This window comes from Ascidiella aspersa, chromosome 6 (assembly GCF_963924565.1).
Source record: "Ascidiella aspersa chromosome 6, kaAscAspe10.2, whole genome shotgun sequence".
Classification (NCBI taxonomy): domain Eukaryota; kingdom Metazoa; phylum Chordata; class Ascidiacea; order Phlebobranchia; family Ascidiidae; genus Ascidiella; species Ascidiella aspersa.
The window spans coordinates 4478922-4598296 of NC_139452.1; the positions used below are offsets into that span (position 1 = coordinate 4478922).

The 119375-nt window shown below is 35.0% G+C and overlaps 12 protein-coding genes and 1 long non-coding RNA gene across 13 annotated transcripts; 6 read left to right on the forward strand and 7 right to left on the reverse strand.

The window, feature by feature from the left end:
* Positions 1-1918: 1918 nt before the first annotated feature.
* On the reverse strand, positions 1919-5050 carry LOC146139266 (uncharacterized). Its single transcript, XR_014501348.1, has 3 exons — positions 4854-5050; positions 3117-3735; positions 1919-2099 (listed from the first exon to the last, which is right to left on the reverse strand). It is a non-coding gene; the product is annotated as an uncharacterized LOC146139266 (long non-coding RNA).
* Positions 5051-6143: 1093 nt separating this feature from the next.
* On the reverse strand, positions 6144-17219 carry LOC146139267 (NACHT, LRR and PYD domains-containing protein 3-like). The gene is made up of 9 exons (XM_083391779.1): positions 16739-17219; positions 16382-16451; positions 12591-14374; positions 12298-12459; positions 10474-10635; positions 9422-9583; positions 8557-8718; positions 7717-7875; positions 6144-6284 (listed from the first exon to the last, which is right to left on the reverse strand). Exons 1-9 carry the CDS (start codon positions 16976-16978, stop codon positions 6144-6146), a joined length of 3042 nt encoding a protein of 1013 aa, XP_083247905.1. The 5' UTR covers positions 16979-17219.
* Positions 17220-28583: 11364 nt separating this feature from the next.
* On the forward strand, positions 28584-30953 carry LOC146139268 (uncharacterized). Its single transcript, XM_083391781.1, has 4 exons — positions 28584-28741; positions 29309-29439; positions 29818-29860; positions 30817-30953. Exons 1-4 carry the CDS (start codon positions 28618-28620, stop codon positions 30951-30953), a joined length of 435 nt encoding a protein of 144 aa, XP_083247907.1. The 5' UTR covers positions 28584-28617.
* A 3123-nt stretch (positions 30954-34076) lies between these two features.
* Positions 34077-39820, reverse strand: LOC146139269 (U3 small nucleolar RNA-associated protein 6 homolog). The gene is made up of 7 exons (XM_083391510.1): positions 39667-39820; positions 38677-38870; positions 37850-37973; positions 37036-37262; positions 36405-36646; positions 35040-35671; positions 34077-34435 (listed from the first exon to the last, which is right to left on the reverse strand). Exons 1-7 carry the CDS (start codon positions 39751-39753, stop codon positions 34139-34141), a joined length of 1803 nt encoding a protein of 600 aa, XP_083247636.1. The 5' UTR covers positions 39754-39820; the 3' UTR covers positions 34077-34138.
* A 6-nt stretch (positions 39821-39826) lies between these two features.
* On the reverse strand, positions 39827-41342 carry LOC146139270 (DNA replication complex GINS protein PSF3-like). The gene has a single exon (XM_083391511.1). The coding sequence runs from the start codon at positions 41200-41202 to the stop codon at positions 40582-40584; it is 621 nt and encodes a 206-aa protein (XP_083247637.1). The 5' UTR covers positions 41203-41342; the 3' UTR covers positions 39827-40581.
* A 1682-nt stretch (positions 41343-43024) lies between these two features.
* Positions 43025-48542, forward strand: LOC146139271 (protein YIPF3-like). The gene is made up of 8 exons (XM_083391623.1): positions 43025-43166; positions 44085-44273; positions 45221-45373; positions 45663-45755; positions 46171-46302; positions 46634-46750; positions 47154-47277; positions 48020-48542. Exons 1-8 carry the CDS (start codon positions 43101-43103, stop codon positions 48157-48159), a joined length of 1014 nt encoding a protein of 337 aa, XP_083247749.1. The 5' UTR covers positions 43025-43100; the 3' UTR covers positions 48160-48542.
* Positions 48543-51497: 2955 nt separating this feature from the next.
* Positions 51498-57156, forward strand: LOC146139272 (uncharacterized). The gene is made up of 10 exons (XM_083392078.1): positions 51498-51619; positions 52123-52209; positions 52621-52700; positions 53023-53166; positions 53708-53889; positions 54469-54634; positions 55350-55404; positions 55632-55695; positions 56225-56339; positions 56960-57156. Exons 1-10 carry the CDS (start codon positions 51520-51522, stop codon positions 57089-57091), a joined length of 1125 nt encoding a protein of 374 aa, XP_083248204.1. The 5' UTR covers positions 51498-51519; the 3' UTR covers positions 57092-57156.
* A 783-nt stretch (positions 57157-57939) lies between these two features.
* LOC146139273 (BRISC and BRCA1-A complex member 1-like) lies at positions 57940-61530 on the reverse strand. Its single transcript, XM_083392132.1, has 5 exons — positions 61205-61530; positions 60058-60243; positions 59077-59331; positions 58763-58849; positions 57940-58216 (listed from the first exon to the last, which is right to left on the reverse strand). Exons 1-5 carry the CDS (start codon positions 61508-61510, stop codon positions 58037-58039), a joined length of 1014 nt encoding a protein of 337 aa, XP_083248258.1. The 5' UTR covers positions 61511-61530; the 3' UTR covers positions 57940-58036.
* An 843-nt stretch (positions 61531-62373) lies between these two features.
* Positions 62374-79977, forward strand: LOC146139274 (uncharacterized). The gene is given in 18 exon segments (XM_083391782.1): positions 62374-62827; positions 62950-63186; positions 63391-63471; positions 63783-63868; positions 66486-66600; positions 67953-68076; positions 68403-69070; positions 69406-69493; positions 70021-70101; positions 70600-70774; positions 72525-72673; positions 74758-74882; positions 75475-75646; positions 76502-76630; positions 77253-77398; positions 77882-78079; positions 79435-79654; positions 79829-79977. Coding segments are annotated over 16 exon segments (2658 nt in total). The 5' UTR covers positions 62374-62827; positions 62950-63186; positions 63391-63438.
* Positions 79978-87549: 7572 nt separating this feature from the next.
* On the forward strand, positions 87550-94899 carry LOC146139275 (hexokinase-4-like). Its single transcript, XM_083391892.1, has 11 exons — positions 87550-87870; positions 88032-88194; positions 88487-88635; positions 88996-89115; positions 89508-89618; positions 89814-89916; positions 90712-90910; positions 91505-91660; positions 92858-92942; positions 93952-94091; positions 94517-94899. Exons 1-11 carry the CDS (start codon positions 87859-87861, stop codon positions 94668-94670), a joined length of 1392 nt encoding a protein of 463 aa, XP_083248018.1. The 5' UTR covers positions 87550-87858; the 3' UTR covers positions 94671-94899.
* Positions 94900-96585: 1686 nt separating this feature from the next.
* On the reverse strand, positions 96586-101952 carry LOC146139276 (uncharacterized protein C20orf96-like). The gene is made up of 9 exons (XM_083392226.1): positions 101773-101952; positions 101268-101391; positions 100038-100194; positions 99314-99531; positions 98875-98936; positions 98535-98630; positions 98164-98355; positions 97423-97544; positions 96586-96789 (listed from the first exon to the last, which is right to left on the reverse strand). The coding sequence occupies exons 1-9, from the start codon at positions 101893-101895 to the stop codon at positions 96729-96731; spliced, it is 1155 nt and encodes a 384-aa protein (XP_083248352.1). The 5' UTR covers positions 101896-101952; the 3' UTR covers positions 96586-96728.
* A 2138-nt stretch (positions 101953-104090) lies between these two features.
* Positions 104091-109280, forward strand: LOC146139277 (uncharacterized). The gene is made up of 6 exons (XM_083391944.1): positions 104091-104558; positions 105137-105249; positions 105558-105652; positions 105998-106070; positions 107148-107306; positions 109056-109280. Exons 1-6 carry the CDS (start codon positions 104150-104152, stop codon positions 109278-109280), a joined length of 1074 nt encoding a protein of 357 aa, XP_083248070.1. The 5' UTR covers positions 104091-104149.
* A 757-nt stretch (positions 109281-110037) lies between these two features.
* Positions 110038-116147, reverse strand: LOC146139278 (mitochondrial basic amino acids transporter-like). Its single transcript, XM_083391444.1, has 8 exons — positions 116015-116147; positions 115273-115316; positions 115026-115100; positions 113468-113704; positions 112890-113048; positions 111504-111721; positions 110850-110967; positions 110038-110345 (listed from the first exon to the last, which is right to left on the reverse strand). The coding sequence occupies exons 1-8, from the start codon at positions 116058-116060 to the stop codon at positions 110334-110336; spliced, it is 909 nt and encodes a 302-aa protein (XP_083247570.1). The 5' UTR covers positions 116061-116147; the 3' UTR covers positions 110038-110333.
* Between the last annotated feature and the right edge of the window lie 3228 nt (positions 116148-119375).

Below are 119375 nucleotides of genomic sequence, written 5' to 3' on the forward strand. Positions count from 1 at the left end.
AATAATACTTGACCAACCCGAGCCCAAACGCTAACCAGCACATTAACTCAAATGTGTTTGGTTGATTTAATAATTACATAAACGCTTTAGGTCCCAATACACCAATTCGTGACGTAACAACTATATATACCCTGGTTGAGAAATTATCTTATGCCCAACCGAGCTTTTTCCTCAGGGTATAATTATTAAATTAACGCACATTATTTGGGTTTGGGTGGGTCAAGTATTATTTAATTCAGTCTCACATTTTTTGGTATCTTTGGTGAATTTTTAGCAAACATTTTCAATTTATCTATGCCGGGAGGTTACCTAAAATTCCCATTAGTGCATTGCCACTAATTTCTAATGGACCGGGTTACTTGCTAAAAATATAATTTTCAAGACAGTCAACGTTTTGGTATGCTTTTGACATTTTGCGCGGCACATAATCACACTTTTTTAAACCTCCAGTTTCCAGTTGAACATATGCAAATAAAAAACTTTAATCGAGCTTAAATGTAATAAAAGTGAAAGAAAGGCGTTTTTTTATAATTATTCTCTTTCCGAAAAACAAATCATTCCATTTTTAATTACACACCAAGGTTTTAATGCGGCCTTCATGGACCACAAAACCAAGTCATAGGTTTTATTAAGCGCAATTATAAATGTAAAGATTTTTTTGTTTTTTGGTTTGTCATTAACTCAAATTATTTCTTCTGTGTTTTTCAACCATTTAAGCATCTGGTATTCCGCGAAATTCGTTCATAAACACAAAAATAAGTTTTTAACAAGTCATCTGAATTATGTCTACAAAATTGACTGTAAATTGCTAAATAGGACAACATTTCATATTTTGCCTAAAAATTCTGACCCTTTAATTTACAAAACTGAATTGTGATTTTAAAATGTATTGTTGCAAAAATAAATGTCATCAACTTTGATCTACAATGTTGACAGACTCGTGGTTGTTCTCGGATTGAGTGTCAATTAAGTTAGATTTGTCTTCTTCGCTTCTCAACCTGTAATTCGCCATCTTATCATCAATTACTTCCAGCAATTGCGAAATATCTGCTTTCTGTTCATCAGAAAGATCTAAAAAAGAAAACTACAACCCTGTATATTCTGATGCAATTACATTATTATTAATCTTCTGGCAGGGATGACCAACTAGTCAGAGACCAAGAGCCTCATTTTTTACATTTTTTGGTTGACAAAAATGTAAAAATCATTTTTAATGCCATTAAAGTTCTTTTCAAGGAAAATAATTTTAGTATTTGTCATATAATGATTAAACTAACCTTCATTGAAAATGGTGGTTTGTGCAGAAACTAACAGGTACTGATTAACATGCAGAATGGGAGTATACGCCAATAAATGTAATAAGTTAATTGATGAACGTAGGTCAAGCAGAACCCCTCTCTTTTCATTTTCCTTTACAATTTGGGCACAGCCATCCATCAACTTCCAAATTAGTTCCTTTGATGCTAAAAACAAATGTGAGTTTATTAAAAGTAGTAGCAATTGCAAAATTGTTCGTTGATGTACAGACGTTTCAATAACCTTTATCTGATAAAATAATGTTTGCCTGAAGAACAATTTTACAATTGACGCAATGCCTGGCAGCAAAAGTAATGTTGAGGTTATTGATTTTACAATTTTCTGTGAGCAATGTGAAATATGTTGAGATTTTCCCTTGAAAATTAGTAAAAGGCAAAAACTATTCAGTATTACCTTTGTCCTTTATAGAACGAAAGTATTGCCTTGTTGTAACAGAATAAACAACTATTTAAAAAAATATAAATTACTTTCTTTGAACAAATATTTGTGCTCTATTTATAAAGAAAATTCGCAACCTAAAAACAAAAAAAAATATTTTTTAATAATTATAATTTATTGTAACAAATAGCAGTATTTTTGCTCAACAAAAGTTTACCTCTTTTTTTATAGTATGTTATAAACTTCAACACATGATCAAGTCTGGCCTCTTTTAATCCTGTGCTAAAAAATTTTGGTTCCAACATTAAATTCTCTGCATGTAATACCAACGCCTTTTCTATAGCAAGCATATTTTCAGTTTCAACTTTATATCTTTGAATTCCAAGATGACACAAGATTGCATCCTGTAAATAAATAGAATAACGTAAATTAGGACATCATAAACTTGGTAATTTATTTTGATATTGATACCCGAAATTTTTGAAAATAAAATACTGGAACCCTATGTCAGTGTTTCTTAATCAGGTGAATGGTTCACCCAAAGGTGAATAAAATTTTTGCAGGGGTGAATAAGGGTGAAACGTCAGAAGTGGATGATAGCTTGCGAGCAGGGCGGATGTTTTTTGTGATGTTATAATATAGACAAGATAGTTTTATCATATCATGAGACAAGGGTGAATGAAATCTGGAGATAGATGCTAGGGATGAACAAAACTAAAAAAGTTTAAGAAGTACTGCCCTATGTGATACTAAATGATGTCATTTCTATGGTCAAATAATATAAATTGATACGTGCAAACAGTAATTTCTTTAAAGTATTATAACAAACTTTGCATTTGCACCAGAAAGCCTATTAAAGAATTTCAGTGTAAAGTTCTTAAAAAATCAACTTTTAACATAGAAAACTAATCAAATTACAATATCAGACGGCTGTAACAGTAATAGATAAGTTAATGTCTACTTACATTAAACTGCATGCAAAAAAAATAATGATTTAAAAAACATATATACCGGTAATTAAATTGAAGAAAATACCTAGGTAAATTTTAATTTTGTTAAAAAATACTACTTCTCACACACTTAAAAAAGTTTTTCTAATATGTTTACTTATGGATTTTTGCATGCGAAATTGGGCTCTTTAATTTCAATAATTTGATATTGTTTAGAAGCAAAATACTTCACTTCTTTGGAAAATGAGTTGAGCAGTTTGTCAATTGACTAGATGTATTTAAATTGTTTACATCATACATACATATTCAGCTATACTGCTTGACTTTAATATAAACGGAATCAGCATAAAAGTATCACTCAGCACTTGTAGATGCCTTAAAGTGGTTCATCATACACCAGAGACAAATACTCTTAACAACTAAAGTTTGAAGGTTTTAAAAAGGGTATGTAAATCAACAATATTTTCAAACCTTGGGAAAAAAGTCATTGATCCTTTTCATGATAGTTGACGTAACAAAATTAACGGTATTCGTTGAAGCTGGAATTCCGAGTGTGGCCAAAATATTAAAGAAAATGACCAAATCGGTAGAGGGCATGTACGGTGACATGAGTAATAGTTTTTTCAGTAGGTTGTGAAACATCGGATCATTAATTGCAGCGGAGTAAAGTAAAGTCACGTCTTCCGTTTGATTCACAGTTTTAGACTCTAAATGGAGCAATCTAAATACTTTGTTCAAGTAATATATGGCATCCGAGTCTGCCAGCTGACCGATGTCATTCTGTCTTTGAAACAAAAGCAACACGTCACTTGCATTTGTGCATTGGTTTAGCATCTTACGGGTTGTTAACTCTGGTACGCTTTCCTTCTTTTCCATGTACAGCATTGTTTTGTTAATGTACTCTTTTATTTGTCCCACTTGCATTGTGCCAGGCGTGCCATAAGGTCGGCACACAATTAGAAGTCTGTTGTGGGCCAGGATGTTTGGGGAAAAAGTGGGAAATGCTGTCAACCCTGCACTGGAAATGACCCGCTTTGCCACAGTTCTCCCAAGATGCAATTTTGACAGGGAGACTTGAGACATCTTAGTCCTAAAACACACAAAAAAACGTTTATTTAAAGTAATACACAGTTTTGTATTTACAAACAGGATGCATCAGGAAATGGTGTTATGGTTGTTTCTCGATGTAGCTCAGTTGATAGATGACAGTCATCATTTTCAAGCAAGACATTTGAATTATCAAGAATTTCTTTAATAAAAATTTGCATTTTTTAAGGCTTTAAAAATACTAAACTTATTTTTGTTTAGTTTTTTGAGCTAAACTAGTGAATCTTAAACTGTGTGCCACAACACACTAACGGAGTGGTTCTCAAACTTTTTTTAAAAAATTCTGCAACGGTCCCCTTGCTTATGGTCCCCTTAAAAATATACACAGTATGACGTCACAATGCACAATTCAACTAGCATGCAAGCACAGGAATGAACTAGTCACAGCTTATGATAACGAGCTCAAACACGTTGGAATTCTGTTGCTAACATAATGTCACTTTGCGCGTATAGGTCGAGCCTTTGGCTTTCTTTATTTTGTCCCACAAATAGGCCTATGTACGGCATAGTTATTATTATTGTGTTTGTTAAGCTTTGTTTGGAAAACTAAGTTGACTGAAAATTTTATTGCGCAAAAAATGTCCTTCTTCAAGAGCGCTGTGATGATTTTTTGTTAGGTGCTTCACGGTCCAAGAAAATTGTCTTGCGGACCCTAGTTTGAGAACCACTGCACTAGTGTGTCTTGGATTGTCAAGTTTAGCAAAGTGAAAAAACATTTTTTAATTTTTTATATATAAAAAGTGTGCCACAAGTCAGGTCTGCATTCTGTGACAAGTGCACATTTAAGATTTTTTTAAAGCATTCTGTGTGCACACATGAATTAAATTTCAGAAAATTGTACAGTCGCGCTGGATTTATGAACTTCAGGTGTGCAAAAAACCTGCACACCTCAAAACTTGGCACTGCACACCAGAGATCTTGGCGTGAAGTTGAGGAAATACAGACTGGTTTCAAGCTAAAATAGTTTGACTACCACTAATTTAAAGTCAGTCACGGCCAGTCTTAAAAGACAAACATTTTAGTCAAAGGTTTTAAAGAAAAAAATTGGATTTTAAATGTGAAAGATTGATAGTAATTTATATTAATATTAACAAGGTATACCTTTGTAGCTTATGCCGTATCAAGGCGTTTCTTGGTCTCGTTAAATTTTCTTTTGAAAAAGTTCTTTTTGGTGAGAAGCCACTTTCTGCGCAGGTTTGCAAACTGATAGCCGGCGAAAAATCCGATCACAAAACAAGTAACAGAAACAGTGATCAGCTTAATTTCCCTGGTTTGGCCCATTACTGTAAAAGCTATAACACATTAGTCTGCATGATAAAATTGTATACCAGAATTGATAAGGTTATTTGTGATCTGAAAAGTTACATTTTGGGGGGCTTATCTATAGAATTCTACCGCATTTTCGTCGGGCGTTTATATTGCTAACATTATTTGGGTTAGGGTACAAGTTAGTGTTAAAGTTGCAATTTCCATTTTGACAACTCGTTACGGTGCTGTAACAAAAGTGGTAGGATTCTAGACCAGCGCCGAACTTTTTAATGAGCAATATTATTTATCGGGCCATAATTTTAATCACGTAATTTTTCAACAAATTACAAAAACAAACGCGGAAAGTTTTTTTTTAGATCACAAAATGTAAAGAACTTGTTATGGTTTGGAAAACGTGAGTCCCTCACCGTGACGACATCCTTGCTTTAGTTACGTAAATCGGAGCACTGTCAAGAAAAAACTAGTCAACAGAAAACACTAAAATACCTACCCAAATAGATCGAAACCGTTCAAATCAACTTGAAGGAATGATGCTTTATTGGTTTTATTTCGCTTGAAAAAAGTCATGGTTTCGGTGAAATTACACGGTCGTTTTAGTAATTGGGATATTTAACAGCAGAGAGACAATCATAAATGCAAGCGTCATTGCACAGAACCCCACAAGCAGACCAATCCGACCCTACGACAACACCATTTTACGCAACTAACCAACGTTAAGTAGTTTTAACCAGGGTTTAAAATAAAAACTAGCCTGCGGCGAGGTTCGAACTTATAACCTCCGGTCCAACCCGGACCATCAGTGTACCTACTAATTGAGCTATACAAAAGCTCAGAGGGGAGCAAATTAGAAAAAAAACACCTACCATAGCACCGTTGCCTGCTGCATACTGCTGCACACATAATAAAGTAGTCTACACATGATGCTTCTAAAAAAGCCTACAACTTGTGGCATGACGCTTGTGCATTGTTTCATTAAAATGTCTATTCTATAAAATTCTCGCAAATACACGTTTGCATAAAAATACGAACACGGAAGCTACAACCATAACACAACGAAGCTGCAATCAGTAAATGCCTACATTTCTAAGAGCTCTGGGCAACAAAAACAATTTAAAACAAGTTTTATTGTTTAGCATTGGTCGGTGCATTACTTATACTGTCGCTAGTTTTAAAAATGTCCTTGGCAGATTTTCGGTTTTCTTCGGTCGGTAGGTGGCGCAAGGTGGGGTCATTTTGATCATCCAATCCTTCAACCAGGCAGCACTAAACACAAATAAATGCTGTACTAAGGCCCGCATCATGCCTTTAAGCACTTAAGACTTTGGTTCTCTATGATATTGTTTTAAGCCAAATTTATTTAACAGGGTCACTTGTTACTTTGACTTGGAAATGCTGGTATTTTAAAAAGAGATTAACTTGATTAATGAGAAGAAAAAGAAGCAGAAGTATTTCATGATTGAGTTTTCGCGCGTTATTTATAAAGACCTGGAATATATAACATCCTGTACTTCGAGAAGAACGGAGATACACCGGTCGAGGTGGGTTTGGAACAGAGCGTTAGGCTAATTGGTTAAGTACAGCTGACATAGCGGGTAAACGCAGTAGTAAGGCCCGGATCACGCCTTTCTATCGTGCTTTGTAAGCACGTGAGACTTGGAGCCCTATTTTAGGTTTAGAAATAGTTCTCAAACTTACAAACATTTAGAGAGAGTTAAGCAGGGCTGCGGAGTCGCACTCGGGACTCGGCACTCTAGAAGTCGTTTGTTTTTGCTGGAGTCGGAATCGGGACTCGAGTAAGACCTTGTAAAAGTACCCGATCCCGAGTCCGACATGCGCATGCGCAGTACCGAATTTTAAAACTGATATGGCGGCCAATTGGAAATTGTAAAGGTGGAATATTATATGGCGGAATATTTTCCAACCATGTATTGTGAGTGAATGAATTATATGACACCCCTAAGTGGATTGCTGAATAGCCACGTTATTTTAGTTACGTAAACTGGTGAAATGCAGGCTGTAGGCTAGAGTCTGGGCCGGACTCGGGACTCGACAAAATCGCACATTTGACCGGAGTCGGACTCGGGACTCGGGAGACGGACTCGGGTTTATTTTTTGGGCCGGAGTCGGACTCGGGTTATTTTTTGGGCCGGAGTCGGACTCGGGTTATTTTTAACCGACTTCGCAGCCCTGGGGTTAAGACCGGAGAAAAAAAGCAAAATTTGTTTTAACCGGGCCACTATTGAAATCTGAGTCGTCTGGACAAACTGGAATTATTTACAATTTGTTCTTTAGTATATGTGCTGGACAGGAATGACCGAAGTACGAACTTAGCTCAGGTTATTTTTTTCTTGTCTGGAGCCCCGGTTAAGTTGTGCAAGTCGCATTTTAGTGAATCATTATTTAGATGTTGGTGAGTGATTATTATCACTTTAATAACCCAACTCCAGCGACGCATTATATTTAAATAAACTTTTTGTTTTAATTTAAAGGTGAAACCTTAAAAATTGAAGCAAAGCATCTTGAACGTTTAGAGTAGGCCTATTTTTTTATTCATACGTTAAAATATTTTTTTTATTTCAACGTTAAAAATGTTAACTACTTATATATTATTGGCTTTGATATTTCTACTCTTTCGTTATTGGGTTAGGCGATTTTCGTGTAAAACGTTTTCTAGTAGTTTAGTTTTATAGCTTACGTTGATGTGTAACTCTAGCGACGAGAGTATTGACTGTCGACCGGCCTCGCTGAAATTGCATCCATAAACCAGCAAGCGTGTGATGTTCGGCAGACATAACGCAAGGTTTAGTGCAGTTTCGTCTCCAATAGGGTTGTTTGAAAGCTCTAATAAAGCCATCTGCGAAAACAAGAAACATAACCAACTTTTTAATACTACGAGTTCCTAATTCGAGAATGTACGACACATTGAATAACATTATGATGGAAAACAGTGTTTTCTCTAATTTAGCTTCATACTATAGGCAAACCATTGCTGCATGGAGCATAAATATTTTGTTATGAGTTAACAGAGTCCTGAATAAACTACAAACATGGCTGATTAACAAAACTATCACAACTTGGGTTGTCCGATACTTAAACATCTTATTTCGATAGCCAAAAATATGGAGAAAAAGTTTTGCGATTCAAATGTCGTCCCGAATCTGTGTAGGCCTATTATGTTACTGAAGTGTGTTTTGGCCTAATTTGTAACATGGTATATTCCAAAGGGTGTTTCTCGCGCACATTTAAAAACGGCTGTTTTGGCAAATTAAACGATATAAAGGTGTTTTGCGTGAATCAATAACGTCTTTGTTATATAGCTTAGGTATAAAAGTTAGTTACTTTATTACGTCAAGTTAAGATGTAGCGCTGTGACGTCACGTTATGACGCAACTTTGTGGTGTTGTGTCTGAAAAAAATCATACACATAAAAAATCCTGTATTAGTGCTCGTTTAATACGTTATGCAAAAGTACAATTCTACATGAACTGGTTGTACGACCAAATGATGTCAGACATTTTGGGTTACATCAACTTACAGGCACTCTTCGTTGAAAAACAGCCTGACACAGAAGCTTCAGAGAACTGTCGGACAAGTTGCAAGACCTCATTGAAAGTGACTTGATGTTCGAAATACAGTTGGACAGCAACCTGGCACCGCTATCGTGAAGGTCGTTTTCGCTTACCACAAGCCAAACCATCTGGAAAGTTAAACAGAACCTCTTTTATAAAGTAAAGATTGCACTAATACAATCAAAAATATAATTAAACATATATAGTTTAAAAAAAAGAGTAACTGCATCAATTTGACATGAGTGAAGAGTACCGGTAATAACATGTTTTAACTTTTTTGTTTACAAATGACTTATACGTTATATAATAAAAAGGTGTTCTGTAAAGTGTAAAGTACATCATCCAGCGGATTCTAGCCTTTATTCGCTTAAGGCTTACTTTAGCGGTTCATCGTTCGTTTACTTCATCGTTCGTTTACTGCTTTAAGCTTTACTTAAAGCACTAATACAGTTTTTCGTATTAAATAGATTTTCTGCAAGCAATGCCAGACTAGAATACACTAGTCTGCGTTGAGGCTAGACCTCGCTTTACCGACCGAGCTACGCAGGCTTAGTGGAAGCTGGTACAGAGTTCAACATAGACATGTCCTTGTCTGCTGCATCCTGCAAGTCGCACTGACCAACGATAATGGCACATGTTACTAGTAATAGAATAACAGGTGCCTTCAGTATGGTTTATCATAATCAATCGGCCTAATTAGAATCACTATACAAGCTAGGCGAGGTTAAAATTAGCGTGTGGTGAGGTTCGAACTCAAGACCTCGGCAATACCGGGACGGTCTTTATGCGGATACAGGCTTGATGGATTTATTTATCATGTCAAACACCTACCGGATTTTGCATTGTTGCAATGTTCCGTGTAAATTTCACGAGATCACTTCCAACAAATTTGCAGTCCGTAACGATTAGAACTTCCACATTCGCAACGCTGTCCGCGATGTAGTCCAAACCTTCTTTTCCCAAGTTATTTCCCGCTATGTTCAACCACTTAAGCTGCATATACACATTTTTATAATCACATAACTTTGTATAGGTATTTTTAAAAGCAACGATCGGCAGGTAAATTTAAATTCATTTAAACGACTTAAATAAATGTTTTAGAAAACATGATAATTTACATTTGATTGAACCAGTTCAGGTAAAAAATGTAAACGACTGGAATGGTTTCACACTATTTTTTAGAATGAAAGGGTCATTTTAAGTTTTGCAAAAAACACATTTCTTATTGTACGTTACATTATTTCTATGTGAAGTAAGTTTATGTGTGCCCTTACCTGGGTCATAATGACTTAAGTTAATGGATTTTGGCTTAAGTGCACTAAAGTCACTGTTTTTAAATGACTTGACTAGACTTAAATCTGTTTGACAAGTGACTTGACTTGGACTTCGTCATTGTGTCAAATTACTTGGGTTTAAGTTAAAAGTGTTGTCGTCAAATATTTTTTTATACATTTATTTTTTTTTTTTATTGATTTATTTATATCATTTTTGCATGTCAAACCGTTTACTTGCCAACTGTTAAGGCTGGTTCACACTAGACGCGTCTAGCGTTAACGTAAGACGTTTTAAAAAAACGCTTTCTGTTGCGGGAAAGTTGAAATATTTCAACTTTGACGCTTTCGGTTAGAAGCGAGGAAACTTGCCGTTAACGCTGGCGACGCTTTATGTGTGAACTGGGCGACGTTAGCCATTAGACGCCAGACGCTAACGCTAGACGTCAACGCGTCTAGTGTGAACCAGCCTTTACGATTTTGTTAAGTTTTGTAGAGGTAAAGCTCTGTTTTAGACGAGGTTACCAATTTTAAAAGTTAAATGTTATATTTTTATGTATAAATAACTTGACTGAGATTCAAGTCATATAAGCCCCTAGAATCTCGTGTTACCTTTTTGTTTGATAACTGGATCGCATCAGTTAGTGGTTTAATGTCGCGACCGTTGATTTGACAGAAGTCGGTCGATATGATTTCTATGTGATGGATACAACTCGCCAAGTATCGAATCTCGTTTGGTCCAAAGTGGTCTTCTCCCATACCAAGCCACTTGAGCTGAAATAGATTTGTTTGATTCATCGTAAATATTAGGTCTGAGTCGTTTGACCAACTGGAAATATTTTGGTAAACACTCAGGCACCAAAAAAAATACTCGGCTCTGAAAATTTATTTAACCAAGATAAAAATCAAACCAGCATAATAATTTATTGAATGCGTTCGGTAATTTAATGATTTTCATCCGGTGAGTAGAATAATTCTATCATCCGGTGAGTAGGATAACTAGTAAAAATTATATAAATTTGTAGTTACTGGCTCTCGACGGGCAGAAATGCTGTTTGTCAAATATCGAAGTCCTTCAGTTGATATCTGCATATTCCGAACCGTCAGTCTTGTAATCTTTTTTAGACATTTGGTAAAATATAGCAAGCCATCGTTTATTTGGTTTCCACTAATATCAAGAAGACTGATCTAAAGAGTATAGAAAAAAAGTGTTTACTTCTCTGTTTCCGCACGAAAAAAATGTATGAACTAGACCTGTTCTTTTTTTATAAAATGCATTTTCAGATAACACACTGTAAAACCACTTCAAGTGGTTTAAAATCATAAATAGCAGCCAGCGCTGCGGAGTCGGAGTCGGACTCGGGACTCGGAACTCGAGGAGTCGGTTCGTTTTGCTGGAGTCGGACTCGGGACTCGGGACTCGGGACTCGAGTATAACCACGTAAAACTACCCGAGTCCCGAGTCCGACATCGCATGCGCAGTCCGAAATTTTAAAACTGATTTGACGGCCAACTGGAAATTGTTAAAATGGAATAGCATATGGTGAAATATTTCCAAACCATATATCGTGAGTGAATGAATTATACGACACCCCTGTACGTAGATTGCTGAATATCCACGTTATTTTAGTTACGTTAATTGGTGAAATACAGGCTGTAGAGTCAGGGCCGGTTAGGGACTCGACGAAATCGCACTTTTGCCCGGAGTCGGACTCGGGTTTATTTTAAACCGACTCCACAGCCCTGATAGCAGCTTCAATAATAATTTTTAAACGGTCATAGCAGTATCCAACCCATTTGAGGTAAATTAAAATGCTGTTAAATAATCCATTCAGGTCAAACATTAAGGTGGTAATCTTCAGTGTAACTTGGATAACCATTTACTAAAACCTAAATGATAAACTACTGTATTTATATCAATCTCTTTGAATTGTATGTTTACCTTAATAAAACATTATTTTCTTAAAAATCGCGGCGAACCGTTTAAAAAAGGAATATTATGTAGCTCTAAATATGACCAATATAAATTAGAACCAGATAAATTAAACCACCATTCGATACCGTGTGGTAGTATAGATACTTCCAATACCAGGGCGGGAGCAATGACGAACTGATACCAAATTAATATAAGAAGTTTAGCCATGGTTTGCGATTCCTGACTTCAAAGGTTAATTTATTAATGGAGGTTAACTTAAATTCCTAAAGCTAAAGCAAGTTTTTGTCAATTAACCGGGAAAAATTCCCTCTGAAAGTTTAAATTTTATCAATTTTGCTTGTTTGAGTGTAGCAATGGTGTAATTCAGTATCGGATGGTATCGGATGGTATCGGATCGCATCGGATCGTATCGGATCGTATCGCGGTACCTTTTGCCTAAAATATCAAATATCGTTATCGAAATTAAACTTCTAGTTTTGACATCTCTAACCATCTCTTACAGGGGTTGTCCGAGCTATCAGAGCATCCGTGATGATCCCAATCATTTGACTTGTGAGGTTGCACGATTCAAAACTGAGCTCTTTCATGTGTGGAATCTGTCGAGCCAAATTTTCCAAATCTCTCTCGTCAAGCTTTGCGGTGCTGATGTGAAAGTTAAATATCTGTAAAAGATGTGCATGAAAAAAACATTTTGACTCTGCTGAGCATTTGTTCTTTTCTGAGCATTTCACACCATGCGAAAACTATAGCTTATACATTTAAAACATGGGTAGAAGTTAAAAGATTACTGTACCTTTCCTTTGACGGATTCCAGAAACATTTTCAATCCATGTCCTATGAAGGTGACTGGTTGACGGTAATGCCCAACAAAAATAGTCACTTGCTTTGCAGTTTGTTGCAGAATGTGGCACAAATATATGACGTCACTGGGTAAGATGGTTCTTCTGAGCACGATTTCGCCAGGAATGGTGTCGACAATGATTTGTGTGATTACTGGATCCTTCGATTCAAAGGCAAAACTACACAACTTTAGCAATCGGGTGTCGCTTGGCTGGTTTAAGATAGCAGTTCTTTGTATACGACAATTGTAGTCTGTTAGATTAAACAGCGGGATAGTGAAATCCTGTAGAGATCTGCTGTGTTCATAGGCCATTTCAGCACAGATTTCTTGCAGCGCTGATACCTGCGACTGGTAATGGGCTTCTTGGCCGGCCAGAGACGGAAAGATTCCAACGATTTTCTCGTGCACTTTTGGGTTCGCTAAACCAAAAAGGAATCTCATGACAACTTCCCATCGGTCACTTTTCAGTCGATTTTTTAAACCGTCGTTTATGTTTGTGAGGTTGGAGCGATACATAAGGCGGAGACCAGCAAAAAACTCCTGCCAGTTAAGGTGCGAAAAGAAATACCTTTTGCGTCCAGCCCAGATTCGAGATTCATTTTCGGCAACCTGCAGGTTAAGGAACAAATCGACCAGGTTAGATTGTATGTCATGTTTGGACAGGTCAACTTTGTCAAACAGATACTTTTGGTTGAACACACCAGCAAAGGCAAGTTCAAACAGCTTAAACAGCTCCGAGGGTTCTGCTTTGAAAAGCTTTGATTCCACACAGTCCTCCAGAAAAGAGGTAAATATATCTGCCATAGAGTAAACTCCGCCCCCATTGCGATGTTTTAAAGCATAGGGTGCAAATAACTTCAGAAATACTGGAACGAAACATAGGGCTTTGATGACTGGGTTCATCAAGAGCTGGCGGTTTATCTCATCAAACTCAGCTTGGTTTGAGCACATCCTCTTGAACAAAAGCTGTTGAGATTCTTGTCCTAATCCTAATGCTTTCACCACGAAATTCGGCTTAGATTTATCAGCTAGCTGATCAAATGCTTTTGGTCGCGAAATCACCATCTTGTGAGCATTTGTCAGAATGTGGCCAGAAGTAAGGTTCTTGAAGATGACATCTGGAGTTGTGGTTTCATAAAAGTTCATGGCTGGAGCATTTAACGAAAGATCAGCCATCTTTGCTTCATCCAGTGCGTCCATAATAATGTGAATATTTTGGGAGGCCGCTATATATTCCAAGAGTGCCTTGTCAGTGATTAAATCATGTTTCCAGTCGGGAATTGATGACATCAATAGGAATTGCAGGACGTTTATTTTTACTTTATAGTCGAAATCTCGCAGTGAAACATGGAAAACTATTGCATCTGGAACATTTTCGTATTCCTGAGTGACCAATTCTAAATGCTGATGTCCCAAAGTTGTTTTACCGATGCCTGCAATACCAACCACACCAACAATATTTCCATGTGTAGCAATATAACGCTGTCTTGCAATCTCGTTGATCGTGCGTCTTTGTGCTTCTTTTTCTGCCTCTCTTTTTGCCGCAGAGAATATTTCTTGAACAGAAAGAAAAACTGCTGCAGCATCCAGGATCCAGCCTTGTATCATCCCGCTTCTACCGAATTCTTCTTTAGTGTCACCTTTTTCGTGAATTAAGTCGATAGGAACTGGACGAAATTCGTGATTTCCGATCAGAGCCATGTTTCTCGTCCGAAGTTTTCGTCCTAATTCACCACCTACATCAATTTTAAATCGATATGTTACATTTTGATGCATTTGCCGGAATTGAAAACCTTGTCTCACAAAAGGGAAACCCCCCGAATAGCACATTAAGATGCGTCATTTCATCATCTGGTCAAAAATGCTTTTATCGAAAAACCATTAGGTTTTTTGGTGTTGAGACTCAAAAGGTCTAAAAATTGTATTATTGTTTATGCGACCGACTTGTCGCCTGAAAGTCAGTTGCAACTTGGTAAAACCAAACGTTTTAAAAAGCCGTTTATATGTTTCGTAGTAGCATTGCTAAAATGTTATAAAAAAAACGTTTAATTGACCGATTCAGTGAAAGGTGTATGTAAGTTGAATAGCGTCACACGTTTGACTGTACAATGCACGACAAGCAGGAATCGACCTCATACCGTTACACGCGGCTGTTCACACACAATCTTCACAAGAACAATTTCGCGTTGCGCTGAATGCCGCCACCTGAAGTGGCACTAAGGCAGTGGTTCTTAAACTTCTTTAACGCTGACCCCTAACATTGTTTTGGTGTTCGTAAACCACGGTCGGCGGTAAATGTTTGAAGATGACGCCATAAATTGACGTCTTAAAAAGGTAAAATTAGGAAATCTGCTGCTTTGGTCCAACTAGTGTGATACTGAAATGAAGTCGAAATGCATTTAAGACAGGGGTTCTTAAACTGGGGTCCGTCACCTAGCTTTAGGGGTCCATGAAAGCCTAATTGAAATATTAGTGTATATTTAAGAAGTGATCAATTTATCAAGCACAACAGTTAAATTAAAAATTAAACGGTATTGCACTCAATGCATTAAGACTCCATTTCACTTTCACATTTTTGGACCGAAATCAGCAGACTTATGAAGTCTATTTGTATTGTGACGTAAATTCGTGACGTCATTTAAAAAAAAATTGCCTATTGTGGTCCACGCGAGGCCAAAACAAAATTTAGGGGTCCACGGTAAAAAAAGTTTAAGAAGCCCTGATTTAAGAAGAAGGTGCCAAAACGTTTTTATAGCTTTATATTTTTTTAAATTCGTTTCACGAATTCACTATAAATTTTAAAAAATTAGTCCTTTATGGACCCCTATAACTGTTCCACGTACCCCTAAGGGGTCAACGAACACCAGTTTAACTGGCTGCAGTGGTTTGCCAATTGAGGTTGTAGTTTTTTGTGTCCAATAGGATAGCCTGCATTGTGTTAACGGCATTTTGAAAATTATAAAATGTAATAAACGACTGGGGATGCATTCTTTGGTAGACGCAGCCAAGTTCTTTTTCGCGTTACGCAGCGCCTTTCGTAAGGCGGAACTGATCTAAGATTCACGTCACACGAAAGTCGCACCACAACCTTTAGACTCGCGGCCCTCGTACAAAGCAGTAAAGGCGTCGCAATAACTTCCTCTTTACGCTTCAATAAACCTGTACAATGGCAAGCCTAGTGTCTGCTGGATCTACGTTTTTCGATTCGTGAAAGCAATTTGCCTCTATTCTCACAAAAGTACGCCACAGCGTTATAAAGTAAAGCACGTATCTGTTTTATTACATTCAGCTTGGTATCTATACAGAAGTAGGTATCATTTTGGACGTGTCGAATAACTCTTTATTCATTTTCAACAACTCTTTATTCATTTTGATGTTGAAAATGAATAAAGAGTTATTCGACACGTCCAAAATGACACCTACTTCTGTATGGGCTTTGATATTCTTATTACGTCTTACTACAACCTCCAACCATTATGCTCCAAAGCTTGGTATCTAAAATGTGTACAGAAACAAGACGTGGCTTAATAGTTCTACCCCCGAACGCGAATTCGCACGAAAGTTGTATGTAAGTACATTCGGGTGGACATCCTAAATATTGCGATTGTTATGCATTTCATTCACAATTTCGTTATAAATAGGCCTTTATAAATAGCTCTAGTTGTACAACTTAAACCTGTGGACAAACAGATACTGGACTACTGGTGCCATTTATGTGATACTGGATATAAAAATATTCTTACGTATCTTTTCGATGTCTGGCCGGTCTTCCGGGTTCTCCGAAAAATACTGATGTACGTCGCCATAAAATATCTGACAACAAAATGAAAAAAACGTGTTAAAGGGTTTATGAAAAAGCAAAAAAAACATGTTTAAGGGGCAACTGTCTGTAAAAGCATCTCAAGGTCACGTAACTGAATCAATGACTGAATTACCCCAAACCAAAGCTTAAGACAAGATTAATAGGCAGTATATAAACAACCAAAACATAAATTATACTAAGTTTCACATGTTTCTACTATAATACAATTTCTCAGTTTTTCACGTGGAACGTTTGCTAACATTTAAGCTTTTATTTAGGGCGGTGTCGAATAACTTACGTTTTCGCTACGGACTTCTGTAACTTTTTCATCTGGTTCATCTGGTTGTTGGATTCTTGGAAGGAAAAATGATCGAATGAAGGCAAAAATGTAAGCGAAAATGCGGCTTAGGATGCCCATCGTGAAACTGCACTTTAAAGGGTGCTTTCCCAAAAAATAAGTCTTTCGTTTCCTGGTATAAACAAGATAATTTTTACAGGGTATTGTTATTCCGGTACTTTCCAAAGCCCTAATAAGCATTTGCTAGGTGTGCCAATTCAAATCCATTAAGCCAATTCAAATCCATTAGATACTCTCGACATGTTCTCCCCAATGTTGGAAAAAACTGAATTACACCGCCGATTGTTTGTAGCATTTCCCCAGCTATACCATTAGTTTCGATAAAGTTCACAGGCAGGTGATTTTCATTGAACTTAATCTATAAAATAGGTAACTTTTCCTGTATTCCTAGGCGTAGACTATATATGCCACATTTAAACAGACACAGTATATTTTGAATTGTTATAGTCAAAAGACATCTTACTGAGTTATTTTACAGCTCGGCGACTAAGTGCTGTGTAAAACCATAATCATCCTGCCAGGATTTTTTTGATTTTTAGTCTTTTTCAAAATGATTTTTTCGTTTAAATGTTTCCAAATATTTTTGAAAAAATTAAAATGATGTAATAAAAACAATACAAATATTTTACTTGTAAATCAATTTAATGATGCACTATATAAAAATTATATTGAATGTTTCTTAAACTTTCAGTTATTCAAAGTTTCGTCATCGCTATTAGGCATTCTCAACGTTTGTTCGGGACCTACTTCGTAGCTTTGTAAGAAACGACTTTTAGGAAAAAAATACAAATGCAAAACTTTCCGAACAATAGATTTTTTTCAAACTTTCGGCAGTTCTAGAAGAAATGTTTCTTATTCAAACGACAAAGTCAAAAAAGTGACCCCATACCTGGTTACCCCAACATAATAAATTGTTCGGGGCCTATTTTCGCTTTTTTCATGATACGAGTTTTGGACGTAAAAAGAAGGCAATTTTTAAAAACTTTCCGAACAATAGATTTTTTTCAAACTCTTTGCAGATCTAGAAGAAATGTTCCTTATTCAAACGACAAAGTCAAAAAAGTGACCCCATACCTGGTTACCCCAACATAATAAATTGTTCGGGGCCTAATTTCGCTTTTTTCATGATACGAGTTTTAGACGTAAAAAGAAGGCAATTTTTAAAAACTTTCCGAACAATAGATTTTTTTCAAACTCTTTGCAATTCTAGAATAAATGTTCCTTATTCAAACGACAAAGTCAAAAAAGTGACCCCATACCTGGTTACCCCAACATAATAAATTGTTCGGGGCCTATTTTCGCTTTTTTCATGATACGAGTTTTAGACGTAAAAAGAAGGCAATTTTTAAAAACTTTCCGAACAATAGATTTTTTTCAAACTTTCGGCAGTTCTAGAAGAAATGTTCCTTATTCAAACGACAAAGTCAAAAAAGTGACCCCATACCTGGTTACCCCAACATAATAAATTGTTCGGGGCCCATTTTCGCTTTTTTCATGATACGAGTTTTGGACGTAAAAAGAAGGCAATTTTTAAAAACTTTCCGACCAATAGATTTTTTTCAAACTCTTTGCAGTTCTAGAAGAAATGTTCCTTATTCAAACGACAAAGTCAAAAAAGTGACCCCATACCTGGTTACCCCAACATAATAAATTGTTCGGGGCCTAATTTCGCTTTTTTCATGATACGAGTTTTAGACGTAAAAAGAAGGCAATTTTTAAAAACTTTCCGAACAATAGATTTTTTTCAAACTCTTTGCACTTATAGAATAAATGTTCCTGATTCAAACGACAAAGTCAAAAAAGTGACCCCATACCTGGTTACCCCAACATAATAAATTGTTCGGGGCCTATTTTCGCTTTTTTTATGATACGAGTTTTGGACGTAAAAAGAAGGCAATTTTTAAAAACTTTCCGAACAATAGATTTTTTTCAAACTCTTTGCAGTTCTAGAAGAAATGTTCCTTATTCAAACGACAAAGTCAAAAAAGTGACCCCATACCTGGTTACCCCAACATAATAAATTGTTCGGGGCCTAATTTCGCTTTTTTCATGATACGAGTTTTAGACGTAAAAAGAAGGCAATTTTTAAAAACTTTCCGAACAATAGATTTTTTCAAACTCTTTGCACTTCTAGAATAAATGTTCCTTATTCAATCGACAAAGTCAAAAAAGTGACCCCATACCTGGTTACCCCAACATAATAAATTGTTCGGGCCTATTTTCGCTTTTTTCATGATACGAGTTTTAGACGTAAAAAGAAGGCAATTTTTAAAAACTTTCCGAACAATAGATTTTTTTCAAACTTTCGGCAGTTCTAGAAGAAATGTTCCTTATTCAAACGACAAAGTCAAAAAAGTGACCCCATACCTGGTTACCCCAACATAATAAATTGTTCGGGGCCTATTTTCGCTTTTTTTATGATACGAGTTTTGGACGTAAAAAGAAGGCAATTTTTAAAAACTTTCCGAACAATAGATTTTTTTCAAACTCTTTGCACTTCTAGAATAAATGTTCCTTATTCAAACGACAAAGTCAAAAAAGTGACCCCATACCTGGTTACCCCAACATAATAAATTGTTCGGGGCCTATTTTCGCTTTTTTCATGATACGAGTTTTAGACGTAAAAAGAAGGCAATTTTTAAAAACTTTCCGAACAATAGATTTTTTTCAAACTTTCGGCAGTTCTAGAAGAAATGTTCCTTATTCAAACGACAAAGTCAAAAAAGTGACCCCATACCTGGTTACCCCAACATAATAAATTGTTCGGGGCCCATTTTCGCTTTTTTCATGATACGAGTTTTGGACGTAAAAAGAAGGCAATTTTTAAAAACTTTCCGAACAATAGATTTTTTTCAAACTCTTTGCAGTTCTAGAAGAAATGTTCCTTATTTAAACGACAAAGTCAAAAAAGTGACCACATACCTGGTTACCCCAACATAATAAATTGTTCGGGGCCTAATTTCGCTTTTTTCATGATACGAGTTTTAGACGTAAAAAGAAGGCAATTTTTAAAAACTTTCCGAACAATAGATTTTTTTCAAACTCTTTGCAGTTCTAGAAGAAATGTTCCTTATTCAAACGACAAAGTCAAAAAAGTGACCCCATACCTGGTTACCCCAACATAATAAATTGTTCGGGGCCTATTTTCGCTTTTTTCATGATACGAGTTTTAAACGTAAAAAGAAGGCAATTTTTAAAAACTTTCCGAACAATAGATTTTTTTCAAACTTTCGGCAGTTCTAGAAGAAATGTTCCTTATTCAAACGACAAAGTCAAAAAAGTGACCCCATACCTGGTTACCCCAACATAATAAATTGTTCGGGGCCTATTTTCGCTTTTTTTATGATACGAGTTTTGGACGTAAAAAGAAGGCAATTTTTAAAAACTTTCCGAACAATAGATTTTTTTCAAACTCTTTGCACTTCTAGAATAAATGTTCCTTATTCAAACGACAAAGTCAAAAAAGTGACCCCATACCTGGTTACCCCAACATAATAAATTGTTCGGGGCCTATTTTCGCTTTTTTCATGATACGAGTTTTAGACGTAAAAAGAAGGCAATTTTTAAAAACTTTCCGAACAATAGATTTTTTTCAAACTCTTTGCACTTATAGAATAAATGTTCCTTATTCAAACGACAAAGTCAAAAAAGTGACCCCATACCTGGTTACCCCAACATAATAAATTGTTCGGGGCCTAATTTTGCTTTTTTCATGATACGAGTTTTAGACGTAAAAAGAAGGCAATTTTTAAAAACTCTCCGAACAATAGATTTTTTTCAAACTCTTTGCACTTATAGAATAAATGTTCCTTATTCAAACGACAAAGCCAAAAAAGTGACCCCATACCTGGTTACCCCAACATAATAAATTGTTCGGGGCCTATTTTCGCTTTTTTCATGATACGAGTTTTAGACGTTAAAAGAAGGCAATTTTTTAAGCTCTGTTTTAATTTATCATTTTTTTCAATTACGACTTGTCATTAGTTTTATGTGCTTTTATAATGGTAATTTACAAAAAAAACATTTTCAATAAATATTTGCTTTTGTATTTTGTGGAGAAAATTTGTTAAATATTACAACAAGGAAATTCCCGATTAATTAATAATTTTTCTGCTAAAAACTTTAGGCGCGACAAGTAAAGATAAATTGCATTATTACTTTTGTTATATTAAAACATGATAAATATTAAATAGGAGTTAAAATTAAAACACTCAAATTCATTAATATTTTTGCCTAATTTATTTGCCTAATTTATATTTTTCTACTATACGAACCATAAAGGAAGCTTTAGAAAGCGAAACGCGAAAGTGTTTACATAACCTGATTAAGCCTGACCTGATCTTCTTTTATTTCGTGATTTTCGCCATGTTGTAAAAGAGTTTGCTACGATGTTTGCCCTGCTGTAAAACACCCTTTTTCATATGTTCTTATTCAATCATGTTTTATTCGCAATTAACAATGTGCATACGATTTAACAAAACATACGCCATATAAAAATACTTTTTTACGTGCATTATAAATTAAAATGTTTAGTTTGGCGATGTTTCTTTGCTGAAAATGATAGCAACCAGTTGGTTTGACTTTGCGGGAAACAACTGGTCGCATAAGATGTTATTGAACCCGCACAAAAGGAAACACCAGCTTGGTTCATAGAACGTTTCCGATGATCTTTCAGCAGACCCAAATGTCCCATGGACTGTCCTGATTGCCGCCAATCCATTGTTCTTAGGTAGTTGACGGCGCACGTAGTAATTCTTTTAAGACAGGTAGCTTGGCATGTACGTTGTTATTGGTTGAAGCAAGTAGCGATGTTTAGGGGTGGCTGTCAGGAAACATCGAACACTGTATCCAACTACTTTTGTCATCAGTTCTTGAGCTACAAAAGCAATTTTTTCCGGCAGTTTTTTGTTTCTTACACTCGCTTTTACAATATTAAAACATGCTTAATATAAAACAGGCATTAAAATGATAACAGTCAAATGGATTTATTTTATCGGATAATAATCAGATGATGTAAGTTTTTGTATTTCCTATATCTCGTATTCATGCCGTTACCGATACCCGATATTTTTTGCAAAACGTACAGACACCCCAACCGATACCAAATGATTTCATTACTTTAAGCAAATTGATGCTATCACAGAAAGTAACAACGATTATTTTAGCACGTTTTATTAACAACTTCAGCTTTTTAAGTGCAGCCAAATTATTCAAAGACAACAAAGATAGTAAATAATTAAAGTTTTGGAAATGGGTTCAGATTTCTCAAAGCTTCAAAGTGACCTGCCATGAAACCGCTCTCATTGGCCATATTATATGTAAGTGGCTTCCAACCAAGCTTTTTGGAAGCTTCCATATAACAGATATTACAGGCAATCATTTCATAACGTATAAAGGCCTCGTTTACTAAAACTAAACGGAGATACGTATTAGCATTTTTCTTCGCTTGGTTTGCAAAATTCTGAAAAACTGAACCCTCGTGTAAATCAACTTTTAGCTCTAGTCCGCACATATATTTAGAAAAAATTGCTTGCTCCACATTACAAACCCTTAGACGATATCTATTTGTACAAAAATGGCTTTGCATGTAGCTCCACAGAAAATTATGTTGTCCCTCATTTAAACTGCCTTCGTATAATTTCGAAGTTAAATTGATAAATCTCAAATACGACATGCGCTCGTTAATAAATAACTGGTGGCGGCAGCATTCATAAACGTTTTCCGCTTCCAATTTTGGTGTGTTAATCATCGTTATAATTTGTTCAGTAACTTCCGAAAAACGTTTTTTTATTTCCATGTGGACTTTCACAGAAAAGTGTTCTAACGCCAATTCTTCAAAATTAAAAGAAATGTTTTCTGTAACGTATTGGGTACTCATTTGCATGTCTTCGGCACTTGGTATTTTTCGTTTTTTCGCTTTATCACTGTTATAGTTCGCGGCATCTCGTCATCGCTGCTTTCCCAGGTGCTCTCGATTAGTCTTGAAATTTTTCGAGGCTTACTGATGCAATTCTCAGGGGATCTTATACCAGAAGACATACAAGTGTTTGCTTTATCGCCAACAGATGAATTATTTGGTAAAGAGTCTTTTAAAATATGCGAAGCGCTTTGTTCACTATCATATTCACCGGGTTCGGTGTTGATTAATAAAGGCATTTCACCTGTGGGTGGAGGACAAACAACGGTCGTTTCTAAACTTAATACTTTTTTATAAATAAAAAAAAACGCCATTTCGTGTCAAAGTTGGTTCAATTAATGTTCTACTAGTCAAGTTAACTAATTCGTCATTGTATACAAATACACCGTTCTCGCAAAAATGATAGGTAATGTAGTGACCACTGTTAACGCGATCTCCAAGTAAATTGCTTTTACGTTAATACAGTTTGGGACAAAGGGATAGGAGTGCCAAACAATAATTTGATAAAATTATGTCAAGTAAAACGCTAGAGATACAGATTCGTGAGACTTCTGCTATATAGGCTTAACTTTTAAACTCTGAATTTTGAGAGCGTAACATTTGGTTTTGGCACGGCAATCCAGTCAGTGTAGTTAAAATAAACTTAAATTCTCTTGTTTTGGCATAACATATTAAAAAAAAGAATTTACCTCAGGATCAATAATCTGACGTCCATTGCTGTCTGTCAAGAGCAACACCGACTGAACCCTGCATAGCCTGACGAAGATAACCAGTCTCTTTTCCACAAACTCCCTTTGGAAATTTAACAAATTTAACCATTTTCTCCCGATATAACTTAGTTTTTAGGAGGTGCTACAAATAAAGAAATATGTAAAATACATTTGGACAAACTTTGTTTGCTGGGTATAAATAAATATATAATCATGGTGCGACGTAAACTGTATTCTCTCCACAAGGCCAATAAAAACTAACACACAAAGCAAACTGGACATAATCCTTAATAAATCGATTATTGTCTTAAAATAGGCCACGCTTAAATCGTTCAGCTGGGCGTTCTAGCTATGGGGTCATCAAAATGGTTTTACTGCATTGTTAAATAAGGTGTATTCTAGCAATACTGAATAACTAAAAACAATCTATTGTACGGAAAACTATTTTATTTGTCTTTACTTTTATGCTGCGGAACCAAGTTATGCCAAAAAATATTATTTTTAATTCACATAAAAATCCTTCCTCGTCTTTCCCTGCAAATATAACTATTGATACAACCGAACATTAAACAAATAACTTAACTTCAAATGAACTATGCTGATCTACGTCGCTGACGTCAAATAACAATACGAGCCGCGTAATGCGAGCGGTGGTTACCCCTATGACAAAGCGTTTCGGCGGCGTGTGGCCCAGCGGGATATGCGCATAGAAAATGTCTAGCGAAGCGCCTTGTTGCATTCCTTCAACAATGTAGAACTAAGTTTCGCCAATTTATAAAATAGGCCACCCTTAGACCGTTCAGCTGGGCTTGCTAGGTATGGGGTCATCAAAACGACTTTACAGCATTGTCGACTAAGATGTAAACTAGCAATACTGAATACTTGAAAAAAATCTATTGCCCGGAAAGTTATTAAAAATTGCTCTGATTTTGACAAAAATTCCAAAAAAAATAAAACGACATATCTTGAAGTGTGTAATACACGAAAACTAGTTTTGGCGTCAGTTTTTAAATTGTACGTTGTTATTTTTTAAGTTTGATTCTTACGATGCTGAAAAAATTATAAAACTCTATGGACTGGAAAGTTCTTAAAACCGTCGTTGATTTGACCCTCTAAAACGCTGTTTTGAAAAGTTACAAAACACGCCAAGCTTAAATCGTTCAGCTGGGCGTTCTAGTTATGGGGTCATCAAAATGATTATCCAGCATTGTCGACTAAGATTTAAACTAGCAATACTGAATAATTTAAAAAAATCTATTGCTCGGAAAGTTATTAAAAATCGCTCTAATTTTGACAAAAATTCCAAAAAATATAAAACGACATATCTTGAAGTGTGTAATACTCGAAAACTAGTTTTGGCGTCAGTTTTTAAATTGTAGGTTGTTATTTTATAAGTTTGATTGTTACGATGCCGAAAAAATTAAAAAACTCTATGGATTGGAAAGTTGTTAAAACCGCCATTGATTTGACCCTCTAAAACGCTGTTTCGTAAAGTGATAAAACAGGTCAAGCTTAAATCGTTCAGCTGCGCGTTCTAGTTATGGGGTCATCAAAATGACTTTACAGCATTGTCGACTAAGATGTATTCTAGCAATACTAAATAATTTAAAAAAATCTATTGCTCGGAAAGTTATTAAAAATCGCTCTGATTTTGACAAAAATTCCAAAAAAAATAAAACGACATATCTTGAAGTGTGTAATACTCGAAAACTAGTTTTGGCGTAAATTTTTTAAAATGTAGGTTGTTATTTTTTAAGTTTGATTCTTACGATGCTGAAAAAATTATAAAACTTTATGGACTGGAAAGTTCTTAAAACCGTCGTTGATTTGACCCTTTAAAACGCTGTTTTAAAAAGTGATAAAACAGGTCAAGCTTAAATCGTTCAGTTAGACGTTCTAGCTATGGGGTCATCAAAATGACTTTACAGCATTGTCGACTAAGATGTATTCTAGCAATCCTAAAAAGTTAAAAACAGTCTATTGTTAGAAAACTATTTTATTTGTCTTTACTTTTATGCTGCACAACCAAGTTATGTCAAAAAATATTATTTTAAATCACATAAAAATCCTTCCTCGTCTTCCCCTGTAAATATAACTATTACTACAACCGAACATTAAATTCTGGTCGTCCTGCTTTCGTGCAAACAAATAACTTAACTTCAAATGAACTATGCTGATCTACGTCGCTGACGTCAAATAACAATACGAGCCGCGTAATGCGAGCGGTGGTTACCCCTATGACAAAGCGTCTCGGCGGCGTGTGGCCCAGCGGGATATGCGCATAGAAAATGTCTAGCGAAGCGACTTGTTGCATTCCTTCAACAATGTAGAACCAAGTTTCGCCAATTAATAAAATAGGCCACCCTTAGACCGTTCTGCTGGGCGTTCTAGGTATGGGGTCATCAAAATGACTTTACAGCATTGTCGACTAAGATGTAAACTAGCAATACTGAATAATTGAGCGGTGGTTACTCCTATGACAAAGCGTCGCGGCGTCGTGTTGACCAGCGGGATATGCGCATAGAAAATGACTAGTGAAGAGCCTTGTTGTGTTAAGAATGAAACCCAAGAAAAATAATAAAACATAAAAACTTGCACCAGGCAACCTGTCAATCAATCAATATCGCTACCATGGTGTAAACGAAGTTATAAATCGTCTGTTCGGCTGTAATATTGCATCAGAACCTAATCACTAAAAATATTGAAAACAAGCATACGTTAACCAACTTATATAATTGTGAAATAGTTAAATGAAAAAGACTTTGGATTAGAGATGGAAACAATTGTTGCTGAAGTATAAGATAATCTGTGGCGCGACGGGCCATCCGGTCAATTTCGAACAATAAGGTTTTATCAGTCAGCTTCAGCGACGTGAAGATAGCCGGAAACGACGAACCCTTTTTGTTCATGGTGTAATGACCTTGGCTGAGTCGGAAGGATGCGATGAACCATTTTTGTAAAAGTGCGGTTTTAGGGTTCTAGGAGTTAACAATTATCTCAGTTAATTCCGTGTTGAAGTTCAAGCGCATGCTCTGGCAGAGTCGACCAGATAAATTTCACTTGAAAAACATAAATAACCTTAAATTTCGCATTTTTACCCAATTTTGCGCTTTTCGGCAAAAAAACAACTCGATCTTCTTATACCTGTACATGTTCAAATGAGCTTAAATTTTGTATATAACGGTTGTAGGTGTCTATCTATTAAAATCCATATGAGGCAGGTGGGTTTGAAAAAAAAAAGATTTGACGCCCTTACTATATATGTTCCAACTATTCCGGAAGACAGACTGTATTAACGCGTTGCAAAAATATATTGATTCTAAACAAGCCATTTTTTAAGAATTTCACTAATTCTTTTTCAGTCAACATAATAGTGTCGTAACATGTTAAAATATGTTGTCACAAACAGTGCAGACTTACATAAAAAAAACATGAATTTTGCTTTCTTTATATAAAAATAAAAATTGCTCGTTAAGTAATAAAAGTTTTATACTGGGTGGGTGGAATAAAATAAAACAAACCAAAATAAGGAATAAAAATAGAAATATTTTTTTCTTCAAAAAAATGATTATAAACACTTTATGTGGTATGCGCATCAAAAATCAATTTAAAAATAGGCAAAATTTGAGCGAAATAAATTCCAAAAAAATCCTGCCAGAATGACAATGGTTGTGTAAAAACGCACGTTTCAGGCAATGCTTGTTCAACTGGAACGACGTTGGCTTAGTAAAGACGGCCGAAAAGCGTGCTTAAAAGGCCGCCTAAAGAAGCCACAGAAACGGACCGTTTGTAGCTGACGCTTTAAAGGATTGAAGTGACGTAGATGCGTCTTAAGCGCCTTCTAGCGAGTAAAGTTCACGGTACTTATATGCAAGGCTGCCATATCGTCTTACTTCTTATATTTGTCATTTTATTTCATGTCTACGTCTTAGAAAATTATTGCATATTTTGTCGGATTTTTACCAAAGCAACAACGTTATGCGTTTCACGCCAACAAAAAAATATAACTGGATATAAATTGTCAGAAATTACATTTTATAGAATGATTGAATCCACACCGAGCTATAGCTGGGTTGCTTACTGGCGGTCTAACATCGTTACATGTCTAAGTCTGATGAAACGGATTCGAATCCCGGCTGGGGCAGCTCGCTTTCAATTATAGACTTTAATTTTAAAACAATAGCGAGAAAATCATTCTCGTCACCTTTAAACAACATAGTTGAAGCCATTTTATAAACAATGTTTGGTGAAACAGTTTAGTTTGGGTGTGCTATAATCCTTTTAGTGCGCAAACGTTTCTTCCTAATATAAGGTAAATCGTAAAACATTTGATTTGGAGAAACTATTTTGATATAGCTGATAGTTTTGAAGTATCCCATGAAACTCTGTAGGCTACTACAGTCAGACAGTTATTATAGCATCTTTGTAACTTAAAAAAAACAAATTGGAATTCGTTATATGTTTTGTGCAAGGTAAACAATGACTACATGAACATGGCAACGGTTTAACTTGGTAAATTTGTATTGCATAATACTGTTGCCATTTATTTGGCATCTAAGATTAGATAGTAAAATTTTAGCTCACAGCAAAGGTATACATAGGCCTATTTATATAAAAAGGAACACTAAAATAGTTGGTCCAACATATGTATAAGATTTATAAAATTGGTAAGCCCATATTAAGTTTAGATTTTCCCAAATAGTACCAAATGAAAAACCCAACACATTGGATTAGCAAGCCTGGCGTTTGTTTAAATTACGTCAACATACGCAAAGCAATGTTATGTATAATTATTTATACATTTATCCTTAATTTTCCAAAAGAAACGTCTCTACAGCTTAAGACACACCGGAAAACAACATGTAACAGTGACGAAATCTTTTCCAAGTAACAACGCGTGCCAAAGCTTATTTGGCAATGTGACACGGTGTCCTTTTACTTGTCATAGCTTGATACGTAAATGGATAACATGTTGCTACCATTTTCCTAAGAAACCGAAAAGAAACGATGGCATTTCGTCACAGTTTTACATCTGCAGTTCCTGTTGTCCTTCATCAAGACCCGGGCCACCATAGATTCTAACTCATTCCATTGTTTGCTGATTTGAGAGAGGTCGTGTAAAATAACGCATCAAAAACGAGTTAAATTAAGTCTAAAATTCGCATAGAAAACGCATAAATAAACCACTTGAAATGGAGCAGAATATCTACCAGAATGCGGACACAAAGTTGCCCGAGTCCGAAAAACAAAGCAAACTTCCAGGGTTTGCAGGGAAGAGTCAAGATGTTGATACCGAAAGCAATGAGATGCTTGAAGGTACATTTTAAACAGCAAATTGAAGAAAACTTATGCTTTAGATCTCTAATGATGCTTTATCAAAAAGTATAACAATACTAAAATTATTTTAAAGTCCGTTTCATTAGGAATGTTTAACAAGGAGCCTATTTTTGTCGTGCTGTAATCTTTGTTGCCAACGCTTAAAACTTTCTTTGCCAAAAGCTTTATAACAGCCAAGAGAAGTAGCCAGGGCATTTTGCGCCCGGGGGCAAATTTGCACCCCCTCCTCTATGTTTATTCACTTTTCCATTAACATAATTTACCTTACTTTACAAGTAAAAACAACTCAAATTTTAATAGAACATTGTATTTAAAGCAGAAGCAGCCTCATTTTGGCATTTGTCCTCCATGTTTATTCACTTTTCCATTAACATAATATACCTTACTTTATAAGTAAAAACAACTCAAATTTTAATAGAACATTGCATTTAAAGCAGAAGCAGCCTCATTTTGGCATTTGTAAGCCTCAGTTTGGCGTCCCTGTACATATATTTTTACGATACCGGATTTTACTTTATCTTACACCTCTAACCGTTTGACATGCAGAAGAGTACGAGGGTTGCAGCATGTCTAAGGACACGGTGGTAAAGGTGGCAATCGGTCTGTTTCTTGTCTTGGGCTGCATTTTTCTCGTAACACTCGGCATCTCCATTCTACTTGTCGGTCAGCAAAATAAGGTAGGCATAAAATGTAAACGTATTTACACGCCAGTTATAAATTGCTAACCAGGACGAAATTGACCTTAAATTTGATTCTAAGCCAAACTTTTCGGGAGTGTGCTTTGGCCTTTTTGTGACAAATTCGGTGGTACAGTTGATTTCCAGAAGTGCTTAAATCCCATAAAAGGCTATTATGACTATTTGAAAATCAACCAAACACAAAAAAGCGACAAAGATATTTTTTGTTACTGTCTGCGCGATTGTATTGTTTGATAACAATAACCTTTATTTCATATTTCCCCCACACAACACAAATCAGGAAAAGACTTCGTGCTACAAAGTTTCTTTTTTTTTTTTGCTAGAAAGGTTTTAATCATAAATATTCATTTTCCACAGCTTGCTGCACACGATAACCAGTTGGACAAGGACAACATACAAGGTATAATCAAGATGTTTGTTTGTAAATTGAACCGCGTAAAAAATGTTAATTGTGAAAGTAGAACGCCTTTAATTTAATACACTGATTCCATTTTTTTGTTATTTTTGAAAATTACATTTTAATATGAATGGGAATAGCTTTTATAAGAGCTAAATTATTTTTTAACAGCAGAAATGTATATTGTTAGTAGGCTACTAACATACTAACAACAAAATAGGAAATAGTTGTAATTAAAAGCATCAAACCAAACGGTGTTATATATGAAAGATTCAGTTCAACTCTTATTGCTTGTTAAACTGTGTTTAATTGTGAACAGGGACAGGGTATAATGTGAAGTGGTAAATTATAACTTACAGTTGATGTCAAAACAAACACATTAATTCCGTTGCTAAACGTAGGTCTCAGCCAGACTTGGACAACTAGATAATTCTAGTTTTCTAATTCATTGAATTAGAGCAAAATGCGGCTAATTCTAATTCTAATCTAATTTATGAATTGCCTGTGTGCTCTAATTCTAGTTCTAATCTAATTCGGATTTTTACCAAAAATGCTACTTGTCCAACGGCATTTTTAGTCTCTTTGTTAAAACACAGAATTTCAATTTGGATTCTTTGGTTTGAACGACTTGTATGTAATTTTTACTGTCTAAAAAGGCATAACAATTATCACACACATATTTACCATTCGCGTTCTTATAAGAATAAATTGCGATTAAATTAAATTGGTTGTAAATAATTAAATGTCATTCTAGTTCAAATTCTAGTTGAAATTTGATTTTTTAGGAATTCGGTAATTTTAATTCTAATCTAATTTGGAAAAACTAAAATGCTCTAATTTTAATTCTAATCTAATTTTGAAAAGCTAAAATAAATCTAGTTGTCCAAGTCTGGTCTCAGCGTTGACCAAGATTGCTTAGACCATAGTTTTACCAGCAATATTATACAATCTTGTTTCAGTTGACGTCCATGTTCCTCCAAATGAGGAAATGAAGAATTTTTTCCGGTGGCTGAAAAAACGTTGGAGCCTTCACGCCGGGCATCAGCATCCCATGATGCCGGACGGCACAATGTACACAACAACTGGTTCAGATTAAACTTCGGCCATTTGTAAATAAATCCCCATAGTTTACTGTTTTCGAAGCGTGGAGTCAAATTGTAATTATACGCCAGAAAACTGGATAATGTCGAGAAATGTTTGAGCATGTTAAATATATATCACCGAGGTGTTGTAGTATCAACATAAATTTTTTTTGTCCATATCAAAGTAGCCTACACTACATTTTTCTTTTGTCTAGTTCAGGGTTTCCAAACTGGGTAGCCTATACGCACAACAAATTATTGAGATCTACATAAACTTTATACAAAGGGTTGGCCTATACTTCAAAGCAATTCTATTTTCTGACTTTAATGCAAACGTCAAAACAAATTAATCAAAACAAAACCACGTGAGTTGCGTAACAAGCACTTTAAAAGCAGGGAGTCGAACCGTTTGACTTTTCCGGTTCAGGTTCGGTTCGGGTTCAAGGATTTTTTGGAATCCGGCTCAGTTTCGGTTCGGAGCAATTTAAAAGTACCGATTGAGCTCCGGTTCGACCATTATTATTTATAAAACGATTCATAAAATTCCGAATAGGATACAATATAAGCTGCGTTAAATCTAAAAATGTGTGTCAATAAATGTAAAGAGTAATTATTGAATCGTTATAACTCGTATATAATCTAAGTTTCGTGGCGTATTAAAAAGCATGCAGCTCATTATAAAAATAGCTAAAAAAAAAACGTTTTACTTACACAAATATTTCTTTTTTTATAAAATTTCGAACATGGCACGACTTGGCTCTGTAAAATACAAGTTGTAACGTCATGCTAGAGTGAACCGGTTCGGTTAAGGTTCGCAAAAATGGCCCAAAACCGGTTCAAAGTTCCGGTTCGACTCCCTGTGCAGAAAGCAAAGTTGTGTGACACTAAAAGGGGCGCTTATACCGAAACGATTGGAAACCCTGGTTAAGACGGTAAATTTCCAATTTGACTAATACAGTATTTTTAAATGCTTTTATATAAGTCTATGTACATATACGAAGTGTGCGGAAAATATGTGATGATAAAAATGTCTTGCTCTTCTGTTTTATTGTGGCCCTATAAAGATTAGAAAATATCCCTGCCGCAACAGTAAATTTTTACAGTAATTTATGGTGCCTAAACTGCTGTTTTAACTATAGCAATTGTATAAGGCAGACTATATTATTACTATTAGGTTAAGTAAATATGTTTTCTTTAAAATCGAATGTAATTTGAATAACAATTTACCACGTTCGAGTTGTCTTATTCAATATTTTGTCAAGTTGTTTAAACATTTATTAAAAAATTGATAAATACAATTCTTAAAAAAAAACTTTAGTTACAAGCACGTTGACTGACTTCTTATGCGTAACCTAGCTAGCGTTCATTCTACAGTAGACATTTAAAACATAAGTTTGCTCAATTCACCTACGCTATTTTACCAACAACCATGCAAACTTTTCCGATTTGCCTGCCTATTAATATAAATTGTTTTCTATATTGACATTACTTTAAAATTTAAGAATTTTGTGCATTAATTTGTACTCGTGCATTATTTCTTGCAATAAACAGAAGGGCTTGTTTCGATTGGTGCACTGCTATTCGTTATTGCTAGTAATTTATCTTTTTAAAATTGCTTTCTCATATATTCTTTTCACTTTGATTTTTTAATAGGAATCATTAAGTTTTGCTGAAAAGAATCCAGAAAAGGAATTTACATAACAGCCAATACCCGTTGCCTAGTGGCAGTATTGGTACTCGTAAGTTACTAGGGGTGAATTTTCGTCGATCTGATACCTAATCGATATAAAAATCAGTTAAATCGATAAAAAAAATGAAAAAATATTTTTCAATAAATTAATTCCAATCTTTTTTTTATTTTTTTTTTATAGTAAAGACGAATTTGTCGTCCAAAACATCGGATGTCGGAATAAAGTGTCAATAAATTCTAGGCCGTTAATCTACTCTCGCAACATACCAAAGTGTAAGTTCCAAAATTGCGTTTTTTTTGCGTACCTCAAAAAACACAAAAAGAGTTGATTTGGGTACACCATGAACGCATAATGTAGCTTGATAATGAATTTCAAAGCCAGAAAGTTCGAGTAGATCGAAATCATCTTGATTAAGACGAGAAAGTTAACTGAAGATAATACAAGCTCGTATCGAAACTTCCTAATCATGATGATGTCGATGTACTCGAATTTTGCAATTCATTATTCAAGAGTTTATTTGCGCGCTAACGTTTCGAAACTCTCGCAGCTTACACAATTAGCGTCATAGGTAACTCTATAATTAGATGTCAAAATCGAAGCAAAGGATACTTGGCCACGAATTCTTCTTTACGAAAATAATATTCCAATTTAATCTAAGTTCTGACGTAATTTTGTCCGTATAGGCAAAGTGTAAGTTCGACAATTGCGTTATTTTGCGAACCTCAAAACCCACAGAAAGAGTAAACCGCCATAATCTTGATAGAGCAGTTTTGATACGAGCTTGAATCGTCCTCAGTTAATGTCTCGATCTTTTTGCTTTGCAATTCATTATCAAGATTTTATTTGCGCGTCAACATTTCGAAACTTGCGGCAGCTGAAACACTTCGCGTCAAAATCACTAGAATTCGACGTCTGCAGCAAGGAAATAGTTGGTCAATTCGTCGTAACCAATAACAACATTTCAATTTAATCTATTTGCTAGTTTGTGCGTAGTAGTGACGTACTCTTTGTCCGAAGGCAAAGTGTAAGTTCCAAAATTGCGTTTTATTGCAAGCCTCAAAAAAAAAACAGATAAGCCTCGACCTTTTGGGCTTGGCAATTCACTATCAAGAGTTTATTTGAGCGCTAACAGTTCGAAACTCAAGTCAGCTTACACAGTTAGCGTCAAATTCACTCCAATTCGATGTCAAAATCGAAGCAAAGGAATACTTAGCCACGAATCCTTTTTACTGAAAACAATATTTCAATTTAATCTAATTTGCGCATGATACTAATTTTGTCCGTAGGCAAAGTGTTAGTTCACCATTGCGTTTTTCGCAAACCTCAAAACCCACAGAAAGTGTAAAAAACATCTTAATCGCTGCGTTTCCATACGACCTTGCGTGATCCTCCATTAATGTCTCGACCTTTTGGGCTTTGCAATTCATTATCAAGATTTTATTTGCGCTAACGTTTCGTAACTCGCGGCAGCTTACATAATTCCCTTCAAAAGTAACTCTAATTCGACGTCAAAACTGGATCAATGAATACTTTGCCACGAATTCTTGGGCCAGGGCAGGCCGGATGTTTTTGAGCGCCCTCCAGTGAATTTCTCCCACCTGAGTGGCGTGAATTCCGCCCCTGGAGTGCTTAAAGCGAATAAAGTCGAGCCAGAGGTCGGGAACCTCGGAACCGTGGTCGCGCAAAGCTCGCTCGAAGATCTGTTCGACTCGGTCTTGTGAATTCGTGGAGCTGAGCAGGTTTAAGACGAGCTGGTATTGCGCGAGAGTGGGCGATTTGAGTTGGTTCCGCGCCGAAAGTAAAACCTGCGAGAATTTGTAAGGAGCTGTTAGACATGGAGCACACTGGTTGTCTTTTAGAAGCGTTGCTATTGTGACTATTAAAGAACAGTAATATAAATTAGTTTTTAGATGACAGCAAAATGAGGAACGCACTACCATTTGCGTATTCAGTTGTTTCCGTATTATGTTAAATTATATACTGAGTGAAAGTGTTAAAACTATTAGATGTCATTAATCACAAAACAAATACTTTGACAATTGTATTCCTTCTCCAACGTTTCGGCAATCACGTTTGTCAATCGCAACCGGTGCTTTGAGATTTAGCGTAACGTTGCCTTATTCCGGGTAAATTACACCGAACTAAAGAGGGCTGTTTTTTATTGATATTATGCCTGTTAGCAACAGTTCATATATTAAAAGTTAAGTTCATTGTTGTAAAATTTGTTTTCATTACATAGACATAACATAAGATCGGAAAGCTGCGGACTTCAAAACCAAACCCAGCTTTTATAAACTTGCTTTAATTAATCAAATATAAAAACCTTTTTTATATTAGATTATGTTAGGTAACTCATAAACTTAACACTATGCAGGTAATTAAAGAACAATCCTTTTTCAAAACAATCACCTCCAACGCTTTTTCGGCGCCGTCTTTATGCGCTAACAGACGAAAGTAGAGTTCCTGCAGCGAAATACTTTCGTCGCGGCCGATGCGCAGCAACGCGTCGTCGAAAACCTTCCGCGCGAGCTCCAAATCTTCATCCGCGACCGCCTTTCGCATCCACAGCATATACACCTCCAAGGCGTCTTTTTTTCCGCCGCTTTCGTCGTAATTCTGCTTGAAAAAGCTCGCCAGCAGTTCTGCCTCGTCGGTAAAGTTGGCTTCGATTTCATTGAGCAAAAATCCGAGTTCGGTTCGTTTTTTGACGATTTTTAAACAACAGGTGCGTTTCTCCGTTAGCGCGCTCGCAACAGCGTAAGCGTCGTGCAAAAATCCGCCGCTCATAAGTGCGTTGATGTAAAATAAGCCCCGGTCCTCACTAAGCATTCCTCTGACGTGAGCGCGATTCGCTACGTCAAAGAACTTCTCTCGTATCGTCGTCGCCTTTTTCTCTTCGTCTCTCTCGAAAAGGCAGCGGACGCAGTCGAAGTACTCGCCCCACATTTCTTCGGAGTCTTGAACGATAACGGCTTTCTCGAATTGATCGCAGCAACGAACAAAGCCTGCCTCCCAGTCCCTGTATTCGAGGCCCTGCACACCTAAAAATACAAGAAAAAATGTAAAAAAAATCTAAAAAAATGTAAAACTCTAAATAAAAATGTAAAACTTTAAAGTCTGTTGTGTACATTTCTGGCTAGTTATAAAATAATTAAAAATCAAACAACTGAAATATAAGTTATTAGTCATTGACCAAGTGACCAATGTTTTTTAAGGTGTTTTTAGGGACCAAAACAGTGTGTCAAATTTACAAGCTGTCTCTTAAAATTTAGCCTACAGTATTTATGTAACTTTAGTAAATATAATTAACAGTTGGTACTTAAAGAGACGAAATATAGCTGTAGTCTCTCAAAATTTCTTAGGCGTCACCCCTATGAGTGGTTTGGTGTACATGTATGTATAATTGTATATTTATGACGAACCCTATTTTGGTTAGGTGGAAGGGTGGGTGGACAGGGCTATCAGTCCAAATCAAACCAGAGAGGTTGATTATTAAAACTAGAGTCGGTATGTTTAAAACCAAATCCACAGCCCTTGCTTAAACCTTTAAGTTGAGGGAATCGAATAATCTATTAAGTTTTGTGAAATGTTTATACCGCAATAAAAATGGTATTTTAGCAATAAATTTAGAGAAGTTAAGATGTACCAAAAAAATTTGGAAAAGATTTTTCCAGATCCATATACAATATATTTAAAACTATGTTGTTAAACTTTTAAGCCCAATATTAAATCGAAAACTCAGTTTTCATTCATCTTTGTCAAAAACGCACTTACCAGGTTTCAAATGCAGTTTGGCCAGAGCAGCAATAACCCTAGGTTTGCCAGGATGCATTTCAATCAGGTTGCGCTTTATGTCTTGTGAGATGTCGAGTGCAAACTGGTTGCAAGAAAAGAGGGATACAACATCGAGAAACTTGACATGAAATGAGGCATCATCCGAAACAGCCTCTAGCGCCCTCCGGTAGGCAATCCGTGCCGCTTCTCCATTCAATAAGAGATTTTCACTCTTTCCAATGCTAAAAAGTTTAAGTACCCGATAGTTGTCATTTCATTCTGATGCAGATTTTCCACATTTTGGATAAAAAGTTTTGCAATCAGATCCGGTCACAAATGACTAATTTTCAATAAAATTTTCCAAAAACAGGTGAAAATAATGCCTTCAATCAGTTTATTATTGAAATTAAGTTTAGATAGGAAACATAATCATTGCGCAAATCCCTAGAAAGCTTAAAACAATGCACCAGGGTGTAGCAACGCACAGTTTGAGAACCTCTGATTTAGAGTTTGAGAAAAATTATGTGTTCTAAATTTCCAATTTGACAAGACACACAAAAAATGAAAAATAACACAGAAAAACAAAACAAAAAACAAACTAATGGAATAAAACTCATGAAAAAGCTCCAACCTGTGTTCAGTCTTGTCTTCATTTCCACCAGTGAGAAGCATTAGGCGCTTCTTTAATTTCTCTGCAAAGAGCAGTTCGGCTCGGAAATACTCGAGCCAGATCTGTTTGTCATCTGGAAAGTTCTTTGTCGCCTGAAGAAATATTTCTCGGGCGTTTTCCGACAGGTCACTGCATTCAAATTGCCATTTTGCGGCCAAGATCCAATGCTTGGGCTTGTTTCCGTGAATCTAAACCAATGTAAGGCTTTTTAATCAGTTATGGTGGATTAAAGGTATATTTTTGTTATCTAAAAGTGATAAATGACAAATGGGCAAACTGGCAATCTTTTTAAATCAGACGAGTCACTCATATTGGCAGGTTGATTGAATCATGTGTAATTGTACATGTTTCTATCTTTTTTAGATTGGTTCTTAATTAACGTTAAAATAATTAAGATGAATAAAATCAGAAAAGTTATGTTTTTCCACATGATTAAACAACATGATACAAAGTTAAGCTTACAAAGGTATTTCAAGCAATGGCTTAAAAAAATATTATTTAGCTTGCAGTATCAATACAATTTCAACATACCGAACAGGGTTGGCGATACAAACCTAAATAGTCTAAATACAACAATACAGCTTGTTTTTTTATTACTACAATTTAGTTAATTCTATACTATATACACGAATGTAGGATTATTTATAAATTTGTACATACTGTATATTGTCCAACAATATTTTAACAGTATAAAAGGTATGAGATGTTTGTCATTCAGCTAACAACATAGGCTATAGGTGGTTAGTAATAGTTTCCTCGCCGTTAATATAGTTACCTGTAAAAACTTTGAGCAGAGTTTTCCGAGCTGTGTTTTTTTCTTCCACTTGAGGCAGAACTGAGCATGTGAGAACCAAAGTTTTACATCGTGAGCCCAGCGCTGGGTTAGTTGTTTAAACAAACTGAAAAAAAAGTTCAAAACTTTGATATTTTAAATTGTAGGAAATTATAAAAGCCGTTCAAGGCCAAATGACTAAATAGCCATTTTATGATTATTTGTTGAATTTTTCGCAAATATTTCCACATTTGTGGTGAGAAATAAACTCTCATCTATTTTATTATATAACACAATGAGAAACATAGATCACTCAACCATGGTTTATAGTGAATCCAGATTTAAAGTTTAAACATTAAGAACGAACTGAATATTGTTTTAACTGTGCAGGGCAGTGATTTCCAAAATGTGTGCCGCGGCACACTAGTGTGCCTCGAGAGATTGTCAAGTGTGCCTCCCAACTTTTTGTAACATCGGAAAAGAGAGTATTTGTATTACCAATAGGCATACTCGCATTTTTTTAGACTTAAATATGCACACTATTCATTACAAATTAATAATTTTGAGACATTTACATATAGTTTGTCGTGTGTTAAACTATGTTTTTTTGTTTTGCTAAAAGTGTGCCGCGAAATTGTTAAGATGTTTCTAGGGTGGCGTTGGTCAAAAAAGTTTTGGAATCACTGGTGTAAGGACTTGGGGATCAACGTTGTTTAATGATAGAAAAGAAGTAAGTTTTGAAAATGTTGATGTCCTAGTAATTTACTTTGAATTGTTCTTTAAATAACTGTAAATATATATATATATATATATATAAATTATATATATACCTGTGAATCCGTGATACAATGACATACTCAATCTCGTCTTTCTTGAAGTAGTAATTTTCCTTTTCTCTCCTCTTGTGAATAAGGTCGAGCAGAATAATCTCGTACTGGATATAAGCCAGGAAATCTTTTTTGTCTTTGGTGCGCCGAACTAACTTGTACTCATGAGTTGTACGCTTCTTGATTATGGCCTGGATCTAACAATAAAAAATAAAATTATCGTTGTTGATTTTGTAGACAATTTGACTTATAAATACAAAAGCTAAATACAGGTGGCACTGATGACAAATTGATTTCAGTTTGTACAAGCTTTTCCACAACTTGGTGTCATCCGGTTAAAAATGTTTATTAAATGGTACTAAAATAATTTTTTGGTAAAATCCAAAATACTTTAAAAAAACAAATTATTAGATAAGAGGGCTAACATAAAAAAAATTGTTTGATTTTTAATCTGTTCATTTAAACTAAAAATGATGAAACTTACCATGCATATTACAAACAAGATTTATATGATTATACAGTCTACATCTGTGGCTTAAGCCAGAGGGGTTAGAAAAAATAACAATGCCTCTTACTTTATTCATAGAAAAAAAAGTTAGTCAAATCCCCAAACTGCAATTTAATGAGTTGAATGAGTTAATTTTGAAAATTTTTTTCAAAGTACACTAAATCTTTTTGATTAAAATTTTATGATTTAAGACTTCTTCAGGTAAATTTAACTAAAATATCGTATTTAAAATTTTAACGGATTGATAAAAAAGCTGCTATTATTTTCAAAATTATTGGTTCGGGTTGGTCTTGATAAAATTGGATTTTGTTGTACGGGATCTGTGGTAAAAATGAGAAACTATTGCATAAAAAAAATGAGAAGACATTATTGCATAACGGATTTAAGGAAAACAATAAGAACAATGCCTTTTACTTTATTCATAGCGATAAAGAGTCAGGAAAAGTTAGTCGAATACCCATACTGCAATCAAATAGTTCACCCACCTCTTTATGTGAAAAAAGCTTTACTCTCTTCATTTGTTCCAGCTCTTGGAGCATAGACTCAGTGCGGCGATGCACGAACTCAGCCATTGTGTTGATTGTTTGCTCAACAGTATGAAAGCATATGGTAATCAACTATTTTTATAATATTTTCCGATTTTATCTCTAGAAAAAATTGACACATAAGAAGTCATTAAAGTTCTATAGGATAATGCAGAAAATAACATCCTTATAAATATTTGTAGCAACAAAGATAGTAAAAAAGGAATCTTATAAACTCAGCAGAAGTTTAAATATACCAACAACGGCAATTCAAAAGTTACTTCGATAAACTAAATATGGATACTGTAGTTCGAAAATGTAAATATTTTAAGTTACTAAGAAACTCAATATAATGATTGTTAATAAGGCAAAAGAATGTGGCAGTTGTGTAAAGAATGTGCAGCTGTGTTGTCAATAGTATGTGCAGAACACATAATGTTTGAAAATAATAGCATTATACAAATAATAGATAAATACACATATGTCATCAACTAATAATCTTGAGTAAGAAAGAATTCATTTGTAGTGCTTTGACTCTGTTTTGCACAGGTTTGCTTAGTAACAAGTGAGTTTTTCTGGCTAAAAAAACAAAGAACAACATTCAATTTTATGTTTATATGCCTTGAAATAGGCTTTGCCCGTTATTTAGTTTATAAATTTTTCAGGGGCACAAGTATCATGAAAATAGCTTGAATGTCATTGAAATACTTAGTTTGAATGTCATTGAAATAAGACTTCAAATATATTCAAAAAAAGCTTGTAACACAACAACATCCCAAATGTGCATGTTATGTCACAAACTAATTTTGCCTTAGAATAAGTATTATAAAAAACAATCTTCCTTAACCAAAAATTTGCAAACAAATAGCTTCATCATCAGTCAACGACATCCCGCTTTCGCTTTCTGTGCCTTGAAACGAGCTCCGAAGTTTCCAGTTTTCGACTCTCGCCGACTTCCCACTGCTGAAAGCTCTTGAGCGACCTCTGACCAACTTTAAACAAAATCCGCTCAACCTCGTCCAGTTTTTCCATCCGCTTGGTGCTGGAACACTCAAGGGAATTCCCCGACCAGTCCATAAGCCTCCGAAACCGGTCGCTAAAGGCCAATACAAGCGAACGGGCCAGTAAGGCCGCTTCGCCGTGGTCGAGGGTCAAGAGCTGCTGTCCGAAGGCGTAAAAGTGTGGTCCGAGTTTGTGCAAATCAACCACGTTCGCGTCGGCTTTTAAAATCTCTCGGTATGTCGCTTTGTAAGGCCTGGTGTAATCGACAACAATAAATTTCTTTCGGGTGTGCGCCAAACTCGAGGCCAGCCACCAGGGTACGTCCATTTTAGCGCCGACCTCGATGTCTTTCTTGTTCGTACTGGCGTCGAGAAATCCAAGGCCCTTGACGGAAACCATGAAGGTGCTCGGCAGTTTCTCGCTGGACATTAGGATGTCGTCAATGCTGAAGTAATTCTCTTTCAAACCTCCACCAGATGGGGAGAAACCGGACATTTTTATGAAATCTTTTTTTAAGATAAGTTAGAAAAACAAACTAAACACAAAAAGTTATTAGCTAATAAGAAATATTAGGGCGCTGGTCTAGAATCCTACTAATTTTTTTACCGTGACTTAATGAATTGTCAAAAAATAGGGGAGAATAAATACATCAATAATACTTAGCCCAGGCAAACCCAAACTTTCACCCTAACCCAAATCTGTTTTCAATACAAAAAAACGGACGAAAATGTGATAAGATATTTGATATTAAGGAGCAAGCAATAACAACAATACCACATGGCCAAAAACATAAATATTTTGTTACCGTAAGATAATTTTGGGCATCAATTATTAAGTTGTGTTTAAAAGGGGTAATACTAATTTACGGAATAATGAATGGTCGCAATGGTCGGAACGCTCACTAATTGAAGTGTTACCCTGTTAAAACAATTATTAAACCAACGCACAATATTTGAGTTAGGGTGGGGGTTAGCGTTTGGGTGAAGGTGGGTCAAGTGTTATTATATTTAATAACAAATAATGTGAGCGTTCCGACCATTCCGACCATTCATCATTCCGTAAATTAGTGTTACCCTTCAAAAGGGCAAGGTATTTCATATAAAAGGTAATAGAAAAGCAGTTTAGAATGGTGGTAGACTGGTGTAGGCCATGTGTAAGAAAAACAATAAATAACAAAATGCACGTATACTTCTTTTAAATGTCCAAGATCATCTCTTTCACTAAACAATTATTTTTCAATTAAGTTTTGAAAGTTTCTTATTGTGAACTCTGCAACACATTTTTTTAAAACAGGTTCGAATTGGACGCTGGTCTAGAATCCTACCACAACGCACAAAATTTGGGTTAGGGTGCGGGTTAGCGTTTGGGTGAGGGTGGGTCAAGTATTATTATTAAACAAAGAGTATAATAATACTTGACCCACCCACACCCAAACGCTAACCCGCACCCTAACTCAAATTTTGTTCGTTGATTTTAGAACCGTGGTAGGATTCTAGACCAGCGCCTCGAATTGTACGTTACACGTACGACGTACAAGATAAGAGTTTTGATTTAGCAAACTGGACAAAATTTATTCAAGCCAAGGAAAATGTGATTAAAAAATGCATTTCGATGTCTTCGAGTATAAATTCTGCTAATATTTACCTATATTAGGTAAGCTAAAAACAAGTATTCACCTTTGAATAGAAACGTATTAAAGCAACATGTTTTAAAAAAATCGTACCTTAAAAATTACCCTAATGTAATACAGAATGTAAAATATTTTCCGATCTATTTTATAAAACGAAACAAAGAATTGTCTTTAAAATAAGATTAGAGCATCATAAGCATTTTTGTTGATTTGAAATATAAGATATAACGTAAAATTAATAATTTATTTGACCTATGTTTAGATAAATACGAAATACATTTTTTCTTTTATGTTTAGACCTCCTACAAAACAGATTGTAATACTATAAACTAAGTAATTAAACTAATAAATAAATAAATAAAAGAAAAAATAGACAACATTTTAATATATTTTTCAATATTCATTTGAATATGTGAAACAATACGCCTTACTTTCGTCCTTTAAAATTTTATGATATTAAATTGCTACAGCTGGCCAACAAGGCAACATTTTGCGAGCAGAAAGCTACAGCTAAGAACAGTTTGTTCGGCATTACTTAATACCTTTCATTTTTCAGTTGTAGCTGTTTTGCGAAAATTCTATTGCACTGCCTTTTCTTCTTTCGAATTTATTTAAGCTACGTTGCTGTTAACCGTAAACTAATCGTTAACGGCAGGCTATTCATGTTGTTTTTATTTTTGTAGGTTTTTGTCGCTCATTTAAATTAGCCAGCCAATGTAGCGAAGTTTTATAACCATCGAAACATCGCCTGTATTCAGGAAAAATGTCTTTTAACCGCGACGAATGGGGAGGTTTCAGCAGTGGTGATGAACAGGCAGCTGCAATGCCGGTAAGGAAATTTTCTTTTGAGATTTGTGTAAAAGTTTTCTGGGGGCTGGTCTATAGAATCGTAGCACAACGAACACATTTGGGTTGGGTTTGGGTGCAGGTTAGCGTTTGGGTTTGGGTAGGTTAAACAACATTATTAAATGATAATACTTGACTCACCCCTATCTGAAAAGTATGGCAGATCTTGACGAAATCTTGTGAGTGCACGGTCCAAAACATCCGGGTGACCGCCAAATTGGAAACTTTGGATTTTGCGCGAGGGAGACGATTTTGCAGCTTAAAATTGCATGTCTGTAATAACATTTCTGCCCGAATTTGCGCGGCTGTAATAACATTATTTGTACAATTTGCACGGCTAAAAATGGAGTACTATACTGAAAACCGTTAGCGCACAAAAGTTCTGCGCGTTTAAGCGATTTTTCGAAATGCGCGGCTATGACCGCGGCTGAGCGGGAAAATTCCCCTGCGCAGGCTTTACCTTCCAACCTGGGTTGACCAGGTGCAACAAACGTTAAAAAAGTACACCTCTGGTGCACTTTGTGATTTTCCAAAGCCTTCTGTATTGCATACATTGCACTGTAAATGTATGCTCCACAAGCGTTTTACATATTTGGGGTGCAGTTCAGATTTTTTTTCCGGATGCACTTTTGAAAGGTTAAAAAAACTCGCTGGGCACTTGCCATACTTCTTGCAGTTGCCCTCATCCAAAAACTAACCAACACCCTAACCCAATAATTGTTTCAACATTGTGTTAGGTTTCTAGACCAGCACCCATTTTTTTTCAATTTTCACGTGGCCATGCTCCCCACCCAAAAAAGCACAAAATTTAACAGTAACATTTTAACAACCACTTTCCTAGGAAAGTTAACATTAACATGTTTGACATATTTCAAAACTCAAATACTTAAATTATTTTCAGCCGTCTTCCCAGCCAAGCGGAACTGCTATCATCGACATGAGTAACGTCGAAGATTCTTCCGGAACATCGAGCTTCGAAGATGTTGGTGACCTTAATCATCGTATGAAGGACACAGACGGGAACCAAAATGACCCGAATGTGATGCTTGGTGGTTTGGGTGGAAATTTAGGCAAAGTAGTGGCAGATCAGGTAAATGTTGAACTTGTTTGTTCCATAGTTTAAACAAGTGTAGGTTGGGTAACTAAAAGTTCATGGCATTAAACAATTTAAAAAGTGTAAGAATGGCCTTATTTTTTTTCTGGTCAGGTGAATGTTTGACTTGCTTGTTGCACAGTTTAAACCTTTTTTTTCAGCCTTTATAAACCGCGAAACACCTTTTGGATTACAACAGTTTAACGGAACATCAAAAGAAAGTTAACAATAAGGCATCCAAGTAAACCACATGACATTATTTATTCACTTTCATGTTTTTAGTGAGACATTATGCATGTTTAGAAAAGCGCTTCAAAGTGTGATTTTTGGTCAGTGTTCCGTGTAACATTTTTCAAATAAATTAATTTGTTGTGGAACACCTGACGATGATTCACAGAGCACCGGTTGAAAATCACTAGTTTAAACAAGTGTCGTTAAGTTTGCTCGAGAGGAAGGAAAACTTTGTATAGTGATAAACATTTTAGAAAGAAAAACATCTAGAAAAATCAATTAAAACGTTTACAGACACTTGGCAACACAGACACTTTCGATAAGATGTATAGGTTAGCATATATACAGATTAGGTGCACATTGTCTTAATTACACTAACATTGTATGGATTTACCCTAAAGACATAAACAAAAAATATCTATTAAACTAGAAAGATTTCCTACATTACCAAACACTTGACCATACTACAGCTTTTTTATTACCATCGTTACATGCTAAAAAGTAACTGACTTTTATTATTAAGATGAACTGTGTTTTACAAACTTTCTTTCCATTACCAAATTTGTTCGTTTAGTATACGCAATGTGTATTCTGTAATCAAGCCCTTCCCCAGTTGTACTGGCCGACGATAACGGCACACATTATATAGTACACCATTTACCCAGCCAGTGTTTTATAGGTATAGTCATACAAAATACCATATAATTCAATAGATGTGGGAGAGCGGCCAGCAACAAGCAAGAAAAATGATTGACATCTACGCCAACATTGATATTCTCCGACCGTATTTTGATATCGACCCACATACTTTGATGTGGAGAGTAGCATTTTCATTTGTGCCCTTAAAGTCCTTCTCCACACCACAGGTATATTGTTGGTAGGCTTACTTTAAAATTTATTTTAAATGTTCGTAAATTATACAACGAATATTAAAAGCATTTTATTTAAGAAGTGATTGCTATTTTGTCTGCGAATACTAAGTTTAAAGTAGTTTTAGATATATACTCCATGAAAATTTTCTTGTTAGTCAAAAAATTCCTTATTATTCCAATAAATTAAACTTAACTTTGAAAAAATATATTTTAAAATAATTTTGTTTCGGTTTAAATTTATATATTTTGTTAAATCTAATATGTATCATTTTTCGCTTTTTAGAAAATACCAAGTGAGCTTTACGGACCTCTAATGACAGTATTTACATTGATTGCAATTTTACTAATGAATATGAAGACATCTGGGACAGTTTTGGTAAGAATATATCAATGGTTTTTGTATGAGTATAAAATTTAACCATTGGGACTCAATTATCCTTTTGGGATTTTACTGGTTTAATTTCCAAAAGTGTTCCCTCGTTTTTACCATGTTTGCAGTTGCTATAAATGTTGTGCCTGACCTGACTAACAGGGCTTTAAGTGTCAAAAATATAAACAAAAAGGTGACTAAATTTTTGCCAAACAGTGCCGTTTTTCCTAAGTTAAAATTTTTTCTAAAATAAAATATTTTCAAAAAATACCAACAACCTTATGTACTTTAAAAAGAACTAAAACCTAAATTTTACCACCAAGACTCTTTTTAATTATAAAAAAGGCATTTTTATATTATGATGTCAGTTGTAAGTTTGCTTGTAAGTTTGCATTTGACATCATTTGTGTGAACTTTACAGCAACAAGGCACTTTAATGGGAACAGCTTTTGGCATCTGCTTTGGATACTGGTTGGGTGTAGCGGGATTCATTTATTTCATGGCTTACCTCTGTAACGCCTACATCAGCATTGTACAGTGCCTATCATTACTGGTAAGAACTGCAATAAAATTAAATGTGTAAAAATAGCTTTTTTCTTTAACTGTGTGCCTAACTCATACCAGTTATAGAGTAAAATTTACTTTTTTTTGTTGTTACAAGGAAGTTTTAATTATAAAATAAATATAAAAATTGTAAAAATCAGCTTTTAGTCGCTTGTTAGATTAACTGCTTACAGGTATAGTTTAACCTTTAATATGAGAACAAAGCTTTGCGTTATACCTATTTGTGTCATTGATAAAATTTTTCTGAAAATAACTAGTAAAGAAGATGTACAATTACAACACGGAAGACTGAAGTTCTAACAAGTATTTTGCTTCTCCAGGGTTATGGCATGATCAGCCATTGTGTGATCCTACTGTTGGGACACTTCACTCATTATTCACACACAACATTTTACTTGATGTGGGCTCTGATAGCCGGTGCATCAGCTGCTCGCATGGTAAATAATATTAAATAACAATTAAAAAAATAAAGATTTAAATTTGCCATCAAGATTTAAACCATGAATGTCAATGCCAAATAGGTTTAGTAAATCGACAGTTAATGCCTTTAACTAATAATGATACAAGCGCATATTGAAACGTCTTTATCAAGATTTTTGGCTTTGATTTTCATTATTAAGCTACTTTACAGATGTGTGCATAGTGTACCTAACATTTAAACAACAATCTTTTTAGTTGTAAATACAAATTTTCTGTAAATATATACGTTTAAGCTGCTTTTAAATTCAGGTGTTGCAAAATCTTTCAAAATAATGGGCGCTTACATTGTCTATTTGGGAATACAAACAGATCTAAGTGAAATGTAATGCTTGTAGTTTTAAGTGTTGTTTTTACTTTAAGGTAACTGTCCTTCTGTCAAGAACAGTTGGCAAGTCGCAAAGACTGCTGCTGTGTTTATCCGTTGCCTTTCTACACATGGTATTTTTACTCTACCTTCATTTTGCCTATCACCACGTTGTCGAAGGTAAACTGCTGCTTTATATATTATTAATTTTCGGTATTTTGTTAATGGATGATATATGTAATTTACAATCAACAATATGCGTTTTATACAAATTTTTATACCGTTAGTAATTTTGGTCGTATAATGCCTTTTGAATATCTCGAATCATCTCTCAGACAACTGACATGTAAAATGTAATCCACTTTTCAAAACGATTGCTTCAAGCAATCGGGTGTTAGGAAGACAACAAAAACAAACTAAAGGTTATCGCAATTTGTTTTGCATTTAGTCTAGTTTTGATAACCAAACATTTGACACCAAAGTAAGTTGTAGCACATTCCACGACTAAAACCGAATTTTATAATGACATCATCGTGGGATTAAAGCACAGTTTGAAATAAGGCCAAAATCGGAGTGTATAGTTGGAATAATCCGTAAACCGCCAGAACAAGTTATAAACATCCCTTAACTTCATTACTAACACCACCAAAAATGCCAACCTTAACCCCTACCATTACCCGACCCTGGCCAACGACGTCCTTAAAAATACGTCCAAACGTCGGCGGCGTCCACTTATTTAATCAATTGCTTCAAGCAATGGGGTGTCAGAACCAAAGTTTACATGATATTTTTGACACAGAGTTGGTTTACACATTAGAAGTGAACGGCGAATTGCCAGTTCCAGTGGCTGTATTTTAAGCAATTGTTTCAAGCAATTGGAAACAAAAAACTAACTAAACTTTGCATGTTATTTCTGACACAGAGCTGGTTCACACATTGGAAGGGAACGGCGCCTTGCCACTTCCAGTGGCTGATGCAGACGCAGCACGAGATATCAGGGAAGCAGCGATAAACAAACAAATGCCTGGAGTAGCGCTTAACTCAACCCTCCAATCTTCCTGAAAACTGCATCCGTAAAAGTGACAGTCACATCCGATTGCTTGAATTTGCTGTTGATGCAACATTATGTTTGCCAGATTTGAAGAAGCTTGCTGCTACAATGTTACAATGTAGCGCTGCTCGATGCTTCATCTTATTCTGATACTGAAACCAGAAATATTATTTCTATGCTTACACAAACAAATAGATAAAATTAGAACGCTCAAATGTCGTTTTTAGTTGTTATAAGACCAAAATTTGCTTTCTGAAACTTTAGTTTTTTTCAGCCATTTACCTTTGAATGCACATTTTTAAGAACGTTTTCAATTTCTGGGTAAAGCCTATCGGGAGTTGGCAAACCGTCTTTTTAGTAAGTCTGTAAGTTATGAACAAATATTTATTGAAATCGAACGCCCTTGAATATGTGACCGTAGGATTGCGCACAACATGTTTTTGTGTGTGTAAAAAAAAGCCTGACCATTTAATGGACATCTCCGATGCATGTACACTTGTAGATTTCTGCTTTCGAATGCTTTTTGTGGCATACGAGCAAAACTGGTGCTTTCTCGTTCATTTATGTTTTTGCTTACCATAGAAACCTTGCTTTTCCCTGTATGTTTGTTTTTATTTATAGTCATTTAAGTGCGTGCATATTGTATTGCATATACGTTGTTTCTTCTTATAGCCTATTTGGAAGTACAAGAATGTTTGAAAACCTTTCAACTGAGCGTGATATTGTTATATGGTTAGAAAAGGGTTAAGATTTTCCGCCTTATTATCTGACCAAACTAATACGCAAAGTCAATGTTGTGGTTTAGGATCTTATTAGCGTTTGTTTTAATTATTTATTTATATTTGTTTTCACTTTGAATAATTTATAGATTCAGCCAGTCTATGAAAATGCATTTTTTTCATATTCTTAAACATTAGCAACCAAACCTTTGATTCCAAATAAGCAATAAGACCAAATTACAGTAGAATAACATCACAGTCGGATAAAAACAGTTCGGTGGACCAAAGTCGGACTAATAGCTGTAATGGTCGAAATAGGGTTTAATCGGAATAAGACCCCAACCAATAATTCCAACCCCGTTCAAAATTCTACCTTAACAAGTCCGGAGCCAAAACAGCGGCACTCAAACATCGCCGCCTGACCTCTAACACTAGAACGACTGGTCCCTATTGCCTTATACCCCTCCCCACTGTTTTAGGTCTAATTCCAATAAGTTTTGGGCTTTTATTATGTCGCTGGTTACTATAGGTCTTATTATGTCTTCCCGCTGTAGCCAGTGCTTGGCCAACTTTTTTTAACTAGTGGCCTGCTTTCACTGACCCGTTTTTCAGTTTTGTTAAGAATAATTTTATTATTTTCTAAATCGGTATTGAATAGACCCCACTGATATCTATGAAATATGTTGAACCCCTAGGCCTTTTTTATATGTAAAAAAAATTAACAAAAACTTAGGTAAAAACACGTACCCCAGCTAACTAAAGCTGGAAGAATAAATTCAAAGAATATTCAGTAATTTTATTTTATACTAAAAAATCTTTAAACGCAAAGGTTTTTCCTGAAAGCAATACATTTTTATTTTTAACGATCCCAAAATAAAATAAAATTTTAATGGTCGAATGGTTTCCACAACAAACAGACGCAAAGATTTTAAACAGCAGAAAAGTTTGAATGAATTGAGGTTAATGCGTAACTGTTAAAACATTTGTATTTAAAAGTTGAAACGTTTGGTAAAGTGCAGATATATTTTTGTAGGTTCAAAACCTCTCTGATGAAACCTATCAGAAATAAAAAAGTCGGTTACCTTTTGGAGTGAAATAGACGTTTCGAAGTGAAATCGAATTTCGGCGCTGGTCTAGAATCCTACCACAGTTCTAAAATCAACGCACAAAATTTGAGTTAGGATGCGTGTTAGCGTTTGGGTGTGGGTGGGTCAAGTATTATTATATTCCTAATTTAATAATAATACTTGACCCACCTTAACCCAAACGCTAACCTGTGCCCTAACCCAAATGGTGTTTCGTTGTGGTAGGATTCTAGACCAGCGCCCGAATTTCAAACGTGCAAAATTTACAACTTCTGTAGATGTTGCCAAACCTGGCTTTAAAAGAAAAAAACAATTTAGATTAAGAGGCGTTTTTGGCGCTGGTCTAGAATCCCACCACACCAACCATTACTTGGGTTAGGGCGTGGGTTCTTGTTTGGGTTTGGGTGAGTCAAGTAATATTGCTAAATTATAATGCTTGACCCACCCTCACCCAAACACTAACCGACACCCTTACCCAAATGTTGTGTATTGCTTTAATAATTGTATCAACGCTGTGGTAGGATTCTAGACCAGCGCCGCGTTTTTTCTTTTATTGTACCTACCCCAGAACGTTTCAGTCAACCTTTATTTCAAATCTGCAAAAAAATTGTTATTTAAAAATACTCCGCATGTTTAATGTATTGCATTATATTGCTACTGCAAAATCTTCGCAGATTGTTGTATTGAAGTTAGGGATGTTCAAAGTAGAATCCCAAGGTATTCTAGAATAATAGGTTTCGAATCTAGAATAACGAATCCAGAATAGCGAATCCTGGCATATTTTTATTAAATTATTTATCCTCGATTTTGTTTGGGGAAGGGATTAATCTTAATCTACCCTACAGGGCCCACAATCAACTATCCAGGTTGTGTCCAAAACTTATATTTTTGCCAAAAGTGAGCAAATGCAACACTGCACACAGAAGTCTTAAGCAATTCGGTCCTGATTTTGAAAGCATTATTAAGTCTTATTGCTTCTTTTTTGACTAACATGATCTGTTATGCAGTCAAATGATGTACTCCAAAGAATACAAAGTTATTATTGACATAACGAATTCTTGACAATTACGTTCTGCATAACTGCTTAACTTCCCTGAATATTGGCCTAAAGTTGACCTTAAGTAGCCCCATAGCGCATTTTGTGGACGGCCAGCACGTTTTACAACGTAATGTTACTTTTGCAACTTAACGCATTTTAAATTGCGAACTGCACACCAGACATTACACGTTAGCCGCTCGCCCAATAACGCTTGATTGACACTTAATTATTAGACGAACGTTATCGCGAGACGCGGTAATTGGTCGCCCGAAAAAACGCTGACACTGCACTACCAGGTTACATTTAAAGCAAGCACTGTAAATTGGTCGCCGCAGCGACAGGCCAACTTACCACACGCGTTTGTGCAATTAGGCGCAACAATCCGCGGTAAAAGATTAAATTATATCGGTTCCAATTACCCGAAATAAATGGCAGAATTGGATTCGAATCCCATTTGGATTCGAATCCAAGGATTCGATATTCTACTTTGAGCATCCCTAATTGAAGTGCAGCTTTTATTATTTTAAAATGGATTCGCTGGACTTTACCGATGATGAAATTAAACGACAACTTGCTGCACTGGGTTATTTAAATGTGACAGAAGACAGAATGAAGCAGTTTAAAAGAGGTTTTACAAGTGTTGTTCTATGTGAAAGCTATATAAGATATAAATTACTAAAAACAGCAATTAAATAATTTGTAGTAATCTTTGAATTCGGTGAATGTAATTTATTTTTGTTCATGGTTGTACCTATAGTCCAATTTGTATGACAAAACAAGATCTTCAGGTGCATGGCAGAAAAAAAATTATAGTGGTGCAGGCCTAAAAACGAAGGTCAAAAGTGCACCCGCTAGTACTCTAACTTGTGTGAAAATTGGGTAAATATTTTATGGTGTTGCATGTCTAGTTATCTGAAAATCACGGTTTTACCCCCCTTACATAGTGACCTATAGTATTAAGCTGATTAGCTTTGGTGCTTTGTATTCTCTGACGAACTTGCTGCAGTAACTGTTCAGCTCTAAGAAAGAATATAGGAATATTAAAAAACATATTTAATCAAACTGATACCTGAATAGTCATTACCCCACAAGCTATGGCCAATTTTTTACGCCCAATCTTGTATTTGGCAGATCTTTACAAGTTGATTGAGCATGATCGTTCCATGAGCGGAAGCTCATCATGGTTCACCGGAGTCTCATCCCCAAGCTCAAACTCTGGTTGGTAAATTAGTAAAGTCTCCTACTGAGCTATGTGTTTATTTTTTTGTGAACCCCCGCTACAAACAAGGGGTGCCAAGGATTCCCTGTTTATTTGGGTCTCTTTTGGTTGTTTTGTTAAAATTACAAGCCACTGTTTTTTCCCAAATAAGAAGATGTGTTTTTCCAAGCTTTTTTTTCGCAAACCTAAAAAAGGGATATTGTGACAAAAAAATTTCTAATACAAGTGCTTTCCTTAAAAAAACTCTAAAAATTATAAAACACAATACAAAAAATATAAAAAGCATATTAAATTGAGTCAAAAAACATGAATTAAAAATTTTTAGTAACAGAAATACCTAAATTCAAATATTTTTATTTTAAACGATAACAAATATTGCTACAAAGCCAATTTATTTTTATCTTACACAGACTTCAGCGAATCAGATAGAAACAAAACATCTGGTTCTTCTCGACCAATGTCACTTAGTCGTTTTCAACCACATTTAAAGGTATGTCAGTTTTTAGTGCTCAAAAAACATGATGATAAGTTCAGTTTGTCAAAAAGCATGTTGCTACTTGTTAAAAGAATGTTTTAATGCATAGTGTTGCCGTATGTTGTTACAATGATTAGCAATGCATCGGAAGCCAACTTTAAATAACTAACAGCTTATGGAAAAATGTTAATTCACATACCTTACGAGATTTTTTTATTTGGGTCTGAGCTATATATACCACAGATAGGTTGCACATTCCCATTTTAATTGTGTAAATATTTAAGAATGCCTCCTTTAATTGATTTACTTAATATTAGTCTGTTTGTTACTTTGAAAGGTTCAGGGCAAACCTACGAACACTGATCAAAGTGATTTATTTCAACAAGGCCTTACATTGCCCAAACAGCATTACCGCCCCATGCCTGCAAGTCCACAGAAGAAAGATTTTACCGAAAGCTCATCCAGAAATTTTAACGAAACAGTAAGCGAAGAAATATTGTGTAAAAATTGCATCAGATATTTTCTAGAACTTATATGGTGCTTATAGCAAAATTCATATAATGACTCAGAATGAATCCATTGACATTGTCTATGTAGAAATGCTTCTTTAAGGCTAGCATGCTAATTTACTTATAGTTAGATCATATTAACTTGTTTTTTAAAAGATTTTATTTTAAAACGAAAAAATTTTTTAAGTGTTAATCAAACTTGTCTTTTAATTACCTTTGAATGCTCATTACTCATGTAAATTTTGGCAGGTTTTCAAATGATCCCGTTAATGTTTCCTAAATAAGACAATACAAATACAATGTACATTGTACAGCATGTAAGGTATGGGAGGCCGAAAATTGAAATAACTAATGTAAAGTAGTTCAACCGAATATAAATTAAAACAAACTTAAAGCAAGAAACCCTTAAACACCGAGTAAGGTCCAAAACTAAATTAGCATGCTTTCCACATGTAGACAATGTCAATGGATTTCATTCTAAGCACTGACAATGATGTTCATATGTCTCTTTAGGATTACAACAGAATCTCTCAAATGAGTTCTTTGCCCGTTCCACCTGAAACCAGGACAAAGACAACCGTGATGTCATCGTCCAACTTCACCACCGATGCCACCCCTGACATGACGGACAGTGAGACGCCGGTCAGCACACCACCCACTCAGGGAAAAGTTATAAGAAAGAGGAAGGTTTTAAGGTAAAAATAAAAAAGTGGGAGGGTTAAAAACAAACAGCCAATGCTTTTTTGTGCAAAATGGCAAATTTGATAGCATAATGTTTTGCCAAATGGTCAAAAATGAAGTTGGCACTTTAGTTTGTATCATTTAATCCATAATTGGCATTTGGAAATTTATGCTTCAATTTTGATTCACGGCATCTAATTAAAACTTTCTTGTACACAATGTGTATTTTGTGATTCTGCCTTTCTGGAGCCGCACTGGGCAATGAAAAATGACACACATTCATAAAATATAAGTAAAATTTGCTGAAAGATTCTGATACCTATTTTGCATCATTTATTGTGTTTCCATTCTGTTGTAACTTTTTAAATACTCTCCTAAAAATACAATAAAAAATTCCATAAACCCATCAACACGTATTTTGTAATGCCTCTTAAATTACCATTAACATATAATTTTAATTTAAAAAAATAATCAAATTTGCTACAAATTACAATGTATGAATTTGCCACCGGGCAAGTGTTCTAAATTTTCATTTGCAGAACTCGAACTATTAATTATAATATAACTTCAACAATATTTTCAAAACTTTGCAGAAAAGAAAGCGACGGCACTCCGCGAGTTTACGACGAATCTTTGATCGAGGATAGGGCGGGCTTGTACAGGATGCACAACCTCTCCGTGGACGACTCCGACCCTCGCTTGATGCACACGAGGGAGCCCTTGTCGCTACCACCGAGGCCTCACACTGCAAGACCGTCGGTAGGTCGCCTTTTTATGTTATACTTTTTTGGAGAATTAAGTAGCGGTATACCACGGTTACCACTAAGTATTTCAATTGATATGTCCATGTCCAGCCTAAGGTCTGTGTTTAGAAAGTGCCATACTGAACAAACTGTAGACTTTGGCATTTATATATACTGTTTTGTTTTGAATTATATTGAAATCATGTCAAGTGATCTAATATTAGGTTTTAACTCTTTAAAAATAGAATCGATTTTCTATAAATAGGTAAACATTTTTTTAAATGTGTGTGGAAACCCTGTATTATATTGAAATTGCGAAAAAGGACAAAACTTTTAACCAAGCGTAGACTTTGGTAACCACCTAAAACCAACAATATTGTGTCGAAAATAATTTACCTATTAAATTGTGTTTCAGATGACATAGCCAGCTGTTTATCGAGCTTTGATTTTGATCGATTTATGTTGAAATCAAATCACTTATCTTATCAAAGTGACACATACAGCTGATGTGCTATGATTAAGAATATAATTCCGATGTAATCAATGGCACACGAATATATATATTATATTATGTTTTTTTACTCAAATATTCAAAATAAAGTATCAATGAAGTTTATTGACTAGCTTTGAACAAACAAACGCCTTTCTTAAAAAAAGTTGGTCATCTCCAGGAACATAAAAAAATTCAATTAAATTTCCTCTGCTTAACGGTTTGCAACGTATATTTCCAGTGGAAGAAAGAAAGCAACTTCGAAGCATTTGTCAGCCCAGACCAACCTCCATCGTGTAAGTTTTACAAGTTTGTAAGTCAAATCAAAAGAGTGACTTTTGCTTCTCTAAAAGGTTCACGTGTTAACTTTAAATCATTTTTTCACGATAATATCGTGACATTTGCTGGTAGTTAATTAAAAATTCTTACCAAAACTTTAACCTAAAATGATAAGACTCGTTCAGAAATCATTTGCATTAATATGTGAAAAGAAAGACTCGTTTTATTTTTTTCTTATTTCCAGATATACGACCGAATACGAGTCACCCTCACACAAGAAACCTGAGAAAAGTGGATCCTGTGAACAGGTACAGTGGGGATGTCCAAAGTATTGGTCCGCCATACTTAGTTGTAATTAGAGATGAGGAGCCACTGTAAAACAGCATTGGCTCTGGAGTCATTAACCAATGACTCGACTCGATGCTGGGTCACCAAACACATCCAATGTCTCCGGCTTCAACCGTAGCGGTACTTTTTTGAAAGTCGCTTTAGCACCGGCTAAATTAAGTCATGTTTGCCACGCTAAACTGTTTGACAGTTTTCACTTGAAAAATGTAATATTTAGCAGATAGAAATACCTAGGGCGGATAAAAAATTTATAACTTCAGTTTTCAAAATTCAAAAACCGGCTTTACAAAAAATTAAAAATGGCTCTTCCGCGATAATGTCAGGCTTCGGAAATCGGGGCTCCGGTTTCCGCGTCCTGGTTTTAATTTAATAGTTTGCTATATAGAGTTTTAACCTTTCAATGTCTTGAAATGATTTGCATATTGAAAAGTACAAAAAAATTAGCCATATTTTTCTTACTTCAATTAAACAAGCACTGCTCTTATGTAGGTATCACCAGTACAAGGATTTCTGGACGAACATTAAAGCACCCGGCGAAAAATCTCACAAGTCGTTACGTTGGGAAGTCAAGGCTCAGATGATGTACAAAGAGGAACCGGCTCCGGTAAGCAATAAATATGCTTTTTTAATGTTTTTATGGAGGGTATCTCCAAAGTTTGAAGGATTATTGTATATGTTATTCCGGTTTAACCATTAGAAGAGAATGACGCCTTATTTTTCTAAGTCCAACTCAAGTCATAATTAGAGCAAGTCAAGTCAAGTCACTGTCATAAAATAAAACTTTCAACTATTGAAATTGGTAAACCCAATCCATAACTCAACTGAAAAAATAACGAACACTCTATATATAGCAATCTAAGCGTTTTGTGTATGATAAGTTACTTAACTTTATAATATAAAATCTTTAAAAAAAAAACTAATTTCACCCCAAGTCATTTGTTTAAAACACTTGAGTCAAGTTAAGTCAGTTATAAACAGTGACTTAAGTCAAGTCATTACAACAATGGAAAACAGTTTTAGAAATAAAAGCACCTAATTTCCTGTTAAACAATTTGTCGGTATGATTCAAATAATTTTAGATTCTATACCTTTTTTGTCTGGATGATGTAAATAATTCTTAATTTTTATACATGACGTTTAATTGTAAGCTTAAGTTTTCTGTCCACATCCTGAAAAGAAAGCATTGCATTACGCCTCTAATATTTCACTATCTTTACATCACAGAAACCCCAAAGGGTCTACGTTCCCAACAGCTACGTTGTTCCAACAAGCAAGAAGCGGTCAGCCTTACGCTGGGAAGTCAGACACGCAATGGAGCGAGGTCTACCTGTGCCCACAGCTTTTGACGTTTATTAGGCAACTTTCGTTGGCTTTGAGAATAGATTTTTGCAACCTTACCAAAATGTACTTTGTCGATTTCTTAGCGGATTTTTGTGCTAATAAATACGTGCCTGTTTTGTGAACTTCGCACGAACGTTTAATTATGGATGAAGCCTGCAGGGCTGCGGAGTCGGTTTGTTTGCTGGAGTCTACGTAAAACTACCAGAGTTTCGTGTCCGACGTGCGCATTACCAAATGTCAATACTGATAAGGCGGTTATAGTTTTATCAGTGTTGTCAATTTGATCATAATAAAGATGTGACGTTGTAAAGGATCGGACTTTTTGCCGAAAAAAAAATAGGTATCGAAATAACATACTTACTAACGGCATCCCAAATCTGACTTTCCAAAATAATTATAATTGGACCGGAAGAATTCTTCACTTAACTGGCGAAATAACGTCCGGCACAAAAAGTTGTAAACACAACAAGATATTAAGTTGCAATAGAAAAAGATAAAAATAACATACACAGGTTAAAGTGCACCAAAGGATTTTTCCAAAACGTATCCTATACAAACTTTAGAAACGTTTTTAAGCCCACATGAAACAAAAAAACACTCTACAATCTTGTGCGCACTTTTCGGCGTTAAAATTCAGCCTAAAGAAAATGACTTTCTGAAGAGAAACGCGTAGGACAGCATTTTCAACCTGTGGGTCGCAATCTAAAAATGTAAGTCGTGCTGGCTGCGTTAGTTTTACATGGTTAGATTTATTGAGATTGGTTCTGGGCAAGATTGCTACCAAATTGCGGAAGAAATACGAAGGCATATCAATTATATCCGACTTTTTAATTCTGATGTATTCTGTTTTCTTCGATGTGAAGATAATTTGGTCGCCAAAGCTTCGCTGTTATCCTCCAGCTCAGTTTGTGCTGCCGCAAATAAAGGTTGAAAAACACTGGCGTAAGAGAGTTTACAATTTTACTCGGCCAAGCTTATAATATCGTAGCTGATATTGTCGGTCTGCCTTTGCCTTTGAAGTGGATGTGAAAGAAGTTTAGCGAGTGCGTTATAAAGGGCCGACATGCTGCCGTCTAATCCGACTTCGAGGATATGAGAAGTCCCGTTTACATCCAGTTCACATAACCGGGTGAACACGTCCTGAAAAAACGATTTTTTTGGCCGATTAGGTATTTCGAAAGTGCATTAAACATGTCGTTTTTTATGCATGACTTCTGGTTCCAGACATGTATTTCAGCATTTCAAATTTAATTTCACGCGATTAAAATTGCTGAATTTTTTGATGTAAACAAACTACTTAAGACTGAGTTCAACATTGGTAGCCCTTTTATGTTTAAACGTTTGCCAAACAAAACATTAGATAGACTATTATTAACACCTAAATCTTGGTCGAATAAGTTGTCCAGGTTGCTTAAATTGACTGCCCGAGATAACAATTATGATTCTTACACTTTTGTGGTAAAGGAAAACTGTCTGATGTGCGTAAAATGTTTAAAATAGCTCTTTAACTTAATCTCAGCTGTATGAAATGACTTTTCCATAATGATGCTTTCTATATATATGATTTGAATGGGGCCAAAAGTATAACCCTGTCCGTCACGGAGTAAAGGTGTTGTTATATAAACAAAAACGATACGTACAATCCCATATACAACACAGGGTGTAAAAAATGTTAACCTCGCTTACCGTAACGCAGTTGTCCTCTGTTGGTTCATCATGGATAAAGATGGAATCAAAGAAAAAGTAAGGACTTTTCCTCAGGTTCTCATAACTCTGCAAATAAGTTGGCTATTCAATTAATTGGAACATGCCGATTGCAGAACAGCTATATATTTGTTCTTACTCACTTTAAAGAAGGTTAAACTGCTGTGAGTAAGTAAGCTCTAAATTCATAAAAATTGCTCATTTATCCGAAGTCTGACTCGAGTTAAATTTTTTGGCCGGAGTCATACTTGGGTTATTTTTAACAGACTACGCAGCCCTGGTGCCAAAGTACTAACCTCTTTGTTTCCTAGGAATTCCAGCTTACAGTTGGATCTTCCATAGACAAATATCACCCGCACAACATACGGTGGGGCAGTAGTCGGTCCCTGCTTGTATTTGGGCAACGTCACATGTTTTTCGACTTGGTCGAATAGCAGAGACAGATCAAAGCAATCGTCAAGCACAACGTCATCTGAGTGAACCGCTTTGTTGTTTGTAATTTCTTGCAGCATGAAAAGAACCTCGCTGCCGTGGGTGCCGAAATCTGATATCTATAAAACATGCGACTGTCATGCGTATATAATTGGTTTAGTGTGGAGGTCACCAAACTACAGTCTGTTGGTTTAATTTTTTCGGCCCACGCTATATTTCCCAATTGATTCTACAATATTAGGAGTACTACTTCAAAACTAATCAAGTTTCATAAAATTTTAAACTTAGCAACAATTTCTTAAACTGGAGTAAACATTTTGATGATTTCCTTTATCTTTTGTGTTTTGTTTTAAAGTTATTAAGTAAATTTAGGAGGGGGCAATTTTTTTATATCAAGCCCTGATCTCCAATCATTGGGAAGTAATGTGGAAAATAAATCCTGGGTAATGCAAAGTATATGTTTAAACCAGGCTAAAGACCTCTATACAGGAGTGCTGTGATGAAATGCTTCCAATAGACTTTCTTCGGGCAAAATTACTCTACTTGGCATAAGTTGTTTAGGCAAATTAGAAAAAAAAATATGATTGCAAATATCCTTCCTTGCTGAGCATATTTGTTTGGTTTATGGTTTTTGTTATGTGAAATATTACTTGGAATATAATAAATAGTTATTTTGATGATTTTTTTTAATTGACTTGCGTTACTAATGACTTGAGTGAGCCTTTACTTGGGTAACTAATGAGGGATGACTTTGCCATTTATGAAAGAATATTTAACTTGGACTTACATTATTCTGCAAAATGACATGACTTGGACTTAACTAAATAAAATTTTATAATACTTACAAACTGGGCGTCATTGTTCACCACCAGAAGAGCAAACTCGTGTTGCTTGTCAATCATGGTTTTGGTCATCACAAACTGTCGGATCGCTCCACTGAGCACTTGCATAGTAGAAGAGGACTTGATCGATTGGATCGTTCGCCGAAAACTGCTGGAATGCATCGGTGAAGAATGGTCGATGCATAGGATCTGAATCAAAAAAAAGCACGGAATTTGTCAAGAATCCTGAAAAAGGGCAAGAGTTACGAACAAAGGTGTATTTAAAAATACAAAGAGTCAATGCAAAGCATCTGATTTAAAGGGACAATTTATCATACAAAAAAACGTTAGTTTTACTTGCCAAAAAAACATTTAGCTCCACTTGTCATAAGAGCAACAATTAAAACCAAATCTGCTTTTAAAATTTAAACTGTTATTAACACAGATTTCTGCTAATATCAGATTGCAGCCTATACCAGATATGCCAAGTGGTAGTGTCAGTACTTATCTGTCACTATTACCAGTACTGACCCGATGCAAAAATAAAATTTCATCAGCCATGATCAAGGATATTGTAGATTTTTTAGGTAGCAAATTGTTTTGTTGTGAGAATTTCAGTTTTGATTCTATATATTTCCTAATATTGTTTATAGCACAACAATCTATTGATTTTTTGTGCAATGAGTGGCACAAACAAAAAGGAAGGAAGCCATTAAAAACCTCAAATTAAAATGTGCACAAAATTATGCAATGTTGGTCTATTGCAGTGTTTCTCTCCCAGAATTGGGTCATTGTTGAATTTGGTTAGGTAGCCATCTGAAAGATGGTGAGATGTTTTGATATTGGTTGTGAACATGATTTCTCCTAATTTTAAGAAAATTGCAGAAGCCATTTTGAAGACTGTATAAACTTTATTAAAGTTAATAATTTAAAGTTAATAAAAACTTTATTAAAGTTAATAATGCTATAATCTTATTAGTATTTTGTTCAATTAAAGCTTACAAAAATATCAGAGAAGAGAATCGGGTCGACAAAACCTAGCTGTGTAATTTCCGCTTCCTAATGGGTAGCGGTAGAAACAGTTGAGAAAACCAGCCCTATTGCAAAGAAAAGCTCTTAAAAATGTGTTTTAAAGTACACATAGCAAAACACCAAGGACTGTATAGCTCACAATTTTTTCTGTGCAATTGACTTTAGGAATAACTGGTGTTTCTTGACTTGTCGAAGACGTCCTTCTTAATACTACTTTCGGTTTCGGTGTTATTGTCGGTATGGGTTGGATATCTTCGGCAGCATTGCTGTCTTGATCTGAATGGTCGTCTTTCAAATCTTGTGGTAAATCTACAAACAGGCCAGACGGAGCTTCGGGGCTGCTTTGCACCGGAATGTCATCGTGTTCTTTAGGTGAACGCCTCGACTTTATAACACTTTCTTCGACTGGTGTTTCAGAATTGGTGGCTTCATTGTTACTGGCCATTTGTGTTGAATAAAACAATATTAAAAATATCTGAAAAGCAAACAGTGTAAAGACCAGATATAACACAAAAAAATGTAATTTTTTTTAGTTAAGTATTAAAATGAAAGTATAAGGGCTTTATCATTATCATAACCCAACTAAAGCAACAATTAGCATTGAGCATAGTGTAAGTAAAGATGCCTAGAAATTAAACGAAAGATATTTTAGTTAAAGTTAGTAAAATTGAAAGCCTTAACAAGTATTTTAATAATAAATGCAATGACTTGATTCAATTTTAAATTACAAAAGAAATTATGCATTTTAGCGTTGAACACAAAATCGAAACGCAAAGATAATAACAACAACAAATTTGTGCAATTAATACAGTATTCAAACTACACTCATTATTTACTTATTTATCAGTATTACTGACATTATGTTTCCAAAATTTATAAAACGTTCGCGACCTGACAATGTAACAGGCCACATAGGATTCTTGGCATGGTTTTAACGCAATTGCATTCAACAATTGTATATTTTTTTCATTTTTACAATAGTTTTTCGATTTTACTGCAGCTTTCCCGTTTTGTCGATTTCCTGAATTAAATTAAGTAAGGAGAAAATAAAATCACGTGACCCAATGGTTATTTAAACAGGGTAATTCCCGTATAGTGAAAGGCATGGGTCAATTATTTCCGGGTTGTCCGGAAACATATGGCCGTCAAAATGGCAAGCGAATTCTCTGCCCGACGGACAAGAAAAAACAAACCAGCTGCGTGCCACAGTTTGCACTTAAAAGCATGGGTAAGTGTCTATATGCTAATGTATGCAAAACATTTGCCTATCAAAACTATCTTTGCTTTTTGTATACATTCGATGTCTGTAATCACTGGACTCGTCGTCATCTGTAATCACTGGACTCGTCGTCATGTATCTTTTATCTTTCGCAATTATAAACCAATATTCAACAATTGTTCGTATGATATGTGTCATATTAACGGCCTTGAGTACAATTCAATACAAATGATTGGTGCTTTAAAATCAAACCCTTACATATATAAAGTAAATTGCTATGTTTTAGTCTTAGTGTTGTTTCCTGTTTTTTCGCCACAGGAAATTGTTGACCCTTTCTTGTTTTGTTTGTGTAAATAGTTCTAGTGGTATCTTGGTGTGTTTTTGTTTGTAAAGATTTGTGTAGAATTATACACTGGAAATTTTCTTTCCTTTGCAGAACATGACAACAGTTCGGCTGAAGAAAACTTTCTTTAGTTATTCTGGAAAAGATCCCCCGAAAAACCTTCAATTTGATTTACTTTGATTTGGTAAACATTAGAAATGGTAAGTCACATAATTAAACTTATAATCACATCTTGTCTAAAGCGCAATGCAATCAATAAACATATTACTCTAAAAAACCTATAGTAATAATGTAAAAAAAAAAACTCTAAAAGTTGTTTTAGAGTTTCCAAGTTCACCAAAGTGCGTGTTCACACTACAAGTGCAAGCCCTATCTTAAGCCGCCCTAAGAACTCGCTCGTAGCAATAATAAATTGAATAGGTCGGTATTTAGAGGCACGCGACAACGGATACGATAAGAGGAACCAAGCCAGGCGATTGGCTCATGTCACGTTTCCTGTCTACAGACCCTTTTTCGCTGTTGATGAAGAGAGCAATCTGCAGCCCCTTATTGATATACAGTAAGTTGCAGGAGTTTATATAGACAGTGTTAAATCTGATGCTGTGCTTTAAATATGTTTGTGTTTTAGAATACATTGTTGAACATTGTTTGTTATGTTATCAAGTGTTGCTCATCAAGGATTGTTTGTTTGTTTAATATTTAATACGATATTGTGGCAATGTTTTTGTTTATTTAAGCTTTCATAAAGATACTATTTTTTCAGAATGGGTGAACATAGGCTGCATGACTTTCTTATACTTACTACATAGCAATGGATAAGCACAATGAGACAGCTGCATTTGACGTAAGTCGTCAATCATTTTATCTTGTTTGTCTGTAAAGTTGTTATAATTAATTATACTTAAACATAGAGCGAATGCAAAAGCACTATTTTGTAAACATTATAAATAACTTTAAACTTATTTTTAACTTTGAAATGGTTCACAATGTTCATAAGATGCTACCTACTTCTGTGTGAGTTTTAACAATCGATTCTATGTTTAACTATAACTTCCGTCCTATATTGTCAAAAGTTCACGTTTTAATTCTGGAAAGTTTAAATACAATAATATCTATATACAAGTATTTATATTATCAATTTCCTTTTCATTGTAGATGCTTGATGCCTTCGGAAGTGATGTTGGATCAACCTTGGATGACCTTGCCTCGACATGGGACACACCAGATTACATCGATGGAAGGTAAGATTGGGGTCAAACTTGCGCCTGTCAGTTTAACTTTCATTATGTAAAAGCACTTTCAGTTTTGAAGTTCACAAGGCCCTTTGTTTAACTCACAGTTGGTTTGCTAGGAGGCATGATACATTTTAGTCTGTTGAAAAATGTGATAAAGCAATAGAGAGTGTTGGTTGATTTAGGTTTTATTAGAGCAAAACTTATATTGTTTTGATTATGATTATTTTCTAGATTTATTTGCATTATGTAGTTTTTAGTTTTTGACAACCATATTTTCTATGTAGATGTTTGTATTACGCCATTAGCAGTACTATAGTTTTAATTAATGGTTTGCAACCTTACAGCCAAAGTTAAATTATAAATGCCATTCAAGCATGTTTTGTGTAAATTGTTGGAGGCAAATTATTTTTAGCTTTATGCTCGGTAATTATTTCCTCCAACAATAATCATTGTTTGAACAAATGTTTTCTTACTTAACAATAAAACTCAAAGCTAAAACCTGAGTAAAACCAGGATCAGACATTTTTAAAATCAATATATATTTCTCCTATACTGTTGGCCACAGTTCCTAAAGCAAAATACATGTAGCAAAGTTACAATAAAATTATCAAAAAAGTCAAAAAAGTATGAAAGCAGTACAGATTGTTTCTAAACTTTGAGTTTTATTGTTTATATATGCGTCAGCGGAACAGTGATCGACAATCAGAAACCTGCCGCCAAAGTTTTTTAGTTTCATAAAGTTACACCATTGCACATATTTTTATTGTTGTTTCTTAGTTGTTTTAGAGGTGTGTATTTTTTTCCTGATAAATCTACAGTTAAACACACACCCCTCATAAAACGAGATACAGCATATAAATGTACTCCTGCAGAAAAATATGCCGCACAATGTAAATCAGAATGCCTTACTAACAACAAGAAAAATCTTGAATATGAAAAAGTAGAAAAACGTTGGATTAATTTGCCATATATTACAGCATTAAGGCATAATATCAGTTTTAGCAAAATATGACAGTGTACAGACGGATCCATATATAAATGATATGCATGCCGTGTGTGTGTGTGTGTGTGTGTGTGTGGGCAAAAATCTGATTCTTAAGGAAGTCAGATATGAGTCACTTTGAATATGCTTTTAAATAACAATACACAATGCTTGGAAAAAAGAGGACAGTTTCACTGTGTTGCATTTAGTGTAAAGGCGTGTCAGGTATTATTTATTTGCTGATGGCATTCTAGCTGATACTATTTTTAAGGAAGTTTTTTAGAAAAGCATACTGTTAGTTTAGGCATGCAGTAATAATTTGAAAGCAAAACTTTTTTAGTTCCAAAAATGGACATAATAACCATCAGGCGGCATTTAATTCCATGTTAGGCTTTTTTGCTGATTAAAACATACGAAAGCTAGTGCAGAGGCATAATTTGTCCCACTTTATGATTTACTGTCATTTTATTCAAATAAAGTAAGCGTTCAAATTAAATTATGGGGCTAAGGCAGTGGTTCTTAACCACCGGTCCGCGTCAACTTTTCTGCCGGTCCACCAAATATTTTATAATCTTAAATCTCAACTACAAAATGCAAGATGCTGAAGGCTTATCCATCAAATTTAGAACTTCGCCAGCTTCGTAATTTGCAACATTGTGACGTAACATAGAGTTAATGGTCTACTTTAGACTTTATCATACGACACAATGCAAGTGTTGTGCCCAACTGTTTAAAAGTAGGCTACAGATCGTTTAAGTCTTAAATTTTAGGACCAGTTGTATGTGAAAAACTTTAATAGAACCACGTATAACACATATGATATCAAAGAGACAGCAGCAAATTGCTCATTGAATTTAAGTTTCCATTCTTTGCTTTTAAGTTGCATACTTTTGTCATATTTGCATTTTGGGTTAATTTTGATTTTTGAATGTCCACCGATCCGCAAAATTTGTTTTAAAATTTTACCAGTCCATAAGATAAAAAAGGTTGAGGACCACTGGGCTAAGGGACTATTTAGTTTGAACAAAGTCTTAAATTTACATTTGATATTGGCCAGTTCGCGGTTTTAGTAGCTGTTAATTCCAATAGAAATTTCCTTTACAGGTGTATTAAAATAACACTTGAAAAAATGATTAACTGTGGTGTCTTGTGAGATTTTGTATAGCTGTTTTGGAATAACGGTAAAAAAAATGCGTATTTGGTAAAAAAAAAAAGTTACAGATGTATTGTAATACCTATCAAACATGTAATAAGCTGAAAAGTCAATTAAAATAACTGTAAACAACTGAGTAGCGAGGAAGTCCAAAGATGTTTTTTATAGGTCTATTAAAATGATTATGAAAAAATAATACATAATAGTTATATGGAAGTTTTACTAACAGGTCTATTAAAGTAACTGTAAAAAAAAAAATATCTTCCATAGACCACTGAATAGTTATTATGTCCAAAGATAATTTCCTTTACCGGTCTAATAAAATCCAACTCAAAAAATGATTAATTCACATTAAGTCCAATTGGATTTTATATAGGTGTATTAGATAACTGTAAAACAATTGACCAGCTGTGTAGTCAAATGGAATTTTTTTACAGATCTATTAAAGTAACTATTTAAAAACAATCGCTAAGCTCGTATTTACACAGTCAAGGAAACGCTGAAAACATGGAAGACGTCGGTAAGCGTTTGGCCAAGCCGATCTACTTTTACAACCCGGTCTACAACCTCGTCAACAACAATAAAGACTCCAGTGTGGTGGTGGTAAGTTAGTGGCGACCTGATTTTCACGCCTTGCAGCGCATAACAGGAAATAAAGCGATCTATGCTTTTATTGAGTGCAAGACAAAACTACCAGCGGCGCTGTCAACCTGTAATAAGTAACTAGTGTGCCGGGTAAACTTACTCACCTTCATGCCTGTTCTATAAAACTTGTTAATGGCTTCACACTTAATAACCTAATGTATTTTTGAAGTTTTAACATTCAGATTAAAAATTGTTTTTAAGAAAAGTTCTGTCTTGTAAAGTGTAAAGAATAGGTCTGTAAACACATTTGCCCTAATGGTGTTACTGATAGTGAAACTTAATAATGGATGCACACTGAAGTACATACTGTACACAAAAGTAGATATTTGTTGGGGTTTTTATGCAACTATTTTTCATATAAAAATGATTGCAAGATGTATATTCGTAATTAACAAACACCATTAAAAATATTATCCAACAAACTTGTTTGAATATTCATCTTAAAAAATGCTTTTAAGCAATTTGTGTGTTTTTTTAAACTCGTGTTGCAAAGTGAAAGAATAGGTTGTTAAACATATCTGCCCAAATGGTGTATATTGTATAGTGAAACTTGTCAATGGTTGCACACCTGGGTACATTCTGTATTGTTGAAGTTATATATGTTTAGATAAATATTTAATTGGCTTTAGTCACTAAGTTCATTGGTTGTACCATTTAAACATAGCCTTTGTATACGAAAATATATCTGTTATACACTTTTGTGTTTTCTTATTTTTTAATTTTTGTATAAAAATGATTTGTAGGATACAAATTCATAATAAACTTACGCCTCTTCAAAGCATTATCTAACATACTTGTTTGTTTTTTTGTTTGTTACAAATACATATGTTTAAAGATCTTAAAATCTTCATCTTAGAAGAAAATATAAATATAAATTTTTATATATATTTTTAGTTGGTACATAAACAAGATGAAACGGATTTTATTCATTGGGGCAAAATTTTTGTGTCATACTTTATAATTTTTTGCAATGTTTTGAGCATAATGGCAGGACAGTCTAGTAAGACATAGAATGAATATGAAAGTCCATTCAAAAGTAGAACGCATTTTGTTAAAGTTTCAAATAATTCTTTACCATGTTGAATCCAAATAAAGAATTATTCAAAGTGTTAAAAATATGCAAAATATGCAATCCTCTTCTGTATGGGCTTTGATATTCATTCTATGTCTAACTACAACCTCGACCCATTAGGTTAACATTTATTCTAAAAGTTTACTTGATGCTACTTATATTAGTATGAGTTTTGATATTTATTATACATCTTGTACTTTATCTTTGTTGAGCTTGCTTCTTTATTGTTATGAGGCAGATGCGACGGCCTTCCCTCATACCGCTTTCACAACTCACCAACCAAAATAACAAGAACCAGACGAGGGACAGATCAGACAGCAAGACCCATGACAAGAAAAAGGGACTTTTTTCAAAGCTGGCTGGTAGATTTTTTTTTAAAGTTTGCTTTTAAATTTATTTATTTTTAAATGGTGTACTTTAACAAGCCTATATATGTTTACTAGTTTTTTTTTTTGTTTTCTAGGACTTGAGCCTTTGTTTAATTTTTTATTTTATTTTTAAATTGTAGGTTGAAATTATTTACACTATTTTTTCATTAGAGTATATAAACATAAACATGATAAAAACACGAGTAGTGATTTCTTTAATACAGCAAAATTGCATGTTTCTAAGCCGGTATAAGACATTGCCCTGAAACTTTACTGCTCGTTTGAAAATTTATTTTTTTAAAAACAATTGTTTCTACCAGGAATCGGAAGGCGGCAGTCAAAAGACAAGATCGACAAGTACGAGTCGAGCTACTCGGAATCTGTGGTGGACGAAAGCATCTTCGAGGACACCACTTTTGTTCGCGATGAGCCCAGCATCGCCAAACCGACTCTGAAAGTGGAAAAGTCCACTCCGCAGAAACCTGTCCGACAAAGCATGGTGGCCGAACTGGACAACTCAAAAAATGCAAAGGAACCGACCCCCGACCCCAAAGTTCAGGCCCCGTCCCCTGCGTTACCGGCAAAGCAAGATCATCCGGAGACGGAAATGAATGTGGAAGAAACAATGGAGACTAAAAATCGCCATGAAGAAGGAAACAGTTCGTTTTCGTCGAATCAGTCGGACGACGGGAGCGTTAGCAGCGAATCGGCCGTCACAACAATGGCTGACGTCATTAGTGAGGTCAATGCTAGCGACAGCGAAGAGCTGAGCCAGAAAGTCCCAGAAACATTGGATGTAAACCAGAACGTCGACTTGCCACTTTTGAAACGGAATAAGACCCTGAAGTGGTCGGGTTCCCGTAAAGCACCGGCGCTTATTAGAGAGTTTACAAGAAGACAGAAAAATCGTGGCCTGACTGACGACGCCCTCGAATTGAACAGTCCTAACAAAGAAGTGGAGGCCGTCCTGTTGGCGAATACAATTATGGTGAGACATTTTAAACCCCGTATTTTCGCCTACAAATTTACCGCAAATACTTAATAAAAAGTCGATAATGGCGACATTTTCACCCTTTGCCCTACAACTCAACCTATAATAAAAAAACTTTAAAAATGCTATTGAACTTAGCTTTCATATTTTTTTAACTATTAAAACAACACTGCTCTCAAGAGATACTAGAAACCAAAGACTAAATATTTGTTTTAAAAATTTGTTAACTTCTTTAGTAGGTATGCCGATAAAATTTAGAGAGAAAAAAACAAAACAAAAAAACAGTGGTGTTTTTTTCGTAATAATATAAAACTAAGTTGTCATGCTTCCAGAACGAAACCGCCTCTCCAAGGTCTTGTACTCCTTCACAACAAACTACTAGCTTTGGAATGGAAGAACAGGAACCACCAAAAAAGCCAGGTGAGGTGATGTTTAATTATGCAACAAAAAAACGATTTTGTCCGTTTTTTTTTATAATTAAGTGGATGATTTGTCCATTTGTTTTAAAATTAAATGTAAGATTTGTTTTTTAGGAGGCAAACCAGACTAGACTGTCTTTAAATTATTTTAAAACTTTATGGTTTTTGTTTCTTGTTTGAAGCCAAAACACATTGAATTCAATACTGAGACGTGTAAAGTTTAGTACATGTATTTAAGATAAAAATAAAATAAATTGGGTATTTAATAAACATATCTTCAAAGTACTACTTACACGTATAATTAACTAATTTTTTATGAAAGTGTGATTTTAATTTTAACTATGTTTAAAAAAAGTAATTTTAAGAACGTTGTAGGGTAGGATGTGTAGGTTTATAAAAACTTCAGAGATAAAATAGACCTCCTAATGAAAGTGTAGTTATTGCTAGTTTTTCAAGCATACTTAACTTAAAATGCACAATCGATGCAATTTATTGCAATTAAACCTTCTCTATTTTTCTTTACTTTAGATGCTTCACCTTCTCATTTGAATGCATCAGAAGCGAAGGTTATCGAAAATGGTCACCATGGTGGAAACTCACCAGCAATAGGTATCTGTACTTTTTCGGTATCTGATTATTTAAGTAAATATACATGATAGCATAAATCTTATTATTTAAATGGGACTGCGTAGGTGGCCAACGTTGGAGAATCTAAATAAGGGCCGGAAGAGCTTCTTTTTTTGGTGTACTATGCCAAATAGAACCAGCACATGTATTCCATTAGGTTATTTAGTCACAGTAAATGAGACTTAGTATCGGATTAGACCGCCAGACTTTTCTCCCATAAATATTGAGTTTAGGTGTCACACTCAATACGTTTTTTTAACTTTCTTAGACTTTTGTCATCCTTAAAATAAAGTAAAGCGTCCCGTCAAAAAAATATGTTCATGTTCATATTTAAATCACTGTAAGTACTCACAAACCACAAACTGCTTACTACACACAAGCTACCCAAAAATTATGAACCCCAGTTAAAGAGTCAACTACCCTAAAACGAAATCCACACGCTCGACAGTTCAGTTTTTAAACCTGCTGTTGTCTTGTCAGTCGGTAACTCATCGAAGCGTGACAGCGCCTTCTACGTCCTATCATCGTTCCTGCCGCCTGCTCCGAGACTACGAAGGACGCAGAGTTCAAAAGTTCGCGCCTACCTGGGCAAGATGGGAGCCAATGCCAACAATGCACTGGGATACGCCGTCGGGCAGTTCGTCCAACAAACCTTGTATGTGAAAGGTTGATTCCTTTTCTGGTTTATCTATTCAAGAAGTAGTTTGTTGCAATAAAAATTGTCTGAATTTGTTCGATAATATCGGATCGGTATCGGAAAAAAAGGCCAAGTAGTGGACATTCCTAGCGCTGCTTATGACTTTTAATGAATACTTTAATAAATACTGCAAAAATATCAGAATTTAAAATATTAGGCTGAACCTTGGGATATAGTTATTTATAAAACTAAACCATTTCCCGTTGGTATATAGATGGTTTATTACAGAAATACTCGCCGACAGTTGGTAAAGATCGCTAGCAATAACTACCAGTTTGTATGGTGTAATCTATTTATGGCCAATGTTCTATTGAAAGAGTTGCGTCTCTTAGAAATATATGCAAATAAATAGCCTATTAATGGACATAGTCCATGAAAGCCACTTTAACTTTAGGTAAACCGTTTTTCAAAATAACTCTATTGTGTTTATTAGCATGGAAGTAAGCGTAGCAAAACATACCAATTAGTATTGTTGAATCTAGATTTGGCTAATGTTTTACTGAAAACAGTTGTTGCGTTTCTTTGAAAGTTACGCACACAGATAGCCTAAATGGACATAGTCCATGAAAGCCATTTTCTCCTTAGGTAAACTGTCTGATAACTCTATTGTATCTTTCTGCATGGGAATAGCGTTGGCTTGTATCCTTCTTCATTTTCCTATATTCTGCAGTCGAGAGACCGCCTCTCATTTGCTTTGTATAGTTCATTTCCTGTCGAATTAGCATGCAGTTGCATTGAGTCTACAACGGACGTTGTGTGATTTCCTTTCAAGCAGCTAGAACTGCCGAGTGGTTTTAGCCATACAGCTATATGTAATACTATAAAGCTGCTTTCGTTTTGTTACATATTTCTGACACTTCGTGTGGCCATTTATTTATAACCACCAACACAATTCAAACAACACTTCGTGAAAAGCGGAAGTTTTCAGTTTGTAATAGAAAAGATACGTTTCTTTGAAATATTGCCTTAACGTTGAATATGGGCACCAAATCCTAAATGTCCAGTTTACTGCAAAAATGAATAACTGCTTTGCGATACGGTTAGGTGACCTTTTTGAAGAACTGAAAAAGATAAAGATTCTCCAACGAGCTGACAATATAGCAGAACAATAAATCGCATTGTCCTTCCGATTCATGTTGCATTCATATGTTAAAAGTTTTAACAAAATTTTGTTTTTGTTGACCTGTCCTGAAAAAAAAAAACAGTCGGGTTTCGCTAGATGATAATATAAATAGAATTACAATTACCTAACAATTAAATTGCAATACAGTTTCACCTGATTAAGTAAAACATGTTTTATATATTGCACAAGGCGTAGGGTTTCGGTAAACACAGTTTTTGCGCGAATATTTGGCGGTCACACGTTATGGGATCCAGTCGGGCCACTGTTTTTTCGACAATGCCTGGTGGTTGTAGTTGGAAGTAGAATAAATATCAAAGACTTCAAAGCATAATGGTTGGAGGTTGATGTTAGACCTAGTGAGAATATCAAAGCCCATACAGAAATAGGTAGCATTTTGAAGGTTTCAAATCACTCTTTATTCATTTTCAACATAGTATTCTCACTACCTCTTAATATGAAAGACCATACAATAGTGGGAATTTTGTGAAAGTTTGGCATAAATCTTATGGCAATTCCTGAATTTCGTAGTAAGACGCAACATGAATAAAAAATCCCATAACACTCTTTTTTCTTTTTTCAACACAGAAAGAACAAGGAGTCTCGTCCTATGGTTCTTCTGCACGACATCAGGAGTTTTTTGACCGACATTAAGCGCTATCTGATCTCGAACCCGCACATTGGTGTCGTGAAGAAGATACAGAAAATCATCCACTACAGTTCAACCGTCGACGTTGGTAAGTGTGAAATGAATGTCAAAGCTCATATAGGAGTAGGTAGCGTTTTGAACGTTTCAAATATCTCTTTATTTATTTTCACCATAGTATTGTTACAGCGTCTTTATATGAACGACCCTATAGAAGTTGGCGGAATTTTGTGGACGTTTCGAATGAATCTTAAGACAATGGCTGGAGGTTGTAGTTAGACGCAGAATGAATATCAAGCTCATACATAAATATATCACTTTGTGAACGTTTTTAGTAAACCGTTATTCATTTCAAAATTGGGGACTGTCACACTTATCTATACTATCTAGCTACAACCTTCAGGTATTATGCTCCAAGTTCGTTTGGGTTTTTCCCACGTTTTCCGATGTGCCAATGCGTTTGTGTAAACAAGCACGAAAATATAAAAGCAACAGTTTAGAACAGCGAGCGGCATTGTAATAGTCGAAATGTGTAGGGAATATTTATAGTTTGTAAATTTCACGCATTAATATTTTTTTGTGTGTTATATAGTATTTAAGTACGAGTTGTACAGCTTCACCTTAAGAAAAATCTAGTTTGCAAATTTCCGACAATCCAAAATTCACCTTTGTTTGTGTTTCTATAGTAGCTAACTACGTTTGTGGTGACTATTTAGCTATTTTGCGAGTGTATGCCTCACCTTATATTTCTAATCTAGGTCAATTCAAGTTTCACATTGGTCGTAATATATTTCAATGCAAACTATGAGTGTCGTTAATTTCACAGCAACAATGTCGCGAAGAGCATGGTTTACAGTTTCTATTTGCACACCCATCCAGTTTCTGTTTCTTTTCTCGAAAAGCCCGTCGTGCAATGCCAAGAGTAGCGCATCGTTTCGTTCTTCAATATTCAATTACCGTTCGGTTATTTCTAAAACGTCGCGTTTAATGCTTCTCAATATAGAGTCCGATATTCGCCTTTCTTGCCAAGATTCCATATAGGGAAGTCCATGCATCGTGACGTCACAACCCGAGGCATCATTGTCCCCTCTGATTCATCTCACATCTTACGAGCGTGTCCCAATTTTAAACCTTTTGTAATTTGTCTCTTTTACGCGCCGTTATCCGGCACTCCTGTTTAAAATATAGAAGGCGGGACAAGTATAAGCCATAGACCTTTATGATGCGCACAAAATGACAGTTCCTTGCGCTGAACTGTAAATTTTAACTGACCTTATATTAGCCTTACATTTTGACGCTATACTGTAGCAACCATATGCCTTTCTTTTTCGATAAAAACACGTATGTGTGTTGGTGTTCTTGTTTAAGTTTAGATCGCTTCTGTTATGCAAAATCGTCCAATGAAATTTTGCCAAATATCCCCTTCGTTATTATAAAACTAAGGAAGACATAATGGCCGACGGTTGTATCTCAATTTTAAACCTTTTGTAATTTGTCTCTTACGCGCCTTTATCCGGTCTCCTGTTTAAACTGCCGAAAGCGGGAAATGGGTTAAAGTATAAATCATACACCTCTTTGACGCGTCTATTATGACGTTTTCTTGAGCAGAACTGTAAATTTTAACTGACCTCATAGTAGCCTTACACTTTGGCGCTTTGATATAGCAACCATACGCCTTCCTTTTCTTCTAAAAAACATATTTTGGGTGTCATTGTTGTTGTTTTAGTTTAGCTAGCTTCTGTTATGCAAAAGTGTCTAATCTCATCTCACAAAAACGAAATACTCGCCAATATAAAAGCAATTGGTCTAATATTATAGTTGCGGAAAGACAACAAAAGACAGGAAACTTTGCCAAATATCCCCTTCGTTATTATAAAACTAAGGAAGACATAATGGCCGACGGTTGTAGTTTGACGTAAAACGAACGTAAAAGCCTATACAGAAGTAGATATCATTTTGTGAAAACGTTTAAGTTATAATTCTTCATTTATTTTCAATATGGGTTAGAGTTATGAAAGACCTTATTGACGCAAGCGCTTATTAATCGTTTTAACCAAACTAGGACAGCAAATCGTAGAGTTACAAAACCATGCGTACATTGGGATGGTATGACGCAAATGGTTAGCCTCTTTGCCTCAACTAAGGTAAAGGTGTTTTGCGTTTTATTTTGTGTAGAAGGCGCAGTGGATGACGCACTAGACAAGCTGGTGCTTTACCCTTTGCACAACGTCATCTATCGATGCCTTGTACTCGATTACACAAAGTCGGGACAACTTAAGCTTCTCCAAGAAGCCATTTCGGTGAGCGTTTTAAGTTTTTTTTGCGAGATTCTTTAAAATGGCTTACGTTTCGGGCTTCATAACTCATGAGGGTACATGACAGTGTTGTAATAACCTAATGACATGAATTACGTACACTGAAATCACTGTTTTTAAATCACTTGGCTTGGGTGAAGTCTTTTGGATGACATGACTTGACTTTGCAAAATCTTTTAAACCAGTGATTTGCTTGATGTTGCCTTTTTGTTCTCTTTTAGTTCGATTTATGAGCAACGTTAAAATCGGACGAGCTTGCCAATTTTAATATGCCAACGTTTTATTTTTAAGACACAGACTTAACTTGGAGTTGACTTGCTCTAATAATGTCTTGACTTAAGCAATTGATGAATTGGTCTGGTGTTTTTTTCTTTAAAAGACTTGACTGGGACTTTAGTTATTTTACAAATGACTTGACTTGGACTTAAATCACTTCGAAATGACAATCCTGGTCCGCCCGTTAACATAGGATAAAGAAACGGATAGTGTACTAATAACATAGAGGTTGTTTGATAGATTAAGCTTTGAAGTGATTGGTATACGGTCTGTTCACGCAGGATTTGTGTATTCTTTTTAGCTTGCGAAAACCAAAAGCAACCAGGACCTGGGAATCCGGCCTACCCTTCTCCCACCGAGCGAAGAACACTTGGAAGACATAAAGAGTCACTTCACTCAGCTGCAAAAAACCTACTCGCCTTATTTTAAACTGAAGGAACTTTTGCTAGCCGTGACCAAGATCTATGAAAACAGTAAGGCGTAAGAACACAACTAAACTGGGACAACTAGATAATAAATTCTAGTTTTATTTTTCAATGATTTAGAAAAAATGCGGCTAATTCTAATTCTAATCTTATTTGCGAATAACTTGCTGATCTAATTTGGGTTTGACCGAAAATGCTACTGTGTCCAACGTCATTTTTAGCACGAAACAAATAATTTAAAGTAATAGTTTTGGCCCGAACGACTGTAGGTGATTTCACAGTAGAAAAAGTATAGGATGTTGCTAAAACGTATAAAAATTAGCACATACATACTTACTATTCAAATTCTTGTGGGATTAAATTTCGATTTAGAAGAAATTGTTTGTGAATGATTAAATGTAATTCAAGTTTAAATTGTAGTTTTAAATTGTGTTTTGGAGAATTAGGTGATTTTATTTCTGATCTAATTGGAGAAAACCCAAATGTGTTAATTCTAATTCTATTCTAATTTGAAAAAGACAAAATAAATCTACAGCTCTGAACACAGTACATGAGTTTTCTTGGTTATTTCAATCAAACAAACAAAAATATAAGTCGGTAATTTATTGCTCTATGTAGCTTGAGCTACTTTTATCCACAACTTAACTCTCCTTTTTTATTATTCCGTTTGTATACGAGCGTTTTTATACGGAATTATGGTTTAGCGCAGCAAGCGCTCTTTTGTTGCCTTTCCGACCAAGTGCAGTTTTCCGATGACAATATATATGAGAATATCTCGATTTAGAAGAAATTGTCCTTCTTTATTTCGTTTATATACGAACGAGTGTAGGTAGAGTAATTGTGGTTTAGCGCAGCAAGCGCTATTTTGTTCCTTTTCCGACCAAGTGTTCTCCTCCCCGACAGCGCAAGACCTGAACATGGAGGACCGAAGTGCTCGCAAGATCGGCGCCGACGATTTCCTTCCACTTCTTGTGCACTCAATCGTTCACTGCAACTTCGTGGCGGCCGACATAGAGGCGCAGTACATTGACGGTAGGTAACAGGGCTGCGAAGTCCTAAAAATAACCCGGGTCGGACTCCGGCCAAGAAAATAAACCCGTGTGCCGGATCAGGCCAAATGTGCGATTTCGTCGAGTCCCGAGTCCGGCTCAAACTCTCCAGCCTGTATTCCGCAAATTTACGTAACTAAATACAGTGGATATCTAGCAATCTACCTTTTTTTTTATACATTCACAAATACATGTCGGAAAAGATTCACCATATGCTATTCCGCCTTTACAATTTACAGTTTTCGGCCGTATCGGTTTCAAAAATTCGTACAGCGCATGCGAATAATTAAAAACAAACAATCTGATAATTTGCATTACATATGGGTAATTAAAAAGCGAAATGAACCATCAGATAGCTGAATGGTGTTGCTATTTTTGGCCCTCAAGACCTTTCAAAACTCTTTTGCGTTTTTTTAATTATAATTAATTTTGTTTGTTTTGATATGTTTTTGGTTGTAGGCCTACTTATAAGATACGCTCCAACCTCACAAAGTTTTTTTTGTCAAGTACCGAGAAAAAAATCTTAATAATAAAATAGTTGTCTTTTGGTCATAGAGTCTTGTACCTAGTTACTCACCGATAATACTTTTTTGTTTTTACTTTAGGCTTACTGGAGCCTGGTCTATTGCTCGGTGAAGGCGGATACTACCTCACAACACTGATAAGCGCAGTACAAGTCGTATTCAGCATCAAACGAAGAGAGGCCGCCCTTCCAAATATCTCCGACCTGCAGGTATGACTCAGCAATTATGTACTGTAGTGCTGACTCAGCTTTTCCCGCCCTAGTCGAATTTCTTAACCCTAGACAGCGCAATTGCTTTTGCAAGCAGATTTGTCTTTAGTTGAAATGTATGGTTAAGTTCAAACTTTCCCATGGAATTTAGATTTTATAAACTGGTGTTGCCGTTTTTATGACGAATATGCCATTTTAAAATATTGATTCATCGTGCATACTTTGAGCAGGTTGCCGCTTTTAGTATTTATGCTTACTTCAATTCTCGACAGCAAAAAAAAGTTTTTTTAGGTTATTTTACTACATTTTGGGCCTAAAGTGTATGTTTTCATTCAAAAACCGTCCCATAATTCACGTTTATACTCTTGGCATAGCTCGTCTCGATGACCTTGAGGCCCTTTCGCTGTGCTAATTGTTTTTTCAGTTTTCGCAAAAATGAACAAAAATAAATTAAATGTTGTATCTTAAACTCAACTAGGATGTCTTGTGCTCGGATTTCAGGGATTCCTGAAAGTAGGAATTTCGTCGGTTCGTCGCAAGCCCCCTGCCGCCGTCGAGGGGGGAACCGAACCCGAGACCCCTGGAAAAGACGCAATGGAGGACTTCATACTACAGAAAACCCTGCACGTTCCACCGGCCATGACAGCCAGGTCGCTCGGTCAAATGATCACTCGCAAGTTCAACATACACGACCCGGAGGTATATGCTTTCGGACGCCATTTTGTGTCCGTATTTGTTTAAGGAAAGTTTTTGATTGAATTGTGAAAAAAAATACGAGTTTACATTTCGGTTTTCTGGTGTTTGAACCCTGTTATTTCCCTTGCTAAAAAGGAATGTGCTTGTGGAGAGGCTGTCGCGCAACTTCCTGCTTTATGAACTTATTCCCCGAAAAGCAATAACGTTTGGAATTCCTTAAAAGCGTACTTCCGAGTTTTATTTTTGACAGAGTGACACCCAAGGTTACTCAGGACCCCGAGGTAGCGTGATTTGGCTGCCATTTTGTGTCCGTATTTGTTTGATAACTGAGAATGTTTTTTGTTTGGTTCGATTCGATTTTTTAAGTTTTGGATACATTTTCCAACATAAATGGATTAAACTTTACTTAGAAGATCCTTACAAGTCTTCTTGTATCCGCGCTGCTTTTCATTTCTTTTTTTTTTACTTTGCCCAGAAACGCGTTGTGCATTCAGAGCATCGCTTTACTTCTGCTATCTCAGAACTTAATCGAAATAAAGCATTAAATAAATAACCACCAATGACTTAAACTTAGTGTCTGGCTTGAAATACGAATATAGCTTATTTAACGAAACTTTGGTTCCTAGCATGACTTCCTGGTTTATGAACCTGCGCCTTCAAAATCAATAACCTTTGGAATTCTTTTAAACGCGCGACTTTGCACTTTTATTTTTGAATCGCCTTTTCAGCTTAAACTTTTGAACTTTAAATTACTTCGGTGTCTACGTAAGCAAATTTGCTTCACTGGAGCATTTTACAAGTGAATAATATTTACATTTTGCCGTGGCGAAAATCAAGTAAACGATAAAACTTTTACACTTTTTTTCTTTATGACTGACGCTCTTATTTTAAACTAAAACGGCACTCTTAATGTCTCTATTCAAACTGAATTTGACTAATAGATTTTATGTTAATGAATTTTGCACATGATGGCCAAATACCTTCTCTCACATGCTTTATGCCTTTATCGATTTTATTAAATACCTATTTTATATCGTTTACTCTTTGCATTTAGGAATTATGTAAACATTAAAAGTGTCATGTGTGATTCTGCGAAAGTATAACTCTTTTCTTTTTTAAGTTAACAGATTTTATACTATTAAATTTATCATTGTGCGAAGTATATAAGCCTTGACCTTTGTAGAGTAATTTACCCAAAAAAGCGTACAAAAGTGACAAGAATTCGATTCTAGTTTCATCCTGAACAGAAACTGTTTAGTAAAAAAAAACTTTAACTAAAAATCCGTAAAACATTCTTCGTTCGTTTCCCTTTGTACTGTAAATTTTCAAAACTTTACCCATCCCACTTCCGTCTGCAGGAATATTGCCTCCACGTGATCGTCAGTGACGTAGCATACGCACTGGAGCCGAACGAGTGTCCCCAGCTTGTCAAGATGGACCTCCTCACCCAGTTCCCAGCCTCAGCTTTCTTCTTTTCCTTCCAAAAGCGCTCAGTGACATCAGCGCGCCTCCAGCGGCCAACCTCGGTCGTCCAGCAAGATGGAATTCTCACCGCAGTCGCCGAACTGGCGCAAACCGGTAAGAACCGGTTTTTGGTTGTCTTGACTGGTGGAAATTTGCGTTGCTGCTCATTTCGGTTTATTTTGATCACAAAGAACTTTATGACTACTGTTTTAAATACGTTTTTTGTAGTGCTTCCAAGTAAAGTCAAGAAATTTCTAACAAATAAAATGATTAATTTGCATTTGTCAGTTTGGTATGAAAATGACGATTTGGTGTTAAACATGACCCTAATGTTAGACGAGTACGGATACTATCACGTGGTATTGTGGATCGACACTTTTACAATATTATCGGGCTCTTTTAGTTGTGACACGGTTTATGAAAGTATCTCATTTTAAACTATGGTTTATGAAATATTTTACTTTAGTATTAATTATTTTTAAAATGCCATCCCACATAAGATTTTGATAAAAAAAAGGTATTCAAGTGAAGATCCGGTTTGATTGCCTACAGCCCTACACTCAGATATATTGTGGGAAAACTATCTAATTCTGAATAAACGATTAGTTGCCCTTTATTTTGAAATACCGTAACTTAAATCCCAATCAGGTAATTTGTAGAATAGCTTCAGTTGTAAAGTATGTTTAAATAAACAACGAGTTACGTCATAGTAAAGTCCTTGTCATTAAAATAAAACGTTAAACTAATAAAATTGCTTAAGTCTAAGTCAAGTATAGTCTGTCTCAGTATTTTAAGTTAAAGTCCAGCGATTTGTCCAACAGACTTACGTCAAGTCACGTAATTGAAAATATTAAGTAAAGTGCACTTACAAATAGAATTTGCCCGACAAGGCAACATATAAATAGATTATTATAATCGTTCTTCTGGTGTAAAATTAACCTGCATTACGACAGCAGATACCAGCTGACCTCATCTGGGTAAATCATTTTATTGTTATGATTATTTTGCCTTAGTTCTTCGTTTTAAACAAACGATTTTTATCTCGAGTGCTCTTACGTTCAAACAGTAAACCACCACAATGTATAGTTCGCCCAACATGCAAAGATTAGTCCAAATTTGTGTAACCCTTTTGCTTACCCATGTTCATATTTTTTTTTATATAGATGACGATAATGAAGAAAGCAACGGCAATGAAGTCGCCCTTGATGTAAACGTGGAAAAAACAAGTGAAAATGAATCTACTACAGCCTTGCCGGAAATAATAACTCGTAAGTAATAAGGACTTGTTTTTTTATATTTTCGCATTCCTAATTGCAGTGTTGTTCAAGTCAAGACATTTATCCATTTATTAAGACATTTATTTATCCAAATGACCTAAGGCAAGTCAAGTAATTTTGCCCGAAAACTTAAGTCAAGGCATTTTGTCCGAAGGACTTATGATAATGTCAGGTAATTTTGCCCGAACGACAAAAGTCAAGTCGAAACATTTTTTCCTGGAAGGCGTAAGCCAAGCCAAAAATCATTTTGCCCGAATGGCGTTAAGTCAAGTCAAGTCATTTTGCCTAAAATAATCCCAATTAAGTCAGTTCAATCAAAAACGACGCCTTAGGCGCACTTCAATCAACACTGCTAAATTTTACCTACTGTATACTTTATTATGCCAGATACAACTCCTGAAATCGTGGTGGTTGAAGAGGCAACTGAAAACAGCCCAGTAACACTTGAAAATAACGATATTGATGCCGAAGTAAGCCAAACCGCCCAGGTAGCGAGTAAACACCTCGACGTCGTTCCATTGTACGATCCTGACAGTTCTGGTGAGTAACGATGTCCAACTTAGCCTGTTTTATGCGCCATTTTGACATCGCAAAAGTCGCAAACAGGGTTGCGGAGTCGGTTAAAGAGTAAAAGTACATAAGACTGCCTGAGTCTGACGTGCTAAAGCGCAGTACCAAATTCGACACCGAAAAAAGTGTAAAATAAATTATATGACACCCCTACGAGTAGATTGCTGTATATCAAACCTATTTGAGTTAAGTAAATGGGTGTAATAAATGCCGTAAAATCACAGTCGGACTCGGGACTGGAGGAAATCGAAAAATTGGCCGATTTTTCCAGCCCGATTCTGACTCTGGTTGTTTTTAACTGCATCTGAAATCTGGTTTGCAAATAGAGTTCGTTTTTACACAGCAAACCCAAAAACGTTTCTTGTACGACGCGCAGCTTTAGAACTTAAAATTAAGCCGTTATTTTTTACGAGTCACAAGCACTATAAAAACACGATTTACAAATTGATTCCATTTTTTGCCGCTTTTCATTAACATACTCCTTTATGTTATATTTATTTACTGACATCTGCCTGGATTATATGATGCTGATACGTTAATAAACTGTAATTATGGATTTGAAAGACTAACAATATTAGGTAATACTTCATTCCCTGTTTACAAGAATCTTTTTTACAAAATATCGTTTACCAAGGGTCCTGTCTTTAACACAATTTACTTCAAAAATATCTTTTGAACAAAGAGGCTATCAAGTTCATCAAATCGTAAATAATTTTCCACACACATGATTTTAGTGCACCTTTACGTGTTCTATTGCTTTAACGGAGGCCACTTGTATAAAAGGTCAAACAATGAGTTGTTGACATGTAAATTTAAGTTAACGCAAAGCTCTGTTTGGGATTTTCTAAACCTAAACATTTCCGACAAATATACATAATTTGAACGAAGTTTTTATTTGTGAATATCGAACTCAAAATATTCTACAGAAGGTACACTTTGAATAAAGATTTATTTATATAAAATTTGTGGATATCGAACTCATCATAACATTCATAATATTAAACAGACAAGGATTCAGACGACAGCAGCTCACAGGACGAGGAGCAATCAATGGAGTACACTCTCCCCGTTGAGGAGCCTGTTGAATGGACCAACTCACCAGAAAGGGGTTCAATGTCTGCGGAAACCAAGCCACAACTACCATTACATGATGACAATTCAGCAGTAACTAAGCAAACCAAGCTAGAACAACATACACCAGAAGAATCTGATGACAATTCACCAGCAACTGAACAAACAGCAATTGAAATCGCATTGGAAAGCGAAGCCAAGGCCGACTATGTTGCTGCCACTGATAAAGATAATTATTCGAAGGAGGATTCTCCCGCACGTCACCATAGCTTCACACCGGTTGAGGAAAGAAAATCCACCGCCACCACGGCCATCAGCGACAGTCAAGAGTCTTCTCTATCCGATCATTCAGCTTTGCCGAAAATCTCGGTGACTGCTCACGAAGATTCAAGCGGCGAGTTCGCAACCTCCTATAGACGTGAATTGGAAGCGGCGACCGGCAGCTTCGCGAACTTGAGCAAAAACTCGAGCCTGACCGGGAGCATAGACGAGGTCTTCTCGCAAAGCATGGCAGACGAAAAGGACGCCAGTAGACGCGAGACCGTCGCTAGTCTGACAGAGTACTTCGAAACCAGAAGCGCCCAGTCGTCACCCAGACCCTGAAAGTGGAAAATTTGGAAGGATTGTAGTCGACGCATCGAAATGGAATTATAGTCATTTGGGAAAAAATTTTTTTTTTAAGAATGAGATTCCCCACCAGTTATGTTACTGTGAGCAAACACGCATATTTCTACACTAAAAAATAAAGGAAATGGGTTATCCACGTTTTTAGAAATCTAGAATACTGTAAGAACACTATTATCCTTTAAACTGGGCATGTGTATCTTTTGGCATATACGCGTGATTTTACGTTTAAACACAGGAAAGGAGTTGTTTGTACAAAATATTTTTTGAAATCTAGTAAATATATTATTCTCATTCAACTCCGGGGTTTTTAAACAGGTGGCTCCTAAGGTTAGCAGATTCGATAATACTGACTATGGAAAACCTTATTCCATTTTAGGGGCCTGTTTATTAATCTGTAAACTCTGGCTGCATAATGCAAAAGAACAGTAAATACACGTGGGCTTTGTGGATATGAAACATTTTATGGATGGAGACATCATGTGACTGAAAAAAGTGTCACATTAACTGATGATAGAAGTGCGTATTGAAAAGGTCTTTATAAGATTTTGCCGATTTACTTGGCTTTGATCCGGGCATATTGTACCTAAATATTATGGATGAAAGTTTAGAAAAATAGTATAAAGGGGCGCCTAGAAAGGTCAGGTGTTGAAAGCCAAACACTTTTTTTCTGTCATTTTGCTATGTGATCGCAACTGTTCGTTCTGAACTCTGTGTCATTTAATTTTTTTTTGCTGTTGCTGTATAATTGTCCTTACTTACACAAGTGGTTACGCGATTTCTTTTATACCCTTCCAAACGACTTCTTCAATAAACTGGAGAGCGGACTTGTCGTCTGTCAAGTAGGAAACGCAGTTTTGCTGCAGATTGGTCAAGCCAAAAGTGGACGTGACGACAAAATCAGTTCCAGTACTGCAAAACCAAACAGATTGTTTAGCGCGTCGTAAAGACAAAAATGTTGTTAACCAAATAGTTTTGTCAAATGCCGCGTTGTTATTTGTTCCACTTGTACCCTTTGCAACAGTAATAACTTAAATGTGAAAATCTGTGTTTATTATTACAAGAAATGACGGTATTATAATTGATGCAACCGATAAACACAAGGTAAACATGATGGAATGCAGAATTTTAGACAAACCAATATTTTGATGATATGCTTACAAAATAGACACCTATTCCAAACCAGTTTCATGATGTGCAGTAAGTAACTCCTTTCATACAAAATCAACACACAATTTTTCTAAAGCAATTGAATTGAGGCCTAAGGAAAGACTTAGTAACTTACAACTGCTTGATTAATTTTGCAAGGAATATAAATAGAACACTTTGTACGCCCGACAAGTTTCGATACAATCCTTGTAGCAAGCACTTATCGTTTCGGGAGAGTGCATTGGGCTTGTGTGTTTTCATTTAACAATTGCCATAAGCCATCATAATGTAGCCGAATAACAGATTTGATTATTATGCGAAAGCTAGAACGCCTAATTTAAAACCCTATTTGTCTAATCCTAAAATAACCTAATAAGAATATGAATAAGATTTGACTTATGGTAATTGATCGATTTAGGTGTTTAATATGTTATAGAAAAAAGGTAACACGGATTTAGATTAATAATATTAAGGCAAGCGTGTACAGCGTACAGCCATGGATCTCATTTTAATGCGGCGCACAATGTATTAACATTTACAGTTTATAATAAAGTGGTTTAATGTATCGAATTGTCTTGGCGTTTTTCAGGTTTGGATTTGTTGGCCACCAAGAATATTTGACGGCACTTATTTCATCTGAGTACCAACTAACAATATCTGAAGTTACAGCAGTAGGTTATACTTTAAGACAGGGCTTCTCAAACTGTGGGGGTCTGAGGTCGCGAGTAAGTCTGTATAACATTTATACAGAGTGTTACATCTATAAAATTGGTATTTTTCTGTTTGATATGCTAGTGGTAAACGTATTGCAAAACCAAAACCTTTAAAATGCACATTTATTAAACAAATGTATGCCACAGCAGACAACAAGAAATGTTATGATTTAAACTGTCAAACCTAAAGGGGTTGCTAAAATTTTTAATATATTAAAAGGGGTCGCAGACTAAAAGGTTTGGGAAGTCCTGCATTAATAGACCTATTTATGAATTTGAGAGACGGTTTAGAATACCTCAAAGTCTCAAATCACTAAAAAAACAGTAGTCTTTAGTTTAGCAATAATAAAAGTGGAATAAATAAGGTTTTTGTCGAAGGTGCCCTTTAAGGCATTTTAATCCACTATATTGCATTGTATACATGTTACAAAGGTTAAACCAACATTAGTATGCCAACCTTGAAAATATTATTTGTATCATTTTTAGGTTGTACAGGCCTGGTGAAGGGCAAAAAATATGCCAGTTTTTCAATACAGGATATTATAATGAACATTGCTGTAATTGACTTAAGTCACTGTTTTCAAATGACTTTGGATTCGTTTTAAAATAACACAAATTAAGATTGCTATAGTTTTTTTTTGTTATTTTTAGTTGAGTAATTACCAATAATACAATTGTTTACAAAATTATAGGCTACAAATTCTATTGGTTTATCATTTTATTTTAATATCATAGATTTAACTTGAGTTGACTTGCTTACATCACTGATATAGGAACGTCAGTCCATACCCATTTGTTGCTTTTGTTTTCATAATTCTTATCCTCAGGCAAATATTTTTAAACCTTGAGCCAAATGACAGGGAACCATCGTCAAACTTTATATCATAACAAGGTCGATCATCAGTGAACTGACCTAAGGTATTGAAAACAACACTTGAACTTCTTTAAATCATTAAAAAAATGATTACTTCTACCTGTCCAACTGTTGTCATAAGAACACATTTGACTACACCAGTTTTCCAATTTACAACTGTTGCCTTCAGGATTCAGTAACAAAGTGGAGAGTTTCTAATAAAAGAAAACAATATCTTAGACTACTGATAGTAATAACAGTGTTGTAAACAAGTAATTTTGAAATGATTGAAGTCCAAGTCAAGTCATTTGTCCAAGACTCAAGTCAGTCAATTCTTTTGAAAACGAAGACAAGTCATTGACTTTTAGTCATTATAACACTGCCTAATAACATTATAAAAGGTAAATGATTGCTAAAATATTAGTTAATGCAAGTATAAACTTAATCCAGATACCACTCGCAACAATAATTTTGCAAAACCATTTTAAATGAAGTTATTACTCCAATTACATTATATATATGTTTGAAACTGCTGTTATTTAAGTTTTTCTACATAAATTACTGATGGATAATACAACAGAAGAATAAGAGGTAAAAACACATTCCATAACATACTTGTTGCATATGCTTAAGCTCCTCGCTTTGTTTTAGATGTTTCAATTGCCGTTGAAGCTCATCAAGCAAATTAGAGGCAAAAAACTCATCACCATTTCCAGAATTAGAATTCCTGTTCAGAAAAAACAAAATGTGTAATGACTAGTTAATTATGAAAGTACCAAAACTCTTACTTTCTGCTAGTCCTTTGCTTTTCTTTAAGATCTAAAAGTCGATTAATTTGGGATTGCATCATCTCTTGAAGTCTTTGTGATTTCAATGTGTCAGTCATTATTGGAGGATATACACAATATGTTTGCACAACCCTAAACTATGTACGCATGTATAACAACAGCGAACTGATTTTTAATTTATATTTATAATCAACAACATTATTAATGTGCATAACACTTATTAATTCACTGTTTTCAAATGAATTGGCTTTGACCTAGATAAGGGGTTTCCAAACTCTTTTCATAGAGGGCCTGCCACATAATAGAGGGGCCAGTTATAAAAGTTTGTGTCGAACTAAATTAACTTGATTATCATTAAACAAACAAACTATGCAATAATTGTAGTGAGCCTTGAAAACATTGCTATGTTTCGTACTGTAAAATCCTCTTAATATAGCGTTAATACGTTCAAAATGCAATATTTGCACGTTTTAAACAACAAATACCAGTAATCCTGCCGGTAGTGTGACAGTAACTTTCAACAAACACGAAAATGTGCGGCATTTTTAGTAGACAAGGCCAAGTGCCGCATCAAATAATAGTCACGTGTTTTCAAACCGCCTTCCGTGTCCAAACCGGGTATTCCCCGCTTTTCGGCTGCAAACGGCCATTGGCTGCGATTTGTTGTTGCAATGACTCATGGAAAAACTAGGCGTGTAAAGCGTAGATAGCAGAAAAACAAACATACTTCACGTTAAAACCCGGCTATCACGATGACGACGCAGCTACGCTGTTTATCTTGCTTGTGCATGTTAAGTATCTTGTGTGCAAGCCGTTTAAAAACGTTTCGTAGTATATAAGCGTTGCGATTAATGACCAAACTACTATTTTTACCGGAAGAAAGCGTGTTCGTTTCAGTTTGGGAACAAATCAGCATTATTAGATCTAGAATTCTACAACATTTTTGTCCAGGTTATATTACTAACATTATTCACGTTAAGGTTTGAGTTTGGGTGGGTCAAGTATTATTATTATATATATTCTTCCATACTGATATCTTTCTTGCAATTTCAATTTTGTCAACTTGTTTCATTACTGTATAAAAAGAGGTAGGATTTTAGATCAGCGGCATATTTTTATACTTTAAAATAGCTAAAATATATAGGTTAAATCATACCATTAATGTTTTGTTTTTTAACAAATTCTTCTGATGACTACTTTTACAGATAAAGTAACCGTTCCAGTTGTGTTAATTTGATTGTACTGTTAACCCTAAAGAAAGGCTTGGGAAAGAATGGTAACCATGGTATGAACACATTTCATAAGATTGTTTGCATTGTTATTATGTGCACACTATCATGTATTACAAATGATATGTCACTAAAAAACATTTGCTTGAAAAAATATGATAAACATTAAGGATTAGATTCCATGAACACTTTTTTTGAGCAAACAATTTACTTACAGGCTGAAGAAATCATCAAATCTTTCAAACTTTGCGACAGTGACCTTGCCAACATTGTGCAACTGATGGGCAAAGAATGCGAAAAAGGTTTGGGAAAAGACACAAATGATGCTGCTGAAATTAAGATGCTGCCTTCCTACGTTGCAGACACACCAAATGGTTCAGGTTGAAATTTTGCACTAATTTTTTTTATACTGTTACTTTTAATGAAATTCGAAATTTCTAGTAGAACCAATAGACTTTCTGAAATCTGTAGTTCAATTTTCCCTGAAAGTGGCAAATAAAAACATTTCAAAGAAATCCTAAAGTTGTTTTTTATAAGTTGGTTTGAGAATTTTAATGGAAATTAATTGCAAAAAGAGTTACAACAGTTTTCCCTACAGGCCTACACTTTCTTTGTCAATTTAAAGTAATTATTTTCATATAGTAATTATTTTTTTCGTATATTTTTTGTCAGAAAAGGGTGACTTTCTTGCCTTGGATTTGGGTGGCACCAATTTCAGGGTTCTTCTTGTTAAAATTGTCGGCGAAAAAACAAAAAGAGTGGAAATGGTAAATCAGGTCTACTCTGTTTCGCAAGAGCTAATGACCGGAACTGGAGAACAGGTAACTTTTCGTTTTTCAGAGAGTAGCCTAATAGTGTTGGTGCGAAAAACGATTAATCTTGTTAGAGTATTTAAAGTTTTGGTTTTAAAATTGTTAAAATTTTCATTATTTTAGGTTGAAGAAGTTAAAAAAGAATGATTGGTATTATAACATTTTGGATATGAAATAAATTCTATATTGAATTAGTTTTGACCACATTTTTTTTACTGACATCTAATCAAGTTTTATTACCTTTTTTCCGTTTTATAACAAGTCCTGAGATTTTTATTCATTTTTTTGAATATATATTTTTTATCTATAGTGATATACAGTGTATTATGAATTAGTGTGAAATTTTATCTATTTTTTTATATATTCCAGCTGTTTGATTTCCTGACGGAATGCCTTTGGGATTTTTTGATCAAGCACGACATGATGTGTCAATTATTGCCGATTGGATTCACATTTTCATTTCCCACCAAGCACTTGGGAATAAAAAAGGTTGGTAAATTTTAGAAAATTGTTGGCAGTGATAGTTTTTAGTATTCTGCCTTTTACCAAAAAAACTTTTTTTGCCAAATTATGTATAACAACCAAGATTTTTATATTTAAAATTTTGATTTGCTTGCAAACAATTTTATTTGTTAGTACGCGGCATTGGAGACATTAAGGATTCATTCAAAATAAAATAGGTCAATTCAATTTTTCGAAATCACAACTGTGGTTAAGTTGTGAATTAACAAAAAAACAAGAAATAGTTATTAAACTCAAAATATCAATTTTTAATTTTTGTATTATTCTAGCATACTGCCATTCTTACCAATTTGCCAAAAGTTAAAGAAATTATGCTGAAAATCTGGCACTCACTAAGACTTTAATGATGATATTTTCAGACGATTCTTGTGAACTGGACAAAAGGTTACACAGCTTCTGGTGTGGAAGGGCAAGATATTGGAGAACTTCTTAATAGGGCCATCAACAAAAAGTTTAAAATAAGATGCTTGGCAAGTTTTTTTGGTGTTATAATTTAGCAAAAACAAAGATTATATTTTGAGAAGCTATAAAATTCATAAAAAATGAAACTCTAAACTAAATTAAAAGTGTAGTTTCATTGCTTCGCTTATTTGTTGAATAATGTTTTCAAAACTTAACACGAAATATTTTTTATTTGATTATATTTATCACCATCTTTATTTTAGAACTTTGACCTAAAGATAATGTCGACAGTGGTAAATGACACAGTTGGCACAATGGTTTCTTGTGCTTTTGATCATAAGGAGACATGCATGGGCCTTATTGTTGGTAAGTGCATTTTGTCCCTATAATCACTTTGGTGAATATGTTATTCATTTAAAGCAATACAATACAAAAACGCAGGCATTTAAGGTAGCAAGCCTAACTGAAAAATTTAATTACAAATATTTATGATTACTAGAATTTAACACTTTGGTCAGCATTACATTTTGTATATTTGGCGTGTAAAAAATTGTCATGCAAAATAATTAATTTGAAAAAAGTATAGGACACAGGGATTCCCTACTAGGCTAGAATTGGAGTATATTTAATCCTCATTTGCCACATCAAAGTACAATTTAATGGTGAAAATAACGGCCCAAATAGACATAAAAAGCGCCATGCTTTTTTGTTCAAACGTTTCGCCGAAAATAAAGCATGTCGCTTTTTATGTCTATTTGGGACGTTATTTTCACCATTCAACTTATGAACAGATCCGTATATAGTGTTCCAAAGTACAATTGTTTCGGTATATATAAGGCAGTGTTGTAATAACTTAAGTTATTGACTTGACTTAGGTGCAAAATGAAGTGTTCCTATTTAACATTTCTCTGGGTTATTTATCTCAATATTTGCACATAAAACAATTAGCTTGCTATATAATTTTCTTTTGTTATTTTTTAATAAAATTTTTATCATATTCAGACAATTTTAATATTTTAACTCCTTTTATATGAAATATCTAATGACTTGGACTGAGACATATTTTAAAAAAAGCTTAATTGTACTTTTTTTACAACTGACTTTACTGAGACCCATGTCATTTAAAAATGACTTGTTTGCAACAATATGTATACTGTATAGGTACCGGCACCAACATGTGCTACATGGAATCGCAAGACAAAATCAAAACAATTCCAACTGAAGACGTATCCTCTGGAAAGGAAATGTGCATTAACACGGAGTGGGGAGCGTTCGGTGACAATAATGGTGCCCTCGATCGCTACAAAACTGAGTTTGATGTTGCTGTGGATTCACATTCTCCCAACGCTGGACAACACATGTAAATTTTCTGATAATTGACAGTTATACCCAGCAAATCTGCAGGGCTGCAGAGTCAGTTAAAAACAACCCGAGTCTGACTCAACAGTTTAACTCGGGCCAAAAAATTGAACCTGAGTCCAGAGTTGGCTAAAGCCAATTGTGCCCAATTTACTAACGCCATTGTTATTTGTGTTGTTTTTAAACTTGAAAATCAATCAAAAAGTTTTTTGTGTGTTAAAACACGCAATATGTTCAAATTTGTTTTATATAATAAAAAAGAAACTTATCTGTTTTGTTTTTTTCGCTGAACTTTATATCTCCTGTTACGAGGGGTAGGCATGCAGTTTACAAACTTGTTTAATGAACTAATGATTCTAATGCATTTGTAATTTCATACTTTCTGATTAAAAAAAACGTTTACTATGCTTTTTTACTTCGCTAACGTTTTCTGCAGGCTTTTCTTAACAGCATATAACTCCCCAGTTAATTGTCGGTATCGCCAGCGCTAAACCTTTTTCAAAAGATATCATTTTATTTCTGTAATACAATCATATCATTAAAGAAGGTTATGGATTAAAAGTAAAATACCTAATACTCTTATGTTAAAACCCAGATATGAAAAGATGATCAGTGGAATGTACATGGGTGAGATTGTGCGAAGGATCATCGTTAAGCTGATGGAGGCCAAGCAGATTTTCACCAGTGTAGAAGAAAACAGCTTGTTCAATAATGCTGGTCTCTCAACTGCTTTTGTTTCGCAAGTTTTAAGGTATGACAGCCCTTGTAAATGTTTTTTTTTATTGGCTTGCTCATAATTAGGAGGGATACAGCAAAGCCCAGTACTGGAACTTAGCATCGACTTGCCATATGAAAGTTTTTAACAGGAAATATTCAAAAATATTTAAGTTGAATGTACAAAAATATTGCTGGTACAGAAACGCAAATGAACATTTTTACCCAATTTTTAGTCTAATATTTTTGTGTTTTAAAATCTGTTTTATTTACTGTAGTATTTGTATTGTATATTTGGGATAATTTATTATTTGGTCACCGTATTTTAGTTTGTAACCCTATTTGTCAGTGAGTATAATACATCCCTTGTAGTTTCGCTTTTTCGTGTAGAAAATCGAATATTGAAGAACCAATGCCTCTATCACGGTAAGATTAATAATTTGCCTGGCTAAGAGAAACAATTTACTTTTTCATACTGTTTAATATTAAAAGCCTGTATTGGCTGTGACTTTCTGTTTTGAAAAAGGTGTGTAATTGCACCAAACTAAAGTGATGGATTCCATAAATAAAACATCCTGGAGTTTTTTGTGTAAATTGTACTATTTTTTTTTTCTGACATTTAATTTAAATTTAATTATTACACCTAATTTAAAAAAATAACAATGTTGCCTTATGGTTCTTTGGTATTTATTGTTAATTGGTTAAAATTTATTCTTATACAACAGGAGTGGCCAACTTTTTAGCAACGCAAGCCTTATTTTAAAATTCAAGAGTTTAATGAGCCACATAAAATTAAATAAAATTTATTATTATGGACCTTCTAAATAATCGTTTGGTTCTTTGAAGCAGTAACACTGCAATGTTACATCACAGGGTAAACCAACTTAATGCCAGTGTTCTATCAAAAACACTGTTTTGTCAAAATGAAATCCTCTATCAACAAACATAAATAAACAAAATGTCTGTAAATCTCTATAAATTTTTGGGTGTTACTCTTCAAATAAAAAAACATATCAAAGAGCCACAGTTTTCCCATGTCTGGTATTTAATCTGCATTCCTACAAATGGCAGGCTTACAAATTTGTTTTACTAATTATAACCAGGGCAATTACACTTAATTGTTGATTGTGTTCTGGGCAAATATGTTCTTACTTTTTCAACTGACAGAGACTAAGGATTGCATTTTGTGTCATGTCTTGTTGTTAAATTGGTTTTTCGTTTTTTTTTTTTCAAGTCAAAAAGATTATTCTGTCTTGAAAAGCTACATTGCTGGATTTGGTGCAGAGGCTACTGATAAAGACTGCAATATTCTGAAAGCAGTAAGTGCTATGCCCTTTTGTTGATTAAGTATGTTAAACATAGGTGTTTTTACACAGATTGTTTCGCCAACATTTATTGTAGTAAACCATTAAAACTTGAAAAGATAATATTAAATGCACACTTTTAACTTTTAAAAAAAATTCTTATTCTTTTAAAATTAGAGAAGGAGAAGGCTGATCAGTTAATATCACCTTTAGATTTGGACATTTATATGGTTTGTATTGCCAAAGGTTTTATTAAAATTTCTGATTTAGGGGTTTATTCAGCAGACGTGTAAAGTCAATGACTTGACTTAAGTGCACTTGAGTATTTTCGACAAAATGACTTGATTTGAACTTAAATCATTGTGTTGATTTTATTGAATATTTTTTTTTGGGAAATTTGGTCAGTTTTCCACCATTTTCTTGTAATACACAAAATATTGCTTTGGATAAATGACCAATTTTATTTTTTTAACATTTTATTTTAATGCAAATAGCTTGACTTCAACATGACCTGCTATGACAATTACAATGACTTGACTTTGCTATTTACTTTGGCTTTGAAATTCATTATTAAGATACATTACAGATCCGTATATAATGCACCTACAACAGTGGTTCTCAACAGCCGGTCCGCGAAATATATTACAATTTTATATCTGCAAAATTTAAGATGTTAAAGGCTTATTCGTCCAATTTAGAACTTCCCCAGCTACGTAATTTTCAGCATTGTGACGTAACATAGAGGTAATGGTCTACTTTAGACTTTATCGTACGTCACAAATGCTGTGCCCAACTGTTTAAATGTAGGCAACAACTCGTATTCTTAAACTTTAAGGCCAGTTGTGTGTGAAAGCTAAAAAGTGTTTTAGTTTCATACTGTTGCGTTATTAAATTTTGGGTTGATTTTGATTTTTGAAGGTCCACCGGTCCGCAAAATTTGTTTTGAAATTTTACCGGTCCGTATGCTAAAAAGGTTGAGAACCACTCTTACTTACTGTTTTACTGACGACTCTGTTTGTTGCAGATTTGTGAATGTGTGTCAGTACGTGCGGCTCACCTTTGTGCAGCCGGAGTGGTTGCAATCGCAAAACGCATTGCAGCAAATCGAGGTAACAAGAAGATTACTGTCGGGGTGGACGGCTCGGTGTACAGAAGACACCCCACGTAAGTTTAACTTGATAATATTATTATTATTATAGAATTTGGGTTGGGTTTAAGATTATTAGGGTAGTTAAGTGATGGGTAGTTAAGTACTTAGGGGTGGGGTTTGAGCCAAAAATATAGGCCCGATTATGGCCTATTTAGGTCTTATTTCTACAGATTTAGGGCTTATTCCTATTTAGACGTTATTACGACTATTAGTCCTATTTTGGTCGTATTTCAAACAGTGTTTTTTTCCGACGATGATGTTGCTCTTATTTCCGTCCGATGGTTGGAGTCCTTTTGTTGTTTGATTAATACGTTCGTCCCGACGTCTTAATTAAGATGTTTGTCGATCTACTCGACCTTTCTGGCTTTGCAGTTCATTAATTATCAAAATCAATTTACGTTTTACTAAATATCAGTATATCACTCTATTTTACTTGAAGTTTTAAAGACATGCTGATCGGTAAGACATCCCAACTAGCACCCGATCTCGACATCAACTTTGAGCTTTCTACCGACGGCAGTGGACGTGGCGCCGCCCTAGTGGCAGCCGTCGAGTGTCGTCTGCAAAATATCTCCACCACCGTCCCACAGTAACATGTTGCATTTTTCTGCCGCATATAGTTGCAACTTACCATGCCAACAAAATTTTGAATGTCGCTAGTATCTGTATTGATCAGGAATTTTAGAAATGACAAAAAGTGCAACTTATAGCTGTCTTTTTACTGAATTAAGAATGTCTGATATTGCATTTCATTTCAATTTTTTATACACGATATTTTTTACAAAACGATGGCGATCCGATCCGGTACCGAATCACCTTATTACTATAAACACAAAAAATAGTTACATTCAAACGTTTTAAGGTATGTTTTTCAGGTTTTCTTTTGCGTGAAGAAGTTTACCCCTAGTTGTTCTGCCATTTTTAGATAAATTTACCACACAAAGCAGAACTTGCAAACCATGACTGAAATTCCTATAACAATTTGATATCGGATCGGCATCGATAATATCGGACATCCGTAGACTGAAGTATGTTTAAAAAAAACTATTGTTAACTCTGGCATGACTTCATCACATTTCTACTTTTTGCACTATGTAGGTTCTAAGGTTGTAATGTTGAGATGTTGATAAAACTTTACGAGAATTCGTCAGCCTATATACCGATTCCATTAAGTATTTAAGTTTAAGCTCGGCTTATCTATATCTGCTATGCACTATTGTTGACTTTGAAGCATTATGTTATGCTGGTACCTTGCGTTCCGTTTATATTAGCCACTAACATGCACTTATATATAAAACAGGTTCCTCTGGCAATATATATTATTAAGTATGCCTGGTAGCAACAGCATATTTATTAACATGCACTTAGAATCACGTCTTTTTAGCAACACGATATAATCTTCCACCACTTTTGTAAACAAAACCATAAAGCCTACATAAACTAGCTATACAAGATTATTTCGCGTTCTTTTAATGAGCTGTAGCGTCTTCTTTTGTTTTTTCGTGAAGAGTAAAATATTTGTCTGCTTACAAGAATTAATCACTTTTATTATAAAGACGATTTTTATGTTGTTTTTGAGGCGTTCATTTCGTTACGCAACACAAAGTTGATGTTTTTCAATAATGTGAAATTCTGCACAGCGCCGTTTTCAAACTATCGTGCTTGTTTTAAACTATTAAAATTTTCCTAAATTTTAACTATTTTAAGATATTCTTAAATTTTAACTAATTTAAGATTTTATATATGTATATATATATATTGTATGTATATATAAATGGGCTTATTTCTGCACTGCCGTGACATTTGCCTCAAAATGTAGCTTAAGTTGAGTGAGTGTTGCAATTCAAAAAAAGTATTGAAGCAGTTCCATTTAAAAAAGTTTCGCGTTCGTGTTTATAATACTGTACATTTTGTATCACCCATATTCGATGTAGTTATGTGTAAACGAGAATTAAAAATCAAAAATTGTTTTCTATTTTTTCAGTATCACTTGGTAGCCACAGATATGTTAGGTTTCAGTTGATGTAAAATACAATAAATTTTATTATCCTTCGCTATGACGAAAAAGCTGTTATTCATTACATTGTTTAACTGTAAATCAGTGATTTTCAAGTTGTGTGCCGCAGTACACTATGGTTTGCCTCGAGATACTGTTAATTGTGCCGTGGAATTTGATTATTTTTTAAAATAACATATTTGCTTTGGGGAAGTAAGTAGGCCATATTGAACTTTAAAATTTGTATTTATTAGGGGCGATTGTCAAGCTTTATAATTCTTTGTGAAGTATGCCGCGATTTTTTTTTACTTTTTTGAGGCAATGTTTGAGAACTAGAACTGTTGACCGTAGTAGTTTAATCTTTATTATGTTACTCGGAATCATGGTCGCAATGCAAATCAATATTTACGGAGCAAAATTAAAAAAACACACGGTCTAATACTAAAAGCTGGTTAAAAATTGTTGTAGATGACACACAGCTGAGTATAAGCAACAAGATTATATTTAACAACGACAAAACTACATTTGGCGAAGATAGAACAAAGTCACAGTGAATTTGAAATCGACAATTTGTGTTAGGTAACACTAAGATTACAAGAAAACGATTGCCTAAAAGGTAACAAACTGGTGGCAGATTGTGGCACCGATGTTGAGTTTAGATTGGCAGTACCTCTTGCTTGGGTATGTCGAGAATGACGTCATCGTCAGGCTGACACCTTCATAAAAAAATCGAGAAACAAAACGTGTACTTTAATTGCAGTAATCTAAACAAGACATTTGCATTAACTCGACAGTTTCGAGTTCAAATCCTTATTTCTTTCAGTCAAGTTTGAATTGTAATCTAGCCAACGCAAGTCATATATCGGTACATTATAATCAACTTTTCAAGTCGGTAAACGCAAATTAGCTTCGGAGACCACCAATTGGCTTAGAAGACCCCCGAAAACATCAGTTTTACCCAAAAAATGTTTTTCACTGCTTTAAGTTAGATCATTTATAGCAATTTCCAAATACAGTGAACAACCGCAACTAAAAGTGAAGTGTCAGTCAAGTCATTGATATACAAATAAAACGCTAAACTATTAAAATTGGTAAACTCGATTATGAGCAATAACTTAACTAAACACAGAAAAACACAATTTACAGCAATCTGTTTATTTTACATACAAAGATTGAGATAAATAACCATTTTTTTAATATTCAAGGAAAACACCTAATTTAAACCACAGTTTTTTGACACAATACTCAAGTCCAAGTCGAGTCATTTAAAAACAGTTACTTGAGTATAAAATAAAAAATACTGTTGACCATATCACTATTTTGAAACATTTATGCCTGGTACAACTTACTTTGATAAAGGAGGTTGAACTTCAGGAAAAACATATTTTCTGACATTGGTCTCGTCCAATTTAGATAGTTCATTTATGTCACGTTTTATCTTTTGTATTTCTTGCCATGTGTCCAAGTTGCCCTGTACAAGTAGTAGATATTGGTGAATGCTCAGTGATGGCGAAACATTTACAAAAAGTAATAGCAAGAGTTATAGGCGCATACAAGTACCAAAACTTCGTAAAAATCATAAAACAAGTTAGGGTAGGGTTGAGGGTTCAATAAATAAACATTGCAGTGTTTACACTATAAAAACAAAATGATGGTATAGCTGTAATTAAGGATGTTTGAAACTTGACATTATGTTCCGATACCCGATATTTTTGACAAAAAGTAGCGTGATCCGATCTGATACCAAATGACGTCATCACTATGCTTGAAATAGATAACAATTTAAACTCATTTTTTCCACGTTCGTTAGCCAAAGTTGTATTTTGCGCAACCCAAGAAGTTGGGTTGTCTTGAGTACTTTTTGATGAATTTATTTTTTAAAGTAAAATCACTGTGTTAGACCGCAAGTAATTGCTGAAATTAATTTGCTTTATTAATATTGGATTGGCACCAATACCACCCTACCTATACTACCACTTGGCATCAGGTAACGTCTTCGTATTGTTACTACCGGACATCCCTATAGTTGTAACTTGTATTTTAAACTGCATTTACAAAATTATTACTTGGCAGATTAATTTTACATTCACCTTTTGGTTCTGCGCTATTTCGTGTCGAAGAATGTGGTTGTTTTGGGCAACTTTTTCCAGCAAACTCGACCCTGAACCATAATAAACGGCGTCGGCAGCATCTTGCAGTATTGCGAGTGTTCTGTGATCTCGGTTTGCCAACAACTGGTTGTGCTCACCCCTTATAATTCGCTCTAACTCATTTAGACCATTCTGAAATATAAATATTTAAAAATATGCAAAATGATTAAATGTTACTTGTTTAGACATAAAAATTCTTCAACCAAAACCTAAATTAAATTTATCTCCTTCTTTTTAGAAATTTAGTTTATTTATTTACGTTAAGACACAGTAAATCAGAGCATGTAAATACACCACAGCAAAATAAAAACCTTATTTTCTTGCTCAAGACTGTGGACGTTATTCTGCAGTTTAGTGATTGTCATTTCTTTTACTGGATATTCTTTATCTTTGTAGGTGCGCAAAACCTGAAGAGAAATATTAAAAATATGCATTTATTTGCTAATGTACTATGCCACACAGACATTACTAAGAACAGGATATTTTTCAAGCTGTTTAGAAAAGGCCTGCATATCAGTGATTTAAAGATTTTGACAGCTTAATAGAAAATTAGGTGTGAGATGAGTAAGAGGTTTTTGATTGTGTCGAATGACGTTTTAGCTGTAAAAAGTTTATTTCTTTTTTTTTTTTTTAAATCAACAACAAACCAACCTGCAGGTCCAATAACATGTGGTGGAGTTCATGATCCAATCTCGCAACCTCATCGCTTAATTCTATAGTTCATAAGGTTTTAACATAGAACAGTGTTGTAAACAGTCAAAGTGAACGGCAATATGTCCAAGTCAAAGTCAGCAGTTGCCCAAGTCAAGGCATTATAAGGGCAAGCCAAAGTCAGATAATAATAAAAAAAAATTAACAAAAAGCAAATTGTTTCATGTGCAAAAAATATATATAAATAATCAATTTTATTAAAAAAAAAATAATGAAAATACTTAATGTTAACTTTGAATTGTACAAACAATGCTGCTTTTTATTTAGTTGATTTAAAATTGACTGTTTTAGCTCTAATGCAATTTTTTGATTAAAGTGACACCAAACCATAATGGATACAGGTCACATAAAACCAACGGCAGACAACAAAATTAAATACCTTGCGTTTCTGTGATGGCAATTTGCGTTGAAACCTCCAAGTCCTCCTGCGCCCTCTCTACCTCACCCTTGTGGCGGCGTGTGAGCACTTTTGCGGCGGAGGAACACTTCTCGTACTTTTCCAACAGTTGGGTGACGTGCTTGTGCGTTTTGCCTTCTTCCGAAGTGATGTCGCTCTGGAGGTCAAAGTTCAGGTTCTGGATTTTGTTCTTTAGTTCTCTGAAATCAAATCAGACATTGCAATTAATGCATGAGTACTGGCTTTCTTTGCTATGTTTATACATGAAGTTTTAGTTTTCAAATAAAATGAGTTTATTTTAAACGAAGTACATGCTTCTCCTGTAAAAATTGCATTTTTGTGACTTTGGAAGTCTTTGAAACATTCAGTTGTAGTGTGAGTGAAAAACTTAAAATTGTGAGAATTAAGGCAGAAAATAACAATTAAAATGTAAATCTAAAAGAATGATTGAAACGTAAATGAAAATCCAGGAAAGGGTAGTTTTACAAACCAGGCAGCCCAAAATAATTGCTCTTTATGCTAGAATTCTTCAGAGATCTTTCTTTTTCAACAGTAAGCTCTATATTAAATGAAAAAAGCTAAACTACATAGGCCAGCTACTATGAGTTATGGTTTAGAACCTCTGTTTGCATTTCAAGACACAGATATTAAAGAATCACACCCAATCAAGATTTTTAACAAAAACGTAGAACATTTTTTTGATTACTTATATGCCTGGATGGATTTTTTTCTGGCTTGTACTTGAGCTTGCAACAAGATGATCTTCTTTCTGTTGATGGTCTCGGCAGTCCTGTCGACCGGTGGGGCCTTTTTGTTCCAGGGGTGCAAACAAAGAGAGGAACATGCTGTGGTTCCACTGGTGCCTGGCGTTTCAATATTATTATTGCATTGTTATATGTTAAAATATGCTCTTAGGTAATGATCATAAAGATGGTACTCAAAGATTATAAAGTGCGACTAAAGTTTAAGAAAGTAGTTTAGGTTTGTTTTGAATTGATCAATATTTTTTTAGGAATTTAAGTTGCAACCAGATGTGCATATACCATACACCGGGTTGATATTTTTTTACATTATAATAGAAATCACAAACAGGCTACATTAACGTGCAGCATGATATTTGTTAGCCAAACAATAAAAGTAAATGATTCTTTATAACCAAGTATTAAAACAATCAAACTAGCCATATTTAAAATACTAACATAGTCACAACAAACTTTAAGAATAATCAAAGACTTGCCCTAAAAAAAAATATTTTTATCTGAATGCCTTTGTTAAGATAAACGTAGAATGTGGTTGATTTAATTAGGTTATAAAAAAGTTTTAATGTTGCTTATTATGGTAGGTTATCGTAAACAAACTTTTATGACCATTTCTTTCATTTTGCAGAGCAATCACTTCACACCTAAATATTTAAAAAAAACTAAATCAACTTTTCAAATGGTTGAACCTAATCTGCTCTGACAGGAGCCTTTGTTTAAAAACCCTGATTATTGAATAGCTAGAACCTTACTTCTGTTCAGTCTTAGATCAGATATAAGTTGTGACATATTATTTTCTTGTCTCAGTTAGCAATTACTTGACACCTGATTATTCCCAAAACAAATTCACACTGGCCTACACTCATTTTGGAATAGCTAACTCAGTAGCTGAATTCTTACTTTTATTTAGTCTTGGATTAGAATCTGCTATAGTAACAACTTTTTCCAGATGTGCCGATGAGGTCTTCATTCTGTCTTTATATTCAGCTCAGCAACAACTCAACAAGAGAGCTAGAGGGGCACTGAGAGATTCTCCCAACGCTGACAAAGTCTTTCTAAGTGCCCTGCATCATTACTAGAACTTATCTAAGCTTACTGCTTAATACTTGTGTCTCTAAGAACTGTAAGACAAAAACACAACAACACAGTTATAAAAATTGTGTATGAACTGCACTTGCCGGTCAGAGGTCTACTGGCAGTGGCAGTTGATAAAGTGGTGGTTTTAGCTTTAACACTAGTTCTGGTGCTTGGTTGAGGTGACAACAACACAGGCTCGGACTCTCTTTGCCACTGTGAATAGTCCTGAAATGAAAAATAATAATAAAGGTCAACCACATATTTTGTTGCAGTGGCATAGTTTTTTTTTTTTGCAGTGGCATAGTTTATTATATAGTATTAGGTTTAGTTACCACTTGTTCAAACCAGTTTTATTAACTTTAGATATTGAAAATTGTGATATAATTTAGGTAGCTACTGTACATAAAACAGGTAAAAATAGACAGAAAATTAAATGGATCAGGCTTAACAAAATATGTCTATATATATATATATTTATATATAAACACAAAACAATATTTATTTTAACAATTAAACAAAACACATTCGAATATCATGCAATTTTGCATATTAATTTTACCCTCATTACAGTTAAGCGCTATAAACATCACTTTTTTTAAAACAAACCTGAAATTCAACTGACAGTTTTCCTTCAATAGCTTTTAATATATCGGCTTTAATTTCTTCTTCGCTTTTAGCGAAACGAGAAGCAGCCATTCGACCCCAGCCTGGTGCCTCTGATTTCGACATTTTGCCGCAATTTATACACAATTAATGTAAATTTTTCTACAAACAATCTTCCTTCTAAAGTTGTTAGGAACCCAACGCTGAAACTCTTTAGAAACAATCGCGTTTAATGAAGCGTTACATTTATATCATCAACACTTAAGTTTGTTTAAATAAAGGTCGTTTGCGCCATGAACTTGTATAATAAATAAACCACTTGTTTTCTTGGCGTATACCTTAAAAACTTTAATTTGCGAATATTTTATCAGAAAGGGCAATTTTAAGGCAATAACAATAGAACTTGGTGAAAAGAAAAAACATGTCTGCGTTTTGAGGTACAAAATGGATGCAGCGCGCCTATTGATAGAATAGAAAACATGTTTGGCGAACACAAGTCCCTAAAACTGGTTGTTGCCTGCAAAAAAGACAAAATACTCTTATTTACCGATATTAAGAAGGATGTTTATTCCTAAATCAATAAATATTAAACTAAAAGGGCTAAAAAATAGCGCCACCTTGCGAACAGCCGGAATGAGGCATTTCGTTGAAAAAATTTAGCAAAACTGCAAAAAGGTTTGTTAAATTAGTGACTTTTTTATGTTTTCAATTTGTTGTCCTGGTTGGCGTTTAGTGTTTTTTTCATGAACAATGCAATTATTGATAAGAATGGCGAGCATTGGGTAAACTTAACCAGCTATAACTATAATTTAAAACGCAATTTTCTGATTTCTGCCAACGTTACACTTTTACTTTTGGGAAAATTTCGCCGCAACAAAAAATGCGCTGCTTTTTTACCGTTTCTATTTTTGTAAAGTAGGTAAAATTACTGGTTAGTGGTTGAAATTACTAATTGTGGTGTTATAACACAGAGATATACTTGAAAATGTAGATAAATTAAAATAATGTTAGCAATAAAAGCAAACTATTTATGAAATGTTTAATTCCTTTTTAACTAATCGCGGGTAAACATAACAAACCTAAAACTATCTCATAAGTCAACACTTTTAAACTTATCCATCCCAGTTCTTACCAAGGACTAATAATGTTAGCAATGAGATGCTAGCAATAGAAACCCCTGAAAGAAAATGGGCCTAGAATCACCCGCAAACTTAAGCAATTATGAATTTTGTGATCGCATATTAAAGCATGGCCCAATTGATTGATATTGACTACAAGCAATGTCTCGTTTCAAAGAGTATGCCTTACTGTTGTTTATACCGTAGAAAAGAGAGAAGGCTTGACAATTAGGTTTTAATACGGCTGAATATTAATATAAAGAAATATATGAATAATAATATTTTTTCACTAAAAGTGTGTTTGCTGGAAAGGTAGAACCAATATAAGGACTGTGTAAAAATTTGAACTCTGTATTGTCACAGCTATTGGAGATATTGCCCCAAAACAATCTTGACGTGCCAACTTCTCCAGGTCCTAGAATCCCACCACAACGAACAATATTTGGGTTAGGCTGTGGGTTAGCAATTGGGTTATGGTAGGTTAAGCAATATTATTAAATAATAATACCTGACCCACCCAAACACTAACAGCAACCTAACCCAAATATTGTGCATTGCTTTAATAATTGTTTCAACGGTGATGCCTGATTGCATTCCACTGCCTTACTGCTCGAGATTTTTGGCAAGGACTCCTTGCCTAAAATAACGCTAGTGACGTCATTTGGCGTATAGTATAGCCGGACAGGTGAATTTACCAAAACCAATTGTCGTTTTTGAAGTATATAACACATATTGTTCTATTTTCGCATAGGATTTTAACTAAAAAAAATTTTGGCGTAAACCTTTGGCGGCCACAAATTATGGAATGCAGTCAGGTGCTGATGTAACAAACAAACCCTAGGTAATTGAAACGGTAAAATTAACTAATCTACCAAACAGGTGTGTTAATGAAGTATATATTTAAGATAAAAAAACACTAGTTAAAATTTTATTAAACATATCTATAACAGAATGTTGCTCATCCAGCAGTATAATATATAATCTGCATTCCATTGTATAATACAGCTGGATGAGCAACACTCGGTTATATATTATGCCTCGCAGCAATAGCTTATTTCATATCTGTCTATCTTGGTATATAAAAATAAAATAGTTATCAGTATTGCGAATCGTTTTCAAAACATAAAAAAATCAGTTATCTATGACTTTATCAGGCCAAAAGGATATCGGTCAACCTCTAATTCTTACCTTGCCAGGTGCTTTTTTCATTAAAAGGGGGTTTAGAAACACACACTTGTAACTGCAAGCTAGCATGCACAATCATGAATGCTTCTGGTCAAAAGGGTTATAAAGCGAACCCAATGATGTCGGGCAACGTGGGTCTTCACGACGTTGACACGCTTCACGAACAATCGCTAATCTCCCTCAACCAAGTAAATCAGGACGTAACGGTCGACGAAAGCATCGACGTACAGCCGGCCGAGGAAGTAATTGATGACGAAACAATCGGCGAACAAGGTCTCGCCAACGCAAATGACATGCTCGTGCCACTGCCGCAAACATACGCCGGACAGGACATGCCAACGACGGGTGGCGGTCGTCGGCGCAAGGGAAAGCGGGGCAAGAAAATGGACATGGACAAGAAAGCAGCCAAGAAGTGGGAACAAAAGCAAGTGCAGATCAAAACCCTGGAAGGTGAATTTTCTGTGACGATGTGGGCTTCAGGTAAATGTAAGTGCCATTTTATATAAAAAAAAACATTTGTTTATTACTTTTTCATTCTTCTATGAATCTATGCAGTGGTTTTTAAACTTTTTTGCTAGCAACGTCTTTTAAAAAAAGCTTGCTGGACTTTCTTAAATAGGAATCTTGTAATAGGAATTTTTGTGTTATTGGTTTGTTTTTTCTTAAACCAACTGCTGTATTTTTTCTTGGCAACATTTTCAAATGCACATGTCAGGAGTTAATATTTTCAAGAAGTTTGCTGCAATTTAATCCTGATAGAAAACCCAATATTGGTGTGGTTTTGAAAATTTATTTGGGTATGACTAGTGAAGTTGCCTATCTTAATTATTATTTTACTTTTTTTTATGTACTTAGATGAAAAGTATTTTTGTGTTTGCTGGTCTACCTTAACTATTTGTATAGCTTTTTCACCAATGTACCTTATTATTTTTTGTACTAATATTAAGTTGAAAAAATTTAATTATTGGCCTCAAGCAAACTACATTAAACATATATATATATATAGATTCCCATTTTCAAATTTTAAATAACATTGCAATAATACAATGAAATTAAAAATATAGCTGATGACCATCGGAGATTAGAGCACGAAGACCTTAACGACGAATATGCTGCTCTTGCAAACCTTCCCGCCATTACATCTGCCGACGAAAGTGGATCTTCATTAGAAGGACAGGTAAAGAACGTTTTACAAACATTTGTGAAGTTTTTACCAAAAGGTGCAACTACTGAATAACCGAACAACATATCCCAACTACAGAGTGGAAATAATTAGGGCCTAGATATTTTTTTTTTTTAGTCATGTCCAAATATATGTTAAAAAAGTGTTTTATATCTTTAAATTTATTTTGTGTCCACTTCCTTTACAATTAAAAGCATTATATATATTTAATATTTTTTCCTTTCATTATTTTTTTCTTTAACAATATATTCTCCTTTAAACTTCAAGTTTGGCAAGATTCATATTTTTATTTTCCACAACAGAGTAGAGCAGAGAGGGAGAAATATGGATTTGTCCGTCACAGCGCAAACGATGCAGATGACACCCCTGATTCTGGGCGAGTCGCTCAATTTACGTCGTAAGTAAAAGATGTGTCTAAAATACCTTTTGCAAACACCCGTCACAATAGGCCACTTCAAAATACATATTTTATTGTTGTTGTAACTTCAATTTATATCAGTAAAAAAATTACTAATTTATTTTTAAATGTCTTTCACAATCGTTAATTAAAAACCAAGTTAAAAAATCTTATTTGATTCTAAAACATTCAAAATGATACCTACTTCTGTATGGGCTTTGATATTCTTATTACGTCTTACTACAACCTCCAACCAATATGCTCCAAAACTTATTTGATTGTTTTTTTGTTATAATAACTTGTTTCAATCAAACTTAATAAAATCTATGTTTAAACATTGATCAGAAGCGTTTCAAAATCAAAAGCAAAGCGTCAAAAGTCAGAGGAAATTCAACGAACGGTGGCATGTCCGCACAAAGTAAGTTTTTTAAGGAACATTATTTCTAACATTAAGCAAGTGGTTTCCAACCTGTAGGGCACAATGCCCAGGTGTCCTCTATTTTATTTTTATGGAAATTGCACAGTAACTTCAATTAGTTACACTGAATTGCGTAAAAAAATGCTTACAGGTATTATTATCCCATGGGCAACAAACTTTTTCAAAGGCGAAGCTAAAGAAATTTTAGACCCACTACATTAAACACATCCCTAAGAAGTTTTATTTAATGGTTTGTCAGAAAGAATATAATAGTAATTAATATCTGATGAAGACCAACTCTATATATGTAAATGAACTTTACCAATGCTGTGATAAATTTTACATTAAATTCTGTTCTGCTTCTGTTGGCCAAACATAATTGTTTTATTATAACATTTGTTACAAGTGAGACACTACAGTGATTTATTCATTTTATCTATTCAAAACATAAAAAAATCGTCCAGAAATGTATATTCTCTAAAATCCTTGCTTCTCGCCATTTATGAGTGGTGCATTCCTTTAATGGGCTCTCTCTCTGCATTTTGTGTTTCACATTGCTTATGTCAAAAACGCAGTGTTACCACTTGCAAGTCATTTAGTTAAAGTCAAGTCCCAGTCAAGTCATAATTAGTCAAGTCAACTTCAAGTCAAGTCCTTGTCAACAAAATAAAACAGTGAATGATAAACTTGTCTCATTATGAGCAATAAGTCGTAAAATATTTCATAAACGCATAGCAATCAAATTGTTTTATGTGCAAAAGTTAAGAAAAAATCCAATTAAAAAAAATGCCTTCTGAAAAAAACTTCTTTTTAACCCAAGTCATTACTCCAAAAGACTTCAGTCAAGTCATTTGAAAAAGTCTTTATTTTGAGTCGTTACAACACTGGAAAAACGTCACAAGAGATTTCACTAAAGTTATAATAAAAACCACAAGTTTGGGTTTAACTGTAAAATAACCAACGCACATTGCCCCGAACATGAATGAGGGATTGTTAAGAAATCCTGCTCTAGAAGATATGTTTGTTTTTCACAGTAAAAAAAACATTGCAAGACACTAAAAATACCGTTGTTCCTAGGGATGCAACAAAATGTTCCGTGACAACGCTGCCATGCGAAAACACCTGCACACTCACGGGCCGAGGGTACATGTGTGCGCCGAATGTGGAAAGGCCTTTGTTGAAAGCTCGAAGCTGAAGAGACACATGCTGGTGCATACTGGCGAAAAGCCATTCCAGGTACTGGTCATATAGCCACCAATTAACAAACCACTCACATACCCGTTTGCAGTTTGTTGAAGGTTCGCTCCGTTCTTGATAAAAAGATTAAAGCAGTGCTTCTTAACAATTCCGCAAAAAAAATATTTTAATATTTAAAACATATTTTTTTTTTACTTTTCTATTCGTCTTGGCTTTTTGACTCCACAGTACTTTAAAATATGCAACTATAAAGCTTATGTAGTGAAAATATGCCAGCAAAGTAAGACTAATACCGGTAAACTAAAAAAAAATTCGCCCTCGCTTCGCTCGCCAGGTGCACCGCCACGTTTTAAATGTCCCGAGATTCACCCTGAAGTAAGAAAAGGTTAAGAAACACTGGGTTAAAGACTTACTGAGATTCAAGTTACTTTGTATATTTAAACATAATTTGTAACGCATTCTTGTTGGGCTTCCAAAGCCGAATGGAACAATATTTAGCGATATTTTATTCGTAACGTCCATAAACCGCCTCTAAAAACTTACCCAGATCAAATATGTATCCATTGCAGTATATTTGTGCGTCCTATCGTAAGGAACTACTTCTTTAATTTTTTTAGAAATATGCATAGCTGTACTTACAGCTAGGGATGTCTTATAAATATCATATCGGGGCCGATACCAATGTCAAGAAGTTGTGTTGGTGCTCGTACGATGCAAGGATGATGTGATGCAAAATTATTGTAGGATTTCCAGACATTATTTGCGATCCAAAGCGGCGCTTTCCACAAAAAAAAACTCAGAAGGCTACTAAATTTTCTAACTTGAAAGCAAATTTCGGCCTCAATAACCGAGAAAAAATGCCTCAAAACGATTCAATTTCATCGTTTTGCTTGTTTGAGCATAGTAATGACGATATTATTTCGGATTGCGATATAACAAAGACTGAAGGCCAATCAATGCTTAAATCGCGACACACGCGCAACTAATTAAACAAACGTGTCGCACATGGTAAAATGGCTCATTTAAAGACCGGTAAACAATAAGTCCGGCCATACGTGAACCACATTAACGCACTGAAATGAAAAGGCGGGATAAACTATTGGAAAAAAAACGGGTTTTAGGTACGAAGAAAAACACAGACGGCGTGCCGACATTTTTGGCGAGTATACTGATTGGTGGAGATACTCGCCGACCGGTCACTGCTATTTTTAATTTATAATAATCAACCCTGTACTGCGACCTAGGGATGTCTGATACTCTTTTATTCTGATACCGTTACCCGTTATTTTGCACAAAAAGTATTGCGATACGGCCTGATACCAACATACGTTAATATGGTCCAATTAGCAAAAGATAAAAGTTGAAATGTCGGGTATTTTATCCACGTCTTTTGGCCAAATTTTCTTTTAAGTTAAGAAGTTTATTTACCTCTGTTTGTTACGCTACTGTTTTTTGATAAGTTTACCTTTTAAAGTAGAAACCACTGCGTCTTATAGCAAATCATGGCTGAAATTCGGATTTTAGTCACAAGACTAAATTAAAACAACACCAACATCCGCGGAATGAACCACAGTTTAGAATAAGACCAAAATAGGACTAATACCACCTAATAGGTGTAATAACGTAGGAATATTTTGTTTCTCGCGTTGCGGTGCCCGTTCGTTGCATAACATATTAGGAATATTTAAATATTAACCTTGATGCGCAATAAAAAGAGACAAACGTCGCTCAGAACGACCTAACATGACGTAAATTATAAAGTGTAAACTTTCGTTTCTCGCGTTTCAGTGCCCCTTCGACAGCTGCGGCAAGCGTTTTTCGCTCGACTTCAATCTCCGCACGCACATGCGAATCCACACCGGAGACCGGCCGTACGCTTGTCCCTTCGGCAACTGCGACAAGAAGTTCGCCCAGTCTACCAACCTGAAGTCGCACATCTTAACACACGCCAAAGCGAGGAAAAACTCGTCTAGTTCTTCTTCTGCCACTTCGCCGCCCCCCAGCTGGTCATAGAGGCCCCCTTTTTGCTCGGAAATTGGCCCTGTGCCCCCCTATGTTTGTCGTTAGGGGATGGGAGGCATTTTACTGTAAAAAACGTTATTTTTTATTGTTGTATAAAAGTCGTTTTTAGTTGATTTTCTACGAAATCGCTTGCTCTCTCGCTCTACCATTTGTTCTGTCGCGGCTCGAGTGCAACGCAGCAAGAAGGCAAAGCTATAAAATATGGCCATTTAACCCTATTCATCAGGGGTTCTTAAACTGGGGTCCGTCACCCCTTGTTGGTACTAGTTCATGGGGTTTAATCAAGGCCTAATTGAAATTGAAAAAGAGTATTAATTTTTTAGCAGTTCAAAGTTTAATTGAAAAACACGCTTTCACATCTGTCGGACCCCAAAATGCAGTTATCTTAAGTCTAATTGTTTTATGACGTCATCCAAAATATTTTCATAGGTTCCGCGTTTGAAAAAAGTGTAAGAGAACCTATAGCACTATACTTCCCGCTTGACAACTTAATGTGAGCCTCGTGAGAATTTGCCGAAGTATGAAATGCAACATAAGGAAATCCAATGTTTTAACATTACTCCGGAAATTCAGAAGAGGTTTACAATCAGACCTATTTCTTCCCAAAGGCTCTTCGCTGCCGGGCATAAATCTCTGTTAAGTTTTTGTCTTACAGGCGTGTTTTGCGAGCGATCATTACTATAATATCATCATGTTGAGTAATTCTCACCAGGCATTTTTTTGTGAAAAAGTGCAATTCCATGCTGTTTTGTATCACGATGAAGCTTCTTGGTTTGGGTGTGATTGTGTATTCCAGTCACTCTAAATGCGCACGAAAACGTAAAACGACAAATTATTTCTCTAAGCGATAAGAATAAAATGACAGTTATACATCGAGGAGTAAACAGCGATAGGTAAAAAAGCAATTAAAGAGAAGTAGGTGGTTTCCTGATATAAGAAGGCAAAGTATGACGATTTTGTGTAATTATAATGTGAAATAATAATAGCACAATATTAAAAAAGATCTAAAAGCTTGTGTAATAAAATTGCTTCAGTGGCTTGTCATCATGAGTCGTTCTAAAAAAGAGATATTTTTGAATTAAACTTTTGACTAAATGCCATTTAAAAATGTAGCGTATGCCTTTTAAAATATAGGACTACAAAACCAAACAAACTTTATTATTGTTTTAAATTTAGTAAAACTTTTTGACTAAATGTCACTTAAACAAGTAGCATATGCCTTTTAAAATCTAAGATTACACTCACTAAAAAATCTAACATTATTTACTATTTGTATAATTTTAGGTAAAGCTATTTAAACAAGTAGCATTGGCCTTTATAAAATATTGGACAACACTCAAAATACTTTCTACACGTTTAAACTAACATTTGTTCATTGTAGTTTACTGCCAAACATAAAACGCCCTAATTTAGGCAAGAATTAATGTTGTTTTACTGTTCCTTTGTTTAAAATTAAAAAAAATGCATTTAGGCATTGTAAATTACCCCACAAAAATAGGTTTAATTGGAGTTAAAACACAAAAACAGAAAGTTTTATTTTACCAAAAAAATCAGCAGTACCTTAGAAACTTGTTTTGATGTGTTGCTTCTTGCGTACAAGTTTTGATTGATCAAATGAACGACAGTAAATGTCGCGGCATTAACAGGAAAGGCTCGCAACATTGTTGACGTAATGCCTCTGCAAGTAAGCATTCACGAATTTTTAATTCATCATGGAAAATGTTATGCTTGTTATAAACTTGGGTACACTATGCACGGATTTGTAATATAGCTTGATAATGAGTGCCACATCATCTTAATTACGACGTTTCAATACGAGCTTGTATCATCTTCAGCTAATGTCGATCTACTTGACCTTTTTGGCTTTGAAATGTATTATACAGAAATGATATTCTAAGAGTTCATTGCTAAAAATAGATGTTTAATTTACAACTGTTTTTAATTTAAATTCAACTAAAAAAAATAAAACAACAGCCCAAGACCCTTAAAAAATAACCTTTGGGCCTTTTAACTGATAAATTTCCAAAATAACATGATATTACAAAAATCAATTAGAAACTATTGCCGACAGGAATAGAGTTAAGTACAAATAAAAGCTGACATTTTGCCCCAGTGCAAAATTTAACAAAAAAACATAAAATTACATTCAAAACATGTAGGAATTTTAGTTTTTAAGCATGAATGACGTTTTTTTCGCAAATCACTTTTCGCTACCTGAAAAACACTTGATTGCCTTCTTTGAGGTGCAACTTTTTGATGCAATCGGCAATGCCGGAATACTTGTACGATCTGCCACCCGAACCGTCCGCTTGAATGCGGGACTTAATAACATCAACCGGGTAAGTGATTGCCCACGATACAACACCAGCAAATCCACCGGCCCCCAGCATTTTCATTATGCTGTCCATTCGGTACGGATTTGAATAGTCGAACTACGAAAAATAGTCCGTATTAATATTGGTATTTAAAGTTTCATTTGTGAAGCATAAAAGGCTACATGAAATAGTAATATTATATAAAACAATTTAGCAAGAGTTTTTTAATTCATTTTAATTTTAAAGTAATTCCTTTTAAAGTGACATGCAAGTTGGGGTTCTACATGTTTGGTTGTACCGTCAACACTTTTTCCAGGGACGAATCTAGTCACGACCCCGCCAAATTACATTTTCAGCCTGTTTCAAATCCTTAACGGAAATAGTTTTCGCGCGAATCTCTTCCGTCTTTCTCGTATGTGCCACGCGATTTTTTGCAGCTTTACAGACAAATAGCGTCCTCTGCACTGTGACACTTCCCAACGAAAGTTTAACAAACTTAGCCTAATATCTATATATTTCTGCGCTTCGGTTAACAGGATTCCGTCTTTAAGATATGAACGAAATATAGATCGTTTTCTTAACTCTGAAATATACTGATTCACATTTTGTAAACCTAATTTAGTTAATGCCATTTTGTACGTTTCTTTCGATTTATATCGTCTTTGCAGTATGGCCGTTCTACCGCAGGTGACACATTGGTAACTTACAGCCTAAAAAAAACAGAAAATTATTTTTTGTGCGAAATTTTTACGCATTTTAATCTTAATTTTTGGGTCAACCAACTTAATAAACGTCACTATATAAAGCAATAGATATTTTTTATCTGTGCTCAATGCGTTTTACCTGTTCTCCATGCGCCCGCTAAATCTCAATTAAAGTTTGCATTTTAAAACGAATATAGTCGCAATTTTTTCGCGCTCTTTAAATTTGTCCAAAATTGCTCATTTTTGCACAATTCCAAACGTAATAACAAGTTCGTTAGGTTGTTTCTTTTATGCCGTCAGAGTATGACGTCATATTGCGTGTATTTTAGATTCTATTTTTGATCCGGCCCGCCACAACATTTTAAGCTTCTCATGTGGCCCGCGGTTAAAAATAATTGCCCACCCCTGGTTTAGACGTTAAAGAGTAGGTCCTTCTTTGTAAAATATTTTCATGATAATCCTATTTAAATTTCAATAGGTTGTAGCAAAAGTTTTTCAGGTTTAAAATCCATGGATTCAGTTTATGCAACAACACAACTTTGATTTGTAAGACATGAGTAATATACTCTGAATGACTTTACCTTAAAAACAGTAGAAATCAAGATGTCATAAGACGCAAAATAGGATCCAAATGCAGGTGTCTCTCTGATCAGCGTGATTATTATTCCACGGTAGCACCCCTTCATACCTTGTGCACGGTATATTTTGCGTAATACGTCAACGGAATTTTTGTACTGAATCTGAAAAGGGCCCGGGTAAAACATTTATTTAAAGCTGGTGATTTCCAAACCTGTCCTTATTTCGTTAAAAAAATAAGTGAAAATTATCAATCAGTATTAGACATTATCTAGTTCAAAATAGGTTGTCTACACAGACAAAATATTTTCTATATCTTAAGGTTGTCTCTGGCATAAATGTATAAAACAACATTTTTTTAAAATAGTGTTTGATTCATGAATGGAGAATAACATCATACATCTATTTGTAAGGTCGAAACCAGCTTTATTTAAATTGTTCACAGACAAACTTAGTTTTATATATGTTACTGCATCCATTTAAATTACTCAATTCTAACTATACCAAACCAAGAATCGTTACCTGGCGTCTTAAAGGCAGAAGAAATTGAAAAGCATTTCTACCTGTACCAAAAAAAACGAACCTTGTCTTTGACAACCCTCGTCCCAATTCCTTGCACTTGCATTTGGGTTTTTGCCAGTTCCATTGGCGAGCAGACAACAGATTGAACAGCTCCGGCGAAAGCTCCGCTAATGAAATGTGTTGCTGTTGTTTCGTGACCGAGTAACGCAATGGTTTGCGCTTGCACACCAAAAACGATAGCGTTTATCAAGCTGAGTCCGATAAGAGGCGAGGACATGCCTTTAAAGAGTCCATATGCCTGGCAAAAAGAAAAAGGGTATTAAAAATCAATGTTAGATGATATATTATTATGTTGAGCATTCATATGAATACACAAAACTATTTACATTTTGTCATCTCTTGGTTATTTAGTACATCTTATCACAAAGATTTCAATTTAGAATTTGTAAAGATGCTGGTATCCACAATTGTGGGTCGGATTTTTTACTAAAAGCTTTAGAACTGTTGTAACATGATATTGATTTTTTGAAGATGGTGAAATTTTATTCAAAATGTCATTTCATTGTGTAGTGTAACATTAGCTTGTCTGTTTCAGTCGAACTTAAAACAACAAGTCTGTTTAGAACACTTTCATGAATTTATTTGTGGTTAAACTAGTATCCCAAAGTTTACTTTGTATGTGTGTCGTGTGTTTGTTGTAAATAGCAATATAAACTTAAGTTAGATTAAAGTAGTTTTTAAATAACAAAAAAAACATTATAAAGCATGACTTCTAATATTTACGTTTAAAATGGTATTTCATTAAAAAACAAAAACTGAAACTAAGAATAGCACACTTCAGACCCAAAACATCTAAAATAAATGCTGCTGCCCCCACCAAAAAAACGAAAATAAAATTAGTCAGGTCAAGTCTTTTTAAAAAGGTAACAAAAGTGTGTCAACAGAGTGCTTCAGAATGACAGATAAAGTGAAACACGTAGGTCGTAGGGCATCTGGTTTCAGGAAACTAGCGCTGAACGATTGCCAGGCTTTTGTCACCAGACACCAACACCCACCTTGAACAACTTTCTATTGGCTGAGCCTTGTTTATACCCCAAGAAAAAAGGGGCGTGTGCAATTGATGTCACTCAAATTCAACCACACAATGAATCCTTAAGCTCTCAACAGCGTTGCTAGTTTACAAACAAGACATGGCCAAATACCGAACTAGTTTCAATTCATTTACCAATGCTTGCAAATTAATAATAAACTTTTACATCTGTTTTAAGTTTTGTGACATTTTGTATCAAAGTGCCACAAAAAATTGCACACAGAAATAGTTCCAAAGGATATAAAAAAAGGTTACAATTTAACAAACTTTAACTGTTGTTGTTATCACAGTAACACAACAAAGAAATTGCACACATAAATAATATTAAAGCAGCAGCACATTAAACTCAACCATTATTTTACAACTGTTTTTTTTTTATCTAGCAATAAAACCGCAAGGCCATTTATAGCAAATTATTAGGTTATGTTTGTTTTCAACATGTGAATATAGTTGAATGAAGGATAGGATGTTAACGTGAGTGTGATTCTGAATAACAGGATGCAAACTATATTGCCTTTACAATTTTTACCGTTTCATGTTTGGTGATGCTCTTGAAACAATCCCAAATGCCGCGGTAGACTCCGGGCTGTGTCTGCAGGCGAACCTAAACAAAACGAAACAACACTTTTACAACCAGACCAATAAAAATAGTTGCACCTTTCACAGCCATTTAAATTAGGCAATATATGTTTTTTGTTTTTGATCCCGGTATGTTCAGGTTGAATACCCAGATGTCAACATAAGTTTGTGAATTACCAAAAATATGCGTGTCTTACCTTTATTGTGTCCAAAGGCTGACCGACTAACACTCCCGCTGCACCTAAAAAACAAATATGAGAAGGTTAATGTTAGGGCCTTTTGGCAAAAACAAAGGGTGCGACCTTTATTATTGAATTATAGGATTGTAAACTACAGTGGTAAGAATTTTCCAACACACACAAAAACAATGCCATTGGTTAGGCTAGATTTTTACATAATTAAATAAAATAACAGTTTTTTTTATGATAACAAAATATGGCAAAACTTTGTCAATCAAAGTATTCTTTCGAATAGCAATCCGAATAGTGAAAACAAACGATTCTGGTTGCACATCAATTGTAAAGATTAAACTAAGTACAAAACTTGGTAAACCGAAAATCAGTTTGTTTGTATGTTATAAAACAAACAAACAAACTGATTTTCGGTTTACTAAGTTTTGTGCTTAGTTTAATCTATAAAACTTTGTCAAGGCATTAATTGCACCTTATTATTGTGAACTACATGAAAAGGATGACACAAGATAGTCATACACTTGATCAAGTTACAGTAAAGAATCACACATTAAAATCAAGGAAATGTACAGCAAAATACATGACATTTTAAAATTAAATAATTAATTGAATTTTTAGACTGTCGAATAAAAACATAAAATATGTATTTTTAAATTTGAGAAAATATCTTAAATTAATAATGTTTATTTAAACATGGTTTTATTTCTTTAATCAGTCCAAAATAAACCATACAATCACACCAACTTACCACCAATACAACCAGAAAGGTATTCAATGTAGTACAAATTAACCATCGCTCACATTTTTATCATGATTGTGATTTACAACTTTTAAAATCAAATTTGATTGGCTTTAACAAACTAAGAGAGCAAAAATGATCTAAAAAATTACACCAAATTTAATATGGTATACATTTTAATATCCAAACTTCAAAAGGTATATATATATATATATATATACATCAATCTATAAAGAAAATAACATAATCGTATCAGATTTATTTATGGAGGTTAATAATAAAACCTTAACTGCTGAATGATCAAAACATATTTATCAAATTTAATCACTGACAGACACCAAGTCTGTAACGTAACGTACAACACAGAAAACATTTTGCGCATTGCACTTAACTAGCTAAATTAATACTACTAGTTCCCTTAAATTACCTACTGTGTCTAAATTTAATAATACTAGTTACCTTGGCGCCGTAACCTTAAATAGTAAATCCTAGTTCCTTAAATAACCTATACTTGGTAATTTAACCGAAAGCTGTTTAACTGCTCTGTAACTATTAGCTTTGATGCGATAAACCGATAATGCCCTTGTCAACAAAAATTGCAAGCAAATGAGGCCTGTAGAACATTAACCATGTATTGATATGGTGCACTCTTTCGTGCTTTTTAATTGCTTTCATTTCTACTTTGCCTGATAAAGCACGGTTGTGGTAAGCTTATCAAGCTTTGTTATACAATTTGTCTTTCTACAGTGCCACCTGGTTAGCGTATTGAGACATTCCGAAGAAGGCAGTTGCGTGGCCTACTTGAAAACTGTAGGCGTTTCGCAAAACACTCTACGCAATTGCACAACAGCGCAATATGCATTTAAACACCAACGTCACTAAGTCCATTCATACAACCCCCACGAATTAACGCGCGGCAATAACAGTTTGTTTTTGTTTTTGAACCGACAAAAAAAAACGGAAAAGCGACCAATTGGGCCTGCGGGTTCGACTGCGTTTGCATAGCGGCGGCGGCTTTTTTGGAAATTGCCACGATTCAAACTCAAGACAAGGCTTAACGCAGCCGCAGCGACTGGCTGACTGAATATAGTATATGTGTGATTGTGTGTGTCTACGGATATACGGTATAGGCTTTTGCTGCTTTTTTTTCTCAGTGTCACTACAGTGACCACAAAGGCACGTAGCGGTGCGATAGAACTGATACGGCCGCCGCCAGCTGACAGAATTGGACTTTGGTGAAGTTACCCCGCTATGCAGGAGGTACGGTAACAAAATACGCGCACTACTGCAGCAAAACGCACTTTTTACGATTTTACCATTAGAATCATCCCCAGAGGTTATATGCAATGGTTAATCGCAAAGATAGCATTCCCTAGTGGTTTAGGTGGTGTTTGGGAAGCTATAACCGAAATACATTTCGTGTTATTTTTATTTGGTGTGTTCTTAAGCGTAACTCAAATCCATAAGTAAGATGATATAATTTTCCGAATTTGGGCCTAATCCCTACCGTTGCCAAGCTGCCCCATTATATGACAGCTTTTCCCAAACGGTGTCATGAAATGTTGTGTAGAGAACGAGCATCGGTTTTTATTTTTTAACGTGTTTGTTTTGCGTGTGTGCTAAACGTCTGTTTAAATTCGTTCTGGTTACTTCCTTTCCCCTTTCCTGCCTACCGAGGTCGTTGACTAACCAGTCAATCCCTAACGCAGTGATTCTCAACGTTTTATGGTTTGCGGCAACTCTCAAAAATAATGAATATATTTTCGACACCCTACTAGAATGTTCGTTGAGTTTTACTGAAATGTCAGTATGAATGGAACTGGAACAACACAATCAACTTAAAACATGTAGGAAACTGCCATGTGATATAATGGTCGGACACAAATAGGCGTATCAAGAAGCTTAGCCTACCAAACAAGCAAAAATCAGATTCTTGAAAAAAAATACATGTTTTTAATGCTCTATAAAATGTTTTTTCAAAAGCGGAGTTATTCTGAATTTTTCGAATGTACAATAAATCTGTAAGCGACATGACAGTATGTCCTTCGAAATGCAATGGCGGTTAGTTTAGTTTCAATTTAGTGGAATCAGACAGTACAGTAATACTGATATAGGCCTATGCTTTTTGCCTACGATTTTTTCTCTTTTTGCCGCGCTGGACCTAATTCAATGAACGGACAATCGGACATCAAGCCAATTGTATTTATAGGCTATTCCAGTGTTTCTTAAACTGGTGAATGGTTCACCCCAGGGTGAATAAAATTTTTGTAGGGGTGAATAAGGGTGAACGAACGTTCAAGAGCATTCTATAGTCACTAATAAACAAAATCTCCTCTGCTGCTTTTTTTCTCAGTGTCACTACAGTGACCACAAAGGCACGTAGCGGTGCGATAGAACTGATACGGCCGCCGCCAGCTGACAGAATTGGACTTTGGTGAAGTTTCCCCGCTATGCTGGAGGTACGGTAACAAAAACGCGCATTACTGCAGCAAAACGCACTTTTTACCATTAGAATCATCCCCAGAGGTTATATGCAATGGTTGATCGCAAAGATAGCATTCCCTAGTGGTTTAGGTGGTGTCTGGGAAGCTATAACCGAAATACATTTCGTGTTATTTTTATTTGGTGTGTTCTTAAGCGTAACTCAAATCCATAAGTAAGATGATATAATTTTCCGAATTTGGGCCTAATCCCTACCGTTGCCAAGCTGCCCCATTATATGACAGCTTTTCCCAAACGGTGTCATGAAATGTTGTGTAGAGAACGAGCATCGGTTTTTATTTTTTAACGTGTTTGTTTTGCGTGTGTGCTAAACGTCTGTTTAAATTCGTTCTGGTTACTTCCTTTCCCCTTTCCTGCCTACCGAGGTCGTTGACTAACCAGCCAATCCCTAACGCAGTGATTCTCAACCTTTAATGGTTTGCGGCGCCTCTCAAAAACAATGAATAGATTTTCGGCATTACTAGAATGTTCGTTGAGTGTTTTACTGAAATGTCAGTATGAATGGAACTGGAACAACACTATCAACTTAAAACATGTAGGAAACTGCCATGTGATATAATGGTCTATAACAATCGTACACAAATAGTTGTATCAAGAAGCTTACCAATTAAGAAAAATTCAGATTCTTAAAAATTCTCAAACACCTATCGGCACCCTTGAGCATTAGAAATGGCACACCAGGGCGCCGCGGCACCCTGGTTAAGAACCACTGCCCTAACGCATTCGCTTTCCTGCAACGTTAGTTTTTATTCGAATTCTGCTGCAAACCATACACAACGTTAAAGCACGCTTTTTTTTGACGAGACGTGTTTTTAACGCTCTAAAAAATGTTTTTTTTAAAAGCGGAGTTATTCTGAATTTTTCGAAT

Excerpts from the sequence above, each read along its gene's own strand:
- LOC146139267 (XM_083391779.1), bottom strand. The coding sequence starts at position 16,978 with ATGCTTATTAGGGCTTTGGAAAGTACCGGAATAACAATACCCTGTAAA. Across the intron at positions 16,452-16,738 it reads CAGAAGTCCGTAGCGAAAAC|ATATTTTATGGCGACGTACA; the intron begins GTAAGTTATTCG and ends TTTTGTTGTCAG. Across the intron at positions 7,876-8,556 it reads TTTTTCAACGAAGAGTGCCT|ATGGCTTTATTAGAGCTTTC; the intron begins GTAAGTTGATGT and ends TTGTTTTCGCAG.
- LOC146139268 (XM_083391781.1), top strand. The coding sequence starts at position 28,618 with ATGGAGCAGAATATCTACCAGAATGCGGACACAAAGTTGCCCGAGTCC. Across the intron at positions 28,742-29,308 it reads AAGCAATGAGATGCTTGAAG|AAGAGTACGAGGGTTGCAGC; the intron begins GTACATTTTAAA and ends TTTGACATGCAG. Across the intron at positions 29,440-29,817 it reads TTGTCGGTCAGCAAAATAAG|CTTGCTGCACACGATAACCA; the intron begins GTAGGCATAAAA and ends CATTTTCCACAG.
- LOC146139269 (XM_083391510.1), bottom strand. The coding sequence starts at position 39,753 with ATGGCTGAGTTCGTGCATCGCCGCACTGAGTCTATGCTCCAAGAGCTG. Across the intron at positions 37,974-38,676 it reads ATTGTATCACGGATTCACAG|TTTGTTTAAACAACTAACCC; the intron begins GTATATATATAA and ends CTTTTTTTTCAG. Across the intron at positions 36,647-37,035 it reads GAAGACAAGACTGAACACAG|CATTGGAAAGAGTGAAAATC; the intron begins GTTGGAGCTTTT and ends TAAACTTTTTAG.
- LOC146139270 (XM_083391511.1), bottom strand. The coding sequence starts at position 41,202 with ATGTCCGGTTTCTCCCCATCTGGTGGAGGTTTGAAAGAGAATTACTTC.
- LOC146139271 (XM_083391623.1), top strand. The coding sequence starts at position 43,101 with ATGTCTTTTAACCGCGACGAATGGGGAGGTTTCAGCAGTGGTGATGAA. Across the intron at positions 43,167-44,084 it reads AACAGGCAGCTGCAATGCCG|CCGTCTTCCCAGCCAAGCGG; the intron begins GTAAGGAAATTT and ends AATTATTTTCAG. Across the intron at positions 45,756-46,170 it reads AGACATCTGGGACAGTTTTG|CAACAAGGCACTTTAATGGG; the intron begins GTAAGAATATAT and ends TGAACTTTACAG.
- LOC146139272 (XM_083392078.1), top strand. The coding sequence starts at position 51,520 with ATGGATTCGCTGGACTTTACCGATGATGAAATTAAACGACAACTTGCT. Across the intron at positions 53,890-54,468 it reads AGAAAGAGGAAGGTTTTAAG|AAAAGAAAGCGACGGCACTC; the intron begins GTAAAAATAAAA and ends AAAACTTTGCAG. Across the intron at positions 55,405-55,631 it reads CCCAGACCAACCTCCATCGT|ATATACGACCGAATACGAGT; the intron begins GTAAGTTTTACA and ends TCTTATTTCCAG.
- LOC146139273 (XM_083392132.1), bottom strand. The coding sequence starts at position 61,510 with ATGGCCAGTAACAATGAAGCCACCAATTCTGAAACACCAGTCGAAGAA. Across the intron at positions 59,332-60,057 it reads TGAACAATGACGCCCAGTTT|ATATCAGATTTCGGCACCCA; the intron begins GTAAGTATTATA and ends CATGTTTTATAG. Across the intron at positions 58,217-58,762 it reads CAGAGGACAACTGCGTTACG|GACGTGTTCACCCGGTTATG; the intron begins GTAAGCGAGGTT and ends TCGTTTTTTCAG.
- LOC146139275 (XM_083391892.1), top strand. Across the intron at positions 89,619-89,813 it reads AGTTTAAAATAAGATGCTTG|AACTTTGACCTAAAGATAAT; the intron begins GCAAGTTTTTTT and ends TCTTTATTTTAG. Across the intron at positions 90,911-91,504 it reads CCCAACGCTGGACAACACAT|ATATGAAAAGATGATCAGTG; the intron begins GTAAATTTTCTG and ends GTTAAAACCCAG.
- LOC146139276 (XM_083392226.1), bottom strand. The coding sequence starts at position 101,895 with ATGTCGAAATCAGAGGCACCAGGCTGGGGTCGAATGGCTGCTTCTCGT. Across the intron at positions 101,392-101,772 it reads AACTGTCAGTTGAATTTCAG|GACTATTCACAGTGGCAAAG; the intron begins GTTTGTTTTAAA and ends TTTTCATTTCAG. Across the intron at positions 97,545-98,163 it reads AAATAGCGCAGAACCAAAAG|GGCAACTTGGACACATGGCA; the intron begins GTGAATGTAAAA and ends CTACTTGTACAG.
- LOC146139277 (XM_083391944.1), top strand. The coding sequence starts at position 104,150 with ATGAATGCTTCTGGTCAAAAGGGTTATAAAGCGAACCCAATGATGTCG. Across the intron at positions 104,559-105,136 it reads GATGTGGGCTTCAGGTAAAT|CTGATGACCATCGGAGATTA; the intron begins GTAAGTGCCATT and ends TTAAAAATATAG. Across the intron at positions 106,071-107,147 it reads CGGTGGCATGTCCGCACAAA|GGATGCAACAAAATGTTCCG; the intron begins GTAAGTTTTTTA and ends CGTTGTTCCTAG.
- LOC146139278 (XM_083391444.1), bottom strand. The coding sequence starts at position 116,060 with ATGGTTAATTTGTACTACATTGAATACCTTTCTGGTTGTATTGGTG. Across the intron at positions 115,317-116,014 it reads CCTTTCTGGTTGTATTGGTG|GTGCAGCGGGAGTGTTAGTC; the intron begins GTAAGTTGGTGT and ends TTTGTTTTTTAG. Across the intron at positions 113,049-113,467 it reads CGAGGGTTGTCAAAGACAAG|ATTCAGTACAAAAATTCCGT; the intron begins GTTCGTTTTTTT and ends GGCCCTTTTCAG.